Below are 140,240 nucleotides of genomic sequence, written 5' to 3' on the forward strand. Positions count from 1 at the left end.
TTGTTTCCAGTGACTTTTGTGAATTGTGTTTGGATAATTAAATGGGTGCGTGCAGATGTAGAATCGCAGCCAGGCACCTACATGATATGATGATCTGCCAGATTAGCATACAAATTAGGAGCGTTGCACCTCGCCTGCTAATCGACTAACTTTTGTTTTCACTTCAACCTTGACCTATTTGAAACATCCACCGAGTGTTTCGCCGCCGAGTGGGAATGTAAACATCGTTTCCTGGCTTTTAATTGATAAGGCTCATTTGATATTGTCCTTCATTCCACGCACTTCTCCTTTTGCACGTGTTGGACCCTTTCAATTATGACCGCTCCGCTATCTGTTCTTGTTCAGACTGCTCTGCCAGGCTGATATTCCGCAATGACTTATCCCTCCTAGCCCTGGCTGATTAGTGGCTACAGCAATCCTAGTTGTGTTTCTCTTTTAATTCTATCCGGAGTTGAGAAGTTCTACTGGATTTGCTGCTAGTCATTCAGAAGACATAAGCAGCTCTGGTACAGTTGATATGCAGCTCGTTAACATTTTAGCTCTGTCTTACTTCACTGATTGCCTTGTGAATCCCTGATGGGTTCCGCTCCGTACATAATCATTTCCCTAACATGGGATAATTTGATTATATTACTACAACGACAGCGCAAACAAATTGGCTACGTAATTTATTGTGCCAATAATAGCAAAAACAGATGTGGTAATGATACTGTTGCTTTCCAAGCTCTCATTTATGTGAACTTGAACCAATCTGTGCATAAGTACATCCGCGAACACCCACCACCACATCCAGCATCCTGAAACGTGCCAGGACATAAGTTGTAATCTTTGGCCTCGTTTTCTTAATTCTCACACCCACACATCTCGAAAGGTTTTGCCAAAACCCTTTAGGTCTTATTTCATAGCTTCTCTTTGCTTTTTCCACAGTTTTCTCTCTGTGTGTAGAGGTCAGCTTATGCAACAAGGGTAAATTCTCCTTATCTTATAATAACTACAGCATCGTGCTCTTATGCAGCACCTTTCCAAACTACTCACACTGGACCTTTTTCATATTTCGTCAAAAGAAATTCAATATAGTTTACCAAGGGTTAGTGCGACAGATCGCAAAGAAGTGTGTTGCAGAAAAATTAACATAGTTTTTGACATTTTCTTCAACTGAAATCTGAAGAAGTGTGTAATGCATTTTTATTTAGCCCCTTTAGCCATTACTGTTTATCTCCACCTTTTGCTGCATTTACAGCTACGAGCTGTCTGAATATGTCTACACCAGCTTTGCTCTCTTGGAGACTCATTTTATCAATTATTTTATGGAAGAATTGGCACAAAAGTGTCCCCCTTGTCTTCATGGAGCTGTTTGTTCTCTGATGTTCTCTAACAAACCTCTGAGGTCTTCAGAGAACAGCTGTCAGATTAGATTACACCCAGGTAGAGTCCTGTTTTTTACTAATTAGTTGAATTCTGAAGCAAATTGATTGCACTGGGACTTCCACTGCATCCCAGTTACCTGGAAAGTGGGAACTCAGAGCTGGGTCTGACCCGAGGTAACAGCGTTCTAGTTTAGGAGTCTGGACAGCAATGCGGCGACGCCCGTAAACATTGTTTGCAATCGCTCTCACAAACATAGTTTTACTCTCCATAAGCAAACACCCCTTTTGCAGTTGCAGGCGCAACTTGTCGCTTTAGTGTGACTTACACTCTTACATGTGTGTCCTGTACTGTATACATGTCCTGCTGCTGAGGCGAGGAGCGGCCATGTTGAAACGCGAAGCCCGCTGGAGTTGGATTTGCTCCCGGTTTCTGGTTTTACGGTTCCAAGTGGGAATGGAAACCAGCATTTTATTGGAGAGTCAGGGTGGACAGGGGACTGGTTTTGATGGTTCTTTTGAAATCAACAGGGAGAAGACAAATGGCAACCAAGTAAAGATCATTTGAAAGGAGTTAAACATGACTTGCAATGAATTGTGAAATAAGTAAACTTTTTTTAAAAAGTGGCTAAAATAGTAATAAAATCTGATTGAAGTAAATAAATAAATAACAACTATAAGAACATTTAAATTTTCAGGGAATTCATCCATGACAGTAGGAGTCTCCAATTCCAAAAGTCTCTTCCTATACCTCACTGTGTGGGATGTAACCACTGCTGCTGCTTCCTGCCTGTTCTGGCGTCTCATCCACCCTCCCCATCAGGAAGGAGGCACGTCTGCTCCACCTGTACCTCTTCCCCTTTAAGAACAACTAAAAAAAACATTCACTTGAAACACACACGCACACAAATGAATAAAAGCATGCAGATAAAAAAATGTCTACTGTGTGGCGTCGGAATAAAGGGAATTGAATCCAAATCACTTTTTGTAAATATGAATCGCACCAAGTCACAGTTGTGCTCTGCTTTGTCCTTGTCCACGGCGTTAAAAAAATCCCATCAAAACATAATTGAGCGCTGCGCTTGTACAAAACGTGGAAGAAAGTCTTCTGCAAGACACAGCAGAGTTGACGGCAACGTTTTTCCCTTCGCTATTCGCTGTTGTGCTGCATGCCCTCTAAAGCCCTCTGCTCTGTCCCATTTCTTCCATTTTGCCTCGGGTCCTTTTTGACACCCCTGGCATGTTAATGGGCCAAGCAGAGACGCTGTCCTTGAGATTCTCGCTTTGGCTCATTTTCATACCCCCCTAATGCACAGATTTATAACCTGTGCTGCTTCCAGCTCCAGATGTTTTGTTCTGGTTTTTTACTCTCTGTAATTGCTAATTCAATCTGGCTGTAAAGGAGCAGATGCTCCGGAGCGTACCTGTGCGGCTCTTTTGCAGCGCGCGCGCGCGGACGGTGCTCCGTGCATTAAAAAAACGACAGGATTTAACGCAACATCCCCCACCCAACACCCCCGCCCTCTCCCACCCACTCATAAATATGAGCCGTCACAATTATGCCACCCCGCCGCCCCCCTAACAACGCATCACGGAATGACGCACCAGCCACTTTTTGACTTTTAAAGAATCGCATTAACTTCCATCACACGCCGCATTACCGCAATACTGACAAATAAACTCTGGAGGTTCAAACTGTGGTGCACGCCTTCGCACAGTGTTTTATCGTCATCCGTGCCCCACCTCCACCACCCTCCGTTTTCTTTTCACCGGGGGAAAGTGTCGATCCACTCCGCTGCAGAAAGAAAAATAAACAGACTGGTTATCCGCAGGAATGCGAATGCTACTTTAGTCCCATTAAGAACATCTGTGTGTGTGGCTTGAGATCACAGCGGCTCGTCTGTGCGACTTTGAACTTGCGTGAAGCTTGCTCATTGTTTCAGCGTGTTCCGTCCAAACGCGCCGCGCCAGATACACTCTGTGCACTCGCAACAAAAAATAATTAAATAAATAAAATAAAATAAAATAAAAGGATCTGCCTTGTGCACACACTCGCACATTTACATGAAAAGAAAAAAAGCTCCACGTTACAAGGCGCGCAGCCCGGCCTATCAGTCCTCACATGCCCACACACACACTCTCCACGGTGGACCTGTCATGTGTCATGGAGACAGGGGTCAGATACTGTGTGATGTGTGTGGGGGTTATATCGCTTGGGAAAAGGACTAAAGATCTTACTGGGGTTGAGAGAGAGCCAACAATAACAGCTTGAAATATAACAGCGACCAAGGAGCCCTCACTCTGACAGGAGGAAAGCTGGGCCCCAGCGATCGGCTCCACACATCAGAAACTCCTGCATGCACAGGCACAGGGATGGGTGGGAGAGCTAATTCATAGCTAATGTGCAAAACAAAGAGCATTGTTTTGTAATGACCTTGTTAAATGGCAAAGAAAGAGAGAAAGACACAGAGAGAGGTTTGGAGAGATTGAAAGCACATGTTTGCAGAGAAAGATGAAATAGCAGAGCTGTATGGGGCTGCAGCTTTCCTGTGCGCATTCCCAAATCAAAAAGATGTTCAGACCACATCTGCCATGGGAACATCAGCCATGTAAACACACACCCTTGACTTCTCGCGGTGGTTCTGACTGACACATACACACAGTGGTTTGTGGAAGTTGGGAAAGCTGAACAAACTCAGCTGCCTTTGATCCCAGAGAAGCCAGAGTGCCACCTAGTGCTGATTAAGGCCCCAGAACAAGATCCCCCTGATTCTAGTTTACATTTTGTCCGACTACAAAAAAGTTTGATGCTTTTATGAGGTTTGTATGTAGTGCAGCAATGAAAAGTAGAAAAGTGGACTGAACTGGATAAATAGTTTGCAAATTTGTACCACCAAACAATGAATAAATAAAACATCTGGAAAACTTTGTACATCTGGAGATTTTATTGTCTTCATTACAAAACCGTTCGATCTCGAGCTGGATCTCCAGCTCCTGTCCCACACTTTGCTATCCTGTTATTTATTCATGATGAACTGAACAGTGGTCTATGATTTGGTCAAAGATGGCGATATAACTTTATAGCCTCATCCTTAAACTTTTCCATAACTTTATTCCTGATCTCTCCGGGATGTTCTTAGTGGTCATGATCCTCTTTGTTCTACAATGTTCTGTAAGGCATTCCCAGGACAGCTGCATTCATTTATGGTATTATAATATACACATTTCAACTATATTTCTTTATCTTTCTTTCATTTTTATTTCTTTTTTTTTACAACTTCTGCATTTGGAGGTATCAATGTAAAGGGGAATAAATATGCTCTGTATTTCATCCCAGATTATTATTTGTATAAATGATTGGAAATATGTTTTTGAACTTCACAATTATACACCACTCTGTGTTCGTCTCTGTCTTAATTTCCAAAAATATATGCATAAATTTGCATTTGTGAAGTGGAATATGTGGAAAGGCTCACACGGTATAAATGCTTTTGTGAGATCCTGTAAGCGCAGATGAAAATGAAGAAGAAAATGCATCACTCCAATCACAAAAACATCATATGGATCTCTAGGAGTTTCTACCCCAAAAGCCATGTCCTTCTTCCTCCTGGATATGAAATGTATCAAAACTTTGCGTTCACACGAGTTTAATTTCATTATGCTGTTGAGGATTTCACTTCACTTCTTCCCCTTTCACTGGATCTGAAACAAAACCTAAAAGAGCCCATCAAACTCACCTCTATACACACACATACCCCACCATAAATCAGCGTACACAATCCTGATCTTTAAGGACATGAATGTTTTTCAATCAAAGCTCTGATTGAATGCTTTGCCGTCCTCAGCACTCACGTACTCACAGACACACACTCGCTGTTGACAGAGAGTGTCTTGAGCAACATCATTTACCACTTAGGCCCCTCCCTTAGGACCGTGCCATCCCTAATGCGCGGCGGATACGTTGATAGCTCTGGTTTCTGTCGAGAAGTGCACGTCAATCAACAGCTCGCGTCAACGTCACGGAGGCAAAGTGTTCCTGAAAGATCTTTTAACTGAGTGCCTCTCCATCCATCCTCTTCCAGCCAACACCCACAAAAGAAAAAAAAGAAGAAGAAAAAAAACACTCACACATGCACAAACACAACCATTTCCATCCAGGCAATCACTTCTCCCAGAGTTCTTCTTTTTGGACGTGTAACAGTAATTGAGGTTTCTCCCCAGGGTGCGGTGCATTCTGGGCCGTTAAGTGCTGTTTCTTGTTGTTTTTTTCCACAGATGGCTTGTATTTTGGCTATTGTGTTGTTCCTTCCCGCTCTTCCGCCGAAGTGTAAGCAATGGGCCGTATTTACATGTATCATTAGAGAACAGAAACCCTGTCAAATGTAGGGCATCCGAGGGCTTATTTTACCCTCTGGAACACCAATCAATAAAACAAAGAGTCTTAATACTTTTTTTTTGCACAAATCCAGCCACAAGAGAATTAAAAAAAAAAGATAAATAAATAAAGCGACCACTGCTGGGGATTAAACTCTTCCACGTCTAAAAGTAACACAGACAAAGCTTGGATTGATCTTATCAACAACCCATTCAACCGAGCCAAAAGATTGTATATATATATATATATATATATATATATATATATATATATATATATATATAGTCATTCAAGGGTGCGAAGATGCGGTGCTGACCTCCCTGCTCATGACATCGGGGGCCTGGCTCGAGCACACTCTGTGACCTTTCTGGCCGTTGATGACGTTGTCCGTCCAGAAGAGGGAGTGATTGATCTGGATTGACACAAACAGCAAGTGCCCTGCCCGGCCTGTCACACAGCATCACTGGGTCACTGTAGCATGGCTGAATGCCGGATGAGGAGGGACGGCGTGCACACTCGGGGTGGTGACCTGCTGACTGTGATGCGGGATTACAGTCCTGGGGCAGCTGGGACATATTTGGGCAACAAAAAAAAATTAAATAAAAATATTTCAGAGGGTTTTGAGGGGGTGGGGGGGGGCAGGTGCACATCAGTATCGCAAGTGAAAACTGTAATCAACATACAGGCAGAGGACAATGCCATACTCATTTTTTTTACAGGTGGGCATGTTCAGTATTTTAGAAATAAACATGTTAGTGAGTACATGAACCATTTTAACATCCTGATAAAACAAAAGTATTTTCACGTTGCAAACATTCAAATAATGTGATGGAATTCTGATAATTATGATGTTTAAATTCTAATGACCATTTAACTCTGGAATTGGAAGACATTTTAAATATCCAAAAAAGAAAAAAAAAAGACAGAATCAGCAAATAAAATGAATTATAAAGTGTTTGTCAACAAAATTGTCCTTCAAAAAAATAAAATAAAATAAAAATAAAATAGCGATAGTTGAGACCAATGCACCAGAATAAAGACTTTTGTCATCCAGTTTTTGGTAGAAAGTGAAAAAAACGAGAAAAACAATAAATCAAGCGGATCGAAATTATTGAGCTCCTTTTTAATTTATTATGGAATTAATTGAGTTGTTGCTTATGGCAACAAATCTAGATGGAACAAAAAAATATCAATAAACTCAAAATGCATAAATTTTTCAAACAATTTGCAAGTCTCTTAATGTAACTACTTCACAAAAAAAATCAGCCCAATATTTTCCATTTACCATATTTGTTCAGTTGTTTTGTATATTTAAGTTCAATCATTTGTTTAAAGCAATTGAAAATAAATTCATTCTCTTTTAGTCAACAGATTATGCACATTTTTTTTTCCAATTATGCTTCTCTGGATTCCTTTTCTCTGTGTTTTTGAGGTCTCTGCCATCTGTGAACATCAAATTTCCTGCTGTGTTGAAGATTCTAAACTGGAATCTGGACTTTGACTAGACCATTCCAAAATGAAGCACTGTTTATCTATCAGTTTCTGAAAGCAATCTGTTGCATTAAATTCTTTCTTAGTGATATCAGAGTGAAGATGAGGGCTGAATACAAATTTATATCGTCCTTTTTTTTTTTTTTTAAAGGCTAAAAACAAAATGTTCAGCCTTAAAGTATAAAGTATTATTAAATATAATACTTTATGGTTTTCACTTTGTGAGGCACAGCAAAATGAATGAGATTCCCATGGAACCTCCATGCACCACAGAATTAAGAACATAAAAAAGCCAAAAACAACATACGAAGGTAACAAAGAGAAAACCGAAATAAAAAGAAGATACTTTACTTTCTACACAGCAGGTTTTAAAATGTACGCCAAGAAATGTAGGTCAGTAAGAACATTGAAGCTGAAGTTTGTGGTTGTTAAATGTTTGAAAACAGTGACGCTGCAGTTTTAACATTTATTATGCCAAGAAACAGACACACTACAATTTATCAAATGATCACCCCACACTTACAGCACAACAGCTCAAAGTCGAGACTTGCATACAAACTATCACATCAAACCCTAAAGAAAATCAAGCATGTACTCATAAATTTGCTCCTGTAATAAGTGCACAGGTCTTTGCTCTGTTTTTACTCTTTTCTCCTCCCAACTTGACGTTTTTTGTGTGAGGCTGTTCTGCCTGGTAAAACCTCAGGAAACCCGCAGCTACAGCCTCTTCAATGTCATCTATTTCCATATGTTGAAGTTATTGTCTGGCGCCCATTATAAACTACAACTCCAATGCTCCTCCTGACAGTTTCGATGACGTTTCAGGGGCATTTCGTTTCTCACGGTAACCTTTCCTGTCTGCCTGGCGCATTTGCGCCTCCTGTCTAGATAGAGGAGGTGAGGAATAGTTTACTTTTCAGAGTTCAAGGTTTGGTTTCGGTGCTCGTCCGGTGTGAAGGGTTTTTACCGAGGCATTGAGCCCGTTTTCACACAGTCAAGATGCTGAACATGTGGAAAGTGCGGGAGCTGGTCGACAAAGCGTGAGTATATGTGGATTATTTTCAGTTTATTTGGTGTCATTTGCGCCCGAAGTCTACCTGTTTGAAAGAGACACGTACCCAAAACTTTGACGTCACGTCGCTCTAACAAGTTAGCTAGCCTCAGCGCTACTTCCGATTTAAGTGACTTTTACGACTGCTTTTAGTGTCAATGTGGTCATTTGACTTTTTTGTTGAGCTCTTTGTTTGCTTCTAGTGGACTGTAGTATCGAGCTGCGAGTTACGGTCGTTCCTGTGCTTTCTTCGAAAGTGGAAGCTAACTTGCGTAGCTAACAAGCTAATTATGTAGCTCACTGGGTTAGCCAGCTAAGCTAGTTTGACAGCCCTTCGGCATTCAAATCAATAAGGACTTTTAAAGACTCAAACCGTGTCCTGTCTGCTACTTTTTAGCTTCTCTTGGTTTGAAATGTATTTAAATGGCTTTATTTTTGGCCACTTTGTGGTTTATTGTATTTGTAGCCGTGTTATCTGTAGCTAGTCTGTAAATTATAATGGTTTATCATTGAATCATTGCACAACCAACACGCTTGTTGACGCCTGTTCAGAGTTTAATCAAGTAATAAACAATTCAAAGCTCCCCGTCGCACAAACTGTATCTAAACGGATTATTGATCGAGTTGTGTACATATTGTTACCTATATTGTGTGTTCACTTTTACCTGCAGGTTTAAAACCAGTTCAATTCAGGTGTTTATGTAAAGTGACAACACATTTCATCTGAAGATGCATTGACCTAATTTATGTACAGATCTATACAATCAAATCAGTCCAATCATGTGAAAAGAAAGAGTACAATTAAGTTCCATATATTCAAATTCAATCCTGTTTATATAATGCATGGAAGTTTAGTTTATAGCCTGATCCTAATGTATAGTTCAGATATTTGTGTTGGGTTACTGACCTTGAAATTTTTTCTAATCCTGAACAAACATGTGGTGACGCTGGATGGTTACTTGTAAAAAAAACCAACTCTGGCATTTAAAAAGGTTGAATTCTCATGTAATTTAGGCCCCATATTTAAATCTGTGACCAGCAATGACAGCAATTAGCATATTTTCCTAATTTTATTGAGGTATTGTCATGAAATGTCCAACAAGGGACATTTCAAGAATGTCCTATTTGTCTCTGGTTCTGCATCTAGAATAAATTGGCTCGTAGAAGTTTTATTCAGCCAGAAAGTCACATTTGTTACCACAGAATATAACAGTTTAATGGCCCGAACATCTACAGAGAACAGCTGGTCTTGTATTTTATTGTTCCTCAGTTTCCCCAAAAGACAATGTTCTTATATTTTTTAAAAGTAAACATTTGTAACGAGTCTATGAAATGAAATTCTTACATCAAACTTTAAATGACTTCCAAATTTTGCAGTGGATCTTGTTTAGGCTGGAACTGCATGCATGTACACATGGAAATCAGGTGACCTGTGTTTTTTTTTCTTTTGAAGGGATTTTATTGATGATTGAAAACATAACCTAATGCAAGTAATAAAGATCTACTAGTCATAAGTAAATGAGACACTTCTGCTTTCAAACTGAAAATATTTTTTCCCCTTTTTCAGAAAAACAAATATTTATGAAAGATTTTTCTTGATATGTTTACTTTATTACCATACATATGCAAAGGTTGCATCATGACTGATCTAGGCACTGAACCCAAAATGGCTGCTGCAGACCAGTCCTAGCATATATAATTAAAGGATCTTCTTTTAACACTCGTTCGCCTTTAAAAGTGTCTCCAAATTTTGTTTTGGAATATTTGATTCATGCCAGAGCGTTTACAATTTGTGACCTTGCTGTGTTTGCAGCTCATTAGTGGACATCTAGTTGATTTCTTAAGAACAGGAATGTTTTTGAGTCAAATGTTTTTGGTTTGTTTTCCAACATAATTAATCCAGTACTTGCTACGTCACCTGGGCTAATTAAAGGCATCTAGAGAAAGCACCTTTGTGTTTTTATTTTGAGGAGTTAACAGAAGTGCCATGAAAGGCCAACAATTTGGTTCTTTTACTGTTCTGCCTGCCAGCACTAAAGTTGGGCAACATCTCGTTCTGGTTTGCGCCGTAATTTGTTTGGAGCTGCTGGCTGAACAAAGCATGGTGTTGATGTCCTGTGCTCTGAGCTGTATTAGGGTATTGCACAACATTTCCTCCCTTCAAAGGTTTAATTTTGGAAACCCAGACAATAGAATGCTATTGAGTCTACTGAAGACTTTTATTCTCGTGGATGCACTCGCCTTTCTGGAGTGTGACCTCGTGTAAAACATCTTGTTTGTTAGTGGATGTCAGGGGAAGAGAAACAGGGGTTGGAACTGACTAAGGTGTTTTCCTTCATGCTGATTTTTCCTCTCATTTAACAAAACGATTAAAGTCGTGTCACCAAACTCGAGTCGTTTACGTAAACCCAAGCAGCACCTTGTTTTTGTTGACAGATTAAAAACTCACTAAAGTCCTCTGCTGACAGCCAGGAAAGCGTTTTGCTCTGCGCTGCAGCAGCGGAAATCTGCATCTGATGTGTCACCCTGGAAGCATCAGAACTTCTGTTTGATCTCACAGATAGCAAGGAGAGCAGCCACCTCAGCAAAGGCAGAAAAATGTTGCATCATGCTATTGTGTGTTTCTGAATGTCAGCCGGGGACCAAATTTTATATATTTTCATATTTCTAAGTAATTCATGGTGTGTGCAGTTTGTAACTTGGATGGTAATGCAGCAGCTTCACAATGTCATTGCATGTGGAACATAATCTAACCCACAGATCTTTTGCTGACGGTAGAAAAATATATTGCAGTTTTAGCGAGAGCGCACAGCTATATTGACTTTATTCCAAAATAAACAGGTTTGTTTCTTATTGTGTGTATGTGTTGTTCTTTTTTATATATAAATAAGCTGGTATTAGCAGGTTTGGTGGTTCCTCTCAGTTCAAGTTGCTGTCTTGCACTCGGCCTCTTGTCTTCCAGCTGTGGTTTTAACACAGCCCGATCTCAGTAAGAGTAATTGGTGATCTTATGTTGTCAGTGTTTAACGACAGTCACTTCTTTTATTTTCATTTAAGAAAATGTAGTGACCTTTTACAAGACTAGCAGTGTGCACCAATAGATGCTTCATTACTTTGTGACTTGGATTACAGCTTGTCTGGGAATCTTTTCTGAATTAAAGTTTGGTCACTAAACTGTGAGATCTTTCAACATTTACTTAACATTAACCACTAAGACTGACTTTAAATACTTTGGGCAAAAGAGCGTGGTTGTAAAATAGTTTAGTAAATTTAATTAACGTGATCCGATCCTAACAAAGTCTAAATTTAAAACCATGCAGCACAAAGCTCTGTTAATTCTAGACAAAGTCTGTGTTTTTCTTGATAAGGCGCAAGTTTCAGATTGCTTGTTGGCTGTACCCATACTGAAGCTTTGACGGGCCTTGTTACTGGATGTCTTTATTATTATTATTATTATAATAAATGATAGTTTGTGGCTTACAGACAGCAGTGGATATAGAGGTCCGTGTTTTGCAAACGATGCTCAAATTAAGATGACATGCTTGTTTCTTTTTTTGTTAAAAAAATCTGCAAAGTCTCTTTGCCAGGTGCTGTCCTATATTGATCAGGTGTTAATGCACTGTATAGGCCCAGATGTTTCAGGCTTTTAAAGCATTCTGTCCCAGAAAGTCATTTTGCTTGATGTTCCTGCATGCTTTGTGAATGTTTGCAGCTTCAGAAATGATATTAATATATTCGATTTGTTTAGTACACATTTCATGGAAAGACAATTGTTTTTGCTATAATCCCATCTAAAATTTAAGCACTTCTATTGTTTTTGTTTTGCTGCACTGCAAAAATAGCTGTAGCCTTTATGTTTTCTGTTTGCACTTGTGTCCTGTCCACAGGTACATATTGAGTGATAGAATAAAGCTTATCCTTGGTCAGTCCAGCCATGTTTTACTCATGAACATGTTATGTTTACTTTCTATAGTACGTGGAGTTTGACTTTCCATTAGCTTGTCTTCCTCCTCCTTTCTGTTTTGTATAAGTTCTCCACGTTGCTGTTTTTGTTTTAAATAGGTACCAGAGCATGGGTGTGGTCATTACTGAAAAACCCGCTGTCTTTTATTGTCTGTGTTGTGGTTTCAGCTGTGGCCATATTCCAAGATAAGACTCCAAAATTCATGTGCCTTTTTTTCTTTGTTGTTTAATTGATTGAATATATACAGAACCAATGTGGTGATGAACTACTCAGAGGTGGAGTCTAAAGTCAGAGAAGCCACCAATGATGATCCCTGGGGACCATCAGGGCAGCTAATGACTGAAATTTCAAGGTAAGAAGAGCAGAAGACTTCATGATCTCCACACCCTTAAGAGCCTCTTAAAGGGACTTATTGTTTCCTTTTCTACTTCTTTTATTTTGAGGGTACCCCTCATTACATTTGTAATTCCAGAACCAGCACTGGTTTAGTTGTTTCTGAAATTACCCTGGAACTGTGTTCACAAGCGATTTACTCTCTCTATGCAATATGCATCTTGTAAATGAAGATTAGAATGATCTATTGTTTCCTGTGAATGGATATAATTGATCTTTAAGTACAGTTTCTGTGGTTTAAATGACATCAATAACTTACTCTCCCTCATTGGGTCATCTGAACAAATATACAGATTTGAAAAGAATCTGTATATATTGTATTGTTCAGTTTTTTTCTTGCCCAAAATGAGAAATGTGTTTTCTGATTTTGTTTCTTTTTAATGACATTGATCATTTCAAAAAATATATAGCAGGGAAACATAAGTTCCACAATTAAAGTCGTCGATTCACCTGGAAACTAAACGATTCTGCATTGATTTAGTCTGATTTGTATACTTGGGGTTAAAGTTGACTGAATTGTTTATTAATATTGTCTGGAAATTTTGATTTGTGTAGTTGTGCTTTTTAATTGTTTAGAGAGAAGATTTTGCAACACAGGAAAACTAGTATTACTTTCTTTGACTTGCTAATGTTCCAGGTAGACAAAATCGGAACGTTAGGAGTACATTACATTTAGCTAGTGCATAATTTAAATCCTGTCAGAATAAGACCAAAAAGCAAACATTCAGGTAGTTGAAGCCCTATTCAAAGCGAAACGTCTTTGCATTTCTTTATATTAAGTACAAATGCAAATAGATTTGCATTACCTGAAATAACGTCTTTCATTGCAATGTAGGCATTTGTTAGTTATAGACTGTTGACTTCCTCGTATCCTTTGTGTGGTTGTGTAAACAGAGCCACCTTCATGTATGAGCAGTTCCCAGAGGTAATGAACATGCTGTGGGCCCGCATGTTGAGGGACAACAAGAAGAACTGGAGGAGAGTCTATAAGGTTTGGAGCCTCACACAAACACAGAGCTTTCAATGAAACACAGAGCTGGTTTCATTTCAAGAATTATTTGGACAAAACAGTTGCTTTTGTCACATTTTGATTAATCAGTTATTTATGTTTTTTTTTTATAGTCCCTGCTATTGTTGGCACATTTAATCAGAAATGGGTCAGAAAGAGTTGTAACCAGTGCCAGAGAACATCAGTACGACCTGAGATCGCTGGAAAGCTATCACTTTGTGGGTAAGATATACTTTCATTGTTTCTCTCTTGTTATACTTCTGCTTTTCTTATCATTACTTTGATTTGTGTCGTTTATCAAATGGGAAAAGAGGATTTTGGAGTTTGAAATGTATTAAAGCAGTTTATTTGGATTCTGTTGTCCCTGTATCAAGACATGTTTAACTGTAAATTTCATGATTTTTTTTTCTTTTTTCCTTTTTCTTGTCTTCAATCTGTCACTAGACGAGAATGGGAAGGATCAAGGAGTAAATGTTCGTCAGAAGGTGAAGGAGCTCATAGAATTTGTTCAGGATGACGACAGACTGAGGGAAGAACGGAAAAAAGCAAAAAAGAACAAAGACAAGTACATCGGTGTTTCCTCTGACAGTATGGGATTTAGAGGTTACTGTAAGTAATACAGTTCTGTTTCTGGATGATTTTTATATATATATCTATTTGAAAAAAATAAAAAAAGTACCTGAAAATATTTTTCTTTTAGTTCACTTAATGCTCTTTTCTCACCAGCGGGGGACAGGTACGACTCTGGTGGTGAAAGCCGTGGAAAGTGGGACGATGACTGGGAGAAGAATAAAGGACCTTTCCCCTTCAGTGAAAAGTTGGGGGAAATAAGTGACAAAATCGGCAGCACCATTGACGATACGATAAGCAGGTTTAGGAAGAAGGACAGAGACGACTCCCCAGATCGATTCAGGTACTAGAAAGCTTGAAGTTCTTATTTTCAAAGAAAACAAAAAAAGGAAGAAAATTTCTTTGTGATTGCTGTTTAAAATCGATCTTAAACATTTTACCATCAAGTGACTGATTATGGAAATATTGTATGATCTTTGTACCTTTTCATATTCTTTGTTGGTCTATTCATCCAACTTTTATACATATTTCTGTTCTCTAACAAGAGTATAAATATTTGTTTTTCTGATTTTTAAGACATATGTAAAACGTCTCACCAGTGATCCAAAGTTTTTTGATAATCAGGGATGTGGGATAATCATGTCCCCAGGCTGGATTGGATTAGGAATTAGAGTTTGAAGAGATTCGCAAGACAAGCCTCCACACAGAAATACCCAAGATATTTTTTGTGGTAAACCAGACCTGGAGAGAAGTTTATGTCAGAACTGTTCTACCTGAATTTATAAGAAAAAAAAAAACACTGCACTATTGCTCAGTGGTTACATTCCTGTTTTCAGGTGAAGTGAAGTTGGCCCAAAACTCGATCAATAAAAGACGGAGGGCAGTATATGAATCTAAAGTAAGGATAATGCACTTTCAGGGGAAGAAAGGAAATGTTCTTCAAACTTTGGCTCAGAAGCATCTCCTGCCGCACTGATTGGTCTCCCTTTAGAAAATTGTTTTCAAGACCTCAGAGCAGCAGTACAGAAACTACAGGATGAAATCTCAACAACCCTATCCATTAATTATTTATATCATGAGTAAAATCAGATCAAACCGCAGTTGCTAGACTTGCTAAAGAAGGCATTATCGCTTTCTCACTTCAATAAATTAGAATACCAGTATTTGTGCGCAGTAATTGATCTGTCTGCAGATCAAGTCTGCAGTTTAATAAAGTTCAAACATTTATCCAAATTCTAAGAGCAGCATTGTTTTTCTTTTTTTCTTTTCAATTTCTTTCTCTTCCTGCAGTGACAACGAGGAGGACCGAGATCGTTCTTCGTACAACGGCCAGTCAAAAAGAGAGTTTAAAGACGAAGAGGAGACTGTTACAACCAAGAGCGTCCAAATCGTCCAAGCAACCGAGACGACAGCAACACGGAAGAGAGGAGTACCGTCCAGAAAAGTGGACCTGGGGGCCGCGGCCCACTACGTGGGAGACAAGAGCCCAGATACCACTGCCAAACAGGTAGCGACTGCACAGCTGACCTAAAAATGTTTTTGGTGCGGATCTGTGGTCACGTTTTCATCCTAAAAATGTAACTATTTTTTTCATCCAGACCCAGCCAGCTGCAGCGCCCCAACCTGCCAGTACAGGCCTGGCTGATCTCCTAATGGTGGACACCACCCCCAGCCAGCCTGCTGCCACAGGTATAAAACCACATCCAAGAGGCCTCCTTAGAAAGCCTCAACTTCCTGCATCTAAAATCAGGGTCTTAAAGTGCATTAAATTTTGTTGTGAAAGGGCAATAAATCTCATATGTACTTATGTATGTTTTATTTTATTTTTTTTCTTATGGGACATTTCTGTCAGACAAAAGTTTCAGTCAGATGCAAACATCAACGCTGCGTTCTGTGACTCAAAGCAGTTGAGGCTAACAGAAACTAGCCGCTGACATGGCCTTGCTAGCTAGCAGTTTTGCATTTATCGTGGGTTATGGACTCAGTACAACTCACTGTAAGTGAAACTCAACACACAGGATGTGACAAAAGTTCAACATTTTTTAGAATTTGCTTAAAACATGCACATGTTGCTCGCCCACATGTGCATGTCTGCGTGTACGAATGAATGTGTGTGTTAAGAGATTCATATGCAGTGTGAGAAGCACAGAGCTGCTGCCAAGAGACACAAACACCCTAGAAATTTCACAATTTTTACTATGCTTGACTGCAATGGACTGGAGATCTGTCCAGGGTGAACCCCACCTCTCACCCATTGACAGCTGGAGACAGGCAACAGCACCTCTCCCAACCCCAGTGGGATGAGGGTGTAAGAAAATGGATGGATGGATGGATTGATAGATACTACGGTTGATGGTAACACAGCTGGATCCCCCAACCATCCTTTTTATCCATAATTTTTTCAGTCTTAAATTTAATTCAGTTTGCTGAAACCTGCTGATACCGTGACATCATGCATATTGTGGAATGTCACGAGGGATGGTGAACTATTTTGTGAAACATTTTGTTATTCATGAGCTCCTTTCTCTCTGTTAAGTCAACAATGGCTTCCAAGCAGAGAAACCAGTCATGCTTGCACTTCCACTAGTAACCTCCAGTAAACCCTGGACTAACCTGATTAAGACGTCTCGCGGTAGCTGCAGAAACACAGGAGACCCTGCTGGAAGTGATGACGCCCAGCTGCTGATGCTAGGCTTCAGGTTTGGGGGAGGGAGATGATCTATAGGAACTAAGTACACCAGATGTTTTCTGGAGGAGTCCCTGGTGAATGAAGAGGTTGGGAGCACTGAACAGATGTTTGGGCTCCTCCACCTGTCCTCCTACCACCCCCTCTGATGCCTCAACACTGAAGGAATGCTAACTAAACAAGATTGACACCTGGAATTTATCTGTTTGAAACGTTTTTTATTTATTTTTTTTTCGCCGTAGATCTTTTTGGTGGATTTGCTGACTTCAGCTCACCTGCTGCCTCAGCTGGACAGGTCTCAGGATCTGGTATGTTTTAAGAGTTTTTTTGTTTTTTTTTTCTTTGGAGTATGCTGTCCTGTTGCAGCCTTGCTGCTAGAATATTCAGGAATATGTTGGGAGGCAGCCCTGGCCATATGGAGCCTGCTACCTGCTCTGCATAATAAGAACAGACACACATCAACTCCTGTTATGGATGACAAGGAGACGGGGACAGGAGAAGAAGTTGGTGGAGGTGGGGGGAGGAACTCTATGAAAGACAACAAGCTTGGCCAGCTTAATGAAAATTTAAAACGTAGCACCAGTGGTCACAGAAACTGTTCTGGATAAAGAGAAAGCATGGCTCAAATTTGACTTTCACCTCTTCTTGTGAAAACAGGTTCGGCTCCAATAATAAATGATCATCTAGATGGGGAAAAGTCAAACAGATTGTTTTTGTCTTGAGATTTCTGTTTTTCTACAGCAGGAGTCTCCAGCCCCAATGGAGACTTTGGCGAGTGGAATGCTTTTCCTGGAGGCCAGATTCCAGCATCTGCTCAGAGTCCTGAAAACAGTGGAGGTGACCTTTTTGGAGCCATGGCAACAGCTTCCCATTTAGCCCCGACCCCGGTTGCGGCGGCGGCGGCGGCCCCGGCTCACGCCTCGGCAGACCTGTTTGACTTGATGGGACCGACTCAGACCCTCACTTCCTCCCAGAGCCTCAACTTTAGCATGAGCAGCACACAGAGTCTGAGCACCAACATCATGCCTCAGCCGGTGTCACAGGTAGGTTTGCCTGAATTCAGCCCAACCTGGAAAACTCAGGAAATAGAGCAGGATTTTGCCGCACACTGGCGATATTCTACTTTTCTCTTGCCTACAAAAATATCAAACTTTTATGTTTGTCTAGTCATAAAAATAATAGACAATCATGGGTTGGAAAGTAAAAGAAGCGCCACCCATCACTGATGTAAACGAAAGCTAGCAAACGTCGAGTGACATGTCTGTCAGGCAGCTGTCTGCAGACCTGAGCAGGTAGCCCATCTAATTAAATAGCCAATATAGGCCGAAAGGCAAAAAGTTATAATACTGAGCACCTCAAAAATACTGCAAAATTTAACAGATGTTTATGCTATATGTTTACTTAATGCTACGCATAGCATTATTGTAATTTCAGTAATTTTCAGTAATGAATGACATTTGTTCATTTAGAATTTTTTTGTATTACTGCTTTTTTACTGATCTTACTTTAAGGATTTCTGTTTCTGAAACAATTAAATCATTATTTCCAAAATGTGTTGGTGTAAATGCAGTGAAATTGTGATCTTGTCATACCTGCAGCCACCTTAAGTTACTTTAAGCCAAAAGACATTACTGACCATTATAATAGTTCAAAATGCATGTGATTATCTGGTTTTCTGAAATACTTTAAATTATTTTTATCCAGTATGTTCTTGGCATTCAGATGAGTACTTTACAAAACATTTCAATAACATTCCCCAACTTCTTAAGAAACAAGTAAAATATTAACAAGTTGGTTATGTGCTGATTCTAAATTGGAAGATTGGCAAAGAAAATAAACTCATTGAAAGAAACTGATAAGACAGAATCAGTCCTGCACTAATGATGTTTACTTATTGATTCTGTAATTTGACGATACGTTCTTTGCTGAAGGCATCTTTAAGCTAGCCTAATTATTGGAGAATTATCTTGTGTTGACCTGCATGCTGGTTGGGCGTTAACATCACCAGATGTTCATTTCTCCATCTATCCACCCACTTCTCTTGCTATCGCTTATCAGAATGAGACAGGAGTTTGAAAGGCATTGCAAATTTAACAAAAGCTCTTACATGTCGACCATATTTTTGAGTTAAAAGGGTGACCTACTTAAAACTCTGTTCTGCTGCTCCGACACCCACGCCGCCCGTTTTCTCCAGTTACTTTAGGTGGTGCGTTTTCTGGAGTTCAGAAAATGCATGGGCAGATTGCGTGGGGGTTAAGTGGGTCACACTGAAAGTTTTAGACCTTTAAAGTATGAAAATGCAAATTCCCATCTTAGATTTTTCAGTGTTGGATCTTTCAACTTTTGATTGTGGATTAAGACAAGAATTGGTTTGTTTCAGCGTTTTGTGTGTTCTTGCATACATGTTTTTTACCAGCCCATCCCCAACATGGGCGGACCTATGCAGCCACAGCCTATGCAGCCAGGAATGGCCTCACAAGGCCCTGGAGCCAAAGCGTCCCTTCCTTCCACTTGGTCCGATCACTCGGTTAACATCAGCCTGGACTTTCTGGGGCCCGGCATGCAGCCTCCCAAGCCTAGCCAGCCCAGCCTCAACACCCTCCAGCAAGGTGAGCTGAATCACTTTGTTTCTTCTCAAGTCTCCTTGTCGTTCAAAAATATCTCAAATGTAGCTCTTGTACTTACTTCTGTCGTTTGGGTATCCACAGGCAATCAGCTGGCTCCAAACATGCTCACCCAGGGATTTTCCAGTATGAATCTTGGACCTACAGCAGTCAGACCTCCTGCTAATGCTATGATGCAGCCTGGAGCTGGCATGGCCATGGGGATGGGGATGGTTCCTAACCAGGGCATGATGGGGATGGGGGTGAACATGGGGATGCCACAGGGAGGTATGACCATGGGAATGCCCGGAGGAATGGGGATGGGAATGCACCCTGCAATGGTCCAACAGCCCAAACACGACGCCTTTGCTGACTTTGGCAACTTTGGAAAGTGATGGAACCAGAGAGCGGAGATTAGCGGTAATGGAGGCAAGTCTCTCGCCGTCCGTGGGTGAAGGATCATCATGAGCTCCAAACAAAGAGTACTTGAAAAAATGTCTATCATATTAACACCCTGTTTTTTTGTTCTTTTAACAATTCTGTAGTAATGTGGATCTAAATGAATGTGCGATGATTGAACCAATGATGTGTGTGGTCTGGCATAATGGTTAGACGTCAAGATGGTGTGCCTTGTTCGATTTATTATTCAGTGAGAAGACGGTGCCACTGAGAAAATGTCAGGGGGATTTGCTTTATAACCTCAATCACACAAAATCAGAGTAGCAAAAACAAACATATTATAGCTCCATTTATGAAATAACTATCTAATGATTCATTTGGATAACATGATCAGCCATTTTAACCTTAACCTGTCAAAGAATGTCAAATTACCTCTGTTTTTTTTCTTCTTCTTCGGTCTCTGTCTTCCTATGACGTGTAAATAGAAATCTGGAGCCCTTGCAATAAGTTATGAAGTTCACTGAGAGGCAGCGAAAATGTGACGAGTTGTATCATACAGACCAAATCTGATATGAATCGAGATCTATCGCAAAGCACATGAATGCATTCTCTTTGTACATATGTCTCCACACTCCAAATGTGGCTTGAAGTGTTACAGTTGGGGGCGGGGTAATTATTATTAATTGTTTGCAGTGAAAAGTTGTTGAGTAATTCAAAGAACTTCTCCTTTTGGTAACGTGTAATTTGTGGCCTTTCTTATTAGAAGATATCTATATATATTTTACTTATGAAGAATATTATAATCAGTTTGCGTCCAAGCGAGATAATCAATAAAAAACTGCCTCATGTAGGGTGATGAAGGGATATGGGATTTTTATTCGTTTTTTTTTCCTTCCCCTTAGTAGATACAATGAGCCTCTGTCACACGTAGAAGATAAAATGGTTTTACTCTTGTTTTGTCCCGTGCGCCTTTTTTTTTTTCTTTTAATTGTGTCAGAACTATTCAGGCCAGTGACAGCTTCAGTTCCAAACACACAAAACGTATTCTCTCAGCACCTCAGGTGTTAACGCAAGCTGTCAAGATGCATCTCTGTGAAATGTTGACCATTCGTTTGTTTTGGTGGTATTTAGTGCCTTTCGTCATCACCGTTCTTGCACGTTGTTACGACGGCCTCGGACGGGTTTTTTAACGTCGCAGCAGTCGCGGGTCCAAGTCGGTGTGTTTTGCAACTCGTCGGGTTCAGACGAAAGGAGGACGAGGAACTTTTTAAGCGAATTCAGCCGCACACCGCAGTTGCTTTGTGTTGACATGTGAACATGGTTGGTCCTAAGTGATTCCAAGTGCCTGCCGATCAGCTGCCTCTCGACCCTCGTCAATGAGTGATTGATAATCAAAATCGAACTGCGCGGGCTGGTCCTTTCCTTTTGTTTGTGTCTGAGCTAAATAATTCAACAACAGAAGAAGGCAGTGTCCTCTCAGGAGGATTCAACCTGCGCTTTCCGACTCTCCTGAAGGGCTCAAACAGCTGAGCACAGTAACACATAGTAGCCTTGCGTTGATGTCTGAAGCATTAAAATGACCAAAATCTGTTTTTTTTTTTCTAATGTATATCAGAAATTATTTTATGCATTTTGTTTTCTACTTTCAATCAATCTTGTTTTTGTTTTGTTTTTTTTGGTCCTCTTTTTTAAAAATGGGATTGTTACTGAAACACTAGTATATGCAAATGTACGAGAAACCCTCTGAGAAAACGAGATCTTGCATTTACTCCCATTCTGATTTGATTTGAATGTCAAGATTCCTTATGGACAACATTAAACAGTTGATTTAAATTTGTTAATGATGTGTGTTATTTGGTGTGCTGTGTCATTAGCCTCATTCAAAAGTGCTTCAAGCAGCAAAAGTGAAGCCAACGCATTTGGCTTCTAAATTGAGTTTAGTTAATGTGAGTTAAACTTTATTGTTGGAGCTAATAAATAGATGGGAGGGATTTACATGACTGCCAAACGCATTACATTGCAGGTGACCAAAAATTGGAAAAGGGATTTTTTATTTGGGGACAGCTGGAAAGGCAGAACTTGTGAGGCGTAAAGCTCAGATCAATATAAGGAGGAGAAAGTAAAATCAAGTTTTTTGTGCAATAATGCAGGGCTTCTGTAGGTTTCACCAACTCAAATTTAAGACTTTTTAAGAAAATTCATAGAAATTTACAAACTTTGTCCAACCAAACGGCACTTAGCCATTAGGTGTAAAAAAAAAACAACAAAAAACTAGGTAACTAACAACAATATGTTAGCAGTGAGTTGGCCTCAAGCGTCTCTCGTCCCAGAACGTTATGAAGATGTCATGTGACTTAAACTTTTCCCTGACAGAAAATTCCAGTGAGAAAAAAGACAAAACATACAAGATTAAGTTCAAAACTTTAACTTTACATTAATTTAAGACTTTTTGCAGATGAGTGGACACTACTGTGATGTATTGGATACTTTTGTAATCCTTGAAATCAGAATTAATATGGCGAACGTTGGAGCTTACCGAGCAGCCCACAGCTCCGTGCCATACTGACTGTAAAGACAACGTAGTTAAAGCTTCAGATATAAACTATTAGATCCTCAGCACACAGTGGGATTTGTGAACCTGTCTGTCTGTGTTTCAATGCAGAAAAATGAGATGAATGTTTTCTGTATATATTGCTAATGCAAGCCACAGAAACAAGTCTCAAACGTCGTTCTGTCTTGGAGAAGGGCGTGCACTGAGTGATGCGCGGCATTAAGAGTTGTGCCACATAAAGTTTGACAATTTGGGCCAAAAAGTTGAATTTTAGTTCAACCTGACCAGAGTAACATCTTCCATACAGTTGCTTTCTTGCCACTCTTCCATGAAGGACAGCTTTGTCGGATGCTGACTATCGGTTGTTCTCTCAACGGATTTTCACTCCTGAATTATGAGCCTGTCGGCTGCTTCTCTGACACATCCTGTCAGCCTCGCAGTTTCCCTTTTCAGATAACAGATATTGTTTTATAACCTGGAGCCCTTTTGAACTTCTCCACAACTTTCTCCCTGCTGTGTCCCTCGGTCTTCTTTCATTGGACAGTTGAGCACTGTTATGTAGAGCTGCAGAAGTATATCTGTGATAACATAAAGTGGAAAAAAGTTTGAGTGTAATTACCGTATGTGGAAGATTGATGCACTTAGAAGAGAAACAGCACTTAAAACTTCAATCTAAAAAAAATGTTTAAATACTCCAGTTTCTTGTAGCGAGAAGGACGACCTGATTTCTCTGGTGTAACGTAGAGGACACAGTGTGATCTAATTTTGGGTCATTTTACAATCAGCGCTGCGCCCTTCTTATATTGTGTCAAGATTTGTTTGAGCACACTTGTGTGACAAACACGGCTTGCATTAAACAATTGACCCCGTTTTCCCTCTCTGGAGAGGCTTGTTAAATGGGCTACACTAATAATATTCTGATACATTACGCCAAGTGTAACGGTATATATACAGTAGATGAACAAAAATCTAAACTAATGATAGAATGTGCCCCACTTGTGACTGAAAATAAAACGGAATAAGGGTCAATTAATCTCCGCAGACAAAATAAAGAGAAACCCAAATAGGAAAAGTCGCAGAACTGCAGACGCGGTCGCGACAAACATCCGCTCAGTGCCACTTATCATCCGAAATAAACCTCTGTCATTTAAAAGCAAGGGGTGGGGTGGAGGGGGGTAGGTGGGGAACTGCAACATCTTTACAACTTCCACGAGATGCAGTAAATTGTGCTTTTATGGGTAATGCGCCCATTAAAGAGTAAAAAGCAATCTGAGACGTCAAGACAAATGACAGCTTTTGAGTGCCATCTGCAATCTCGAGCTTCGCAAACTCAATTATTCATAATGCATTTATGAAGTCCGCTGAGACTGCGCTGTCATTCCTGTTCAAACTAACGGGAAAAGCAACATAAAGGGACAAGCTCCTACCGGATGACAATAGCTTCACCGACGGCTCTGGTGTGTTTATGCTGCCACCTGCTGGGTGAAAACCATAGCACAGACCACACGCAAAAAAACGACTTCAGCCAGAATTCAGGAGCTTTTTATTTCTCAATAAAATGGTCATTTCTCTGGCTCATCATATCAATATGATATAACAGCTTGAGCTCGATTCGTCTGAATCTTATTGCAGTGTCCCGCAATGTCGCACGTGTTCGGTACAACCCGATACTCGTAGCTGTCCCCTCATTATGTCAAGTCACGGAAATCCAACAGAAATCAGAGAGGCTGTGGGTTTACCAGGATCACGTTTTCACCGCGGATGAAAAGCTGGTTGATGTGGCGCGTGTGCACCTTCCCGTACTTGTTCTTCTTCTTCTGATGGGCCGCTGGATCCCGGCCCTTCACCGAGACGACGCCTGTATCACGTTTGCTTCCGACGTCCTCCGACGGCTCGGGTTCCGCCGCCCCGCCATCATCATCTTCCCTCGGCTCGCCGCCCCCCGGGGTTTCCTGGAGATTTAGCTTCTCAAAGAGCTGGACGAAGAGTTGGGTGGCATTAATGCTCGACAACAAAAGCAAGACAATAACAAAAACAAAAAACACTTGAAAGGCTTTATGTAATCAAACTCGCATGCTGAGTACATTCTTTGTCAGGTCATTTGCTGTTGAACATATTTACAGTTTCTAAGTAAAGACCTTGTTTACAGTCACTGGTGGGTGTATGAATGATAATTTGAAGGGTTCAAATCGTCGCTGTACGGGGAACACCTACACGATGTGACTGCATGCAAATATTCACCGGATCTGAAAGGTTAGTGCTTACTTATCAATATTTGATTTTTGTTTTTTTTCTCTGACTAGACAGAAGCAAAGCCTGCCTTCTCAGATGATATTTTTTAGACGCAACTCAAAGGACATGTGCAGGTACTTTGTGTTATTATCCAACATTTTTCTTTTAAAGATTCATTTTGATTTGTCAGATTTTTTTTCTTAGGAAGTATGCACCTGCATCCAGCTCCTGCCCTATTGGTGCAAAGTTGTTTCTATTTTTTAACTGTGTTCTAGGGCCGCACATAATCGTCGCAAGGGCCAATAAGGACACACGGACCACCCTTTGGACAGCCCTGCCTTGAAAAGTTACAGATGTTTAAGACTTAGGGCAATATGGCTTAAAAATTTAAACCAAATCTGATTTATGGTTTGGTTATACCAATTATACTTGCATTTTTTTTTTCCTTAAAAAAAGTTATGACAGAAAATATGTTAAAGAACTGGCTTTTATTTCAGTCAATCACTCTGTGTGCTGACTTGAATTAAAAGTCAGTAAAAATATAAATAAAAAGAAGCTGTAAATCAAGAAGGTGGTTCTTCGGTAAGATCTGAACTATTGAAACCCCGGACTTTTTGTTTCCTTCAAACTAAAACGTCCAGCAGCTCAACACCCTCAACTCGCTTTGACTGAATCTCGTTATTTCAGTTAGGGTGAAAGAAAAAAAATAAATAAAGTGTATACCCGTGAAATGGTGAGAGCCTTCTCGTGGTACAACGCCTCCCCAAGTAGAGGCTCTCTGTACGTCTCATCGACATCCACCATGGCCTGAAAAACACAACCCGGCATTGAACGAACATATAGCACAAAGACATGCATCGTGCAGTGAAAATACTTTTTGGGCGTCTGCTCACCATGTTCCAGAACTTGTCGAAGACGACGACGAAGCCGGAGCACACGCCCCTCAGGCCTTTAAAGGTCCTGATGTGAACTCGGACTCTGATCCTTTCCTCTACGCAGCGGTGCAGCTCCCCCAAAGGACTGCCCTGACACACTGCAGACACGCAAGCAGCAGGTCACGCAGCCGACTCATAAAACATGTAGAGAATTCAGGTAAAGCGCAGAAACATTTCTCCTCGAGTAAGCCCATTTTTATTTACTGCCAATAGTGACGCACAATATATTCGCATTGACATTGGTTGATGTTAGTCATTTTCTCACATGCTGGTTCCGGTACAATCACAAAACTAGGGCGGCGTTAACAACCGATTTTGATTTTCATCTTGCTGCCGTTTCAGTTTATGGAGGAGATGTTTATTTGGTCATGTGACAGTGATAGTGATGCAGCACAAGGTGATGGTCATTTTGTTTAACTGAAGCAGAAAAGCAGTGTCAGCAAGATGGTCATTTTACACCACCTTAAAAATAGGAAAACAAATGTAGTGGTAAATATTGGTTATCGGCAATATTAATATCAGGATCTGCCTAAGTTTTCATTTCGGTGCATCCCTAACAATATCCAGAATACAGTAGGGGTAGTGACAAATCCGTCACATACATTTTAGTCATGCACTTCACAAAACCGACCACGTTTGAGATATTTTACAGAGAGGGGCCAAACAGTATCTACACATCTTCAGAGCTGTAATTGCTATGAGCATATGCGACCATTGACCTGAAGAAAAGTGCACTCCACACTTTTCAGAATTTTTGATCTAACAAAACTGCGAATGAATTTCTAACAACGTGTTTAAAACCGAAAAAGTAAACAAAACAACAACAAAAATCACTCCACCAAACATGGTGGTTGTGATAAGCAGAATTTTTGATCTAACGAAAAGTTGCCTTGCAACTTGTTTGCAAGGCACTTGAACGCATCCTGCTTTTTGATATCACGCAGCAGCCGCGTGACAGAGGAACCTACAAGGCATCCTCGTCAGGACGTTTTTCAGCGGCTTCTGCCTCCTTCTCGCCCGCGGTGCCGCTCCGCTGCCGTCCCCTTCCTCCGACACCGAGCTGTTGACCATCAGCTTCTTCAGCCTCTCGATGCGCTCCGGGTCCGCCACCCCTTTCGCCGCCTTCCGCCGCCTTTTCTCCACGTTCTCGGGCTTCGCTCGGCCCCGGCCGCCCTTCAAGAAGCTCTCGTACTCCGCCACATTGTTTAAGCACTTGATGTTGGGGAAGGGAAGCGGCGGCGTTTCCGGGGAGTACAGGGCCAGCAGCGGGTCAAACTTCTCAGAGCAGACATTTAATTTATTTGCCCGATCGTCTCCCGCGTCTGCCTCCGGCCCCGCGGCTGCTGACGCGGAGTGTTTGCTGTCCGGCCTCGCGCTTTTTCTTTCCCTCTCCTCCATGTTCGAAACAAGCGGAACGCCATGAAGCGAGGGATCCTGGGAAAGTTGTGGCTGTCATGAGTTTGTCCTTTCTGTACACTTCATTATTTCAGTGCTTCCCTAAAGACGCCATAATGCGTATTTTCCCCTAAATATTGTTATTTATTTAGCCCAGTTTTGTCTCCTAAAAGTCGAGTACAAAAAAAAAGGAAATATTTTTAATTGGACTACAAATCCCATACCTCTTCATTACATCTTGTTTATCAGTGACTGCGTTTCTTGTGTGGGAGGAGTTATTTTTGCCTGGGTAACATTCTTATAATTAAATATTTTTTATTCTTAAAATGATATAAAAAATATTGCGACTCTCGTAATTTTCTAACAAAATAACTGGTGATTTCAGCGCGAAGTGAGTGGCATAAATCGTGTGAAAAGTCACTCTTCTCGGCGCAGCTCTGCTTGCTGGAGCGGCTGACAAATGGTGCGCACCCACTTGCGTACGTTTGTGTAACTTCGTTCCCATTTGCATTATATTAATCCGCTCAGGTCGTCGCCAGATATAGGCTACATTAGATGTTATAAAAAATGAAATATATCGCTATATCGCTCCAATGAACAGCAAGTAACGTATTGGGCTTGATTGAAAACCAAATATTGATCAAGCCGGAACCTTTGTGAGGGAAGTTCAGGAGGTGGCACTGCAAGTACGGCATATTTGGTCGACGGACTGTACACAAAGCAACGTGAGTTATCGTAGGATAGGTATTTTAGAATATCTGTCATTAAATAGGTATAAAATAAACTTGACTGGGTGTCAGGAAGCTGATATTAACAAGACAGTTGTGTCTTTAGCTTATCTGTATGTTTAATTGTCGCATAAAGGATTAGCTAAGGCGCTACTAGCTAATCGTTTCATAACTAATATCAGTCTGTTTTGCAGTTATGTTATAGTAAATTTAACCAAATTAATTTATTTATAACAAACAGAATTGTTGTCATGTCGAAACCCTTAAATAATGGCAACATGTCGTCTGTGTTTTCCCTTCCTGCAGACTCTGGATGCTGATAGAAAGACTTGGTGCAGCAGGAAGGTCCTGTTTCTCCGCAGCATCTCTGCGTCCGTTCTCCAGCTCCAACGCTATGGCGAAAAGCAAGTTCGAGTACGTCCGCAGCTTCGAGACGGACGACACCTGCCTCCGGAACTGCTACGTTGTCGTGCGACTGGATGGTCGCAACTTCCACAAGTTCGTGTTCTTCGTCATCTCACGCTGAAGTCTGAAATGATTGACGTGTTTTTTACTTTTACGGCCTGTTTCAGGTTTGCAGAGCAGCACCGGTTCGCCAAGCCCAACGACGACAGGGCTCTGGGGCTGATGAGCAAGAGCGCCCGCTCTGTCATGGAGGAGCTGGAGGATATCACCATCGCCTACGGTCAAAGTGATGAGTTCAGCTTCGTTTTCAAGAGAACCACCACCTGGTTCAAGAGACGAGCCAGGTACACCTCACTTTCACTGACATTCCTATAAAAACCTCCACGTCGCGACGGTTCTGATCCGCTTCACTTTCTTCCCTCCGTGCTTGCTTTGCAGTAAACTCATGACTCATGTGGCCTCCCAGTTTTCCTCTTCGTATGTGTTTTACTGGAAGGAGTTCTTCGGAGAGCAGCCCCTCCTGTACCCGCCTGGCTTTGACGGGCGGGTGGTTTTGTATCCCACCAACCGTAACCTCAGGGACTACCTCAGCTGGAGGCAAGCAGACTGTAAGTGCGTCCTTGTGTGGATAAATCTGCAGGATAGATTTATCCACCAAATATTTGTCACTTGACAGCTACAAATACATATTTCTTATATTCTAGGTCATATAAATAACTTGTATAACACCGTATTTTGGACACTGGTTCAAAGAGGAGGACTCACTACAACGCAGGCCGAAGATCGACTAAAGGTAAGAGCAAAACAAAGAAGATGGGGTTACTTTCTCTGTATAGAGGAAATGGTATGAATTTTCAGACAGAAATAATATTTAGGCATACATAATATAGGTTGTAATCAGTTATAAGTGTATTAATTCAATTGTCATGTTGTGTCTAGTTGCCAGATATTCGAAGTTATGCTTCTTTTGGAACATGTCTAAGCCTATAAGAAGGGAGGCATTTATGTTCAAAATGGATCATAATATATTAAAATACTTTGGGTTTATCATCCCATCATTAATATAAAATGAAAAAAAATTATTGAGGTTTTTACATTATATATTTTTTTGTATTAAAAGACATCTTTTTTTTTGTTTGTTTTCTCTTTTTATCAACCACCCTGTGGAATTTTTGATCCCCCTTTATTTATTTGTGTTTTGTCACTTTACAGCTACAAACATCAGTGCAACATGAAGCAATGCATAAATGTAAAATGGAAATAAAATGATGTGCCATTTCCAAAACTTTCACAGTTGGACATCTTACTAGTATTTGTAGTTATCCTTTTAAAGAATGCTGCGATTATAGCTGCAAGTCTTTTAAAGTATGAATTTTGCATCTTTAATTATATAAATATTGAATCTGTTTTGACCAGTTATGTGTAAAATGTCTCATGCTCCACTTTCAAGTCTTCCAACTTAAATTGAATTTTGGGTCTGAGCTTTAACTAGGCCAGCCTAATAGTTCTATCTTCTTTTTTTGTTTATGTTTTGTAATCAGCCAGATTGATATAATCTTGTTTAAATTATTTTGTAGTTCTTTTAAGCGATGGAAAAAAAAAATGTCTGTAGTTTTGGAATGGGTCATCCAAGGCAGAAATATGTCCAATTTTTTTTTTATTATTTGGTTTGCTTTTACAGAGAATGTTTCTATTTTAAGCAACTTTACCGCCTGACTGTTTGACATTTTGTAGTAGTTTGGCTAAGTAGTGAAAAGCACAGCATGTTTTAGATGGCAACAGACTCTTCATAGCTTATTAATTGACACAAATAGACTTTAATACCTGCAGCTGCCATCAGCCATTAAAGCTGATGCAGCTGTTCTTTATAACTCATTTCATTTTCCAGTGCACATTAGGAGTCAACCAGAAACAACATCTAGACACCTCATTGTTTATAAAAAAAAAAAAAACAACATAAAACTCTCTTCTTGCCCAGTGTCTGTAAATTAAATCACTTTTAATATGTTGAAATATCTTAGTGGTTCGGTTGTAGTAATAAGTGCAACTTTAATGTTGGTGGTTGCTCTCCTAGAATAATTGAAGCATCCTGACACAATGCATCCAGCAGGTGGTGCTAGCCAGTAACGTGAACACCCATTCTTGCTTCCTGTGTATGAGTATATTTATTAATAAGTAGCTGAACTCAATTTAATATGTCTGTATTTATTTATTTATTTTTTGACAGGGAACATTAGCTTCAGATAAAAACGAGATTTTGTTCTCAGAATTCGACATCAACTATAACAACGAATCTGCCCTCCACCGGAAAGGCACCACCCTCATTTGGGAAAAGGTAGGATCCTCCGGAGTGATTACGTTTTCACGGTTTCCACAAACCTCTGTTTAGGATATCCCAAACGTGTACCCAACCAGCTCAGTTTGATATGAACCACAAGCTACTTTATGACTCGAATCTTAATAGTTTCTCTATTTTCCTAGTTAAATCGTGTCAGAAACGTTAAAATTTTCTTTATCTGTCTCTTTCTACCAAATGCTACAAGCATTTAGTAAAAGATTTGCTTGTGTGTCCAACTGTTTGTTCCTCATCCTTCCTTCTCTGACCTTGAACCTTAGTACTTTCACTTTAAAGTTGACTAAATAAAAACTGAGAAGTCGGGAATGTTGACATTTTTAGAGAGCAAAACTGATTTAACGGGTACATTTTGTCATAACGAAGACACATGAACTCAAACTTGCTGCAGACGGAAAACAGGCTTGGAATCAGCATAAGAAAGCTTCCCAGTAAAGGCCCGATTGTCTCTAACCTCTGTCTCTTTTCTCTGTCATGTAGCGGGACGAGACGGTTAGCAAGCGCATAAAGCGACCAAATGAGGAGGAGAAGCTGGTTCCTGTCACACGGAGCAGGAGGAAGGTGGAGATCTACCACTGTGACATAATCGGGGACCAGTTCTGGGAGGAACACCCAGACGTTCTAGAGGACGACACCTGACAACAGCAACTCTCCTTGGAAAAATGACTCTGAGCTGCATATTTAAAGCTGGCGCTCACAGACAGAGACTAAAGAAGCACAACAGCAGCTTCTTGAAACCAAACTGTGCTTTTTATCGTTCACAGTACATTCATTCTCCCAACAGCTGATTTGTGTTTCTACTTTTAATCTATTAAATCACGTGCATAACGATCTGTCAGAAAGTCAAATTACGCTCACGTTAATTTCTTCCCATCACTGCCACCTGATACTGAGGCCATTCAGGGGCATGCATGTCTTGCCTTCCTCCCCCCATAGGGTTACTTCTCTAAAAATATACCCTCATGCGATATCATGAATGGCATTCAAAATACTACCGATGCCTGATCGTTCTGCATGTCTAACATCACCGTGACACTCTGACGGAACAGCTCCTTTGCAGTGCATGCTGCCAGTCGGAGTTAATCTTGCAGAAAGCGACGGGTTTCGTAAAGAAAATAAATAAATACCAGTATGTAGAGGGAAAGAAAGGGAGGGGGGAGTAGAAATAATCCACTCTACAACAGAAAAAAATAGCCGTTTATTGGAGCCAAGGCACCCATGAAGAGACGTGAGTGGATTCAGTGGTGTGCTGTCATCAGGGCTAAGAATACCTCCCACACCCTGCATTCACCCTATCCCTCTGACATGCGCTGCGTGGCATATCACACTTCCAGCGGCTGCTGCACTCCTGGGGAGTTTGAAGCCTTACTGTATTCTGTTACTGTAGCTCACGCAACGGGAAGTGAAGTTTTCTGATGATCGGCAGAAGTTAATTCAGTCAAAAAGGATCATTTGATTTAACGAGATAAAGCAAATGATCTGTGTGTCCATATGCTGTGGCTGGTGGCTCTCTGTGTGTGCAGACAATGACTGGATAAATGGTCACATAGACCAGAGGAAACCCTAGAAACGAGAGCATGTTGAGACAAGTCAGCCTGTTATTTAAAGGCAGCATGGATATGCTGTGCTAATCCCCTTGTGCTACTGTCGTGGAAAAAAAAAAAAAAGGATCGGTTCTATTTAAGTTCAGCTTTTCACTTTTTCATTTTCTTTTTTTAGTTCTGAGCGTGGACGGCGACAGATGTGCTGACAGCATTCACTTTCTTCTACACCAAGTTTGAAGGGTCAAAAATTTTAAGAAGTTGAATACGTTTTAAGGCTCAGACTTGTCAAAAACCTGTGGTTAGTGTAATAAAATTGATTCCATCTCGTTTTAAAAACTTTGTTCTCCAGAGCCAATTTTTCCGTTTTTACTAGTTGATGCAATCAGATAATGTACAACTTGGAATTGTATATTAAACATTGTCTTACAACTTAAGATTCTTTTGAACTTTTTCAATTCATATGATGAGGTCTCTCTAAAAACTATTAATGTAGTGATTCAGAATTCCCACAATATTTTTGTTCACCTCAGGCTCAAATTTAAAGGCTTTTCTTTAACTTGTTAGTTGACGTAGTTTACGCATTCAGTTTTGAAGCATGTTGCACTTGTCAGGAAACAGAATCCTCTATTCAGTCTGTATTTAGTAGATTAAAGCAGCTTTACGTCGTGCGTTTTCGTTTAGTTTTCTCCGTGCTGCACAGATTTCAGGCTCAACGGAAGCAGAAGCCCAGTTCCACATCGCCGAAATAATTTCGGGTTGGGCTTGGGGTTACAAAACTAAACTCTGATTAGTTATATGATTGACCACGCTGCAACAAACAAACAAACGAAAGGGATTCCTGAAAAACCAAAAAGTCAGAAGAGAACATCTGGACCTGCTGTGTGAACGCAGCTATAGTTCGCTTATACCTGCGGCCGACTTGGCCTTTCACAGAAATATATATATATCTCAGCACGCTTCTCGTCTACAGTGGACGTGCTTTACGCGCCTAACATCCTTTCATCACATCCTGGGTTTGCCTTTCGACAGATCAATGTCGGTGAGAGGGGAGGGGTTGGAAATGACAGAGATGTTCTCTCTGCGCTCCGCTGCTCTCCAAGCATCCCGTTCACACTGCGCGCAGCGGCGGCGGCGGCTTATCGCGATGTGTCGCTGGCGACGTTTTCTCCATCTGCTGTGAAACGCCAGGCTGGCCCTCTGCTCGGTTCTGTGTCGGTGGGCTCGGTGGTTCGATCAGTAGAATGCGTCCCCCTCCTGTCGGTTCCGTGCGGCTCTCTCTGCGTCTCTGCCTCCTCACGGCGTTTCTGCACAGACTCTCCGCCGCTGCATCTGAAGACGCTGTTTCTGAGGGTGAGGCGGTTTTGTTTTTTGTTTGTTTGTTTGTGCACGTTGGGGGTTGTTTTCCAGTGCATTTTCGTCTTCAGGATGCGGTGTCAAACCATGCATTTGGTGGGAGATCTTTTTTTTTTATTAAATGGGAGAATGCAGCTTCCTCCTGTTCATTCCCAATTCTTTGTTATTCCCCTGCAGGAGAAAACAGTCAGAGCAGATTGAAAGGCGCCCTGGAACATATCCAGAGCTATGAGGTTACCTCTCCTGTGTGGCTGCATCCTAGTAGACACATCAGATCCGCCAACAAAGAGGTGTGTGTGTGTGTATGCGTGTGTGAGTGAGTGTGTGAGAAATGTTGGATGTCCATCCGAGTGACAAAAGAGCTGAGATTTGTTCTCATGTGAAGTCAGAGTGCGCTGCTATGACTGAGTCTCATCTGTTTTGTGTTTTCCAGCATCCGGCAGAGGTCCAGGTTCTGATCTCAGCCGAGGGCCAGCAGCTCAGAATACACCTGGAAAAAAACGAGTGAGTGTACCTTCAGGAAGCCACGGGATCGTCCACTAGAGGCATAAGATTTAGTGTGTTTTATTGATATTTTTTGGTGGCAGGCCAAAGTGTTAGATGATGTGCAAATCTATTTTTACAAATGAGGTTTTACCCCAAGAAAACTTGCTAAGTGGATGGGCGCTAGGGCAGTAGTCATTCATCCAGCGGCCCCGGTGTGTTTTTGAGTTAGAAAAATGTTTCAAGTTGACGGGAAATTTGAAAATATCACCTGATAATTATGCGTTGTTGAAGGTTTTGGAAGATTAACACCTGAATAACAGCTATAAAGTCTTAAAAAATGAAAATATTTGTAAAAGACTTTTAAAAAAGAAGCAATGCTTAGCCTGGTGGGGGCACAAATAAAGCCTGGTGGCCCGCCAGGCTTACAATGCACTGGAGGAAACCCTGACGAACAATAGTCTTAGAAGTGTGCCAGCCCCGTTTACTCGAATGCCCATAAATAGAATCCAGTCTGCAGCAAATTACTTCCATCAAATTAGTTTAATACAATTCAAACATGAATAACGTAATACCTTAATCTCAATAAAAAGTGTTCAGTGAAAGGCCTCTGGCTAGTGAACAAACAGCTTCATAAACACCAATTCAGTCATTCATTCATCTTAAAATGGAAAGAGTAGGCACAATTGGCTGCTTGGAGGAGCTGCAGAAACGCACAGCTCAGGAGGGAGAATCTAGCGCACTCCCCAAAGAGTGGCAAGAAGAAACTCACCGGTGAATGAAAGCCATAAAAAGTCCATGCCATGTAGTCGGCCGGTCAGATTGTTTAAATTAAACGTTTGGGACGACATTCCATGTGCTAATGTGTGGTAGAGAACTGAGCATCACTGTGAATCCACAGGGTGAAACATGGTGGCAACATCATGCGGTGGGGAGGCTTTTCTTAACCAGGGACAAATAAGTTGGGTTCGACGATGTTAATTGATCCAAGGTAAAAGGAATGAAGTCATTTTTTTCTACTGCGTCTTCATCTCAGCTGTAGCCTGTTTCAGCCGGATCCGTCTTCTGTTGCATCTTTGATTTATTACCCCTACGGCTAATTTGCTCCACATTTATTTTGCAAAAAATGTTGAGAGTGAAATTTTTCTCCATGGTGCTTGAGGCTTGAGAGCCATGGGATTACGGCGTCTCAGTCATCAGCGAGCCTTGCCCTTGTTTGTTTGACCAGATGTTAGCTGTGACATGGACGCGTTCACAAGGTCAGCGCCCCCGGTGGGTGATGACGAGCGGTGGGGGTCGTGGTGGGCGGCAGACACCCGATCCGTCCGCCTTGAGCTAACAGGAAGTGAGATTGTGCCTCTCCAGCGAACATCCTGCAATCTGATGTGGCGGTTCCTGTCCGCTAACAATGAGACGGTGGCAGAGCGAGAGCCGAGTGTCTTAACCCTTCCTTAATAGAAAGTTTGCAGGGTAGGTCTGCGTTTTACGATAAACGAGCTGAGGTTTTATCACTTGGATTTGAGCCAGCGGACAAGTGGACAGCAGAGCCTTTATGAGCGTCGGCCACGGAGTCTGCTTTTGCCCTCCAGTGTATTCCTCATTTGGATTCTCACACAGAGCCGCGTCTCCAGTGAGTCTGGATGAGCGTTCCTCCCTGACCCGCCCACCCCGAGGGATTTTCCCCTCCGCTCCATCGGCCCCGGCAGGTGGTCATACTGTTAGGGCCCCCCACCTCCCTCTGGGAGAAGGGATTTTCATCAATCACAACCTGTCCGACCATGTGTGGTCAGAAAATAGAGCGGGAACGATGACTGATGAAGTGACGACGCGTGTGAGGTTTTGACATAGATTAGATAAAAACTTGTACAGTCTGTTTCTCAGAACAGAATGGAGAAGGTGTTAAAGGACTCAAGAAGTGATTACAAGCTGTTCCAAGAAAGAGGAAATCCGACCTTTTAATCGCAACGAGGCAACAGCATTTTGAAATCAATTTTGTGCAATTTTTCTCTGTTCTGAACATTTCACTGCAGTGAGATAATCGCTGTCGTTTCACTTGCAAAAGGAAAGATATCCAGTTAGGACTTGTCCTGTTATATTTTTGTGTGTTTGTACTAGCGCGGATGCTGCACTTCACTTACAGACTGCATTTGCTCCATTACGCGAACATATTTAACAAAATTTACGCTCATCATAACTTCGAACACTTAATTGGATCCTTGAGAGTTTTATTGTGTCTCGCAGCCCATCTGCCTGGCATGCAGATTTACATTTAGTGCACTCACACAGCGTAAGCTTGCCAGCTCATGCTGTTAAGCACCACCAGTCATCATTTTTACAACTTTTCCTTTTTAATTCTGTCTGGGTTTGGAGCTTATTGTCCCCGTCTCTGTAACAGCAAAATCTGTAGCTCAAATTTGATTTTACAAACTTTTCCTTTTCTAAGTATTTATTCAGAGAAGAGGAGGAAGTCGAGAGGAATGTTGCCTGAGAAGTGTTGCTTGAAGACCCATTAAACCGGCACCTTTCCCAGGGATTTAAAAGCGCTTTTTGCTGATTCCAGGCTACTAAATTTCGCCATACCGGGACCTTGAAATTTTTGTTAAGTTAATGCTACACATGTGGTGATGTAGAAAGAAAGCTGAAATACTCCAGCAGCATTTATAGTTGAGTGTTATCATGAACAATTCCTCAGTGCTGGGACAAAACTTGCTTCAAGCAAATAGACCTTTTTTTTTTTTTTTTTTTGGCACCTTCATCAGTTTCCTTCGACATGGCTCACCCATGTTAGATATCCTAGCTCTAATACGTTATGATATTTGGTCTTTCAATAAATATTTATCATTCATATCTGACTAATCTTTGCTGTTGGACAAAAGGCCCTTGAAGTGAAGAAAACCAACACTGATACTGCTGTTTACTAAAGTATTGTGCTCCAATAATTCCAGCCTTAATTGACTATATGTGCTTACTTTAAAACCAAAGATTGTTTCCTGTGTGCCATTTCAAACCAGTTTTAACTTTCTTCTTTGACCTTTGACACGGTATTTCTGAAATACTCAGATCATCCCGTCTCCCACCAACAACAGAAATCTCTTGACTCCTCTTCTGTCCCGGTTCTGGTGCTTTGCTAGAACTCCAGCATATCATCCTCACCACATATATATGCCTAAATGCATTGAGTGGAACAACACGTTTTGTTCAAGTTCCTACAGAACAATTCTGACACTTTCTGGAAAGAGCTTGGCTTTTTTTTGTTTTTGTTTTTCACCCTTTAATTTTAGCACTAGTTTTATGTTCCCCAATTCGCAAGTCATTGCTTCGCCCCTTTGTTTCCCAACAAAGACTCCCAAAGTACTTTTGATTCGTTTCCAATGCTGAGACACAAATGGCTGTGAGACTAAAAGCTTGCGTAGGGAAGACTGCAGTTTGTGTTGGGGGGAAGAGATTAACGATTTTTCAGGAGCAGCCAGATGAAACGCTGCCAGTAAATACATGCCGTGGTAGTATCCTGGCTACATCTCTGTGTCCTTTCTGCAGCCAAAACTGTGTTACAAGGTCAGCAGATAAATGGGAAACCTAAAGCAGCTGTGAAATGATCTTGATGTCATCTCTTTTATTTGTCTCTTGTGATGCTCCAGGGCTATCTTTCTCCAGCTGTCCCTTCTTTTCCTCCGGCTGTACCTCATCCGTTCTTCAGCCAGTCGCAGCAACAAGACGTGAAAGAAAACATAGACTTTAGCGATTGTCGGCATTGGTTTTCTTTGTGGCCGGAGTCCAAACCTAATCCATTTCTGTCTTTCCCAGTCATTCTCATCACTGTGTGTGTGTGTGTTTCTGCCTGAGCTTTTATCTAAATGAAAGGCCACAGCGCACTTGCGTTGGGCTGATTCGGTTAAGAGCAAGGCGTGGACCAGTGAGAGCAGGCTGACTCAGAGTGCTCGAAAGGTAATGCAACTGCACAGCGAGATGGAGAGGAAGCAGTGTGAAAGGGCGTGTCATGGACTGGAGGAGAAGGGTTGAGCAAGGACGAGCTGAGAGGAAAAGTTGTGACAGTTGGGGTCGGTTTGGGCGTGAGTTATATCTCTGTGGTTCAGACAGGACCCGTGTGGATACTACCTCTTCCTCCTCTGCCTGACTTTCTCTATTCTTCAGCTTTCTGCCCTTTCTGCACATCATTAAGTGCATGAACCTGAATGTAGCACTCCCTTAGGAAACGTGGCCATTGTCTCTCCTCTTCGCTCTTTTCCTTCTCCTTTAGTTCGCCCTTATCTTGTCATGTCCTCCACTGACTGGCTCGGAAACTGGACTTTTCTCACCTCGCCTGACGCTCCCCGGGCCTCCAGTGTAAATAAACGAGCCCGCCAGCGAGGCTTAGGGAGTCGGCGGCCACACAAAGACAGACGACGTCCGCAAGCTAACTTTTACAGACTCAGCAACAGGAGTGAACGCAAAGATGGTAGATCTGATGGAGTGGTGAAAGCTGAATCTTTTTTTTTTTTTTTTTTTTTTGCTGTGTTGACCCAATACATCATTCGCCCTGTTCAGAATCCTTTGCAGAAATGTATTTTTTCTTTTGCTCTGCATCAGCCATCTTTCTTCTGACCCCCTACCTCCCCTATCAGTGATGTCATCTGATACTATGAGAGAATGCAACCCTCTGACCCTGTTGCATTACCCCTCCTCAACCCACCCAGTCCCCCCTTTGCTCCCCAATCCTGTCCCCACCCGTCACTATCTCCAAAGTACATTAGCATTACTCCCCCACTCCGTCTTTCTCCTGCCAGCGTTGAACCAGCTCTTTGTTTCAGCTTCATTTGCTGGACAGCCCCGATTCCAGCAACACTGCTCTGCTAAATCACAGCATCTGTCCAAGAGCTGGAAGGCATCCAGACGTCGTTGGCCAGCACATAAAACTATTACAGTCTCACTTCGAAAGCCCTCATGGTATTTACTGGAATGCAAATAAGCTAAAGGCTTTAAGTTTTTCTAAAGTCAACGGGATGTGTTTTAAGCTGATTGGCTGAAACTTGGAAGTGGAAAGAGGTTCGCGGCGCCTGGCCATGCTTAGCTGTGCTGTTCCTCGCTAAAGTGTTTCATCCCTCACCAATGTGTTTTTTTTTGTTTGTTTTTGTTTTTGTTTTTTTACATTTGATCATGTTGCAAACTTCTGTTTGTTATAGTGTGATTTTGTGTGCTAAATCAGAACAGGGAAGTGCATAGATACTAAGTGAAAGAACAATGAACTGTTTTTATTTTTTGTTGTATTACACATAAATCTAATCCACAAGCCAGGATTTCTACTTACTCGTATTAATAAGGTACATAAGATCAAAGGTGGATTTCATGTGTTCACACCAATTTGAAACCACATAAATATACTTTGATCTACTATGTAAAATTGACATTGTGCTTTTGGAGCATTGAAAAAGAAGATAGTTTCTGTCACACAGGTGTGTCACCGCTGTTTATTCCAGTTTCTGATCACCAGTAGACACCTCTCTTGTGTCCGGAAGTACTGAGACACAAGTACTGAAACTGTTTTGCTCACTTCCTCTGTGGTTTAGTGTGGCACTTTTACCTACCGGATTTTATATGCAGGTTAAATGAATTCATCTATGGAACTTCTCCTATTGATGATAAGAATGAGCATGCCAATGTTTGCATTTTGGTATGTAAATAACCATAAAGATAATGGATTATGATATGTGCTGCTTTGATTGGATAACACATATACATTTTTTAATAAATTCTGCCAAACGCCCTTGAGAACCGACAGGAGCTGCACCAGGGTGCAACACATGTGCTGCTAGCGGTAGAGGCTAGTTGTATAATTTCTTAGCTGGTGTGTTTTGACTACATGTCACGCTGGGGCAGGTTATATAGCCATCAGTCTGCTAGTGTACACAAACGGTCATCCCCAAGGATTGGTATGTCAGAGTGGTTTTGCTCAGGCGCAGAGCTGCTGATTGGCGTGTGAACAGAAGCAAGAACGGAGACGGAGTCATTCGTTTCTTTTTCAGTCGACTTAATTGCCCTTCATGTAAAAGAGCTGTGAAGTAGCAGCAGGGCGAAGTTGAGTTTGTTGTTCATTCGGTCTCTGAAAACCGCAGAGTCTTAAATATAACCCAAGATCAGGACTCCTTCGCATTCAGCTCAAGAGGTTGCAAAGTTAAAGGAAGGCCAGATGAGGTCAGGAGGACAAATCCAGACGCTGTGGGGGTTGCCATGTTTGCGATGACGCATACCCACTGACTGATCAGTTTTAAGGCCTCTATGTGGGGCATGTGTGTAATTATAGAGCCTCCTCTTTCTTAGTGGATGATGAAGTAGTTGTTTCTGTCTGTGACTTGCTTTGTTGCAGATTGCATCAACAGTCTGTCATTGTTTCAAGTGGCTTGCCTCCTTCGGGGCGTCTGTCGAGCGACGGAAATGACTTCCCTTCATTTGTCCTGATCACGCTGTAGAGAAACACATATTTTGGGAGATCTGCTTATGAGCTGCGTTTCGTATGACATGCATTGTATGTAAAGCAACCAGAGTGCTAACTTGGCAAATATGTATCCCTGGAAACTGGTGGACACAGATTAAAGATGTGTGAATTAGCTATTAAAGTGGTCTGCCAATTTTTTGGGGATTTCCCCAGAAATTTCCATGGTAAACCATCAGACACTGCGGCCTGAGTTGACTAATACTGTGCTAATGTTCCAAGCTCATTGTATTGATTATCAGACTTGTTGATAATTCCTTAGCACAGTTACTCCTCTATTAGCAGCACCAGCTGATAGAAAGGTTCTTCTTAGCATATTATACATAGTTTACCCTGTGAAATACAAATGCTTTCCAATGCATCATCATCATCGTCACTACATCTGATCTTATGTAGATGCCATATTGGAGATTGAAGTTAGCTTGGAGGTAGGACTCAATCAGGAAATGTTTTAGCAGTTATTCCCTCATTCAGAGGTGAACTATTGATGTAGTGTCTGAATTTCAAACGGAATTAAACAATCCTCAAATTGTTTAATGGTGCAGTAAATGTAGAGCATTATAGTTGCTTAGCTTTTAGCAACGCTAAAGCTCAGAATGCTAGCTAACATTTGGTTTGTGTTCGAGGAAGGAAGGACAATTCATTTCCAAATTCACTTGTTTTATTAATTAAGCTAACTTCACCCAGTGTTTAAAACAGCATCAATATTATCTTCCAGCTTCTGTGCTGCAGCATGAAACAGATACAGAATGTACAAAAATAAAACTACAATACCTAATGCATTTCAGACAAATTGGTCACAGCTGTCGCTTGATTTGGTAAATGCACCTTTCATTCCGATTTTAATTTGCTGCACTAGTGATTAAAGGATTCTAAGTTCAATCTTAGGGAAGAAAAATACACTTGGAGAGGCCGAGCAAAAGAGAACCATCTGTAGGGCAGACACAGTTTATGAATGAAAACAGGAAGGATGGATTGAGACACAGTTGGAAGGAGCGCTACAGGAAAAGAAGCATCAACACTGGTCTGAGTCCAAAGACCCTTGCTGAAACACACACACACACACACACACACACACACACACACACACACACACACACACACACACACACACACACACACACACACACACACACACACACACACACACACACACACACACACACACACACACAGACACAGAGATGGAGGATAAGACAAATGTAAGGCTTTACCCAAAGCAATGTTTTTTCAATGTCCAGACATGCATGCAACCTCCACTGATTTATCAGCCTCTGCGGTGGAGTCAGACTTGTTTAGTAAATGAGAAATGTGTTTTTATTGTAGAAAAAATAAATCTGGAGCACGGAGAGCTAGCTCCGTCCACAAAATGCATTTTTACCATTGACTTATACAATCATGGGAGCAGGTGAAAGATTTCAGGAAAACACATAGATTTATTCAAACACTTATGACCTCTTTTTTGTGCTTTACTATCTCGGATTTACTTAAGAAAATCTTTAAAGCACTTTGGTTCAGTGAGGTTATCAACCAAAGTGAATAGTTTACGACCTGCTGACTACTTGCGATACAGTGTTCTCTTTTGTTATCTTTGTCCCTTCAGCTGTTGCTTATTAATTATCGCCCCCGGTTCTCGTTCACCTTTAAGGTCTCTATATGTTTTGCTGCCGTGTGTCTCGAATGTTTACGTCCTGCTTGTGTTGACTGCCTCCAGACTGCTACTGGCCCCTGGGTATCAGGAAGTCTGGTACAGCCCTGATGGAGCTCGCCGGTCCGCTTCTCCTGCCAGCACCGTGAGTCTAAAGAAACAGTTTTATGCTCCTGAATCACACAGGAAAAATGTCACAGAGCATTTCTGAGAAAGAAGGAAGAGACAATATGAACTTGAGCAAATTAAGTGAAAATCAGCATCGGTGTTAAATGCAAGAATGTGTTTTTTTTTCTCAAAATACAAGAACATTCCATTAAAAACGGCAAACAAAAAGCTGAGGGTTGAAACGAGATTTTGTTTTTCAGGAAAATTGTTTCTACCATGGTGAGGTTCTGGGCATTGAAGGTTCCAGTGTTGCTGTCAGCACTTGTTCAGGGATCAGGTAAAGAAAACTAACTTTATTCACAGAACGTTTGCAGATGTCCTGCTATGTGCTTTGCTTGTGCTTGGAATTCACAAAGCAGACTGCAATAAATATATAGATTCACCTTCAAAGGTGGAGCGTTCCAGCTGTGATGAAGGAGCAGACATATCCATTAAATCTAGCAGATGGGAGCATTTTCATTTATTTTGTTGCAGCAGGTCGCTGTTGTTTTCAGTTATATCACTTAGTCATGAAACAGAGATTATTTTCCCTAAGCATCTGCACAGTGTACTTTAAATGAAGGAATTGAAAGCACATGCAGACTCGGGTTTGTCTGAATTTACCAGGTATACTTTTGAATGTTCGCTTTTTTGTTTTACAAGTATTACAATAAGAGTTAACAGAATCAAAAGTTTAAAAAAAACAGCTCCTCAGCCCTTAGAGAGTCGAGCATGTCGTCAGATTTGAGGCTGGCGTAAATAACAGGTTTCCCTTAACTAACAGAAAGTTGTGAGTGTAATCTATGACTAGTATCTATAAACCTGTTACTTGGAATAGATTTTTTTAAGCTGTGATAATGTTTCTGAGTATTCTAATTATAGATGTGCCATCATATTATCTCCTGATGACTAAAACTTTTACAGACAATCACCTTTTTAGATATTTATGTCAGTCAGTCAAAATAGAATTGCAAGAAAAGAAACATAAGAAGTGAAACTTGGTTTTTTATACAGATTAATTTTCATTCAGAGTGACATTTTTCAAGCATCTATTAAGAGTGTGGCTTACAGTTAATATTTCTAGTCATTATATTTTATATTGTTTTTTATTTACATTTTATGTTTTTATTTTTTTTATCATTGATTTGAGGTGTCCCACCTTGATTTTAGGATTTTACCAATCAGCGTAATGGATTCCCACAGTGCTGTGATAATCCACCTGTTTTTTGTTGTTGTTGTTTTTTTTCATGATCAGACTGACTAATCGTTCAAAAATATGAAAAGCATTTTACTGCTTTTTGAAATCAGTAAACTTGAAATGAACCTGAAGTCTTTAAATGGAGTCTGGCTAAAACACTGATCACAGAACAGAAACTCCAGTCCTTGTTTGTCAAGTGCAAGAGTTTCAGGTTTTGAAACAGAGCTGGTCTACTCCAGATACCAAACGAAAGCTGTGAAGTGGCGCTATGCCACTCTCTGAAAATTGAGAGCCTACTTCACTATTTCAGTAATTTGCATCTTGGGGAACTTAAAATATAACTACTAATAAAGTAGTTAAAAATTATTTCTTTCTCTGTATTTAAATTTCCACAAACTATAAAAACCACTGGGGGACAAAAAAAAAAAGAGTCTTGACAAGCATTCTGAATGAAAAACATGGACATCAGCTTTATAGATAATAAAGCTGAGAACCAAACTGAGAGTAATCAATTTATAAATCAATATAAACATATTTGGTATGCAAGAAGGGACATTTCTGAGAAGCTTGTCTGGGAATTGAATAATTCTTTTGTAAAAAAAAAAAAAAAAAAAGACTGCACAAACTCACTATGAAAATGCTGGGGCCAAATGCTTAACAGTACACAGTGTGTCTAATCTCTCATGTGGTCCATTGAGTCAGTAGGTTATGGCTCTAAAATCGGTTCATCGAGTACAGCTTAGCGTGGAGACCCGCTTTTTTTATTGTGCTTTTTTTTTTTTTCTCCTCCTGCGGCTTCAGAGCTGCTGATGTTTTCCGCTGGAGGCCCCTACAGCAGAGGAGGAGCCCTGCTTGAAATCAAGTGTTTATGCGAGGCTGCGCATCTGGAGGGAGAGTGAAGGAGTACATCTTCATGTCGATTCGTTTCAGGAATGCAAACAAATCAAAAGCGGGACGCCGATGTGTGGGCGCCCGACTCCAGCAGATGTTCTCTGCAGCTGCGCGACCCTGCTGTTGTGCACGCAGGATTGTGCTTTGGCTCTGTCTGTCCCAGCTGATCTTTGTTTGTCAATAGCATCGGTGCACTTGACATGCCTCCTGCATGTCAAAGTGAAAGAAACCAAAATGAAATCTACTGGATTTTTTTTTCCTGTTTCAGCTGAAAACATATTACTTGTGAAAATGTAAAACAGTAGAAAGAAATGGGTTTGTTTTTGCCGCTGTTTCCTTACTGGTAATAATGGAAATCAATGATGCGAACTGGTTTCCGTGATGATGTATGACTTTGTGTGTCGTCTCCTCAGGGGACTGATTTCTCTGAACGAAAGCGTGAGCTACCTAATAGAGCCTCTTCCTGATCCCACCGACGCCCATCAGCACGCTGTGTTCAGAGCGGAGCGTCTCCGTCTGCCCGTGGGCAGCTGCACACATCACTACGGCGAGCAGGAGCATCGGGCCGGGCTTAACGACTTCATCCGAGGGACGTCGTCGCCACGGATCGGTCGGGTGGGTCGCCGTCTTGATGAGAACCCAAATTGTAAAGTGGCTTTCATAAATATTCCTAACCCTTAAACTTGTTCAGATTTTATGTCACAAAAACAAACTTTGATGTATTTTATTACTGAGAATATTATGTGACATGCCAACAAAAAGTCGCTGACTCACAGGAATGCAGACAAAGCAAAGAGGGACGCTTTGCTTTTACTGCCAACTCCAGAGATAAAATTTTTTCCTCATTATCCTTTTAGCTCAAGCTTCACTGTAGCTTTAACTGCACGTTTATATCCGTGTGCAGGGTGAGGCCAGAAAGTCACTGATGTGACTTTTGAAGACATTTTACTCGGTGTGTTCAGAGTAAGGGGGGATTGAATAATTCATGTCCTCTTTCTTTTTTTTCTCCACAATATTGTGCTACTTTCTGTTGCGCTGTCATGTAAAATTCTAATTAAGCAAATGGAAGTTTGTGGCTCCAATGTGACAAAATGCAAATAAAATGTTCAAGGGGTGTGTATGGTACTGGAGGTATCAAATGTATGACACTTTTAACTCATTAAACCGTCTTTATTTGCAGGAGAAAAGGGAGGTTATGCAGAACATGAAATATGTGGAGCTTCTGTTGGTTGCAGACAGAGCTGAAGTAAGGAAATGGGTTGGGAAATGACTATATATGGTCACATTCATCAGACGCTAATGGCGGTTTTGCATCTTTTAAACATAGGAGTTGGAGAGGTGCATGTGCAATTCACATGTTTGTTCATTTTTCAATACAGCATCAAACTTAGATTACATATATTTTTCCATCTTACATGGTAACTCGTAAATTTTTAGTTGATAAATACGACACATTGCACCGACTTTTTTTTTTTTTTAAAGACACATCTCTGAGAAATTTCCTTTTAATAACTAAGATGATTTCATCAGAAAAGCATAAACAACATGTTTATTGTGGTTCATGTCGTGTTGCAGTTCGAGAGACACGACAGGAGTTTGGAAAAGACAAAGGAGAAGCTGCTGGGAGCAGCCAACTTGGTTGACAAGGTAGCATCTCGACTGAAACGTTATTAAACACACAAGGTGTCAGATTTAGATTCAGTCCGCCTGTTTGTTCTCTTCCCCGCACCCTCCATCGACTCCCCGCAGTACTACAAGGCTTTGAATATCCGCGTGGCTTTAATCGGACTGGAGGTGTGGACCGACCAGGACAAGATCAGCGTGTCCGATAACCCGCACAGCACCTTGGCGGCGTTCCTGTCTTGGAGACGGAAGGAGCTGAAAAACTTCCCCAACGACAACGCTCAGCTCATCACGTCAGTGTCTCTCGCATATGAGACTTAGTCGTTTTACACTTCCCAAAAGGCTTCTGCTCTGCGCTTACCTGTTGGACATTTAGCGTGTATTTTATTTCAAATAATTCAAATTGAAAATGATCCGGAAGTAGCCAAAAAGCTGACGGTAGAGTAAAAATGGCACAAGAAATCATCTTAAGTAACATTCTAAATGGCTCCATAAAAAAGTGATTCAACTTAATTCAAGAGATGAAAGGTATCAGCGATGTTGTGGAAATATCCGCAGAGACAATCTTGTCTTTTTGACCAAAAACCTTTTAAAACCCACAGAACAACTGAAGTGCATGGTTTGTATATCACTTGGAGAAATATCTCATGTCTCGTCAAGTGTTTTTCCTTCTTTGGGATCCCCCAGAAAGCTGAGATGGAAGATTGAATAATTTTGACATGAAAATCCTCAGCAGTTCACAGGATGGCTCTACATTGCTGCTTAGAACAGACAGTCCAGAGTTGGAGAACTACAGTAAACGTAGTTCCAAACCATAATATCAGGTTATTTCTCTGCTTAATAATCGGTGCGCCATGTGGATCACGACTCCCCTACCTGGCCTGGATTCCCCTTTTTACTCTGATAGACCTTCATTTTCAGATCTTGTTCAATTGTTTGTTTTTGCGATGGGAAATATATTAGACGACTCCTTGTAAGTTCTCAGTCCGGTCGGTAAATATCTCGTGCACAACCAGTCGCTGATGGTGTTTTCTGGGGTGCAGGGGGGTGTCATTCCAGGGCAGCACTATCGGCTTGGCACCACTTAAAACCATGTGCTCTGAATACCAGTCGGGTGGCGTGAACACGGTAAGAGAAAAAACAAAACGAAACAAACAAACGCTACAATAATTCTAATTTTCAACATACGACTTCCACTTGCAGTTGCAACCACATGTCCTTGTCGTTAAATTTTTGACCTTACGTCATATTTAAGGATCACTCGCCACAGTTTGTCGGCGTCGCCGCCACCATTGCACATGAGATGGGCCACAACTTTGGCATGAATCACGACAGAGATGGCTGCTGCCAGGCCAAGGCAGAAGACGGTGGCTGCATAATGGCTGCTGCCACCGGGTATAACGCAACAAACATGAAGCATGATGTGAAATCAAGGCTTTATCATTTAGAAAGAAAATAAGAAAGATGATTCATTTTGCAACCGGCATGTGGTTTGTGCCACTTCCGTTCCGCAGGTCTCCGTTTCCCCGCGTGTTTAATCCCTGCAACCTGAAGGAACTCGAGAGTTACCTGAACTCTGGAGGAGGCAAATGTCTCTTTAACCTGCCGAACATCGACTCCTTGTACGGAGGGCGGCGCTGCGGCAACGGCTACCTGGAGAGCGGGGAGGAATGTGACTGTGGGGAGGAAGAGGTCAGACGGACTCTGTGTGCGGACACTTTTTTTTTTCTTTTCCTTTCAGCATTTTTGATATTTCACGCCGCTGAACTTTGTGAACAGGAATGCACCAGTCCCTGCTGCAACGCCAACAACTGCACCCTTAAAGCCGGAGCCGAGTGCGCCCACGGAGTCTGCTGCCATAACTGTAAGGTATGCAGGTTATGTTAGGTGGCTGTCTGTGGCAAGGTGTGAAACATGCGTAATTTGTGTTAGCATTTTTTCAATAAATGTTTGATTGACCTCGACTGGTTTTAAGAAAGTTTGGCTTTCTTTGATTGACCTTATCGTCCCTCTGTGTCTCACTGTGAAGATAAAGAGCCCGGGAGAGCTTTGCCGAGGCACCTCTGGGCTGTGCGATCTTCCAGAGTACTGCGACGGAAAGTCGGAGTCGTGTCCAGCCAATTTCTACTTGGCGGACGGTACATCTTGCGCACACGGGCGGGCCTACTGCTACACGGGCATGTGTCTAACCCTGGAGCAACAGTGCCAGCTTCTCTGGGGGCGAGGTGAGTAAACTAGACACGCTTGATATGTGCAAATTTAAATGTTTCACAGTTTGAGAAAGTTTATTTACCTAATGCCTGTAAGAAACTTTGAGAAAGGGATCTTTGATCATTCCTTTAGATCATACAGATTCATTTCTTATTATCTCCTATGATCATCATTTATGGCGCTCTTTTATCGCCACAAATAACAGGATTGTGCATCCAGCTGTGGCTATTTCCTTGTTGCAGGAAGCTATATCCATTCTGAAGCCACAAACTGGTCTGATTGATGATGCGTAGGCATGGTAACTAAGCAACCAGCGCTGGCAAATGAGGAGGAGAATACATTGTTGTTAACAACTAGCATGGCGAGGCTGCTCATGAACTAGATGGGCCATTTCCTCTGCAGACTACGATCACAGATACTGTGGATAGGCGAGTGTTAACATTGGAGAGGCTATCCTGTTCAATCCATGTTCAGTTTTATGACAGAAACCGCTAAGATTTTAATCAAAGACGTCCTTCTTTGTCTGAGTCCATGAGGCCGGTCACTAATAAGACTCTCGGTGGATTTTGGAGGAGAAAAAGGCCCACAGGCAGGAGTTTTCCACAAGCACGTCCCTTCTTTATGACCAGACCCACCTGGAGTGTCTGACTCGTGTTGGAAGGTTAAAGAAGCGCCGAGCAAACCTCATTACAGAAAACGTTGTCAAGTCAAGTAGACAGAATCCAGTAGTTCTTTTGGAAAACTGGTGACCCAAAATAGTTTGATAGCAGTAAGTATTGGATATGTTTCTTTATATTCCCTGCCATCCTGCTGGTTTCTTTTCCAGCCTGATCATTTCCTAACTTACAAATATCAGAAGACATCACATATCTTCTCCATTTTGAAGAGAATAAGTTAAAGTTGTTGGTGTCACATCTCATCTGTACGTCAGGGAAACAAGAAGTCATGACTAATTTAAAGTTTCTTGAAAACATTTTTTTCTCTTCTCAGAAAGTCTCTCTCTCCGTGGATGGAGACCGTGCTAGAGGACGTCTGCTCAATGCGGCGCACTTAAATTTTATGTTACTTTTAAGTTCTTGAGGGATATTTTTGTATTTACTACATTCACTAAAAATCCACTTTTCATATTGTACAGTAGTTTTTCTGAGTCTTGGATGAAAGTGATGAAGTTACCTCTAAATTCTGATAATCTTACTCCTTCACATTTATTTCAAATTCAAACTGAGTGAAATATTTTTAGACCAATCTGTATTTTTCTTTAGATGCAGTCAGGTTACTATGACTTGTGTTTAGGAAACAATCATTTTAATATCTAAATTGTCCTATTTTAAAACCATTTTAAAGCATCAGCTCTTAACTTTACATTGGAGGTTTGTCTTTCTGCTGGACATGATTACATGATCAATCAATTATTTCATTCTTTTTTAATATCCTGTAAAACCTCCATTATTGAGGCTGTTTTGGTGAAGTGAGCTGCTTCAATAACGTCCCCTAATCAGTCTGATGTTGTGGCAGATTCTTCCTAGAGAGTCTTTGATGCATCAAAGGAGTCGTATCAGAAGCAGAAGGAAGCCCATCTGGTGTTCATCAGGTGGTCGCTGATCACAGAGGGATATGTGTGTGTTGTCTGTATTACTGTTGTGATTTTTTTTGGTTTTCTTTCCAAACCACAGATGCGCGCCCGTCCCCTGACGTGTGTTTTAAAGAAGTAAACAAAGCGGGGGACATGTACGGCAACTGCGGCAAAGACCAAGAAGGAAAGTACAGGAGCTGCAGAGACAGGTGAAGATCCGGGAAAAATTCAGGGAGTGTTCCCTCTGCTCTCCTTTGTCTCACGCACGTCTTCATCGCTGCGCTCCAGGGACGCGAAGTGCGGTAAAATCCAGTGCTCTGCTTCGGCCGCCAAGCCCATCGAGAACAACGCAGTCCGCATAGAAACAACGGTCAAAGTGGACAGCAAGAGGACCGAGTACAAGTGCCTGGGGACGCACGTGCACAAGCTCGGCCAAGGGGACGAGGAGCCGCAGGGTGACACTCTGGACCCGGGCCTGGTCATGACAGGAACCAAGTGTGCTGATAACTCTGTGAGACGTGTGAAAATATGCTAAATGGGATTTCGAGAACTAGCAAAGTGTGAAATCCTCTGGCTTTGAAGTGTTCTCTCTCTCTTTTTCTTTTATCATCTTCTTTTTTTTTTTTGAACTGCATGATGATTGCGTTTTATTTTGCCACTTCTCTAATGTTCTTCCTCACAGAATGTTCTCTAATGTTTATTCCCCCTAACAGATCTGCTTTAACGGAGAGTGCCGCGATGCATCGTTCCTGAGAGCGGATGAATGCAATGCCAAGTGCCATGGACACGGAGTAGGTCCCAGTGTGTCGCAGCAGAAATGATGAATTTATTTGGCTGCTGGTCTGTAATTATGGAAAGTGGCCGTCCTTGGCAGCGAGGCCAGCAGGACTGTTGAGATTATTTCCCTTTTAAAATACACGCGATACTGTAGGAATCCTACTATTACGCTAAAATCCTACTTAGAAAGATGCAGAAAATGAACGGTCATGCTGAGAAGTATATGGCTGCATTTTTGACGTGCACAATAGTAGAGTCGCATTGAAATGATAAAATGAAATTTGGAAAATTTGGGGCAATCTTTCTCGTTATTGGAAAATTCAGGAATAAAATGGCAGTTTCTTGTTTTTGCTTTCATTATGAGCAAAATCAAGCAGGAGTGTCAAAGGTGAACATGTTTATGGACTTGGATGGACTCTGTGGGAGCTTGTTTCTTTTCTCCAAAATGCTCCCAGTGTTACATGCTGTTACCATAATGTCGTCGTTTAACAATCACCGAAAATTTTTCAATTAAAATCTCTAAGAGGAGAATTTAGAGAGGAGGCAACAGACACACCCTAAAAATATTTTCTAAATTTGTATTTTTATTGTCAACTTTGATTAGGCTTATATCTCTAAAATGCTTCAAAGGGAATAAATCATTTGTCCAACTTCTCAGTCATTTTCAGACATGTAACTTTTATATTTCCAATATTCTAAGTCAAACACTGTTTGAAAAACAGTGTTTGACTGTGGCTGGAATAAAGGCTGATGTTTTCAGGGCAGTAGCGACCCTTGTTTCACGTTTTTCCTCTTTCCAGCTGTGCAACAACAACCATAACTGCCACTGCTACCCGGGCTGGGCTCCACCTTGGTGCAACCAGAGTGGGTCTGGGGGGAGTTTGGACAGCGGACCTGCCAGGAATCCAGGTACAGAACCCAACTGAGGTTTCACCTGTTGCCATATTGTATAACTTTATTCCCAGAAAATGAAGTCTTCGTCCTGTACTGAATGTTTTTGCTTGCTCTCTATCGTTGCACTCCAATAACAGGCATCCTACTGCCGCTGGTGCTTTTCCTGCTTCTCCTCGTGGTATTGGCTACTTTCGGACTTTGGTTCTGCTACAAACGTAGACTCGGCCCACTGAAGGCCTTTCCTCCACTGCCAGTGCCAAAGTATGTAACTTCACAACGATAAATACCAAAGATTTACAGCAACAGCTGTTGATATGTGACGTTCCCTTCCGAGTTTTATGTTGTATTTGTAGCCGCTGTGGTTGATTGATCTTTTTAGATGTTCAGATGCAGCTGAAGGTAAATCCATGGAGACTGATTCTCACGTCATCAGTCATGCCAACCCAACGTTCCTAGTGAAGCCGGATTCGGTAATTAAGAACATTCGTGTGCATAATGACGGCGATGTGAGTGTGTGACGCGTCGCGTCTCGGTAGAAGTCCTTGAACTTTGTTGTTTTCTTTAACGCGGACAGTCTACACCTCAACCGAGCCCGTCGTGCCCAGGGAGACCCAGACAGGCGATCGTGCGGCCGGCGGTGAAGCCCCCGCCCATCCCTGCCTACGCTGGCCAGCACAAAGACATCAGAAAGAAGCCGCCGGCTCCCTTCCCACCTGCAGCTCGTCCTCCTCAGAAGCAAACATCTCCTCAGGGACACACCCCGCCTCTCTTTACGGCAGCTCAGGACGCTGGACCCAGACCCAGCCAGACGTCCCCAACATGTCCAGGGCCTCCATCTTTACCTTCTCAAAACCCGACAAGGCAGGTGCGACCGGACCCCCCGAAGAGACCTCCGCCACCCTGTCCAGTCAACAGGCAGAGTGCGGTAAGTCCGTTTGAGCACGCGTTTGTGTAAACATCAGAACTTATTTTGTTACACGCAGTAGAAAAATAAATAAATAAATACGCATATATATATTTTCTTTTTCTTAATTTAGGATCACCATATTGTTCATGTGAAAAATCCCCAGCCTGCAAATAAGGTGCTGCGACGAAATGACGCTTTGGCTCCATCTGCTGGTCAGAAAATGCCAAAGAGGTGAAGGTTTTTGAAAACAGTCTTGCAACAAGAAGTCATAATTATTAAGCTCTAAGATTAAACTGTTAGACCTCTATACTTCAACAAACTTCAGTTTGTTTTTGATTTTTGTGACTGGCCCAACATAAAGTAGTGTATATACGTGAAGTGGGTCAAATGCGCAGATGTGTCACAATTGTGCACTGCGTCTTTTAAGCTGAGACAAAATCCCAATAATAAGACATTTGATGTTCCAGTAAACCATACAAAAGCTTAATGAGTTGGAATAGTTATGGAAAGCACAGTAGTTGATATGTTTGTTCATGTCAGTTTCTTATTTTTGCACCTTGTCTTTGCAGAGTTTAAACTGGAAGCTCAGGAAGGAACTGGGACCACCTCTTGATCCAGAACTGGACTGCCGAGTGCTGCTTTTATTCCAGTCTGCAGTACTGTGGATTATGCGAAATACTTGATTGTGTATCTACTTAACGTGCACTGAGGTACTGCAGAATAGATGTTTCGAGTCGAAGATCTAAAGCCTCACTAGCAGTTTGCAAATGAACGTGTCTGCTTCACGTGAAACCACCAGAGCTGTGAATTTTATTTTATTTTATTTTTTTTAATTAATATTATTTTCACTTGGGTGTGCTTGTTGTGAATGGAAAGTGTTTCAAGTATTTATTCAAGAATAGAAAAATAATGTTTACAGTTCAGCCTACGTACCAAACGCGGTACTCCTAATCTTATCAACCCAGAATGTCTTATACTTAGAAAACATGAGACTTTCATACATGTGAATGATGATGGGTAATAAATGGCTTCTGGGTAGCGTCAGGATAGCCGCAAAAATCTCACAAGCATGCTGTAACTAGGATAAATGATCAATGTTAAGAAATGTAAAGGTCTTTGTTTTTATTTTAATTTTGTTGTTGTTGTTGTCATGTTGCAGGTGTACATCAAAGAGTCGTCGGCCATTCCACAATAATCAAAATAATCACATCATCAATGAAACATTTTCCAAGTTGAATAACAAAGTGTCATTTTAAGGTACCCGTTTCATCCCAAATAACTTCTAGTTTCTGATTTCGACTCTGACAATCTGATGATTTTTTCTTTTTTTTCTGTTCACTTCTGGTAATAGTTAAACTGAGCCATTCAAGTAGTCTACCAAAACAACAACGATTGTAATGATCACAAACGATAAGTGTGTAAGAACTTCTAGAAAAACGAACAAATTTAGGGAAACTGCAGGCTTCGAAATGTAAAGTCGTTCATCCAACTATTTTCTCAAAAATGTGGTAATATTCCTATTCCGTTGAAATAACTCTGTCAAATGGCATGACTTACCTTGTCACCTGACCTATGCAAATGGATGCCGCCAATGCATTCTGAAACTGGACATCAAATAAAAAAACACACAAATGTACAAACGTCTTCCTGTGTCAGTCTGTGAAATACTTCCAAACACATTTTTTGTAGTTTGTACGCACAAACTTGTCGCTCCTGAAACTATTCTATGTCAGTACCCTCAGTTGTCCTGCAGGTGTCCACACACGCTGCCAGGTTTAAATGATTTAACCTCTCTGCTATTTAGGTGGAAACTTTGGAATGCTCCTGCCCTTTAGATGTCTGCAGCCTTTACTGAGATGAAAGAGCCTATGATTTATTCTAATCAAAAGATTGTTAAATACCAGAGGCCAGAACCTGCAGCGCCACAAGACTCCGCCCGCTTTTTATTATTGCTATTTCCTCTTGGGGGCAAAAGGGAGGTGACAGCAACTGTGACTGAGGGTGAAGGTTTGACAAGCCAAAAAAAGGTTTTCATCGTGTGGCTTAATTGCAGCCAGCTTCTCCTGGTGAGCATAATTAGCGTGTCACTTCCAGTAGAGTTTCATTTATTAGAGATGATGACTGGCTGGGGGATAAAACACAGGGATGAGACCCCCGCGTCTCCTCTCAGCAGGTTGCAGACGCAGCAAAGGGAGAATCTCACCTGCTGAAAGCTCCCCTGCCTCGTGTAATGACCCAATTAGGCTGGGCTTGTATTTTTTTCCCGCTCGCAAAGTGTTTTAGCACCAGCTTTCTGCGAGGCTTTCAGTCCTTAATGGTCATTCTGTGCTCCAGCTGGGATATAAACATCTGCAGATCATCCTAAGCACATGTATGCTCCTTGAATCTCTACACTCTCTATGTTATAACCCCCCAAAAAAATCTTCAATGTGTTTTGTTGCGTTTTTTGCGGTGGACAGACAAAAATAGATGGAAGAAAACCTGCCACAGGCATCCACAGCAACTTTGGAGGAGCTGCAGAGATCCACAGCTCGGTTAGGAGGACAACTACTGTCCTTGTTGAAAGACGTCCTGTCGAAAGTTTGTCCCGAAGGAGAGCAGCAAATGAGAGGAGGGACAAGCTGGTCAGGGGAGATCTTCGGTCTAACTTTTTTTGGGCCCGCTTCCAAAACACTTTGTGTATCCAAAAGTAAACACCGCTTTTGAAAATGTGAAAAAGTTACAGGAATGCTCACCTGTCGTCATAAAAACACAAAACAAAACAGTATTTTTGGTTTGGTTTCTAGTGAAAATGTCTCAGTAGACTTGAAAGAGTACGAAACTGACTTATAAGCAAGATATAGGACCCTGTTTTGAGCCAACAGTTTCTTAATATTGGTGAAAAAGTACTAGTTCCACTGACAGATTATATCACTTGCAACATGCGAAAAAATGTCCTGTTAAAAGTGCAATTATCTGACAATAGAACTAATACTTTTTCACCTGCATTAAGGAATTGTTTACTTAAAACAAGCCCCCATTGGGGATAAGTTACCTGTAAGTCAGTTTTGTTTTATTTCAAGAATACTTCGATATTTGCAATAGAAACTGGATTAAAATTACTTGGTAAAATTTTGTGTTTTTCAGTGATTGAACTCCAAATGCTACTGCTCCCGTAGAAGCAGGTATGCAGAGTAGTAGTATCCTTATTGCTCTTCATTATACTGAATGAAGAAAATATTTCAAACTGTGTCTGAGTAACATTTCTGGACTGGTGCTTTAACTTCTTTTGTAAGACATTATCAAAAACGTATTATTTAAAAATACGTTGATAGCTGAAATAAAGTACACCCTTTTTGATTTTATGTACAGAAACAAGTAAAACTGTGCTTTAACTAGCAAGTTAATATTATTTAAAACTGAAGTCAAGTGTAAAAAAAAAAAAAAACACACACACACAAATCCACACCGTTTTATTTAATCGACAGATACAGGCACCAAACAAATAAAGGAAGCAGGAGTCAAGGCATTTTGCTGCTCCGCATCATAAATTTCAAGATGGTAAAACATCAGCACTGACGTGAGAAAAATACCTCAACTTTGGAAAGTTTGCGATGCAAGTTTAGCATCTTCCCAATGGCCGTGAATCAATGAATATGCATGTTTGCAAGGGCTTCCTCAGGAAAACGTCTCCTCCCTGACAAAATTCAAACAGAGCTCACGTGCAAAGGTCCATCTGCATGAATAGCAAGAAAGGAGGCCAAACTAGAGATGCTCGACCAGAATACCCGGCGCCTCATTTGGACAAACCTCACACCGATTATCAATGACGGTGTTGGAGCTTCAGCTTTTGTTGCTCAGGTCAAAGCCTGAAACACGGATCTAATTTGTACTTTTTGGGGCTCGGTGCCTCCTAGCTCCGAGGCTCTCTGCTGAAATTGGATAAAATCCCACAACTACAGATTTACTGGCTCATTTAGCAGGGCGAATGCCGGGGCCAGAGGTGTAAACAAGATAGCTTGGGGACAACCACCATATTGTGTTTTGTCTTTAAACATACAGCAACAACACTTTTATTTCTCATCTGCAGCTGATGGGGGTGAGGGGGAGTTTTTTTTTTTTCTGGCTAGGGCTAAATGTGTGAACCATTTTCTTCTACCTTCAGTGTTTATGGGCAGGCGGGAACCCCAGGGACTGATGATGGGTTATACAGTTAAGCGTTGCTCTGATTGACTGAGTTGCCTCTGGCAATAAAAGGTCAGCATAAATAATCAATGAGGGGGGAAATGTCAGGTAGGAAGGGAGTGAGAAAATAGGAGTTGTTGGGTAACTGACAACGGTTTTTAGAACTAAATGATTCAAAGTATGAATTAAAAGACAATATCTTTGATTATGCCTATAGGTGAACCACAGATAGGTTGCTTTCTACCGCATGCCACAATTACAAGAGACACCACCGACATCTCATCTGAGCGCTTTAATTAGAACCCCTGTGAAAAAATAGTCACTGATTAAATGTCATCAGGAATCAATCCCACAAAGACTTCACTGTACCTGTGTGAGGACCAGCAACAAATCGAAACAAAAGCCGAAAGCCAGACCACATTTTCACAGCGTATTTATTGAAAACAGCTTCCATTTAGGGACACGTTGCGAATAAATCTGAGACCAATTACTGTCACATCAACGGCTGCATGCAAACCACTTTCTAAAAACAACAAATGCACGTTTAAATATTTAGTTCATTAAAGGAAGAATTTTACACACTGAGCTTTAAGTAGAGGTTGAAATTATTGTCGAAATTATTTGCAAACACTTTGAGCCAGCTGCTTTTTGCTTTTTTTTTTTTGTTGTTTGTTTTTTTGTTTTGGAACGGACTCTACGTGGAAAGAAAGTTTGTATAAATGATTTTATCCTATCATAAAGTTTTAATTTACAGGCACTAATAATTACCTCACAAACTGCAAAAGCTTATCACATATGCAGATGATGCTGCTCTATTTGTGGGTCTCACTTGTTCCGATTGCACATCTTACCTTTGAACAATATTGCACACACAGAAGACAGAACATCATTCATTTACGTCGCAGCATTTGGTGGAGGCGTGTGGGCGATTGGCTGGTTATTATTTATTCTCTTCTTGGGTCTGGTTCTCCCACGGCACCGGATCGTTTTCACCCATGTGCGAGCCTGTCTCCCTGTCCTGCCAGAACTGTTCCACATCAGGCAAGACGACCCCGTCTTTAAGGCTCACCCCGTCCACCTCTTTTTCCCCGCCAGGATTGCCTCGGTCTGGTGGAGGTTGAGCCTTGCCGCTAGTTTCCTGGCTGGAGCTGAAATGGATCCCTCTCTCTCCAATCAGCTGTCCGGAAGTCTCCGGTCTGGGGCAAGGGGACTGGAGAGAGGTAGGATTGTGGGGTCCGGGCTTTGGCTTAGGTGGTGGCTGCTTGCGCAGGGTGAGGCGCCTCCACAGCCCCTGGTAACTCTCTCTGAACTCCTCCGAGAGGAAGAGGACAATCAGAGGGTTCACCAACGACAGAGAGAAGGTGAGCAGCTGAGCAGAGAGGGCGAGGAAAAGGGGAGGAGAGGAAGTCAGTGGCTGAGCTCCTTCAGTTTCCTTCTCTGCAAGATGCCTCTCCCAAAGCCATACCACCCACTGAGGAAGCCACAGGACAGCCATGGCCAGGGTCAGGCTGAAAAGCATCAGGGTGAGCCTCCTGGATCGGATTTGCGTGCGCAGGTTCTGAGACTTACTGGAGCGATGTTGGCAGTGTCCGTAAGCCTTCCAGAAGTACATCAGGGCAAAGCTGAGTGGTGCACAGTAGACCCCTAAGGGGTACGCTTTGACGTACACAGACATGAACTCTTTCGCTTCAGGAGGAAACATCAGCACACACACAAGCCCACGGACCTCTCTCTGCAGCTTTGCGAACAGCCACAGTGGAACGGTGACGGAGCAGGCAGACAACCAGATGAAGAAGAGCACCACCAGGATGGAGCCCAGGTGGATGCTCACCTGCCTGGTGGGGTTTGACACGTATCGGCTGCAGGCTTTCGCCATGAAAGCCACGGTGAGGCTCTTCGCCACCATGCAGGACTGGAGGAACCAGTCGGCCGTCTTGCACACCACCCACCCCAGGCTCCAGCTCGCCCTGGAGTAAGAGACAGCCCTGAAAGGGACGGTGAACACCAGCACCAGCCCGTCGGCGAACATCAGGTTGAAGATGAGCGAGTTGATGAGGGACAGTTTGCCCCGGTGGGCGTTTGAGAACAGGATGACCATTGCGGTGAGATTACACGCCACACCTAAAACACAGATGACTCCCAGGATGGCTGGCACCAAGACCCGGAGTTCGCTGGAGTCCCGATGGTGGAACAAGCCTGGTTCATTGAGCGTCCACTTGTTCAAGGAGCTGTTCTCCGTCGTCGTGTTGTTTCCAACGAGCTTATCCATAGATCTCGAAGAGTCGATGATCTGATGACAAAAAGAAAATCTGAGAATTTAGAGAGGAAAAAGAAATTAGGCAATCTAAAGACGGAAATGGATTGAGATCAAAGGTTGAAAAGATCACATCAGACAAGTTAATAGCTGGCAGTCAGGAGTTCAGAGTGGAGCTCTTGCAAGCGCCTGGCTTTATCCTTAGACCCAGAGATGCAGCCCCTGCAGCGAGTTATAAAGACGCTGCTTGATTGACAGCTGCCGTCCCCAGCTGGCTAAAAGCATGCAGACTACACCCACATGGGGCCAATTAGGGAGGAAAAAAAAGGACAAAGTGGTAATGATGCTTAAATTTTATATGTTTTGCACAAAACCACTATGCTAAAGAACACTAAACCACTAAATAAAACATAAGCCAGCATTAGACATACATCAAATATATTTATTACCTATGGACTTCTTTACACTTTGTTACATTACAACTATAACCTGAAATGTTTTCAGGTTGTAGTTGTGGTACATCGACACACAGGAGTGCATAGTTATCAAATGGGAGCTGAAATGCATTTGTATCCAGTTACCTTATTCTCCTGGTGTCGGATGCGATTCCAATATAAATCCAGGAGTTCTGTAAAAACTGAACAAACAGCAAAACAAGCAACAAAGCAGACACATGTATGAAAGTCCAAAACAGTCATAAACAGTTCATAAAGCAATACCCCACGCTTTAGTTCACCCTTATGATTTACTGCAATCATGCAGCCAGAGCTACAGTGAAATGATTTAAATTAAAAAGCAAACATTTTTAAAAAATTAGATTGTAGTCTTGCAGCTACAAATTCATCAGTTGGTTCTCTGAGGTATTGTTTCTGGGAAGCAGGAGTTTTAAATTAAATCAGCAGATAATTTTCCTCCCTTCTCATAAAAGTCACACAAGTCTGTGCTGGCAATTTACAGAAATGAGTAGCCAAAAACCCTTTTCCACTCTTTCTCCACCAGAGGGAGACATTACATCAGAGGCTGATCTTAGTCAACCCATTGCAGGTACAGCTGTGATCTTTGATTGAACAGAGTTTACAGATAAGAGTCCACACTAACAGGCATTCAGCTTGCAAATCTTTATTCTTTTTCTCCTTTTTATTATTCAAAGTAAGTCCAGTAAGCATAAAGACTGCATGGTAATTCAATGCATTTCGATACATTCTGAGCTATAAAAGTTGGTTTGTTTCAATTAGAAGTGTCACAAAGGAGGAGCGGTTTAGAAGATATCACCGTTAAACAGACTCACACAAATATTCCCTGATTTCACAGAGTCCACATACGCTTCTGACCGTTTTGCACCGAAACCGGAGGAGGATCCAAGCCGATTTCTGCGAGGCGACCTGCCGCTGCTCGTCTTCGTTGTCCCATCTTCACCCAGAGGACAGACATGCACAAGTGTCGGAACAATCTCATACAAAACTGATTTCAGCTGACATCTTTTGGGGAGAAACAACAACAAAAAATAACATTCATGGCGCAGTGCCTCAAATGATCTGCCAGTTTCAACAGATTCACATCCAGCACATGCAAAAGAAGCTAATGTGGCACCGTGACGCCCACGTGGTCTACTTTAAGGTCCTATCAAATCATAAAGCTGAAGATTTTTGTGATCCTTTTGCCTATAAATTATTTTCAATGCTATCCAAACAGGGCGACGTGTAGCAAAGAGTTCAGTTTCATTTTTTTAAAAGTAAAAATCTCCAAAAGAAGAAGTTGTGGCTTTATCGTTTCTCTGAGCAATCGTGAACATCCAACACGCAGCGGCTCCTCTGCACAAAACACAGCGTCGTCCCCTCCTTGTTACTACTTGCAAAACTTTGTCCATTTGCAATCTTAATGAAGCCTTTTTGTTCTTACGTTCACTTTCATTGGTAAAGAAAGAAAGGAAAAAAGAAACAACAACAACAAAAAAAAAACACTCTAAGTTAACATTTAATTTAAAACATTCACACAGTCCCTTCCCCTCCCTCCCACACCCAAGTACATCGAAGCCCCACATACCAAAAGAAGGCACCACAGCTTCTACACAAACTCACCGACCGAGAGAAGGACGAAACGAACGGCTTTAAACGAAACCATCGACTCGCGCCGCCTGGAAGGGCTTCATTCGCGTCGCAGACTGCAAACGTCTCGGCAAGGAGACGGGAAACCGGTGAGACTGACCGAGCTGCGTGCAGTTTCTGGGAGTGGTAGGGGGGGTCAGGCATTATTAACAGTCTCTTCTTCTTTTTGCGTTTTCCCGTGTTCGACCTCAGACGGAGGCCGCAGGGGTCATCGCATGCGCTGCAGCTGGAGCGGGCTGGACCGCCGGGGGTTCGAGGGGACCGGGCGCCGACGCTACATGAAGAAGAGCCGCCGTCACGTGAGCTGGCTTTCTGTCTCTGTGCTCTGTTTGAAAATTCAGCGCTCCCCTATCCGCCTGTGTCTTCAGGGTCCAGAGGGCTGCTACATAACATCACTCATGCAGCGGTCCTTCGTGTTGCATAAACGCGCGGGATTCGATCCTTCTGCTGAATTACTTAAATTAGGAGTCATTTTCTTGGAATGAAGCCTTTTCCTCAAATTGTGTCCGTTTCACTGTCCACTTTCTCACATCAGTGTTTGGACACACGACTCTCGTAAAGTAGAGTCTGGGGGGATTTTTTGGGGGGGGTTGGGGAGGGACAGGGATTTAAGACAGCAGCCCCTCACATTATGTTTGGGTCCTGGGAGGCTTCATAACTTGGGGCAGGCTGTCTTTTTTTTTTTTTTTTTTTTTTTTTAGTTCACTTTGTCCTGGAAGATGTAGAGGTTGTTGGTGGCCGCCACGGCGATGATGTTCTCATGCGGATGCCACGTCGTGTGGAGGATCTTCTTGCTGAAGTCCAGACTGTCTACGCTGATCTCATCCTTGCGACGTTTCCCACCTACACACACCTGGAGGGCGGAGGGGCAGTCAGACGTTTTCACACACACAGCATCTTACATTTGAGGCAATTTTTGGGTTAAAATTTTTATTTATTTATTTTATTTTTTAGGTTTTTTTTAATTAATTGAATGCTAGATAAATTCACTATTTATTGTAACAATGGTGTCCAAACTTTTTGTAACATGGTCCAGAATACCTAAATCTAAAGTACTCATTTATTCAGTATTATTTTTCTAACTTAAAATGCAAAATAATTCCTTTGTGTTAATAAAAGGCAGACAGCTTCCTAACTTTTTTAGTATCTTTTTTTTTCAGTTTATTTGGTCTCGAAAGTCTTTTTATTTCCTTCCAACCAATAAAAGTGATTACTTGTAAACAAAAACAAAAAAAACTCTTCTATTAGCCATTTTTCACATCCTCTATCTGACCCTGGTTATTAATAAAAAAATCCCACCATTAAATTAAATAACTTTCAGCTTCCTGGCACACGTCTAACATTTTTTGATGTTAGATGTGTGAACTGGTCTTATCAAAGTCCCAGTTGTCACATGTCGCCCACGACCAGTAGATGGCAGAACTTCCTGCAGCTCCTTCAGTGCTGCTGTCAGACTCTGCAGACTTCCTGAACAGTTTCCATCTGGTCTTTAATCAGTTTTTTGTTTCCTTTGCCTTTGTAATCTCTCTGCACAGTTGAAGCTTTTTCAGTAATCACATTTACTGTATTAGGTGTGTATCAAATATGACCAATTGCTGCAACTGGATCTAAATATGTATAATTATTTGTCCTGTGTTTTTCAGTGTTGTTTTGTGAACGACCAGGTAAGTACAGGTTGTATTTTAAATGATTTTCCCCCTAACAGACTTGTTTTGTTTTTCGTAAGGATTGCATAGGACATTCTGCATGTCACATTAAAGGCCAACATACAGAAAAAAATTAATTGTCATGGTCTATAAGCTTAGCATATTTCAATACACTTGAGATCTGCTGTCTGCAGTGAAACAGATTTATTCCTGCTCTAACTCTAAACTTAGAGTCACTTTAATAGGCTTGGCCTTCCTTACTCGCCTCATTCCCTTGAGATTAGCCCTGATCGTTCCAAATCTAACCAATAAAGCTGAAAGAATAAGCACAACGTAGGTCTGGACAAAATGGCCGAAAAACGCCTGACCATTTATACAGTTCATATCAGTGGATATTAATAATTATTCAATTGTTTTCAAGTATATGAAATGCTGGCGAACTGGTGACATGCTCTTTCACAATTTTTACTGCACGCCGTTGTTTTTTTTTTCCTCTATTTTTAAGCAGTAAGAGGTGAAACCTGGAACTGCTGCTGCGTGAGTTACTCGACAAGTTGTTGCTAGACAACCAAAGAGTGCGTAAGTTGGTTGATGCCACAAACCTAGCTTAGTGAGAGGTTGAGCGACTGAAGTCTTTCCTCTGCCTACATCTCAGTTCTGAATATTCAGTGAATATTAGATATTGAACATTCCATCAGGCGTAATATCTACGGATAATGATCACGGGCCAATTGCGATACATGTTATTATTGACTTATTGTGCAGCCCTACTACAGCGTAGCTGTAAGGCAGTAAGAAAAGCTTTAAAGCAGAGACTTTGGTTCTGATTTTTAATACACACTCTACCACAGTTGGTTATACGTTGAGAAAACAAATACGTTCATGTCGTACCTTGCGAGGCTTCAGGATCGCTCGGGGTTTGCTGTTCTCTCTCGAAGCCTCCAGCGTGACGTCCCGCTTGGTGTTCCGGTCGAACATTCGGAAGAAGTTGTTGTAGGAGCCCGTCATGATGACGCTGAAGGGGAAGGGGGGTAAAAGCGAGGCGAGCGTTACAACGATGCATGCAAGGATCTGTACCGACCCGTCTCTCTGACGATCGATTGAGATGTCTCACCTGTCCGATCCATTCCAGACGCACTCGAACTTGTCGAAGATGCAGTCGTTCTCGTACAGAGAACAAAGTTTGCCCCGCAAGTAGTCGTGAACCTATAAAACAAACTGGTTACTGTGTTGATTTTCAGTTAAAAAAAAACAACCCTAAGCTCCAGTGCCTTATGCTCTACTTTTAGTAATCCTCCAGGCCTGGTGACCCCTGCTAAGACGTTAGGCAGCAGGTGAAGCCAGAGGAAGAATCCCCTGATGGCCTTATCAATCATGACCTGCTGGAGGATTACTTTCCTACATCAGAGAAGGTGGATCTGACCCTCATGACCACACAGTGGGAGGTTTTACCCTTCGGCTCGCATCGGCACTAGCGCTACCCTCTAATGGATACTTGGTTCAATAAGCCCTCCTAGGGTAATCGCTGAAGATGACAAGGTTACGGCGCGGCAGTCTGACAGTGAAACAGTATTATGTTGACTGATTGGCTTGAGATCAATACGATTTGATTTGATCTGGGCCAAGACGGAACTTCCTAACTTCCCCAGCTGAGATTAGGTTTCTTTTTTCTTATCTTTTTTAGACCGACGATGGAGAAAACGGATACATTACCTGGTAGGTTTCGAGTGGTTTGTTCTCCATCTGGAGGTCCCACACCTTGACAGTGAGGTAGTCCCTTGTCATCAGGTAACGCCCGTTGTGGCTGAACTTTACGTCGGAGATGGATGAGATGATTTCTGAGAAAAAGGAACGCGTCGACGGATCCTCCGGCTCTTCGAAGTCTACGTAGGACGGAGAGAAAAAAAACAATCACTTCTTTTACTGCAGAGAAACGCAGGGCTTTGAATCGCAGAAGGGTTGCAGCTGCATCTCTTTGCAGAATTACTTGGGGAGATAATGGCAGGTCAGCGCGGTGGGCAAATATTGGTTATGATTCATATTGACTCTGGCAGCTGCTGATCCATGTGCTGGCCAGCACACCGGGGATGAGAGCCAGGCATTCCATCGTTAGCTGTCAAGTCAATGCATCTCCCCGCCCTTCCTCCCTCCCCACCCCATCTCATCTTTATTTCTCTACAAAAAACAAAAAGCCCCCTCCACCGTCGAGCCCGCTCCTCAGCTGAGGCCTGGAGGATCAGCCTGTGATGTGTCAGTGGGGAGTCTAACTAGCGCCGCAGAGTCAGGGATGAAAAAAAAAAAAGAAGAGGGAACGAGGAAGGGGTAAGAAAAACAAATCAATGTCAAAGTACCGGCCACATATGAGCCCCGTTGGATTTCTGTGCCGGTGGAAGGAGTGTTCGGGAGTAAGTGGAAGCGTGTATGTATATATGCGTCTGTCTGTGTGAGACCCTGCCCTCCCGCTCCAGGGGTGTATAATGGGGTCTCCTGGGAGTCAACAGGGGGAGGGCAGAGGGTTTGTTTGGTCCCTCTTGCTCTGTCTTTGGGGCATTTGACAATCCCTTTCTAAATCCTCTAACCATCCCTCACCCATCCATCCATCCCGGCTGCGGCGCTGATTGATACCAGAAGTCTCACGGATTTACGGGTTTGGAGGGAGATGCAGAATAATTCTGGTTCGCAGTCAAGCATGTCGGCTCGCTTTATAAAATCGCACGTTGATACCCCCTGATTTTATTTATTTATTTATTTGAAACATTTCACCACTTTTCCAGTATTATTGTTATTGTGAGTTTATTTGATAGAGAAACACAGCAGTATTATTTCTGATGTAGAAGATAAAGAATAAAGTTTAATAGAATTGTAGTCTTCAACTCAAGATTATACGTTCAAACATGGCTTATACTGTGACATTTTTATTATATTTGTCTTTATTTTGCTGTCTCTTGTGTTTTATCCAGTTTTGTTTCTTTTGTTTAACAGCTTGTGTTTCTTGCTTCACCCACTGTAGAGCACTTTGGTTAACCTTATGGCTGTCGTAAAGGGCTATACAAACAAATGTATTATTACTATTAATTGTTATTTATTATTCAATCATGTTTCACAGATAAAAAACATGCTTTATTATAACGTCTCTATCATCCCAACACCTCAACAGGAATGCGAGTTCAGCCCACCTGCATGAAAACTTGCAGTTCAGTTCAGAGAAATGCATACTAGTCGTGGCGATTTTGGAGGAGCAGCAGAAAATATTCAGCTCAGGTGGGAGAACCAGTGAGTAGCATAACCATTAGTGGTGTGTTGTACATTTAGGGAACGCAGAAAACACCTGGTCAGATAACCAAACTGACAGTTTCTGACGTGTAAACAAAGCTCATGTTTTTCATGCATCACCCAGGAAGACTAAAGCTGATGATGGGAGAGAAGTAGAGACAGCGTTGTGGTATTTAGCTTCCATACTCCTCAGCTCTGGAACAATCCACCTGAGAACCTGGAAGATGTGTGGAAAGTCTTTGGATTCAGGACTCTTTGCCTGATCAGTGGCTAGTTATTGAAGCATGAAACGGAGGATTTTAACTTGGATGCATGTTTAAAAATGAACTTCGATTAAAACTTTGAATGTTTGCCTTTTCATTTTCACACAATACCTCTATGTGTTCGACCTATTCGGCTGTGTCTTCAAACAAAAATGGAAAGGTTTTTTTGTCGTCTTTCTTTGTCTCTCCTATGCCTTCATGCAGTAAATATCTCCATCCTTACAACAGAACTCTTCTTCTTCTTCTTCTTCTTCTCCTCTATTTTGTCTCCCATCAAGCCTCCAAAAACCCTCCAGAATCTTTTTTTTTCTTCTCATAGCGGGGGCTCCGACGCTCATGTGACATTCACACAGTCCAGTGGATTCATCAATATGTAAAAGGAAATGAGTGACATTATCGAGCAACAAGGTGTGTCCAACGAGGGACTAATGCAATTGCTCTTATGACATTGATTTCCCAGCGTAAATGTCAATGCATTCATTATTCACCTGAGCCAAGTGTTTGCACGTGATGTTAAGGCTTAGAGGAGGACGCCCATTGTTCGAGTCACGCTTGAAGATTTATTGATGGTCTATCAATTGTGCCTTATTGATCATCTGTGTGTCACTTCTACATTAAAACAGACCAGTTCAGGGGGAAATGAATGAATCACTCTGTGGCGTATTTATTTTATTTCAGCGTGATGTGAGCCATTTTAAATCAAAATTTATTTTCCAGTTCTGTCTGGCATTAACCTAACCATTCATACACACTCTTTAGTTGTTTTTTTTAGCAGAATTCAAAGGCAAAAAATGAAACCTCATGGTTTAGTACTGTGGTTTCTAAATGAATGTAAACATGTTTCCTTTACATTGTCTGAGGTCTGAAAGCACTGCATCCTTTTTTTTGTTATTTTGACCATTTCTCGTCTCCCGTAAATAAATGCTACATTTTTGCTTGGAATTTCGAAGAAACATTGTCTGCATTTCGTAGAATAAAAGAACGTTGCATTCGGTGTACATTTTACTCAAACATACATCCGTAAAATGCAAAATTAGAGAAACTGATCATTTTAAGCGGTCTCTTGATTTATTTTTCCAGAGCTGTATCTATTTTTTTCAGATTACCAGCAGGCGGGAATCACAACAAAAATGGTTTTAGGAGTGCAGGCTGTCTGCTTCATGTCAAAGAAAATCTATATGAGATCTTAGATGCATTTGCCACACCTTGTCCCAATCTGTGACACCAAATGATTTTTTTTCCTTCTCATATACTCACATTTGCAGTGCTTGTCGCAGAGCGCCGCCTGCCTCATGTCACAGAGGCGTATGGAGCCCTTGCTGCTGCTGTAGGCGAAGGTGTGACACTGCTGGGGATGAAACTCGGCCGAGGTGATGACCTCCGTCAGCTCCTCCATGTTGGCTGGCTTGATGTCTACGATGTCTGAGAGAAGCCGGCTTAAGGAAAGACTTGTGGAAAATGACCGCAGATCTCGCACAATTTGTAGTATTTTACTGTTTGAGTTTTAAAGTACAGGACTGAGAGCAGTTTGTCATTTTCTCTGTCAAATTTCAAATAAGCTGTTTTATGTTCATGTATTAAAGGGCTGCAGTACGTGGCTGACGCAGGCTTGAATTAAAAAACCCCAAAACTGTGTGGATCGCTGGGCGGACACAGGTGTTAAAAGGGAAACATACATTTTTCAATTATATATACTGTATATATATATATATATATATATATTTTTTTTTTTTTTTTACAAAAGAAATATGTAAAACGTGCGGCATTCATTTGTCTTTTTTCGCTGATGAAATAAAACTTTGTAATCTTCGTGGATCACCTCATTTATGCAGATCTGGTGTAGATCTGCAAAAGTAAACCAGAATAAACATAACTCAAGTTTTCATATTTGCGTGAAGTCCCAACTGTGTTTATTGGGGGTCAAGCTTAACGAAGGCCAGAGAGGATTTTCAAAGGATACTGAAGCTGCGGTCGGTGATCTCCAGGTTCCACAGGTTCACCCGGAGGTCATCGGTGGAGATGAAGGTCTGCAGGTCGGAGTTGACGGAGATGGAGTTGATATGGTACGTGTGGGCGTTGCTGAAGACACGTCTGGCTGTCGCCTCCACCATCAAATCCATGGGCTGCAGCACGGGCACCTGGGGGTGGAGGCAAAAAATAAATAAATAAAACAAAACATCAAGAGAAGCAGAAGAAAAAAAAACGCAAGAAAAAAAAAATCATCTTTGACGTGTATGGTTAAATTCATGAATTATTCTGTTTGATTTCAAGATTGTCCCCAAGAGATATCCTCAGATATGTATCTTTGTGGATGGATTGGCCTGTGCGGTGGAGACGACGATGTTACATTTATCCCACTAATGGTAAAGAGACAGAGGTGAGCAGCTCTCTGGAGCGCTGGCTCGGGCAGATTGTGACTCAGTGATCACGCCTCAGTTTCTCAGCACCTGCTAACTGCTGAAGAAGTCGATCTCGCTCTCTGTTTGTGTCAGAGAAATTGGGGGAAAAGCGATGAAGGTGGCAAAAGAGAGAGAGCCTGAGGGCATCGCAAGGTCCTGCTGAGGAATGATAACCAAACTCTACAGAATTAAGACTGCCAAACATGCAAGTACAGCAACACGCACACACAGTGTGTACAGAGCTGCAAGGGCTTCAAAGATGCCCAGCAACCGGCCTGCATGCAGCCCCCCGTAGGCCAGATAAAACCCAGACAAAGACAGGGAAGAGGGGAGGGAGCCAGGAGAACAAATCGGCCGCTTCTTCCCCAATTGTTTTTTTTTCTCTTCTTTTTGTCCACTGCTGGAGCTGATTGAAAGACACGGCAGCTCAGCAGGCCGCTGTATCTCCACGGGTGTCACTTCCCCTCCATGTCTTTCACTGGCTGTCCAGAGAGACGTGCGCCTCATTAACCCGGAACACGGGCCGTCAGCGGTCCTCAACCTGCCGCGTCGTCTCGGCGGATATTCTCCAAGCACAAAATCCTAATTTAAAAAAGGGATATATATATATATATATATATATATATATATATATATATATATATATATATACACTCCTGATCAAAATCTTAAGACCAGTCAAAAAATTGCAAGAATTTGCATTTAGCATTATTGGATCTTAAGAAGGTTCTAAGTAGAGCTTCACAATGTTAAAAGAAGAAATCAGCATAAGAGACAAAAACATTTGAGGGGAATTAATTGAAAAAACTGCATTTATACTCAAACATGATTTTTTCAGCTGATCAAAAGTTTAAGACCATAGCTCAAAAAACCTCCAAAACCCCCCAAACAGAAATCAAAGTGCCAAAAAAAGGACTCAGTAATGAGTAGCTCCACCATTCTTGTTGATGACGTCAAACAATCGTTTAGGCATGCTTGATGCCAGTGTTTCCAGGAGGCTAGTGGGAACATTGCTCCAAGTGTTGAAAATGGCTTCACGAAGGGCATCCACTGTCTGGAACTGATGTCCATTTTCGTAAACTTCCCTTGCCATCCATCCCCAAATGTTCTCAATTGGGTTTAGATCCAGGGAACATGCAGGATGGTCCAAAAGAGTGATGTTATTCTCTTGGAAGAACTGCTTTGTCAGGCGGGGCATTGTGAACTGCAGCATTGTCTTGTTGAAAAACCCAATCATTACCACACAGACGAGGGCCCTCAGTCATGAGGGATGCCTGCTGCAACATCTCCACATAGCCAGCTGCTGTTTGACGCCCCTGCACAACCTGAAGCTCCATTGTTCCATTGAAGGAAAACGCACCCCAAATCATGATGGCGCCCCCACCACTGTGCCGTCTAGAAAACATCTCAGGTGGGATCTCTCTGTCATGCCAGTAACGTTGGAAGCCATCAGGATCATCAAGCCAAAACTTTTTCTCATCAGAGAAGACAACTTTCTTCCACCTTTCAATGTCCCATGTTTGGTGCTCCCTTGCAAAGTCCAAACGGGCAATTCTGTGGAGTTGAAGAAGACGTGGCCTTTGAAGACGTTTTTTGTTTCTGAAGCCCTTCCCTTGCAGATGCCGTCTGATGGTTATCGGGCTGCAGTCGGCACCAGTAATGGCTTTAATTTGGGTAGAGGATCGTCCCTTGTCTTGACGGACAGCCAATCGGATCCTGCGGTTCAGAGCTGGTGAAATTTTTTTTGGGTCTACCGCTTGACTTTTTTGTTCCATAACCCTCAGGATCATTTAAAAAATGCAAATGACTGTCTTACTGCGTCCAACCTCAGCAGCAATGGCACGTTGTGAGAGGCCTTGCTTATGCAGCTCAACAATCCTGCCACGTTCAAAGTCAGTGAACTTTTTTGCTTTTGCCATCTGGAGGTCTTGACAGTGTAAAGACTTCATAGAACATGACATGGAATCCAGATTTTTGCACAGCTTTTGGCTTTTAAAGACTATGGTCTTAAACTTTTGATCAGCTGAAAAAATCATGTTTGAGTGTAAATGCAGTTTTCAGAAAATTCCCGCTCAAATGTTTTTGTCTCTTGCACTAATATTTTCTTTTAACATTTTGAAGCTCTACTTAGAATCTTCTTAAGATTCAATAGTGCAAAATGCAAATTCTTGCAATTTTTTGACTGGTCTTAAGATTTTGATCAGGAGTGTGTATATATATATATATATATATATATATATATATATATATATATATATAACAGGATTGCCACAGTCAAGCGGCCCGTCCTCCAGGCAGCTATGATGATCCCCCAGCCAGCCAGACAAAGGAGGGACAGACATGCTAAACTCAGCACTAATCTGCGATGGCAGACACGCCACCGTACCGCGTACGCGCAGTCAGCTTGTGTGAAAAGTAAAGCTGGTTGGAAATAATCGAGAGGGCGATAGGTCGTTCTCACGTTCCACTGCCGACCGTAGCTCAAAGCGACTCAAATCCAACTGTAGGCCTTTCACTTGTTGGAAGTGAAAGTGATAATCTGATATAATACAGATTAAAACATGACGCAGAAGCTACGGTATACCCACCTGACTCATAGCGTGAGTAACACTATCCCAGCAGAATAGGACAATATGCAAGTGTCTGAATGATATCAGATGTTTTGCTACAGTGTGACTCACTGTGTGGCAAGTCAGTGTCCTGTCGCTGCATTTAAATACAAAATATGATGCTTTCCTAACCGTAACCAAGTTGTGGTGAAGCTGAACTGAAATGTTCTTGTAATGTCCAGGAATAGTGAAACGGGCCTCATGGATTATTTAACTGGAGATATATTTAGCGAGGTAAAGAAAACCTTGGGGACATGAACTCAAAGGTCTGCAAGTGTTGCACTTTTGAGAATTCGATGTTTATAACTAAAAGCTGAACCGACGGCGAAGCTCACTCTTGTACTTGCTACAAAGTTGACGAGTTTTTTGTTTGACAAGAGGACATCTGTGAGGTCGGACTCTGTCACTGTCTGATTTGCTGTCTCCTCTCCAGATGCTCAGTGGAGGTCAAAACTTTTCCAGCCTCGGCGCATTGATTATCACCGTTACCAGCTTTATCCCAATTATCTTAATTAGCTGTTTTGAATTCAGGTACATTTTTCCTTACGTTACAGCTACACTACATCCACCGTCGCCTCCAAACTATATCAGAATGCTGTTGCATAACCTCAACATGTCGATCCATCGTTTGCCCTCCAACATATCATTTCCTGTTCTTCTTTTAGTGAAGTGTCGGTGTTCGTTTTGTATTTCTTATCTATCTTTTTTTTTTTTGAGGACCAAACTCCAAATCCAGTGTACTTTCCTGTGTGTAGTGCATCATTGTGGCACATCGTGTTAAAATCTCCGATCTATGATCGGAGATAAAGCTGGTGTATGAGATAAAGTGGTTTCGGTAACACTTTATTGAAGGGCTGTGCATAAGACTGACATGATGCTGCCATAAACAGAACATTGCACTTTTAATAGACGTTTGATGCAAGACTTAGTGCAACAAAGTGTTATTATTTACCGATTGTTAACAGTAATGACCATGAGTTCATTATGCACACCTTTTGTTACCAGGGTTTTTTTTTAAGTAGCAGTAAAATTATATCTCATAATTTCTTGTATCATCATTAAAACTTTCATTAGAAGTAGAACTTGGGTGATTGCTGCTTTCAAGCATTGAACTTGTGCTTTCCTTTGTTCCAGTAAGGATTACACCAATCATTTTCCTTTAGTACAGATGTCGATCAAATCTTCTGTAGCACGGAAACATGTTTTCTATGATAATTACACCAGAGGGATTTTTGACTAACTCCTTCAATCTTTGTTAAAAGTTTCTTCTTTTTTTTTCTGAACTGATGCCATTGTGTGTGAAATTTTACGCCGACCGGACAGACGTCTGACGCGGCTGGGGCCCCGACAGCTTCCTGCGACCTCTCACCCGCAGCGTGGTGATGGTGGACGGGTCCCGGAACCGTCCGTCCTCATCCTTCAGGTTGTATCCTTCCGGACGCTTGTCCCGTTCGCTTATCTTCCACAGCTTCACGGTCTTGTCTGGGGGTGGAAACAATACAAAAAACAAAACAAAAAAAACAAATGAACAAATAAAGACACAGAATACGTTCAGGCTCACAACAGAAAATCTCCCGTCCAACTTGTTTGCGGGGAGGAGAAGAGGGGGGTAGGGCAGCCAATCTGGCACGTAGCTGGGCAGCAGCCAGCGAAGATGATGAATGGCGACTCTTGTGAGTGAGTGCGTGTGTACATTCTATCACCCATATTCATCTACGAGTTGACTTCATTTCACTGCCACACCGTGATACACCCCCTCTGAGAAAGCCATCTGGGTGCTTTTCAATCTTACTTCACATAAACACCAGTTACATCTCATCTTCTCGGTCTACTGAAGTGGATGGCAGCAGCAGTCAGGCTGTTTGTTTTTTTGTTTTTTTTTTGTCTTCCCGTTTTTAATTTCCACTGCGTACGTTGGTGTCAGAGCATCGAGGCCATCGCCACAGGACCCTCCGCCATCTGCTCCAGCCACCGCTAGAACTCCTGTAGCAGCCATGCATGAACCCAGCAATCTGCAAGACGTCTCTGTGTTTCATGTCTGTATGAGCTAGTGAGCGCGTGTGCTTTCATTGGCATGCATGCGTGTGTGTGTGGGGGGGTGGGGTGTGTGTGTGTGTGTGTGTGTGTGTGTGTGTGTTTCCGCAGCAGCAGCCATGCATGAAGTCCTTAATTTGAAACTCTTCTGCTGGTGGCACCTGCTCAGCCAAGCGCAGCAGCCTTGCAGATAACCAAAACAGGCATTTCTGCTTGATACTAACATCTCAGTTTACACCAACTTTAAATGAATCCTGTAGAGTTAGCATTTAAACAAACATAATTTGTCTCTCATAGGCCACGCAGAGAGACTCGAACTGACCGTTGGTGGAGAGCAGGAAGTATGCTGCGTTCTGCTGAGGCAGCCATTTGATCTTGTTGATCTTCTCCTCGATTTCCAAGCTCTTCAGGTAGTCGAACTCGGGCTCGTGACTCTGGAATGTGCTGTAAACATTGTACTCCCCTCGCCGATGGGGTTGCGTCTTACTCTGTGGAGGAAGGCGAAGAAGAATCGATGTGATCCTTTGGGTCAAACTTTTTTAACGAAGCAAAAGGTTGCGGAATCGGACTGGATGTGGAAAACAGGGCAAGCCCGAAAAAGCCTTTCCTGTCCTACCATCACAGACATAAATATTGCATGTTGACTTGAAATGGAGCTCATGACATTACGATTAAGAATTTAAACAGCTAACTCTACATAAATAATTGGTCCAGTCATTAATTCAGAGTTTCTGAACCACCTTTCTCAACTTCCCACACCAGAACCATCACTACTGCGGGACCCGAAAGTCTTGCTGTGTGGTCCAAAATCAGGTATTCATTCACTCACACAACTAATTCGACTTTTGGAAGTGTCTGGTTCCCTATCTCCCATTTTATAGCTCAACTTATGTAGAATGTAGCCCTACGGCGGAAGGTGTTAAAGGGAACCCTCCTTTTGGTTAGTAGGGGCTGAAATCTGTTCGTTTGAGGAAAAACTAAATACTAAAGTGACATCAGAAAGTTTTTGCACTGAAAACATTTTAAAACATTTTAATAAATCTGGGATGCAGCTGTAATCAGCTGCATCCCAGAGGGCGAGCAGTGAAAAATGTTTTTATCTGGTTCGGTAAAACTTGTCGCTGGTTCTGTTTTTTCCTTTGTGAGTCCAGAAACTCAGCAGCTTTGAAGGGAAAAGAGTTCAGCTCAGTCAATCAGAATGAAAAATGGATTTTAATTTCTTTGCTGGGATAACTCAGTGATAATACCTGCTACATCCTTTCACAGCTCTGAAAGGATGTATTTTGGTGTAAAGTGCCTGTTTTGTGTTTACAAGATTTTGTGAACCAGGTTTTAATGTAAAGCGGTGGCTGTGATATATATAGTTTTTGGTCATTTAACCACTCTAAAAAACGTTATTATTAAAAAACACACTCTAGTTTTCTGAGTTTCTAGAATTAGCAAAACATTAGTTGTATGTGAGAAGAAGGTGATGCAAACAAACAATGAAAAATATTCATTGTGCAACTGTTCATGATCAAGAGTCCATTTATGTTGCATAAATTGATGTTTCAGCTAAATCGAAAGGGTCCATCTTGTTTTTTTTTTTTTTTTTTTTTAAGGAATTTGAAAATACTTAAAGTGAAGTAGTTCCTGTTTGTGAAAGGTTGGATTTGGTGTGTTCCTGGTTACTACACACTCCACAAACTGAAAATCCTCTGTCCTGGGAAACGGAGTGGTCAAATAGACAATTAAAGCTCAACGTAACCAATGCAGAGACGGCTGCATCCCCTGACACACAGCAAAGCGTTTCTTCTCATGTTTGAACACCAAACCAAAAACAAACAATCCAGCTAAATCATTATGAGTCTGTCAAACACTTTCAGCAGAAAAGGGCAGCACAATTAGCATTGAATTGTTGGCATTTCCTACCTCCTGCTCCCTCTGGAAGACAACCACTCTTCCTCCTTTATCCCCGGTGGCCAACAGCTCCCCCGTTGAGTTAAACTCCACCGTTGAGATAATGTCAGCTGGAACACAGGAAGCAGAGCAGAGCGAGGGAGGAAATGTCAGCGTGGACAGGAGCAACCAGACATGCAGAGACACAGAGAGAGAGAAAAAAAAGGCCTACAGGGGAGATCTAGAAGAGGGATTTCTAGAATACATTTCAGGAGAAAATTGGGAGAAAGGGATTCTTGTGACCAACTCACAAAAGACTATTTGGCACAGAAACCCAGTTTGGTGGAAAATAGGTTAGGAGAAACCAGTGCGTGAGTCACCGCTTGACAATTCAGGCTCTTGTCTGGCTGAAGTGAAATAATCTGTGTCATTTTTATTTATTTTTTTCAACTGTAGTCCTGCTTTTTGCTCTTTTCTTGTCCGCTACAACTGACTGGGTCTCCACGCGGTCCGGCAGCTGATCCGAGCCTGTTTCAGACGCCCTGTGTGCTTTTGCATACCTGCAGTTTTCCCCAAAAAGTAAATAACAGACACCTTACCCTTGAGGTAACATCCCCTCTCCTCCTCTCTGACACACAGCTGCCTAGATTTAGGCAGAGGCTAATGGTGACTGTAATTATTAAACAGCCCCAGGCTAAAAAGGCAGAGCATTGTGTCTGTGTCTTTCTCTCTGAAATACACACACACACACACACCCCAGTCGAGGTAGCCCTTCGGTTTAGCAGTAACAATAATATTAGATGGAAAATGAGAGCGTTTGTTGTTTCGCACCCCCTCCCTGCGCCCTCTGTGGACCTGCTGCTGGTGGAGGGGGGATGTTACCATGGCGACCGTTTCCATCACTCGCGGCGGAGTGTACGCGAGTGTGTCTGTGCCAATAGCTCTCAGACTTAGTTGCTGATGCTAGCTGTAATTCAGCAGACACACAGAGAAAGAGGAAAGTGCTGCAACGGAGTGAAAAAGCTGCCTGCGTGTCTGGGGGAGCGAGGGAGACTCGCTGCAGCACACGGCTCCAGACAATGGAGTCCCTGTGGCCAGGCGCATCGCTGCGTGCTAAAAGCGACTGGAAAGCGTCGCGGCTGCCGCGCCGATTGCGTGAGCGTACGAGCCCTCCTCGTTTCCGTTAATTGGGAGAGAGAGACATTGGCAGACGAGGCCAGAGGGATCCTTACGATCCAGTGCTGATAATGCCATGAGGAGGAGGCTGCTGCTGCTGCTGCTGCTGCTGCTGCTGCTGCTGCTGCTGCTGCTGCTGCTGCTGCTGCTGCTGCTGCTGCTGCGGCGGCGGCGGCTGCTGCTGCTGCATATTCGATTCGAGATGCTACTGAGCCTTTTACACGGCAGACAAATTCTGACCTAATTACAGACGGGGCTAAAATTAAAGAAGTAAAATTAATCATGCAGTCTTGATCGTTTCAGACAACAATTCTCACTGTCACCAAACTAATTTACGTTATTGATTATTGTAGTTTTAAAATTACAATCATTTTTCTTGCTTTAGTAGCCATTTTTACTTAAAATATTCAACATTTTTTGCTATATTGATCTTGATAGAGTAACACATATATATACAAATCTGAAAAGAGTTAGTAAGTAAGGCTATCTGCTCAGGTAGCACCTGTAGTCAGCAGCTTCACAGACATAGAGCTTGTCGTAGCTTAACAATCACACTCAGACCTGAAACGGTTACCTTACAAATTGAAACGGTTGTGAATTAAAACCTGCCAAAATGTTAAAATACTGAAAGAGACCACAAAAATGATTGAAGCATACACGCTTTCAGGAAACAGTTTGCGGTGAAGTGATGTAATGGCGATGAACATGGAGCACAAAATAGAGATATCAGAGGGAGACATTTATTTATTTAGTATCCAGTGTCTTGAATTTATGAAAAAACTGGATTCACCCTGAAGAGCTCAAGTAAAGCACAATAATGGATTTCTCTGACTGCATAACTAAACTACCCATAGAGCATTTTAATATCAAGTTATTCAATGTTTTATGAGATTTTCTGTCATGCTGCAGTTTTGAAACCATAACTTCTCAAAGCACTTTTCCTGCCAAGAAAAAAAAGAGGCATTTTCTAAGATTAATGTGTATTTCAGTGTAGTTCTACACACTTCTATCTTTTTTTTTTTTTCTTGATTCGTCTCTCCTCTAGCTCATCATCATCACATTAACCCACTGCGAGGAAACAGTAACTGATGGATGCCATTTAGCCAGTTTACACACGGATACGTCCTTCAATCATTTCTCTGGCAGCGAGGCGGAAACTCGCAGCAGCGTTACAGATAGATGAGTTTTTCTGCATGCAAATGACTCCACATGAGGGAAATTAATCTATCCAGCCTGAGACACTGATGGAATTTGGTTTAAATTGGCAAAAATTGAATTTTCTTCCTTGGAAAAGACAAGGATTGCGGTCGGGATCGTCGAGAAAGACTTCCCCTTCAAGGAGGGTCAGCGGGATCGAGATGGACAAGAGGAATCAGCATCCAGGAGGTTCAATTGATCAAATGCGTACTTACACACGGTCTCCATCTCTCTTACACACACACACACACACACACACACACACACACACACACACACACACACACACATGCATGTGCAAGGCTGTATCAGCAGACCATAACCAGATGAAGCCCATAAATCCTGTGGCTAGCCAGGTCTAACAAAGACAGGTCAGCGCTTCTTGATGTTGCAGAGGGGATGCCTGGCATAGCACACATCCATCAACCGTAATAATACAGACAAGGCTGTCGGCTTTCTGCTGTAATGCATGTATGCACAACCAGATAATAATAATAAAAAAAACATAAACAAAAAAGAAAAAAAACTCCATCATGGAGCAGATTTCTTTTTGTTTCTGCTCGCCAATCCAATCTGCGCCCCTTCAGCATGTGATATTGACCAGAACGATCCGACCAGATGGGCGGAAACATAGATATGCATTGATTCTGGAATGAAAACAATGCAGGAGGATCCAGACGCATATTGAATGTATTTTATAGACGCACAGCGGATCAGGCGTAACAGGAAGGATCCGGCGAAATAAACAACGGAGCTGTTCCCTTTAGATAGCTTGATGACCCCGAGGACTAAAACTGGAGTGACCCGGCTAACCTCAGGACGGGTAATCCTGACTTGGTGGAAAAGCAAACACAAAAAAAAAAGAAGAAGAAAAAAAGCAAATGTTGGCATTGGAAGGTTGTGTAAGACATACAAGCCCGAAAAAACAAAACCCCACAACTGCAAGGAAATCTAGTTGCGTAAGCCGCGTACTGTAATTCCAGATAGAAGGGAAGGGACGTGAGCAACGTGGTGGCGTGCTAAAGCTTTGTTAGCATTAGGAAACATGGAGAGGAGAGGATTATATCACTTGTGCTGAGCTGCCTGCGTCAAAGGATAAGACCGGGTGAATAATTCTGGCCTGTTCTCGCGCTCTCTTTCCACCTGCCGCCATTGTTCCGCCGCTGATCATCCATGAAATGTACCACACTCGCTCTTTTCTTCCAGGAACACACAAGCCTTCATGTCAGGCCATAAAGACCTTTCTTCTGCAGGTCTAAGGCAGCTGATAATGGCTGTATTTTTTACACCAACGACAATGGAGATCAATCAGAATTTTGAATAAAGCCCGATGCCTTACCGACTTGCTGCCCAGACATATGATTAGGGCTTTATTGGGCTTTATTAACCGCACACAAAGCAGCAGAGCACAATGCAGCTCCCTTCATCTGAAGAGCATGACTCTCTTTGTAGAGATCTGGGGAGAACAAGCTAATTAACCTGGTTTCTCCAGGATCAGCCCTTTGAGACCGATGCTTGGTGTGTGAATGCCGTGCCCCCCCCCCCTGCATGTTTATGTGCGAGGAAGCTTTTGTGCTTGTATCTCTGAGCAAAACCAAGTGATTTTTATTTTTATTTCCCAATCCCGTAACACTCTAGGGAGTAAAAAAAAAATAAAATAAATAGTCAAAATGGCCAAGATGTGTTTCAGCTCCTCTTCTCACACTTCATTAACACGTCGCCGTGGCACACATCTGACGGCAGACAAAACAACGGACAAGACCGAGCAGAGAAAGTGGTGCCAAGAGTGAAATCGGTTCAGCTTGACTGCTGAATACCGTGAGGCATCATTTGAAATGCTTTTTTATTTGGTATTCTGTCAGAAATTGAAAACAGAGGCGAGATTGAGGGTGGGGGGGGGGGATGGTAGAGATCCAAGGGTGTGTGGAAATGGGATCAACCACCAAAACAAGAGCAGCTACTCTCTTTTTTTCCCCTCTGCTTGCCTTGTTGCAATCTCTTTCATCTTGCTGTTGTGAATCAATGGTTCAGACGTCTGCAGCACAGATTGAAACCCTGTTTTTGTTATTTATATATATATTTTTTAGTAGTACTTTTTTTTTTTTTTCGGTGACCTTTTCACCAAAACACAATAGGGATTGGGGAGAGATGCCGGTTCCTCGGCAGGAGGCGGGAATGAGCTATCAAAACTTACAAATGCATCCCGTCACAAACTCCTGAAAGGTCAAACAACACCGAGCCTCCGGGCGGACTGCGCGGGGAAACGAGTCGAGCACACTGCATCAACCGCTAGCTGTGCAGGAAGCCACATTACAGTGGAGAAAATGGGGCATTTTTCCCATCATGCTACAGTTGCAACACGACGGGTACTCTTTAATAAATTCTCATTAAAATTTCATAGCGCCCCCGACTTAATAAGAAGCTAATCAGGGGATGAAAGCAGCTGCTGAAGAAAGAGTCCGACTCGCCCCCCTTGCTATTCCCCCCTCTGTCCCCAACTTCACAGCTTGCCATTAAGCCCCCACCACCTCGCAACGTTAACCCCCCACACACACGTATGCGCGGTGTCTTCCTCGCACTGCGAAGCCGAGAAGGCAGGGCTCTGCGGCTTGAGTGTTTCTTAGTGAATAATGGATGGGACCTAAGAGTATGGTGGGCTAAGTCTTTTCATGCCGCGGTCCTAAAGCGTGGCCCCGGGGCGTTTGCGTTGGCACGGGCAACCCGGACCCGCTCGGCTCTCATCAGAGGCGGCAGTAAAGGTTGTGGGAATTCTGCATCAGTATTCTCGGGGCTGAAGAGGTCACGCGCCGGCTTGTACAAGCATCGCGTCAAAGGGATGCAAAACAGCAAAATCTGAGAGAAAGAGATGGAAGGTGGAGGAAAGAGGGGGTGGAAGGGAAGGGATCACATGTCCCCACCGACGGATCTTTAGGTCATTGTTCCGGTGACTAAATTGCAACGGATCAGAAATCAATATCAGAGCAGACATTACGTTAGGTCTTGCCTCACAGCGGGGTAACAATTTACATTTTTGAACACACCGTGTTGATATTGATAACTATCCATTATATGAAGAGGAGGGTATATTAGCAAGAGTGAGTATCTCTCTGAAAGTCTTCAGTTTGCATAGACACAGACCAGCTTTCAATCAAGGTTGTAGTTAATGTCGAGCCACAACAATTCCAAAACTAAGACAGATATTTCAAACTCCCAATGTATAAGGATTTAGAAAATACTGAGCCGTGTTGACAAATTTCCAGTCTCTGGTTTTTGTGCTGCTTTGACCTGCTCTGGAGATTCTCAGTTTATTCAATTAATAACTTTTCTCTGTAATAAAAGCGTCAAAGTCATATCAGGAGCAGAGCTGGTGTCACACATTGTGTAATAGAGAACGGGTCTCTGTAAAACAGGGCTTCACAAACAAAATGATGAAAAAAATGTTTTAAATTACCATTTTCAATTCCAATGAGCTACAGACAATGCAGATTCCTGCCTTAACTTTCAGTTTTCTAAAATCCTGCCAGTATTTCCAAATCTAGTGTCTCCTGTCTGTGTCTGTGAAATCTTGGTAAATTTTAATTCTATGACAAACAGAGGTTGAAAACTCAAGAGGATAAAAAAATGCTTTCATGGACTGAAATCGGGTCCAAGTTGTTTGTTGCCAATTTCACCATTTGCCCAAGAACAAGGGCTTAATTACCATTCTGTGGTACGTAAGTATAAAATAGGCAGATTTGCAAAAGCATGAAATGGCAAAGGAGCAAACTGACCAGCAGCAGTTTAAGAAGCCAACATGCCTCTTTAGAAAACAAATAGCTTTGTACTTCCTCTGGTTTTTTACCAATCACCTTACCAATATTGGAAGTAGCTAACTTTGAGTCTTCTCACTCGTTCAAAACTTTCTCGGTGAAGAGTGTTGAGGAGTGCGATCTGGAGGCACATCTGTATGATGCGGTTAATGACTGGAAGAGAGATATTGATTATCAGTTTGCAGGGGCTGGACACGCTAAAGATCATCCCTCACTGGTCATCGCCTGATTTCATTCAATTCAAAGACTTAGATCCAAGCTAGTCTGGATACCATCTCCCTCTGCCTGGACTTTCTCCCACTGAGCTCGAGCTCTGCGGTTGAGTTTCAACCAGAGATATGAGTGAACAAAAGGAGAAGTTGTGAACAACGACCTGTAATCTGCCTGTAGTTTAGCGATAGCTGGGGAGGAAGTGAACCAAGCCGCTCAATCCACGTGGAAATATTGACTCAACGTTGAGCATCTCGTTTGGCTTCACAGTGGGGGGGATGGTTGCTTACACCACAGGCAACTTCCGGTAAGCTTCACAGCGTCGAATTGGGCGTTATATGTCACAAACAAACATTAGCGATTGGGTAAAAAATTAAAACCCCAACTGAGGCCGCATGTCCAGCAAGCAATCACTTCTCAATAACCATGAGTCCAGACCCTTTGAATGAAGCAAAGCATAGAGCAAGGAGCTGGTTTTTACCAGGCCATGTTCAAGTCGTAGCTGTTTTTTTCTTCACCTTGCAAGGAAAGTTATTCTGTTTATCCAAGCTGAAGACATTCAGAGACTGACCTACAGAAAGCAAACTATTGACCAGAAGCCCTTCCTAAAATAAATCATTAGCTATCCTTCTTGACTTGATTCTGTACCCAGCTCAGGGTGGCCGACCCGTATTAGTAACCACCAATGGATCCGCTGAGGCGTGGGATTGGTGCTAGACAAGGGTCGGCATGAGTGACATCATTAAAACGTGACATCATTAAAGTGTCCTGCTGTCATGGTCTAAGATAGCCGGAGGGGAAACCTGAGCGGCTCTCACACACACAGTGAGTGTGTGTGAGAGTGTGTGTGTGAGTGTGTGTGGTCTGAAGAGATCGGACCTGAACGGAACATGTGCACTTTGGTGAATTTATGAGCCCAGGCGGTGGATCCGACACTGGCCTGTGCAGTGATCTTTGGCTCTCAGGCTGACTTCATAGCACTTAAAAGACTCATGCACACAGACCCAGGCGTACACACACTTGTCCATGATGCATGGCGTCTGACGATCGGTCGTAAATAGCAGCCGCAAAAGATAAAAATGACAAGAGTAGATGTGCGAAAGGCACAGCTGGGCCTCAGACTAGGCAGACCTTTTCTTCAAGAAGACTCATTTTACAATCCATGCAACCCTCATCTCTGTTCCCTCTATCTAATGCATGCACGACACACGCTGAAAAAGAGCAAGACAGAGCGAAGAAGAAGATTCCCCTCCCGTTTTTCATCCCAGCTCAGACATCAAACAAAGATATCCATCACTCCCACCCCCACTTCGCCTTCTCTCGCTGTGAAGCAGCGACTGTGTTTAGCAGTGACAGGGAATCATCTAATAAGTGCCAGATCTGAGCAAATGATGGGGCTCCCCCCATGCATTTGGAAGAAGCGGAGGGAGGGGGGGACATCTGAGATTGGGAGATGTTTTGCCTTTTTTTACGCTCTGACTTTGTCCGCCTTCTGGCCTGCAGTGGCACCTGTAACCTGAGCTCAGGGGCCGAGGCAAGCGCAAGAAGAAGAAGCTGCGTTGGCTCTGACCCACCTTGCAGCAAAGCACATCCTTAGAAATTCATGGTTCCTGTAAGATTTAGGTCTTCAGGTCATTTGCATAAAATCCTGGTGCAAGGCTTCTTTAGGGCTGGTAACAGTTTGCATCAATACAGGTTTCCAGCATGTCGCTTTTCTGGACTTCACGGAAAATTGGCTTTAAAATGGGCCTGATAGAAAATAATGATCCAAAACAGACCGCATATATATATTCACAGCGCGTGTTCTGACTCGTTCATGTTTGAGGTATTTCAGGATCACTTAAACACGATATCATGGCATATTGCCAGCTAAAATCATGTCTCCCCGAACCCTCGTGTTTTATAACTATTTTGAAAACTAATTTGTGAAAACATGGAGCAGCATTGAAAGCAGCTTTCTGCAAATGTATTAATGTACATGAACCCACGCACACTAATACCAGATGTGTACATTTCTAGATGAGAGAGCAAGGAATTGGTCCATGTCTCACTGTGCTACGTCCCCATAATTAGGACTCTTTCCATGTAACCAATCTCAACAAGTGAATGAGGAAAGCCCACATCCCCCCCTATTATTTAAACAGCATCACATCCAGATTAGAGGAGCAGCAGCACAGGATAATTTAATCCCCTGTTGCCCAAGATGTCCTAATTCCTCTGGTCATTCCAAAATAGCAGGTGTGTCTGGAAGCTCAGCACAGGCGAGATGGATCTTCATGCAACCAGAATTTCACATTCATTTCTCCACCTCGGTTTAAACCGCCGTGGAGCAAAGTGTCTAAATAAGTTCCCCATAACGCCCTATGGGTGGATTTTTATTTTTAGATATATATAAATAAATACCTTCGGTTGCATAGTTGTGGTCGCGAAGGAAGCTGTTGTTGATTTTCCGGGTGTCACTCTCCTCCTCCATTGATGTATCGGCTGGTTTGAGATCCTAATAGCGGCAGACCTGCTCCCATCCTGCCCGGTACCGTCAGCAGCGGGCGGGCCGAGGGGCCAGCGGGGGGCCTGTCATCGTGGCTCCGGATCCCCCGGTGGACAATCAACGCGGACCGAGATCAAACACTGACCGGGATGCGTGAGGCGGGTCCTGTCCGTGCCGTGTCAATCCAGAGAAGAGAGATCGTGTCGGTGCCAGTAGAAGGTTTTTTATTTTATTTTTTATTTTACAGCTTAATTCGTATCACTGCGCATTTGGTCTTCTGGTTCAAGTATCCAAAAACGAAAGGAAAAGGTGCTAAAATAGAGGTGGTAGAGAGACGAAGAAGAAGAAAAAAATTGAGAGAAATGTTGCGTCTTCTGAAAGGTTGAACCCGCAGCGGCAGCTCCGTAAATCTCTTCTGAAGGATTGGAGTTCAGGCGAGATTTTTCCCCCCCTCCTTGTGCCAGCGGGGCGGGCGGGATTATGCGTCAACAAGCTCGCTCCGGCACCTCGGCTTTTCCGCGCCAGACTCTCCAGAGTTGCATCCCAGATCACGCAGGGTTCCCACCCCCACCAACCCGACAGACGCCCGCTTCCTCCCTCTCCACACCTCCCGGCTGCCTCTCCGTCTTCTCGCTGTCATTCATTCATCGGAGCGGACCTGCGCGCAGCTACAGCTGACTCACTGTGGGTTTTAGCGCAGAGATGGGCTGGAGCTGCTGCTGCTGCTGCTGCGCTTCAGTGGAGCAGGGGCCCCTCCCTGCTGCTTGCCTGGCTCTTTAAATAAAAAAATTATAATAAAATAAAAAAAAAAAACCACCAGCAGCCGCCACCATCCGAGGAAGACTTTAAAAACTCTTCCACTGGTTGCCCGATGATAATCGACATTCACGCTGCTGCTTCAGTTCTGAACTGATGGCGGGGGAACCATCAGCATCTCCCTGACTCCCACATCCCGCTGCTGCTGCAGAGGAATGCTTTCTCTGTTCCTGATTGAGCAGGGAAGCCTCCTTTGCATCTGGAGACACCCCTCACAGCCACGTTATTCATGCACTTTAAGAAGACTTTAAGTGATGGAAGAGATTTTGGCCAGAGAGCTTGGAGTCCAGGTTCAGAGAAACCAGGGCAGAGCAGGTCACACAGCAGGGTGCCGCCTGCCCTCCCAGCTGGAAGGAAAACGCTGTAGACTCCACTGCGGTTACATCTGTAAATGTTTTACTTATTTATTCATTTATTTATATTTTTTGGGGGGGTGGAGGGATACAAGTTTTGCAAACATAAAAACTGATTTTTCTCTTCTTCGGTACAACTCAACCTGGGTCAGGTTGAATAAATAACATCTGCTGACAGTCTGGAGCATTGCAGCGCTCTCTATTGAACTGAGGTTTGGACTTTATGTCATTCTGAATGTTAAAGGGTTGGGGTTATGCATTTTCCAGGCATATGGTGCAATTTTATAACACAATCAGATAATTTTGTTACCTTCAGTTACAAAAAAGAAAAGAAAATATGGTGTGTTATCACACATAAGTTAAAAGAAATGTGACAATATAATTTAACATTTTGTCTCCAGCTCCTGCTCTTCCTGACACGTCGCCTTCAGGACGTCATCACAACAGTTTCTCCACGTTTTTGTTTGTTTGTTTGTTTGTTTTGTTTTTCCAGTGTTGCACTGAGAAGTCGTTCCTATGACAATGCAGTTTCACCAAGTGAAACTTTAGCTAACTGCTGCTGACGCTAGTCTGAAGGAGTCGAGTGAGGGAACAACATTCAGACAGCTCAAACAGTTGATTTTACATAACACAATCCCTTCAGGATATGTTTGAGGTCCTGTTGGATAATAAACTTCTGCCAAAATCTCTTTTGAAGCCTCCAACAGGTTTTCTTCCAGTGCAGCCCTGCAAACCGATCTTGGCTTAACTTTCCACAACACACAGCCTTTTATTTTTTTATTTTGTGCTCTTAGGAGGTGAAGGAAAAGAACCAAAAGTAAGAATCTGAAAACAAGCCAGACGCTTATTAATAAGATTAGCGAGGTCGACCGTCTGCTCCTCTTTCTTTGAAAAGATCTCATTTCCATGCCGACTTTAATAACGGGGCACACATCGAGCCTCCTTGGTCAACCCTTAATCTTCTGATGAGCGCGCATGTGTGCGTGCGTGTGTGCATATCATCAGTGTGTCGCGCATCCTCGCCCTTATCTACTCACTTTACTCTAAATCTCTGTTTCCACAAAGGGACTGGGTATCTTCCCTGCATGGTGCAGCAGCAGCAATCAAGAGATTGCGGAGTCCTCTCTCCTAAATGCATTAACTGTCTAATCCGCAGGAACCATTTGCACATGCGGCCCTCAGTTCCTCTACTAATGGGAATCCGGCTGTGAAGGTGGTGGGCTGTTCATAGGTGAAAGAAAAGAAAGGGGGTACTTTCCTATATATGGCATTTTACACCCCATCACCCCCCAACCTCCATCTCTGTCCTTGAATACATTACGGGGTATTATCCATGGTGGGGCGGGGTGGTGGAGGTGCGGGGGCAAAGAGGGTGGGAGGCCTCCGATTCCTGTGTTTCTGTATTTGCACTCCTGTGCTTCTCTAATGAAATCTGCGGAGAAATGCTGCCATCCTTGACCCTCTTAGCTCTAACCGAGTGGCCAGCTCCGACTCCCCATCTCTATCAATATTTAAACAGGATTTACGAGGACAAAAGAAATACACGAAGACTAAGTTACAGCCGAGCAGAGCGAATGGAAATTGTAAGTGAAACAATGCGTTCGTCAGAATGAAGCCGCACGGATGAGAGGTTTCAGTTTTTTTGCAAGATTTGGTGGAGTGGTGGGGGGGAGGTGACGAAGAAGAGATGCACGACAGGAGGAGCAGCAAGAGGGAGCAGAGAGCGCTGCATGAATTATAAAGGAGTAAGTGGGGGAAAAAAAAAACAACTACTACTTCATCACAATCATCATTTTACCCGTGTATTTCTCTGGACACACATGCACACCCAAATATTCAAAATACCAGATTGAATTACTTCCCAACCGTTTACAGATTGATTTAGCTGCAAAACCTGATTTAACAGCAAAACCTGAAGAATCTGCAGACAAAACTACTATTGTTGTGTTTCAAACACTAATACTTCAAGAAGTCTTGCTTTGCAGTTGGCAAAACATTATAAGTGTCAGAAAATCTACTTTGACGTCACTTCAAACTAGAGGTGTGCGATACTGCGTATATTGGTATAGTTCCGATACCAATAAGATTCCCAGATGCCAACACTGGTACTGATACATTTTATTTAAATTTGACATTTCATCAAACTTCAGGCCTTCAGTTGTGTTTGTGGTTTTTCCTTTGCGTCATTTTGTTCAAATGTTGGATAGCATTCAGACAAGGTTCATGTTCGTCTAAAAGAATGCTTTCAAAACATATTAACAGGATTTAAATAAAAGTGAAAAACTTTAGCAGTTTAAAACAAACCGAAAGAGAAATGCTTTTAGAGGTGGAGTTGAGGGACTACAATACAAAACTGAACTAAAAATTTCCAAAGAAAATCTGAAACTGAAGTATTGCTCTTATCATGCCAGTATTGATCCAATACTGATACCGACTTGGTTTTGGTACTTTGGATCGATTCGCCCACCTCTAATTCAAACACATCACCGTCACATAAGACAACACTGCTAAATACAGATACAGACACAATTGAATAGTTTAATATCAAAGCATGGCCACAAATAGGCAATTTAATGTCAAATCACAGGGAAATTAAACGTTCCAATCTGCTTTTTAGAGACTGAACAAAACACTTGTCTGATTTGTATTGACACAATTTTGTGTCACTGATTGGTTGCAGTCTAAAATATAAAAAGAATTACTACGGAGGACGTGACAAAATACCAGAGTTCAAGTGATATGTAAAAACATTCTGAGCACTGCATTTACTCTGTAAATGGTTCAATCACAAGGTCTCATTTTTAGATTCATTTTTTTAGAAACCCATCACCTCAGAACCTCCAGCAAGCCGTTCTACTTTGTTACCCCACTTTTCTCGCTCATTACACCCCATCAGCCACTCTGCTGGCTACGAAACCAGCGCCGGTGCATCCGCGGCCCTTCTTGCTGTGCACCAGACTTTGCAGGAAATGCTCGGGGGGCCACCAGAATTGGAGAGCGTGTCCTCGATTCTCCTCGACCGTTTGGACAAAGTGGGTTAAATTAGGCTCGAGCGACACCAAACATAGGGACAAAGTCACACTGCAATGATATTTTAGTCATGCCCAATTGGTTTCTCTGATGTGTGGTAATTGTTTGACCTGTGGGGGGATGCAGGTGTGAGTCAGGAGGTGTGGGGGAGTACAAGCTGTAAAGATGCTGCCTGCATACCAAGCAACGCATGTACGTTCACATGGACTGTGCATGTTCCAGCAACTGTGCAACAAAATACATCCGTGCCTCCGCTGCAGTTACCTCATATCTCATGGCTACAGTCAATAATGTATTGAGCAGATAATGACGTTAAGGCTTAAATAGGTAACAATATTGACTTTTTCATCCTTTAAGTCCCACAAATACGACAGTACGGTAAATCATCTGAAATGGATTTAATGTTAACGTTAGTGGTGGTTTAAATTCAATAAGTGTAAATAATGAATCTACAAATGAAAACAGAAAAACATTAATTCATGTACTTTTTAGACTTGATAATTATTTAGAAGTACGAGGAGATAATAACTCACCAAAATATATCTTGACAAAGTCTTTCTAAAGTTTTCCTCTGCCATGTCGCCCACAAAAACACCCAGTATCAGTCTTTTTTCAGACTAGCCTCATTTTGAAGTACCGATAAGAAAGGAGGAAGTACATGAGTTGCTCTGTACTATTGTGACAAATTAACTAAAAAAGCAATACTAGTGAAGCCAGCTCGCAGATGTTAACCAAAGCATTTTTGGTGCTGAGTAGAAAACCACAGCAGTGTTAAAGTTATAGACAGTCTATAAATGGTTTTTAAGCACTGCGTTAAAATAATTCAACCAGCTAGCTGCTATCAACACCTTTGTCTAATCTGTGCTGTGACTTCCTAAACAAGGAACCTAACAAAAGGGCTACTGCAATTTTTTTGTTTGTTGAGTTTGGACTTCATTTGATTACCTCTAGTAATCAAATCTTTAGCCTCAACAAACCAGTGACATTAGCGTGGGCTGTTTTGTGTGTTTCTTACCAGCCACATTGTCAGCGTCTACCCTCGAGAGGAATGACGCTTTAGCCATGCTGACAGCCAATAATTTAAAGCAATCTTCTACAACTAATCACAGTCTGCTGTAAGGAAATGTGTTTTTATGACTCCGATAAATAATATTTGCAGACAGGGGAATCACTTAGAGCTGTTTTGGTTTGACAAATTTGGTCATAATCTCTTATATTTCATAAAGCAACTGGCCCTTGAACCACAACTGGATTAAATGGCAAAATAAATGCAAGCTGGGCATAGTGTAAAGGGATAAGAAAACAATACATGATTTATTGTACCGTGAAATTGTTATGAGGTGTGTCATGATTCTGGAGCTGCTGAAACTGTATTTAAGGAGCTCAGTGTTGATCTTGCGGCTCAGAAAAATTCTCTGGTGTTTAGCTTCCATACTTTACCTTGTTCTGTCTCTGTGTTGCAGGTCACAGGTCAGCCTGTGAGAGACTCTTGGCGATCTGCCCTGAGAAAGCTCACTGAGATAAACAAAAACAGCTGCCGCAAAATACTTACCCTGGATATTTTATCGTTCCCTTCAACAGTCGTTTGGCAGCTCCTTCCTCCTTCAAGCTCAGAATAATCCACCTACATGTCCGCCCTGAAATGCCCAGTGGAACTCTGCATGCACCGCTCCTGGAAACATACTTACCATAGCATACACCTCTTCTACACCGCACAAATGTCCTCCAAGAGGAAAACATTCTGCAAAGTGCGAGAAGCAGAAATCTTTCTATTGTCCATACGTGTCTCCAAGCCAACATATTCTGCTTGGAACAATACTAGTGAGGATTCCTGAACACAAATCTCTGAAGCCATAGCCTCGTTTCCAGTTTATTTAAACAAAGACACATTTAACTTGATCATTTGGAGAGGTTTAACTATAAAGCTTGTGTTTAATTTGCGTACTTTTAATCTTGAGCAATCATGGTGTTGTGCCCAGTGCATGCTTCCCAATAAGCTTGACCGTCTGTTCAACCATGAAGCCTGTGGGAGGTAAATTTAATCATTTGTTCCAGTCTGTCTTGTCAGTAGGACAAATTTATGGGACTTGGATGGCTTGAAAGCTTTCATACTGCGTACCAATATACAAGTTGTGAGGTTAAACCTTGCCACTTCCTGTCCCAACGTCCCGTACTAACCACTACCAACAAACCTGCCCATCGTCTTTATGCGCAATTTTAATCCCATTGAGTGGGATTTCTCCACGAGAATTTCTAGCGGACCAATCAGCGAACAGAAGGAGGAGTTTTGAACGATGATGTTGATTTTCTATAATGTCCTACAATTGTAGTCTGGCATTGCCAAACTACAGGGAGACTACAGGAAGAGAACTAAGACGTTCAATTCCAAATATTGATTAACAGCCATCTTCAGCTTGCCCCTTCTCTCATCGCAGTTTATGGTTGTTTACTGCACAGGTAATCTCTCGTGACATCCATAGCATCGAACTGGCACATTAAATATGTAATGGGAAAACGTTGACAATTTGTTAAAACTCAAAACTTCAAAAGTGACTCCAGGAAGCAATCGGTTCCTGGAGTCAAGAGCCAACGGTGTAGAGTTTCGACCCTACAAAGAAAATAGGGTAGAACAAGAAGCTGGTTTTCACCAGGCTATTTATCAACCAGCGCAATTTTCCTTTTCAAAATTTTATCAATGACTTCAGAGAACAGCAGTAAATAAGCACAGTCACAATCTAGAAAATGTAATGACTGTGAAATCTGTTCTGAGAACATCTACAGTCAAACAGATTCCACAAAAGTTGCACACAAAGAAATATAAAGGTAACGTTCCGTATTTCGAAAGAGATTTTTTGAAGTGAAACGTGATGAAACTGTAACATTGTAAGATTGTGAGGAAAGGAAATACACATTTAAGACCCTCTGCTGTAGAAAGGTAAATTTGCTGTTAGGAATCTCTGCTGTAAAGTCTATTTAGGTTCTGAGTCAATCTGACGCAGACGACCTGTATCGCAGGGCAGCGGCTGACGTTGTGGGTGCTCCACTCTCCTCCCCGTCACTAGTTTCAGGGTGTCTCTGTGTTTTCAAACAAATCACAATGATAATAATTAAGTAGCTTAAGATACTCCCTCCAAAACCTTCATTGCCTTTCATTAGCCAGGCATCCCACCCTGGCATTAGGAGCAGCTAAACACATGGGGGTAATAGGATTGCCCCGGCAGTCCATCTGTCACGGGACTAAGGGGGCTGCGAACCTCAGAGAAACATCGCCCATTCCCTGCGTGCACCTTCTAAAGCCTGCCCTTTTCTTCACGCTTTTCCCCCCCTGGAGATATTTATTCATCCTTAAGTCTTAACCTCTGCTGAAGCAAAACACGCAGCAGCTCCAGTGTGTAAATGCCACAAGGACTGAGCAGAATGGAATGGAACACTCCACTTAAACTTTATAACCTCCTGGCTCTTTAATACCATAAAACGTCGCTTCTGTGTTCCATTAATAGAGTACAGATGGAGATGCATGGCAGTAGGTGTGTGAATGGAGAGCGAGGCAGTTTGTGAGGGGGGGGTAGGGATTCGGAGAGTGAGAGCGGCGGGCCCGGGATGAGAAAGATAAAAAAGATGGATTCATAGTTTTGGTAAAGGGTATTAAATCAAGCCTGGAGGCTGTCTTTAAATCAGCAGGCTTTACTCTTGGTGTCAGTCCAATTACATCAGGATGAGACTGATGCTCTGCTGCTCTGAGACTTCGGACCAGCAGGATTGGATTCTCCTCTACCCCCCCAACCCCCCAAGCCCCCAACCCCACCCCAACTCTCCCTGCTTCCCTTGATAATAGATTAATTGAAAAGAATTTGTGTACAATGATTAGCACAGGACAGAGCTTTTTGGGTGAAAATTAATCAGCTGTAACAATTTCATTTGCGGCGGCTCGCCTCTTTCATTTGTCCTGCTGCAGGACGAACAGATGCACATGTCAAACATATGGAAGCCAATCAGGAAACATGCATGTTGCATCGCAGTGATGCGAGCAACAAAGCAGAGCTACCTGAGAGGTGGAGAAGCTTGCAGACACACGCGCGCGCGCGCAGCGCTGGCTACGATTTGTTTAGTGAACACACAGTGTGCTCTTGCTGAGAGGAAACGATGCCACTTAACAGAAAATCGTTGCATTGTGCCTGCCCTGGTTGCTAGGAAACAGCAATTGAACTGCCATTGCAATACAGCACAAACAGCTGCCCCTGTAATTGGACAATTAAGATCTTACAACGCCATTATTTTTGCACATATTCATCTCAATAAAAAAAAAAAACACGTTCAAGCGCATCCCGACACATTTTCTACCAGTTGGGTTAATGGGACAAACATGTTCGGAGGAAAGCTGCATTTCATTACGGACGTGATTAGTGGCGCGTTGAAAGGAGGGACGAGAAAGGCGAGGCAGCAGACGCAGGAAAGAGCCTTCGCGCTGCCTGGAAGGCTCTCACTGACGCTGCTCATGGTGTTTAGCGTGCTATATTTATCCTCCAGCACTTTCCTCTACGTGGCCACATGAAAGACCGGCCCGTCGAAAGTAGGTTAAGCAGGTTAGTGAGTGACTGCAACGCCGCCCTCCAGACGCACGACCAGGAATCCGTGTGCAGCTTATGTTCAGCACCGCGGACAGCTCTCCGCAAAGCACAGGCTCTGCGAAATAGACGTACAGGATGAGGACAAGGCATATAAAAAGAAAGAAAAACATCTCTACACGTTATAAAAGTATTCCCACCCTGTGAACTTTTCCACATTGTACTTCCTGGTGGGGTTTTTATGGAATAAACCAACCGGAAGCAGATTTTTGTCTTTTGGGATTTTAAATAAACACAGACTGGTGGAAAAAGCAAGGGGATGCTTCAGACAGATGAAGGATAAACTGGTGGAGAAGTTAATAGCAAGGTTAATAACATGAATCTATACTTTATGATGTGTCAACATCATAAAGCAGTGTTCAAATTTAACTTCTGAAAATGGAAAGAAAATGTCACAACTGCAAACATCAGTGGGAAAACAGCGTCATGTGAGCCACACGTCAGGTGGGATCTCTAATGATGGATTGGACATCCACTCCACAAATCTGGACTTTTCCGAATGCAGGTGTCCTGGCTAGACGAGAACAGAACAAAATCTTTTGGCCCACAAGCAATATGATTACGTGTGGAAGAAAAACGGACTTTTGCATCGTCCTGAATGCACCATCCTTGTTTTAAAATGTGGATCGGCGTGTTGGTTCTTCAATAGTCGCAGAAAATCACATGAAATCCCAATAAACTTCAATATGTGGTTGCAATTCAAATTCAGGGACAAAAAAAAATCTGACACGATGACAATTTTTTTCTTTTTAACGTCAGAGAATTTTATTCCATAGCAGCAACGTTCTCCACTACACTGCATGCCTTTCTCACCACAAACTGAAGACGTTGCCAGTTAAACCACCGTCTTTTATGCCAGGCACATGTGAGCAGAACATTTGAAATCGACAGCGTCCAATCAACAAGAGCTAATATCACTGATTAGAACAGCAGCAGTGTAGAAACGCCCTGACCCATCATCCGATCGCACTCCCTCCCCCTATTTTTGTTCACCATAGCTTGCCAGGAAGGTTTCCCTGCAGCCATTGAGTCATGTTCCAACCAACCCCATGTGACAAAGGAGCATGTTCTCAGTGCACCTCGGCTCAGGAGTTACCCCCTCCTCCCCAAACACACACACACACACATGCACGCGCACACACACACACAGAGAGAGAGACACACATAGAGCACAGAATCATTCCAATAGCGCAGCCTATCAACAACAAAGACAAAAAACACATGCACCAGTGTCACACATAGGCTGTAATCTCCAGGAAAATCCCATTTGGCAGAGCAGCTGCCAGCGTGGATCACAGATAGGCTGTAGTTGTGGTGCTCATGGGGTGGCAAGCTGTCCGTCCACACTCTTCTTGCTGCTACAGGCAAACAAACGCACGCATGAAAAGGACGTGCTTTAAAACGGGAACAGACCCTCCAACAGAGATGATAAATTCTTGCCACTTTAATAGAAGCATGTCGATAATCGCCACAGGCCGGTTTCTCATTTAGGAAGGGCTTAATTGTTATTGCTCCAATATATTGATCTGGTTGGAGGAAGCAGTACTGCAGCCTCGGGGATTGGGACATTTGTGATGCAGTAAGAGGGGAGATTCTCTCACAAAATGCCAACCGGTGTGTCCATCTGTGTGTTTATCATTCTGGCTTTCTGTCAAAAACACGTTCTGTGTCATCGAACCTGAGAATTAGATATAAGATAACTTTTTTCCCCATTCTGTTTTTTTTTCTTTCTCTCTTTCCTTCTGTACACAGAGATCAGACAATCCTACAAAAAGTCAATATGCAAAAAGCTTTAGCAATGAGGAGGCAATGTTAGAGCACCATCAGCTGGCTAGAAAGAAACATTACACTGTTAAGCTTTCATGGTGAATAAAATAATATAATAAAAAAACAGAATTTCCTCCAAAAAGCTTCAGAATCCTACACTACACTGGTTATATTCCTAGTCACCAACTAGATGTGTTTGACTAAGTATTAGTAGGAACAATCAGAACAGTCAGTGAAAAACACAATGTTCCAATTATGTCATTTTATTCATCGAAAGAGAACAAAAAAGTTTGATGTGCTCTTTCAGAAACCTTATTGTTGTATGAAAGAGGACAAAAAGAGTCTGAATTAATTTGGAGCCTCTGCCATTAACCAGTTGGGAAAGAAATCAGATCCTCTCGATTCCAACAGTGTATTCAGGTGCTTTAAAGACTCCCCCAGTCAAATACCTCATTTATTGTTTTTATTTCCAAACAAATTTATGGTAGTCAAAGAGTGTATAAATCAATCTGATTCCTGATATGGAAAAATGGCTGAAATGATCTGGCTTTAATAAATTCTAAAAACTGAAAAGACAGCGATCAAGTTTATATGTTTTTTTTTTTATCGTGACAAATTTTGCAATAAATTTTTGGCTTTATGATCACAGATGTCTTTATTCCGCGTTAGTGAAAGACTGGCTTAAATGGTGAAATTAAAAATACAAGCGATGAGTGGATGTCCGATGGGAATTGTAAGATATTAAAGCGTAAATTAAAGCTTAGTTCTGAAACATTCAATCTAATTAAGATCACCAGGTCCATCAGGTAATCCACTTGAATGGAGCATCTGTTCTTGAATAAAGGAGAGTGCTCACATTGCTAAGGGTTAATTCAATAAGTATTCAAATTTGTCCATGTGTCCATATGTGTAGAAAGCTGTGATTGTTTCTTCTTCTCCAAGCTGGGAAAAATTTTGCTTTCCTGTCCCTTATTCTACACAGTCACTGTAAAATATCTGTTAAATATCTGAAGGCGGAGGAAAATGTAGGCCTTTAAAAATGACAGAAACCATCACTTTTCAAATTCTGAGTGCTTTGAGGCTCTGACTAAAATTTTCAGACACGTGTGATTTTATTCCAGATATTTGTTTGGTTCTAAATTAAATTTCACACAAGTCAGTCATGTACATTTCATAATTTATCATTTAGCTTACTTTCTCGTAGTGGTATGAGACTTGGGACACTGGTAACACTTCCTAAGACCTACACAAAACATCCCTATGTTCCACAACAGACAGGAAGTCGGCCATCTTGAATTGAATGATTTTGACCCCGTTTTGATCATTTCCAGCCTCACTTACTCAAACTCCTCCTTGGTTTTGATCGATGGGCTTGAAATCAGGTGAGTCAACTCAAAAGAGATCTAAATATATCAAAATCCTGACCTTTTCCAACATGCTGAAAGAGTTATACCAGGCCTCAATCTTTATAAACATGCCGTATTTTTGTTGTTGTTGTTGTTGTTGTAATCCATGCAAAGAAAGTGAAGGCACAAAACTTTCATTGATTGGTACTGATACAATACCTAAGAAAATTAAATGTTTTATTTCAAAAGTAAAACATTCATAAAGGTCCATATCTGACTCTTCTGGCCTACGACTGGAAAATATAGTTAAATATTAGATGAATTAATCACAAACTAGGTCAGGCTGCCATCCAGTGGAGCCGCTCAGCAGACAAAAACATCTACAACTCTGAGCAGGAAATCATTGTATTTTCAGATTTTTGCAGCAAACAGCACTTGGACAATCTGCAATCTTGTATTATAATCATGCAATACAATAAAAAAAAATTCTAACAGGAAACTACAAAGAGAAATTTAGATGTGATCAAAATGGGTCTACATTCCTGGGTAGAAGATAGCATGTGACAGCATCAATAATGGATCCACATTTTGTCCGTTGATGGTTTCAGAAACTGAGCAGAACTAATTACTCTGGCGGCGCAGGCGTTGGAACCTGTTAGCTTCGAGCAAAGCCAGCTGCCAGAGGAGAAGACGGACAGGGAGCAGCTTTGTAATTTGAGAAGTCAGCGCAAAATGCTCAGGAAACATGTGTTTACATTAACAACCTGGCATGCATTTCCGAGGCGAGTTGAGCAAAGGGGGGGATAGGGGAGAAACATCCTTTTCTTTCAGGCAGGAAAGCTGTTGAAAAAGCCGGGAGGACAGGAAGTGACGGTCTACGGTCACATCTTTTCCTGGTGCAAACAAAGTAACCGAGTCATTCGGCACTATGTCAAGGACGAGTTAAAAGAGCATCAGTGGGAGTACTGACTCAAGTCATTTACATACAACACCTTACAAAAGGATCCACATGTCACATTGAACATTGTCACATTGCGACGACAAACTGCAATGCGATTAATGGAGATTTTTATAGACCAGGTCAGCACAGAGCAGGGAGTACTTATGAAGTAAAATGAAAGGGACAGATGGGATTAAAACATGTGCTTTAACAAATAAAACTTTGAGATGATGTGGCATCACCTTGGTTCTCTGGTCCTCTTAAACAAGACTGTGCTTTTTGAGCTGGAAGCTTTTTTTCTGAGCTTTGCACAGCAAGAGAGAGGATTTTTTGTTTTGTCAATTATCATTTAGGATATAGCTCGAGTGCAGTCAATTTTCAAGTCTTGCCATAAATTTTCAAAGGGCCTGGACATTCACTACCATTTAATTTGATGCAAATTATGCATTGCAGCTCTAGCTGAATGCCACTGTTTTGCTGGAAAATGAATTTCTGTCTAATTTTCAAGACTTGCAGCTTCTCACTGGTTTTCTTCCTGAATTGAAGAAAGCCATGATGCCATCACTACCATGTTTCACTGTGGGCATGGGTTGGTAGTTTTCCACCACACGGTGTTTCACAATTTGTTGTGGAAAAGCAAAATTGAAAATGACGCTTTTACACAATTTCCTACTGCTTTGATCGTCCACATAAAATCCCGGTACAGCACGGTGAATTCTGTGGTGGTAGTACAACGAAATGTGAAAAGTTTCAAGAGGTAGGAATATTTTTTTTTTTAAAATATACATAACAAAGTTGTATTATTAAACTCGGTGAGCTGGCAGAGGAAAACGAAAGCTATGTAAAAGGCGAAGCGTTACGGTTCTATCGAGAGAAGCTTATGCATGTGGCGTCGCACTCATCAAAAAGTGACTTGCTCAAGTTTGAGGTAAACAAGATCAGTCCCTGTGCATGGACAGCTTGGCCTAGTTACACACCGTCAATACTAATGACATCAGCACACAAAGTATCACTATGGAAACCTGGAGGCCTACCCCACACCCGTCCGTACTACCGGCAGACAGAAGAAAATGCTTTATTGGGGATGTATGAAAAACAGGGGGGTGGAGGGGCAAAGGTGAAGGGATTTGAAACAGAGCTAAAGGAAGGAGGCGATGAATGAGAGTCAAGATGAGGATCAAGAAGGGGAGGAATGAGCCAAAACGTTAGACGGAGAGGAAAAGAATAACGTGTTGGGGTGGTGGGTTGGTAAGTAGAGGTTGGTTAATCGCCAGCGCGGTAAAAAAAAAACAAACAACCAAAAAAAAAAAAAAAAAAAACAGGCAGAGCAGTGTGTCAGAGCCAAAGCCTGAGTCTGCCGGAAAAGAGCTCCTTCCTCCAAACAAAAATCTGCACTCTCATCTTCCCTGCTCCCCGCGTAAGCACCGCCACCCCATCCATCACACGCTCGGCTCCACTTTGTTCCTAGAATGAGCAGCACTTTCTTTCAAATGCTCCGCTGAAAGATGGCCCCTCGTCGTATGTAATAGCCACATCATAGTTTTATCTCCGGCGAGTGGAAGTCCTGAGGCAAGGCAGGACGTGGGTCACTTCAGCCTGAACGAAGAAATAAATAAATAAAACTCTCCTTCAAAGGACCCGTTGATTGGAGCATGTTGGGTTTCGGCCCCTAAAAATATTTACTGTAAGCTATTTCCAAGCGTAAAATTGGCTGCTGGTGGGAAACCTAATTTGAGCTCAGTACCCCACTTTGTCTCACAGCAGGCCTACAAACACACTTTATGCTAGGTGGGTCACAGAGCCATTTGAGCAAATCAATGTGAGCAAATCAGAGAGTCGGGGTTACAGAAAGTGAACAAAACTGAGATTAATTGAATGAGTGCAAACCTCCTCTCGCTGCTACATTTGTACAGGTAACTGCTGTGTCAGACAATAGTGCAATTTATTAAAGGTTCACAGTTCCAGATCCCATTCAAGCAACATGTGACCCATGATTCTTGTCCTCTTTAAAATGCCAGAAAGGATTTTTTTTTTGTCATCTGTGTGTCAAAAGACCTGTGTGTCAAAAGACCTGGCAGGAAAATATGGGTGTCAACTTTTGGCAGATGTTCAGTCATTTGTTGTACTGGAAATATTTTTGGGTTTTTGTTTGTAAAAGCGTTCAAAAAACATTTCAAATCTACTTCAAAATGAAATATGAGGTGCATTTGGTCGGTCACATAAAATCCCAATAAAATATGTCGTAAAGGTTTTAAAAAAAAAAGAACAGTTTACAGTGTGAATACTTTTGCTCTTGCTGATTTTAGAGGTAAACGGTTTTTGACTGCACAGAAATGCAAAGTTTAGAGCTGCAGAGTCCATCACATATATCTTCATACGCCTTATCCATTTGACATAAAGAATATCTTTAGTAACTTCAATATACTTGACATGCAAAGTTCAATAAAATACAACTCTTGTCAAAAAATAAATAAATCACCACTCTTGGAAAGTGCCCAGTCAGCTGTTCAACAGAGAAAAACTCATCTGATACTGGATACGTATCAGTTTGTATCCACAGTTTTCTGCATCAACCACTGACATGTCTAAAGCATTTTTGGTAAAATCATTTCACAATATATTATGGGAAAATGTGGCAATGGGTCTCCACTGAATAATGTTTACTAGCAGGAAGTTATATTCAGTTATTTTGATTTGATCAGGGATCATAATTTAATCACGTCATAAAAGTCAATTTGGACAAAGTGAATAAAAAAACTAATAAAAAAAAAACCTAATAAATGTTTCCGAGCTCTAAAATACAATTGAATTAGATTATAATCTCTATCTTAATAGGGAAAATTATGAAGAAATTTGTAGAATCCATCTTACACAGCTGATAAATGAATATTTTTAGGGGCTTTTTAGTATTTTTGTTTCTTCCCAGTTATATCTTTCAAGTCTTTGCTTCAAAGAGTCCAAGATCACCTAAAACCAGAGGACGTTCTGTAGTAGTTCTGATTTTTTTTTTATTTGCTCTTAATGCCGCGAAATATTTCCAAATATCAAAATGACTCTCTACCTTTTGATCTGAAAAAAAAAAAAAGAAATAGTGCTATTGATTTCAACAATTTTGCTGATTTTTTTGATTGGTCAGCCCTCCAATGTAGCAATTCTATTGGTTTTGACAGGGGTTGCAGTCTGAATTTGCATTTGACAGGAAAGTATAGAATGGACCCATTTTCTTTGGTTTCAGCTTGTCTTCCTAATGGAGATTGTGTCCACTGAATTAATTTTGCTGTCATTCGATGCTGTTGAGATAACTTTTGATCTGCCCGACCGTTGGTCACGTTTGCATAATCCCACCGTGCGGTGTAGATTTTATAACCTTATGAAAGTCCAATGAGAAAAAAAGCCTGGAAAAAAGCCGGAGTTGGGCAAAACAAACAGCAGAAATGGATGGTTGAAAGAAAAAAAGTCAACATGAAAGCGAATATCAGCTGTAAACCAACTTTTTAAAAGTTTTTTTAGTAATGTATCTGCTGCTTCAAGATATATTAATAATTCTTAATGCTTAACCATAATCAATCTGAGCCACATCTTAGTGAATTATGTTATTCACTGTCATACCTTCTAATATTCACACATTAAAACAGACTGGGTCTCTGGCTGGACCTTTTTATATTTAGGCAAATTATAGATGATGTTGGTGATTTTGAGTCATTTTTTGAGTCATTTTTAAAGCCTTATAAAAACAATTCATGTTTAAAAAGTTTTTTTTGTTACTTGATCTCATAATTCAATGCTTTAACTAGAAAAAAAAAATCTCAGAGCAATTTATTGGAAAGGTGACAAGCCTTCGCGTGACTCTAAGATGCAGAGAAAACAAAGTTCTTGATCAGACATGAGATATAATAAAATTATTTATTGCTTAGAAACCCATATATTGGTCCTTTCAGAGCCACTATAATACAGCAGCATATCAGTTTCAGCAAGGCTAGACATGTAGACAAATGAAAGGGCATGGGATTCTCACGGTTAAACGAGAATTGGCAGAAAAAACAAATAAACAGTTATTTTCACATAAAGAAGATGCCTGTCATTGGAGAATGTGTTCAAACTGTTTTTTCTCCCGTCTTCTCCGCAGCACATTTGTTCTCATGCATTTCTATGTGACTCCTGTTACGCTGACAGTTAGGCGTTTTCAATCATCTTTGTTTCGTACCATCACCAACATGGCCGACACAAACCATGTTTGGATAGGCTTACAGGACATTTCTACAAATTTTGGAACAAACAGTAAAAAAAAAATTAAAAAAGTAGTTACCTGAATTAAAAAAAGAACTTTAATAGTCATAGCTTTAGTTTGTGATTTCGCATGAGTCTGTTTTATATCATGTAAAGCAGCGTTAGGCTTTAGAAGCACACTGGTACGGGTGCAGTTTGCGGCCTCAGACTGTATTAGGCTACATTATTAATCTCCTGTGTAGAACAGTGTCCAGACATAACAGCAAAACCTTTCAGCACAGTGTGGAGTAAGGTGAAAAGAAGCTCCTTCCCTCTCTCGTTCTCTCTGTTTCTCACAGACAGACACACCACATTACATCGTGAAAACAATAAAGGCTTCCATCAACACCCCACAGCTTCTCTAAACTGTGTTTTGGTTGTGATCCCTGTTTCATATCAAATGTTAGTGCTCGGGTTATTTTACACAGGCAATATCTTGATGCCTCAGCAGTAAGGAATGACTATTTTTAGGGTTGTATTAAAAACTAATGCTTGGAAACTGTAAAAAAAAAACAAAAACAAAAGGGCACCTAAAGTGAGATCTAATAGGATCTCGGCCATTGTTCCAGTTTAAAGATAAACACCCTGTTCTGCTGTGTTTCAGACTGTAAAACGGTTTGTTTTCTGTCCAGAGAGGAAATGACAGCTGATTCATCTCCTGCCTTGTTTTCCTGGAGCATCTTGTTCGGTTTCCATTGTTATTCTTGAGGCGACACGCCGTAGTGAGCGTTGTCACCTCTTAACTGGACGGCCTCCGCTGTAAATCTGAGTTTTCTCAGCTTCATCCCAGTCAGTTAAGTTGCTAATTATAAACCAGCTTAATATGGTTCGGTACGCATTGGAGGAAATAGGCAGGGAGCTTCCTGTCCTTCATGACCCTGAATCGTGGTTATAATAGTTTCGGATTTTTCATCAGGGCTGGACCTTTAGTGATATTTTGCTGTGACTTTTTGTTTGTCTAATTCAGTAAGTTTGAATTAGCTTTTAGAGTGGGTTTGCCAGTTTATATTAGTCATTATTAATTAAATTTTGGTCAGTTTTGGTATAGTTTCAGTCACTTTAGCTTGTGTTAACTTTTAGGTGCAGAATTCAAAAAGGTCAAAATATTGTATTGCGATTGTATAATGAATATTCAACCGAAGGTGCAATTTTCAAAAAATATATTCAATTTCAACTCAGTTTGAAACATTAATATTGGTCCAGGAACATGAAAAGGAAAGATATTATATGCATAATTTTAGTTAACAAAAGTCTTTCCTCAGTTTTCTCTCAGTTTTAGTCAGCAGTAATAACCTTGTCCTGGACGGGAAAGATTCTGAATTCAAATGGATAAATTATCATTTGGTGTGCACAAAAAGCCTTGGCAAGAGAGACTGAAGAAATTAGAAACAATAAAAGAGGTCCAGACCTCTGGTTCTGGTGTCACTTGGGAACTAAATGTTCCCAAATGTGAATTGTTGTGTTTTTCTCTCACTGCTTAAAGTATGCGCGACGCCGTGTTTTATCATCTGCACTATGATTTGTCCTTCTAATCAGTCGAATATCCTCTTCCCTGCTTCTGCACAGACTCATTAATGTTTCATCTGAGCTGCACTGTTTGCATCTACCTTCATAAGTTTGAAAGGCTGCGATGCGTACAAGCAGGCCCCGCTGTTGAGTGGCACCTGCCATGTTCTCAACACTTCCAAACGCAGCTTTGAATCATTTTGTCTTCACGTCTTCATTGAAGAAAACAACCTTACAGATCCTGAGGGTATATTGAAGATTTATTATTTATTTGCTTACTTTAAAAAAAATGGAAGAAAAATGTCGACATTCTCCACTAAAATAATGATTTAAAAGTTGGTTTTTACAAAAGGTCATGCGAACGAGACCTCTTCTAAATCAGCAGAAGCAGATGGGTGCAGAGGGAGGCCAGAGAGAAAGAGGAAGCCCATCCTGTTGTTCTATATTTACTCCAATCCCAGTAGTAGCTGTGTCTCTGCGCAGCCTTGTGAGGCAGAGCAAAGGCCCAAGCAGTTCAGCCTGATAAGGAGCCTCTGTGTCTGGCTTTGCTGCTCCCAACAGAGACAAAGTCTACTTTACTTAACAGACCAGGTTTAAAACCCCACGGTTAGACGGCAAACCTCATGGGCCAGGATTTCAAAGACATGTTCAGGTCCTGCATGTTGTGAAACTGACAGCGCTGCTTTGGCTGGAATAACACTATAAGCGTTGTCGCTTTCTCTCTCTCTCTGTTCCTCTCTCTCCTTGTTTTCATGTGGAAACCTAGCAGGAAGTGTTTGTGGTAAAGTGAGATTGGGAGCAAGAGCTGTGTGAGAAGAAAACATTGATATGCTGCGGTGTTTTCTTCTCACTGTGAGAGAGAACATCATGTTGAGATAGGCCTTGGTGGGGATTTTTTTTTTTTTTATCTCACCGCAGATTGCTTTATTACATCCCCCTCATTTTTCTGAATCATATTTTACATTGAAAGCGTTTTCTTCCAAGTGGATTTGTTCCCCTTCATTTGACTCACCTTGACCGAAGTCATCGCTAAATGGAGGTGAGGACAAGCCGTGGGACACGGCTTGTGTTTGACCGTAAACATTACAAATCCTGGACCTCAGTTTGTATTTGCTAAACATGACATTGTGTTTGCATTCCTCCTTTATTAGAGATCAGTGCCAGCTGTTTCTATTGGAACGATTCCCACTGCTTGTAACTGCATACAATCTGCACATTTAGGCACCCGGTGAAACACTTCGCCGTGAGAATAATCAGCCTGAACAGACACAGCAAGGGTTCTCAACGTTATTCTTTCAAAGTGTTATATTGTGAGGAGTAATATTTAATCTCTGTTTCCTGGATCAAATTGTTTTATCATCCATATATCCATAAACAGCGGTGATGGCTTTGGTGCAAAATGTGACTATAATCTGTACTCTTCTCACAACCTTACTTTTTGTTCTGCAGATAAAGATAGAAGTAAACCAATGTTTCAACAAAGTGAAGTACCTCATATCAACATGGAACTAATGACTGAACGTCAAGTTATGCAGCTGAGCACAAAATGATTTATACTTCCAGCAGATTTCGATTGGAAATTAGCTAGTCATTGTGTCAAGCTGTTTCATTAACATTTTTGGAAAGACTCAACCAGTCCTGACTTAAATTTGACCCACGGACCTAATCATGAGGGAGACGGCAAGAAACCCAACCTCCGGAAATTGGAGCTCATAAGTTGTCACCATAACAGTAAAGTGGTTATGACAATAATTATTTTTTTCTCTGATTACTCATAATGGTGAGCCCAAAGGAGGTTGGTTGTTTAGTTATGTCGGGGATAGTTTTATTGGTTCTCCTTCAGCTTCGGGTTCACACTGAATGATCACTGGCCTTTGTGGCAAAAGCAAAATCTTGTTGCTGTAGAAAATATTGAAAGTCATAATAAAAAATCTCTAAGCTTTAATCCAAGGTCTGTTGCTCAGTGCAACACATTCACTGACTGCCGATTAAAAGCTCCCACAACCAAAGACGACCAAACTCGCGGTGCTTAAAAGTTGCGCTGGTGCAGTGGTTTCTGTGTCCTGATCCCCCTCTTCTTTTCACCATCTTACTTTGACACACATTTACATCTATAACTGTGTACTTATCTATGGGCTGACATGTCTTTTGGATATGTCTGACAGGATTGTGCTTTCTGCAATCTATCAACTTCCATTTTTAAAACCAATACACAATGTGCAAGGCTTTAATGTTGTTATTAAATGTCCATCATTTTATGTCCACAATCCACACAAAAACTCAAAAGCTGTTAAAATGGTTTCCTGAACATGAAGCTGAGTTGACTGTGGCTCTGTTATTGTCTGATTTCAATCCAACGGGGTGGATGTCGTGAAACAGAAGATTGGCAACATGGACGTTCAGCCAACAAATCTACAGCTGTTGTGTGATGCTTTCAGGTCAATACAGATCAGAATCTCTGGGGAGGTTATTCAAAACCTAAAGGAGAAAGAATCAAAGCAGTTCTGAGGGAAATGACAGAGACCAAGGTGTTTGTGTGACCTTATATTATCAATCTCTGTACTACTGTTGAACAGCATCCACTTTTTTTTTTTAAGTGGGATTTTACTGGAGCTTTCAGAACTTTTCTCGATTATCTGTCTATCCTCCACAGATCAATTACGTAAAAGGAAATGCATATTTATGGCTAAACAACTTTCCCAGACACAATTCTATTGCGCAATTAAATCCTAGTAACAGCAGTCCATTTCACAAATCAGTTCTTGTTTGTTCTTCGTGCAGAGCGCTGCTGCTCGGCTAGTCAAAAAGACTATTATGTGAAGTAGATTGTGGTTTTTATCATCAGATAAGACTCCAAGGCCAGTTCAAATAACCACATTATGTTACCCAGATGCTATCATCAATTTTATCTGGTTGAATTTTGCTGGAATTTTGCTTTAACAAGCATATTCAGCTTGTTAAAGATGAAACAGAGCAGACATGTGCACAAGTGTGTCAAGTACGTGACGAGTGTTTGTCCCAGGCGGTGTGTTCAAGGTCGGGACTATCCTGAGGAGTGCCTTCAGAGCACTGAGTTGTCGGTCTGTCTGACTGTCTGTCAGGCAAGCAACAACACAGCGGGACTTATGATAACAGAACGCATGCACACCGGCATGGAAACCATGCCTAAGTCGCGCACCCACAGCCCGCTTTGTCAGAGCAATGACAGAAGTTCCCCGCCTCCAGGCACCGGCGCCACAAACTGCTCCTTTTATAAATTAATCACCCAGTGCATTAAAGAAACAACGCACGAGGACACTTGTTCGAGTCCCTGTCATTAGCTGCAATGATAAAATTCGAACAAATTTCTCTAAAACAAATGATGGGCCGAGGGGTTTCTGTCACCAAGAGCAACAAACGGAAGTAGGAAGATGAGGAAGCTGACGCAGGAGTGGGAGCAGCCTGAAAAATGGCGAGGTGTCACTAAGGGAACCACGTTTTTTCATGACTCAAACACAAACCGCTGTCAGAAAAGTTTAAGACTTAATCCATCACAGCAGAACTGACAGGATTGATGTGAAACAGGAGAAAGAAAGAAAGAAAAAAACAGAAAGAGAGTACACCAAGGACAAAACTTAGATGAAACCTTTTTAGAACTTCATTTACACTTACTGGGTCAAAGGAAAGGCTGACAAAAAGTTGATACTGCGCCCCTCAGAGACTGGACCCAGGTGAATCAAAGTGATGCTGGCACAATATTCCTCATAATGGCCCCGATAAACAAAAGGAAAACACACACACACACACACGTCTAGTACACCGCTTATGCAATGCATTTTCCACCAACATGGTGAATGCACACTCATCTTCCCTGGGGTAAACTCTGCTCAGCTGGAAACAGCAGACAAGAAAAAAAAAAGATTATCATAATGCACTGACCGGCCTCCGAAGACTTTTAAAAGTCAGTTTAAAATAACCTCAAGTCACGCAAGTAATTGCATGACTTAGCGTGGAAAAAAAAATAAAAAATAGTGCACAGAGGAGATGGTGAGCGCCTCCTTTACTCATCACATTTCCAGGGTCATCTGCTGTGTCATCATCACACCCTGGCAGCCTCCAGCACACTGGACCCAACAAACCTCTCTCGCTTTTTGCTTTCTGACTCCGACTGTTTCGTAACGGCCGTGCACAAAGAGAGCAGCGCCGGATCATGTTACTGTGGCTGAGCACTAAGATCCACGGTCCGTGATCTATCCCTTTCTCCTATTATACCCATCCCTGATGACACACAGAGGGATTGAGAGTCAGACAGTGAGTTAAGGGGACGGCAGAGGCTGAGGCAAGAAAGAAGGGTTTCTTGTCAGCTTCACTTCGTAACATCTAGCTTTAACATGACGTTTCTGATATTACTGCACATCATCAGAACAATTTGGCATTGACTTTAAGAGATAAAATTCCACTTTAAAAAAAAAGAATTATTCTTACGCTGTTATTATTTATTTATTTTTTTGCAAATTTGGGCATTACATAACGGCCAATCTAGTCGTGATAGCTAAGGTGTGGGATTTATTAAACAGGTGGCTGGTGAACATCTTGTCTAAAGTTGATGTGTGAAGCAGGGGAAATGGGTAATGGCAATCCAATGTGGCCCCATTTACCAGAAAAAAACAACTGTAGACCAAATAGCTGAAGAAGTTCACACTGACTTTGATAAAAAAGATAGAATAAGCAAGGCATCACAACTTGGTGATTCCTGTCCACCACCCAAAACTCTCCAACAATAGAGAGTTGAATTTGGCTACGGAAATATGAAAAATGCTGGCCTGGTCTCATAAATCACATTTTCTTTTACATCACCTGGATTAGCAAGTGCATGAGCCTCACTTACCTGAAAAACACACAACACCATTATTAGAAAAGCAATAATATCCTGCGATATATCCTACGATATATGATATAGATGGTAGAATGGCAGCAACCAATGACATTGGCTGTTGGTGCATTTTAGCATAACATTCATGTAGACATTATATGAATGTTATATTGACCATGCTGACCTTGTACATGTATTAAAACCAATCAAGCTACGCTGTGCTGCAGACAAGAGTGATGTACAGAAAACACAAACCTTTTGGTCTAATTATTATTATTATTATTATTATTATTATTATTATTATTATTATTACTATTATTATTATTATTATTATTATTATTATTATTATGTCAAAAAAAACCTGTCTGATTCTATTTAAAAACATTCAAAGTGCACCACATAGGTTGAAGTTGAGCCTTTGTACCTTACTGATTTTTATTATGTTATTAGTTTAAGTTGTTTTGTTTTTTTATTCTGAATTTTAAAAAAAAAACTTTTTTATATCATCCTTCTAAGGTGGAAGACTTCCTTGTAGTCATTTGAACTTATCCCGAACGACGATTCTTCAGGGTTTTTAAAAATCTTTCAGTTTTTCCTTTAAACTTTTGCTGCTTTTTCTTTCAGTCTAAATTTTCAAAACTTCTAGAGAAATATTAATCAAGGTTCATGTAAAGATGTTTCAGGAGACCCTGACTTTTTAAGAGCCTGGCATACAGATATTAGTTTAAAAAAAACATTGGTGCACAACTTTATGTAATCTATTTTACATATATGTAGAAATTAAGCACTATCCATTTCATAATAGCAACTATAGGAAAAGGAAATCAGTTTGGAGAAGAGAAAACAAAATAGTGCTATAAACATAACCTTGGATTTTCTTTGTATGTTGCATCAAATCATACAAATAGTTAATTAACATGCTTGTATTTACTTTGCAATACCAAAATGTAGTCTGAGTACCACGAAGAGCAGCTCAGGTACCTCCAGTGGTGCTTCTATCACGGTTTGAGAACCACCCACTGAAGACTTGATTTGTTGTATGAAAATATAACGCATAGTTCAGAAATAGGTCAGGATACCAGGGGCTTTGAGTATGACCACAACGTACTGGTATTCAGTATCTTACTTCCTGTGCCAAAGAGCTGAAGCAGAAGGCCAGAGCTTACACAGGAAGGAAGAAGGGCAACCATCCAAAGCTAAATAATGCAATGCTTTCGTCTCCATGTTATGACCTAGTAAATGGCTGGTTATACAAAGACTCAGACCCCTCCTGGGCCACATCTGACAGCACAATCAGCAGGATGAATTGACCAGCAAGGATGTAAAGTCATTTAAGTTTCTGCTATCAGGGTGGGGAATTTCAATAATACAAGTCTGTGTAAGTCTGGGAAAATACCCCGTCATGTTTCAGGGTAATACACATTCTGAACGGCATGAATAAGGAAAGGAGCAATCGCTAAACAAAGCAGGTACTGCTTAAAACAAGGTTTAGAAAAATAAAATGTGGGGTGTAGAGGCAGAGCGAGCTACTGTCCTCCACGCAGCCATTCGGTGTTCATTCCTGACCCAGAGACCTTCTCTGTGCGTCTTCCTCCCTTCTCTCTCTGTACATTTCCTGTCTGATGACTGTCCATAAAAACCTCTAGTGCAAAATAATTTTTAAAAAATTAAATATGTCAGAAACTGTACTGAAATGATCAGGACTATTTCTGGGTGTATGGGGCAAACAATAATTTCTCACTGGTCTTCCCTTTCCCTGCAGGTCAGTTTTTTGCCACTTTTACCTGAATAAAAAGGTTGAATTACCTATTTGGTGCATCAGCGAGTTTTCCAAAAACCTGTTCATTAACCATTTCTTTGATTCAGGATTGTTGGTGCTCTGATGCATCCAAAAGTTGCAGAACAGAGGCATTCGAGGACTGGAGTTGCTGACCTTTGCTGTGAACATTTGGACTCCAAGAAAATTGTACTTACAAGATTAACATTACAGAAAAAACAATATACTGGCTGTTTGACGCTGTTCGTACTCTCATACTCTCGTTTAAACGAGATACTAGTTGTTTAATAAACTGTGGCAGTCACACGTCTCCACTTTCCACTGATTATTTGAGAGTCAGAAGCAGAAAAGTTTAGGTACCACTGCTACAGGCTGCACATTTCCACTTGTAACATCACAATATTTCAGAATTTTTCTGTTTTTAACGAAAGTAATTATTTTATGTTGTACATTTTTGTTTTAATCTTTTGCCTAAATGCCTATGACACCTTAAGAATCTCACGCAGACCCATGTCTATAGGGCTGAGGGATAAAGGGGTAGGAGGCCAAAGGGGGTAGGTGTCATGCAACTCCGCAAACTGAGTTTCTGTATTCTTGACTAAATTTATCCTACGTCACGTAAGTTCACAATCAGAAGAAAACCCTCCATAAAATTTTTGTTATTTGCATCAGAAATGTTAACATCCTCCCCTTTGGTGTTATAGCCTATATATATATATATTTATTTTTTTTTTTTAAACACAACACAACTTAATGCACTATGACACATCTGCAAAAAGCAACGCCAGCACAACTTCTGCACACGCATGTCTCGGGGACACCCAATTATGTCACTCGCAGCCCCGCACGAATTAAGCAACTCACGGAGCCGTGGAAGCCCCCCCGCCAGGGGGGTCCCACCCTACCTTCGGTGTGGCAAGTGGAGGACAGGATGGTGCTCGGAGGGCGGAAGAGGTACGGGAGGTAACGGGAAAAACATTTCATCTTCTCCGGTGCTTGCCGTCGGGTGAAGAGCGCTGCGTTGCGGGCTCCACATCCGCACTGCTGCCGCCACGGCCAGCCAGAGACGAACCGGGGGAAAGGCGCGGGCGGGGAAGGAGGCTGCTGTGTCCGCGGCGGTGCAGGGGGGGCTATGACAGCATCTCTCTCCGGAAGAACTGCGCTCCGACCGGTGGGGAGCAACGCCGAGTTGTTGAAGCAGGACACCAGGGGTTCGCTGCTGTCCTGACAGCTGAGGAGGTCAGCGCTTGTGTGGTCTGTGGGGTGAGCGCAGCCTCTGCTGTTTGTTTGTCAGCTGCTCCGAGCGGGGAGAGCAACTGCAGCCGATAACAGAGATCGAACCGTGAGATATGACACGCTGTGACGAACCGCGGCGCGGACCGGGATGAATCATAAACAAAACTTGTTTGCTGAGCAGATTATCGATTGATTAGGTCTGGCGCCACCTTGTGACCATTTTATTTATATTGAACAAACTTGTAACGTGGCATGAGTAAGAGCACATTGGAGAACATTCTTTATTTCGCACAAAGTCTAAAAATTACTTTAATTCGCAATAATACAAAAAAAATGTAAGTAAAAATTAAACAACTCAAAAAGTTTTAAAATGACCTTTCGAGCCACAATGTAATAACTATAAATATTCACGGAAGCAGCGCAGATGTCAATACTAGAAGTAGGTGGTCTTTAATTTTGTTTACGTGCATTAGTTTTTAAGTGAGCCTGCACATCTCGCGAGACTTCGCTTTGAACTAATGTAGGCGGAAGTACATTGCAGGTCTCTTTTCCGCCGGCCATAGAGGAGCACAGGCAGGGTAAGGATTCCTGTCAGCGAAATTTACCACAGTTATCAACATCCATCCTCCATGTAACGTCGCTGTGTCGCAATGAACACACAATAACACAATGTAAACATGAATACTAATAAATTACCGATATTATTGATGTAATTTTAGTGGTAGATTATGATATACGGACAAACTGTATATGGGCTCCCGGTTAGCTACGGCTCTATCCGCATGCCTCTCAACTGTAGTTGAACGACTTCGTTTCGGGTGAAAACGACTGTAATTCTTGACTTTTATAGGTCCACGAGTTCCGTCGACTACTTCTAATGAGTTTCCGTCTTTGTGAAATAACCGAGTTCCCTCTTTAACTTGTAGTTAAACCTTCGGAGCGCCGTTAGCCACTTTAGCATGTAGCTTTACCCTGTGAGGACTATGCTAGCTTGTGTGCAAACAGTTGCTCTACTTCTATGTGCAATAAACTTCATATTGGCCACCGTAATTATTTGCAGGCTGTATAATGAAGATGTTTCAGAGGCGATGAGTTATAAGTGCCGTTTTCTTATGGATATGTGACCTTTTCAGTTTCACAATGTAGCCTGTTTGTTTCACTCCACAGCATCATGAAGCTTAACCCATTTGTAACCTCCTCCCGTCGCAAGAACCGCAAGAGGCACTTCAATGCCCCTTCACACATCAGGAGGAAGATCATGTCTTCCCCGCTGTCCAAGGAGCTCCGCCAGAAGTACAACGTGAGGTCAATGCCTATCCGCAAAGACGACGAAGTGCAGGTAATGTGGTTCCGAGGGCTGAAGAGTTCTTGCCAAGACGATGAAGTTTGATCACAGTGTAGCTCAGCCAGTGATGCTTTTGCTCCCAGGTTGTCCGTGGACACTACAAAGGGCAGCAGATCGGTAAGGTGGTGCAGGTCTACAGGAAGAAGTATGTCATCTACATCGAGCGTGTGCAGAGAGAGAAGGCCAACGGAACCACAGTCCATGTCGGCATCCATCCCAGCAAGGTGAGACACATTTCCGAAGGTCCTCGGCTTGGAAGGATGTGTTGAAGTGTTAAAACTGAGCTGTGTAGGGTCATGTGGTGACGTCTCTTCAGATTGTTTGAATGTGTGGGCTTGTCAGGCGATTGCTCTGAGAACTATTGTCTAGTATTTCATTGGTTTAATTATTTCAGCGTTTCAGAAATGTGGTGTAAAGGATTTGCAAGTGGAAAGAGTGGACTTTGTTGTCTTGGGCTCAAATAACAAAATTGTCTCATGATGAAAATCTGCTTGGATGAATCTCTCAAACTGTTGTAGAGTTTATTGTAACTACTACAGGGTTCCTATGCAATTTTAAAGAGTGGGACTTGTTTTCATCACTTTCCAAGTTTGGAAAACTTGTTCAATCACATCTATGCCACATGATCATTTCAGTTGAACATTTTAGACTTTGGTATTTTAGTTTTCAATAGTATAACAAAATTTGCAGGGGAAAGTTGAAATGACAAAATGTGTAGCAACTCTGCTGTTAACGCTTTTTAATAGGGCTGCAAAAAGCGTTTGCTCCATTTACATTGTTGACGTTAGTTTCCTTCAGGCATGAAATTCAATTAGCCTGAGATACTGAAGGGATAATTAAAAGCTCAACAGCTTTCTCTTTTATAAAACTGTGTATGTGGAAGTTACCATATAAACTTTGTCAAGTTTATGCAGTAAACTTGAACTTGTCATGTGTTGCACATGTTGACAACAGCTGTACGCTTTTAAGTGTATAATGTAAATCTGAGGCTTTTAGTGTTTGACTCTTCATGTTGGCTGTGGGGGAAAAGATCAAGGAAAAAATCAGGTGGGCTTGACATTTGAGTGAAGGATAGAGTGCGATTTTTAATGCTTCCATTTAAAACCTTTAATGTTTTTATTATTTAATTTATCTAATGCATATTTAACTTTGATCTTTTCATGTGATACAATCCACTTAATAAAGATTATTTCTTATTTGGATTTATTTATTCTATTACATTATATATTTATGTAGATTATTATTGTTGTTGCACAGTCCCAAAACCATAAATCAGTGACCGATTCTCATTACACCTAGCAAAATCCAACTGTGTTAGCTTGACAGCTTGTCCTGCTGTGTGTAGTTGCACAGCTTTGTGCATGTTTGTATTGACTCTGAACTGACACAGAGCTATATTCATTACATGTGGATTAACAGTGGAGATCAGAATTGTTTCCTTTGTCATTAAGACACAAAGATGAGTGAAATGTGCATAAATATTTTGCATAAAACCTTTCTCTGTCAAACATTAAATCAGAAGTGGAAATGCCAAATTTCCTGATGATCTTAACTGCCCTTTTAAAATTATGGTAATTAACCTGTTTTTCAAATTCTGCATGCTGAACCACAATTTTAAAAACTCAAGACTAACTTGCACTACAAGTATCCTTGAACAGCAGGTTCACAAACGTTTACACATTTTTGACCTTTTCCTGGTGTTGTGGAGAAGTGCTCACAGTATAGATATAGATTATGATTATTTTATATGTTTATTTATAAAGCTTAAAAATGTATTTGAAAGCATAACAAATCACAGGTTGCACCTTAAGCGTTTCGTAATGCTCCATGTAATCCGGCATCTAAAGCTCTGTCTTCAAACAATACCTATTTATTTTCCATTTAGTTGCATCCAGTTAAAAGTACATAGTTAAACACATATTTGTGCATCCATCCATTTTCTGTACACCCTTACCCCTAGTGGGTTTGGGAGGGGTGCCAGTGCCCATCTCCAGCAAGACATTTTTGTGCTTAAACAAATTAAAACAGTGCAGAAGTGAATACTAAAAACTAAGAGGTAGGTTGATGTCACTGAAACATTACTTTAAAAATATTGCTTTGTTTCTGAGCACTTTATTCAAATCTTTATGTATTTATGCCTCTTTCTGGTTATTAAAGTTTTAATAACCTATTTTTGATACTACTGTCAAAATTACACATTTGCTGATGATACGCAGCCAATGGATATTTTGTTGTTCTGAGGGCTCTTAATGATTGCAGTGAGACATGATGCTTACCAAGTCATGTTTTTATTTTTCCAGGTGGTCATCACTAGGCTAAAGCTCGATAAGGATCGCAAGAAGATCCTTGAGCGCAAGGCCAAGTCTCGCGCTGTTGGGAAGGACAAGGGCAAATACAAGGAGGAGACCATCGAGAAGATGCAGGAGTGAAAATGATCTTTTGCTGTTAATAAACTGTATAATTGGATCTCATTTTGTTTGGAGTTTTATGTGTACATGCATAGATGCATATTAATATTCCAAAATTAAGACGTCACAAGATGTTAGAGTCCACATGTGTGACTGTTTAAAATATGTTGTGAAAAATTCATTTTAAATTACACCTGACAAAAGTCTGTGAGAAAGAACAGCTGAACTTGACCTATTGTGTCACATTTGTATATTTTCTGAGTTAAAATATTTCAGGGCTTCTCCAATGTCCATCATGTCCTCTAAAGATCAGTCTTTTAGTTTAGTAAAATTAAGTCTTTCAGGTTCGGAGGTGGGCAATTACAGAGGGAACCAAAAGTCATTTTGAGACATAACTTGATTTTCATATCCTTTAGGCTGAATGAAATTAAAGTTGTTTCCTTTGCTGTCTGAACTATTTAAATTTTCCCAATTTAAATCATTTACTGCTAACCAGCACAGTAACAAACTAAACCAATTTAGTGTGGTATTTTTTTCATAATTACGTTTTCATGTAAAAATGTTTTTTTTTTTTTTTTTTTTTTTGCTAGACTACGATTTAATCACTTTTTATCCAACAAGTATTTTTAAATGTAGGAACGTTGCAAATAATAAATCAGAATAGCAACATTTTAAGTCTATTAAAACTTAATAGACTTAATAGAACATTGATAACATTGATGTAACGGCTTTAGAAGTTAAGGTACGAAATGGAAAATAAACAACCAAGACTTACATGCTAGTTAATTATTGAAGCATAGAGTGAAGTTATGTAAAGCACTGAAGGTCATGTAACACTATCCACTTAAACTAATAAAATCCAGTTTTTGTGTGAATGTGTCGTTTCACAAAGTGACCAGCAGGTGTCACTAAATGCTCGTCAGAATTTCCAAAAACTGAATATTGTCCAAAACAATCTCGTTTCAGATTACATTCATTTACAATTAGTCAATACCAATCACTCTTAATAAAAGTATAATCTGTGCAATTACATAAATTTTACTTCTGTCCTACTTTTTCTGCACTGCAGCATACAATTTTAAGACTAATCACAAACCCCCCGAGTTTAATTATCACTTTAAGTTTTTCAAAATAAGCAGCAGATATTTCTAGTTTTTTGAAGGACTAATCCCTGCTGAAAATAAGCATGCACAATATTAAAAGGGGCTATTTTCCAGGACATAGACGGCTCCTCCGCCAGCCTCTTCACTTCCTCTCTCTGTCACAGTCATGTGATACGCGCTGCCTGCTCCCCCGTCACAGGATATATCACTTGGACAGACGACCGAAGTTGAATTAAGTTGAACTGTTTCAACTTTTCGACACCCCTGGTTTTTAAAACAATGGCGGATCATCAGTTTGCCATCGTAATGTCTGTAATTACTTTGTTTTGGGGTCTCGTTGGAGGAGTTGTGCCCTGGTTTATCCCCAAAGGACCCAACAGAGGGTGAGTTTGTTAGCTCATGTTAGCTTTCGTCTGGTTAAATCCACCCCAACATTAACAAAGTTACATTTTTATGAACGTTTCTTCTTGACTTTGTTTTTCTTTTGGCCTGACTTTTAAGCTTACATAAGTTTTTGCGAAATTCTTGTAAAACTTTAGGTTAGCTTCGTGAGGCTAATTTCACAGTGTGTGTGTAGCCAGCTTCATTTCAGTCTCTATGTATCATGAAGCGCACTTTCGGCACAACCCGTTTAGACATAAATACTGCACATTTAATACATTTAAAAAGGTGGAAGCTGTTCTTAAAAGTGTTTTGCTGCTTCCCTTTTTTCCTCATCGGCTCACGGGATTTTCTGTTTTTGTCTTGCAGAGTTATTATCACAATGTTGGTGCTTACTGCAGTCTGCTGTTACCTCTTGTAAGTATTTCCATCCAGGATTTCTGCTTCCTCCTGTATAATTTTCAATACATTTAACCGAACACTGTAAAACAGAAGGACACATTTGTCTGGATGTGTTGTTGCTATTTTTTTATGACCATGTATTATTCTTCAACTTTTACTAGAGTAAAGCTCATCGAGATCAAAGATCTGACAACAATTCAGTTCAAGCAGCTGAAAATATTAAAGTTATTGCACCTCATAAAAAACATTTAGAAAGCTCTTACATTTTGTCGCACAAAAGCAGCCACACACTTGGATATATTTTATGAGGATTTGATGCGATGGGATGATGTAGAAGGGAAATGATGCATAGCTTAAAGAGGTTGATGGTGTGTTTAGGGAACTTTTGCCCAAGTCTTTCTCAGCCCTCAATAGGTTTTCTGCAGTGGATATCTACACCTGTTGCAGTTATTATGGCTCAGTTGGCTGCTTCTCAGATTAAATAAAAACATTTTTCAGATGACTGATTGAAAGGACACTGAAATGTTCAAAGAGTGTGTTCCTTGATCTTCAAGAGTTAAACTGGGAAGAACTCGCTTAGGATCTATAGACTATTTAGAGTAACTTCAGATAGTTGGTTGAACTCAATTTTATTTACGAGTATGAGAATTAACAAGACCTAACCTCTGTAGTCTATCTGGTTTGTATTCCATTTACTTATTTATTATGAGTGCAACAAACAATGACGGGGATATTTAAAAGATTAATTATTCATCTGGCATGTTGCACACAAATGACCAGAAGAGGGCAGTAGAAGCAAAGCTGTCTTCCTATCTTCTCATCCGAGAACAGCTCTGTGTAGAGTAAATCTTGAATGACCTTTTAAAATATATTGGCTGTTTGAGGTTTTGAGAATATGTCTTCCAATACAGTCAGAAGCTGAAAAGTTACCTTTCTGTATGTGCTCTCCATCAGCTGGTTGATAGCAATTCTGGCTCAGCTGAACCCACTCTTTGGGCCATCCCTGTCCACTGACATCATCTGGTACCTGAACTTGGCCTGGGATTAACTTGCCTTTCAAGAACTCCTTACTTTGCAGGTAAACGTCTCCCCATCAGCTCCCCTCTTGGAAATTGTGTTTGCTCAACAGTTTCTTTTCTTTGCTTTCTGAAACTGTATCGTATTGTTTTTCTACAGCATCGATGGCCTGGACGCTGATGCTGTCGCCTTCCGGACACCATTACTCAGCTCACCGAAAACCAAGAACTCTTGTGCCTTTAGTTTCGGAGTGACGTCGGCATGGGTGCCTTGCTTAAAATGATCTTCAAAGATTTAAGAGATATTACGTGATTTTTCTGAACCTTAAATTGAAACGGCCTTCACTTGCTGCTGTGTTTATATGTTGTGTACATTGTGTGTAATATGAGTGACGTTTAATTAAATTGTTCTGAGGCTGACACAAGCTTGACCTGTTTCTGTTTTCTTGCTACTAAAGAACGCAGCAAACTTTAAGTCCCAATTAATAAATTCCTAAGTTCCCAGTTTGTTTTTTTTTTTTCCTGTAATTTATTTCCATGAAGAAGTTTAGCCTGACAATTGAAATCTCTGAGAATGACATGTATTTTTATTGATTTGAATATACATGCAATAGCATTCCAATAAACGCAAGTAAAATGATTATAATGGCAAAAAGAAGAACGTTTGAAACATGTACGAGGTACTTTTAGATGTCTAGAAAAATAAATCTTGTGTTTTGTGTACACACTACCCGTATGAAACCGGCAGCTTCCTGCTTGCCGTAGTTGTAGCACCGGCTACGTTGGCAACATGGCGACTTCGGATGTCCACGTCCGAGTGTGTGAGCAAGAAATACTCAAATATGACTTGGAAATCAAGGCTCTTATCCAGGTGCGAATTTTCCTCTGGTAAGACCCTCCAGCGACATGTTAGGGGACGCTGCTCTGTGCGGCTGCCATGGACAACAGCTAGCCTTCATGCTAAATCTGAAACGTAACGGCTCGAGTTTCTTCGAGCTGCAGCTTGTGACCGATTATTACGAGAGCTTAACCATTCAACCGTATTTGAAGACATTGAGGGTTGTTACTTTTCATTATGGGAACTGAAAGGCGCAATAAATAAATAAATAAATAAAACGATACCGAGACAGCCCACTACGTCATGAATTGCCCTAGAAAGGTCACGTCAGTCCTGTTCGGTGACGTGTTCGCAATGAAAACAAATGTTCACACTGGTGTAAGAAGCATGCAATCTGGAGAAAAATAGACATTTTATATGTGTGTAAATTTAGCATAATTGTATATGTCTCATTATCAAAGAGTTGTGCATATTCAAACTAATGCAGTATTATGATTATTAATAGTATTATTTCAAGTAAATATATGGGATGAATATATATATATATATATATATATATATATATATATATATATATATATATATATATATATATATATATTGCTATTCTTTTTAGATAAACTATTGGCCAGATTATTTTTTACACATACAATTTAATAGAGTTTAAAACAGGCATTTTATAAGGATTAAATTGTATTCCTGTAATATAATTTTTTATAATGCTGGAGTATGATCTCCATCTAGAAAGAGTGCAGCTTTGGGTTCTGTTTGAAAAAGTATAGTTTTATTTTTTTTGTTTGCTCACACCACATGTTTTTTTGTTATTTTTATTTTATTTATTTTTTAGAAAAAAAATGTTATTGAATATTTTAACAAGATTTGTAATAACAAGTCATTGGCACCCTAACAATTTATTTTAAACAAATGCACAAATGGATGTATGAAGAATATTTTGTTCATATTTCTTTCTGTAAATGTCCATCTAAAATGCAGTGTGTTTAGATCTGGGTCAAATTGAAAAATACCTTATTATTTTCGCAACTTTCTTTTCTCGCACTCATAAAAGTAAAAATAAGTTTCGATTTCATCACAGCTAGAGCCTTATTTTTCAGTTGCTCACTTTTGTAATTTCTTTTCTCTCAGTTTGATTGTTAAAACTCGGACACCGTTTGGCAGACATGAACGTTTAGCGCTTTAGAAACGTGTTTGTCTTTGTTTCTTTTTAAATTGATTAAATTAACCTCTCATAAGGAAACCAGTCAAATTCTTCAGTCCTCTGGGTTCTTGTTAGACTTTATTTATATTTTTACAATAATAGTTTGTCCCGCACTCAGGCTTTCATTCTTCTTTGAAGATTTACGAGACATAACGTGATGTATTACTGGACGCGCGCAGCCTCATCCGTCTTGTCTTGACAGGATATTACGGAGTTCGACGGCCCTCAGAGCAAGCTGACAGAAATAAACACAGACGTGAAAAAGCACTTTCACAACCTCAGATTAAGGATCCAGGTGAGAGTTTTTATTTATTTTTGGTACAAAAGGGGGGGGGGAAGCAAAAAAAACCCATTGCTTCTGATGAGAAAACATTTTGCAAAATGTCTGTGTTGCTTTGGGGTTCAAACAGGACTTTGAGCGGATGGCTATGGAACAAGACAGAGAGTCGGACAAGCAGTCTTTGCTCAGTGAAGTAGAGGGACACAGAAAGCAGATGCTGAGGTGATCGCTATCAGATAACCAGCCATGTCATATTTCTGAGTGCATTTCTGCTCAATGAACACATTCCTTTGTTTGCAGCAACCAGACGGCCTGGAGGAAAGCCAACCTCGCCAGCAAACTGTCCATGGACAAAATGGAAAAGCAGGCGCTGCTGAATGGAGCCGATGGCGCTGTGAGGAAGAGGTGAGCGGGAAGCCTGCTGCTCTGTCTTAAAATGTCCTTAAATGTCACAAAACCGCAGCTTTCTCTTCAGAACAAGGTAGCTTTTCAGCTCATTTAAAAAGCTGCTTTCGGTTTTCAGGAAGATGACCAAAGAGGGCCTCGCCCAAAGTGCCAGCGACATCACAGAGAATCTCATGAGCATCAGCCGGATGATGGCCCAGCAGGTTCAGCAGAGCGAAGACTCCATAACAACACTAGGTCAGCCATGGAAAGACCACTTGTTAACGCTAACTTTGCCAACTTCAGATTTATGCTAATTAATACACACACTTGACACATTGCAGCAACCTTAGTTCTGTTAAAAGTCAAAAGTACTCCTGCTCTGCTTTACAGAAAAAATATTGTAATAAACACCCTTTTTTATTTACTCTTTAAATTTCTGGTTCCAGCAACCTCGTCGAGAACGGTTCAAGAGACGAACGAGGAGTTTAAAGCCATGACCGGGACCATTCAGCTGGGCAGGAAGCTCATCACCAAGTACAACCGCAGGGAGCTCACCGACAAGCTGCTCATCTTCTTGGCGCTGGCTCTGTTCTTTGCTACGGTTCTCTACATCCTCAAAAAGAGGCTGTTCCCTTTCTTATAGACCAGGAGCTTCGCATTATCCCGCGTGAATCCAGATGATTTTCCCTCCACATTCGCAACGAATTCCAAGCTGCTCTGAAAAAATTCTGTCCACAAATAGGAGGATAATCCTGCATGTCTGCAGTTCTTCTTAGTGTTTAATTTATTGAGCTTTGCATTTGTCACACTAAAGAAAACAGCACTTTGACTGTAAAGCTGTGGTTTAATGACCAGTTGGATCGCAAGGTCTTTATGCTTCATTATTTCAAGTGTCTGTTTTTGTTCTTAAATTACCTTAAAGGTGGAAAGACCGTGCAAGCAAGATGCATGTATTTTTTTTTCCTCTCCATCAGATAATTAGTTTTTAGTCTGATAAAAGTTCTGAAACTACAGTAGTTTGTAATATAGTTGATTAATTTTAGATGGTAACCTGAAATTACATGCATGTGCATTTTGGAAGCAAATCCAGAGCAGCTGTTTGCCAGTTTTTATTATTCAGTATGAGATAAGCAACTTGCAAAAACACTTACACCTTTTTGTATCAACGCTGTTCGTCACCAAGTTCTGTATGATTACTATTATGTATAATTTATAACTGCTATAAAATGTCCTGATTTTCTCAATTGCCGTGTTGAATATTGTCACCTTCATAAAATGAAGGCTTAAGTCATTTTTTTTCCCAAAAATGATTTTTGAAAGAAACAAAACAAAACACCTCTTTATTGCCAGAAGATGATTAAGGCAAATAAAAAAATAAATAACTTTTGGCGAAAAAAGACACACCGTTATTTTATGAAGATCACAAAATGTCTTACTTCACATCCTGTTCCCTGTTTTTTTTCTTTTTATTATTATTATTATTTTGAAGGACTGCACTTATTTCAGGTTTCATTCCAGCTTCAAGCCTAGCAGTGTTTTATGCGCAGGACTGAAGCGCCGTAAAGCAGCAGCAGCAGCAGCGCCGTTCACACCGGTAGAGATAGAGCCACATTCATCCGCTGCCTTTCTTCAGATAAGACCCGGAAAAGCAGATTATTCCGACAGACCCCCCCCCCCACCGCCCTCTTATTCCAGTGTGGGTGGTGGATGAGTGAGGGTTGATATTTTTAGGTTTGCGCGCCTGCCGTTATCTGACGTTGCCTTTTCAACACCACAGAGGAGAGGATGGTCAGAGAAGCTACATGACCTTGCTAGCCTCTGTGCAAACTGCTTTCCATTGCCTTTTGGTTTATCATGCAAATTATTTTTATAAAATGTTTTTTTGTTTGTTTTGTTTTTTGCTGGCTTTGAATAAACATTAACTCTTACATATTTATCTTTGTATTGCGTTGCAGAGTTGCGTGTATTGTTTTAAAGAGGATGACAGACAGAGTACGTGTGAAGAGACCTGAGAGATGCGTAAGCGTCTCCTTCTCATCTGAAGTGGAGGCAGTTGGGCCGAGCCTGCTCCTCTCCTCTCCTGGACACTTAGATGAGGCCTGGAGCTCTCTGTTGAGCAAATTAGACTATTCTTCCATTTAGCACAGAGATATTGTTAATGGAGTGGTTTCGTTTGTATCTCGACAAGTGGGTCAGGGTCTCTGAAGAGCACAAAGGGGAGCACATTTCCCCGCGCGCTAAACATAGAGGCGGACCGAACCGAAACTTCAGCAACTCCTCGCTTGTTTGACACGCAGAGTTTTCCTGAGGTGAAATCCATTTGCACTGCTTTGGGAATCGTTTCCCCTGAAAAATAAGTGTTATTCATTTTGTGATGATGCTCTTCAAGCCCCTGAAGCTAATATGAAATCGTGAACAGGACTGATGGAGGAGGCTCCTGCTCTGCCTCTGATCCACATGGTGCCAGTGGACTGCCGTGTTTATAAGGGTTGTGTTATGGATGAACTCATCCATTCACCGAAAGGAGCTGTCCTACAATTTGTGGTTAGAAATGTTTCTGTGCTAGAGCAAAAAATGTAAGTTTGTTTCCAACTAGTTTAGCTGCTAGTTTAAAGTCAAACTATTCTACAAACTAAGCTTCCTAACCCTGAAAACTGCACACCGTCGCCGGTTGTCAGGGAAAACAATAATATGATGTTACATTATATACTTCAATCAAAAGCCTCCTTTTTATTTGTTTCTTTTCAGCAAGCAGGATAAACCGGAATTACCTTCATGATTATTTCAAATCCAACTAATTTAGTTGAATAATTATGTTTTGAACACACTTGAAAGGTTTTTAACTTGCTTTAGACATGCAGAATGTCGGTAAGTAACCATCCCATTTCAGTGTTATTCAGATAGATGTTTGCAAACTGTTACAATAAATCTTAGTTGTAAAGATTTATTTCATCTGTCAAAGAAATTGGATTAACTTTGCTTTTTGACTGATTTTTCTACTGTCGTTTCGTTGTTTGCTTTTTAAAACATGATTGCATAAAAGCCGTGTTTAGCCTACTTCTTAGGAGCACAAATCACTAAACACATTGTGATTCATTGGTTAAGTTTGAATTTTGAAGGAATGCTTTTGTCAAGCTTTGGCTGTATGCAGACACATTAATAGCCAGAAACACTTGTGCTAAAGTCCATAAATCACACATTCCTGCTGCCGAGTCCAGCTAAAATAAATTATTTTAAATTAAGCTGTACTCAAACCTAATTCTCAGTGTGTGCAAGAAACTCTTTAAGATTTGCAAGTCCACCTGAAATGCCAACAATAGATTTTGTTGTCTTTTTTTAAAAATCTTTTCGGTGTGAGAATTTGTACATTTCAAGTTGTCGTCAAAGGTTTATTACGGGTCAAGGTCACGACCGGCAGCCGGCTCTGCCCCCAGCGGCCTCTAAGCGTTTGTGTACAGAGCGAAGTTGGCTGACAGCCGGCTGTAAAAACGACTAAACCTTTAACAACCTTTTCACCTTGTTTAAGTAAAAATGACTGAAGCTTTCCAACAGCCACTTGAACATTTTAACCTGACATGAACCATGCCAGGGTTTTTAACAGCCACTAATCTCCATTATGAGGGTTTATAGTTCATTCTGTCAGGATGTCGTTAATTAGTTCCTTCTCAGTCACCGATTTTATTTCAAATCCAAGGAACATTGGGAATGCAAATTGTTGGATGAATACATTGCATACATTTTCTTCAAGCGTTTTAATACTTTCTGACCTGGAAGTATGGAAGCTGTGAAGACAAAAGACCCCCGTCCATCCATTTTCTAACACCCTGGTGCCTCGTGGGGTCGATCTACAGCGAACACAGAAGAACACACACACACAAACCTAAGAAGAATTTAGAGAGACCAGTTAACCTGACAGTCGTGTTTTGGGACTGTGGGAGGAAGCCAGAGTACCCAGAGAGAACATGCAAACTCCATGCATGAAGACCCCAGGCCAGGAATCGAACCCAGGACCTTCTTGCTGAAGGCAACAGTGCTACCAACTGCGCCACTGTGCAGCCCCTGATAGACCCTCAGTTGAGTCAAATAGATTTTAACTGATTGCAAAATGATTTTGCTCATCTGTGTTGTCTTCCTGTGCTAAAAAACACCAACACACACACAAATAATCGGAGAGCTCTGCTTAAGGTTGAAAATGAGACTGAAACTGTGACGTATTTTTTTAGATGCGTGTTCCATAAAAGCGGAAGGTGAGCCTTCGTATCCCGTTCCTTTGCAGGGGCTGCCTCATACGGAGCTCCTTTTGCTGGCAGGTTTGACTACAACATTCGCTAAGCAAGTCTGTCTATAAAACTTGAGTTCCTGCTCAGTCGCGGCAAGTTTCACATCCACAGTCATGACGGTTCTTAACTTTTACTTATTTTCCACAATACAAGCCACATGTCCAAAACAATGTATGTCTACACTGTAAAATTAGTTCCTAATTTCCTATATTAGGAACTATAGAAAATTCAAAGTCTTAACCAAAAATCTCATTTGTAAACGTAACATTGGATTAACTTTTAAATTCTCTGAATTTAAAAGTTAAATTCTAATCAAAGCTAATTTGTTTTGATTAGAATTAGACTGAAAATCTTGTCTTGCTCAGCCATTGTTCTTGAAGGCCGACATGTTTTCAAGGGCTGTATTGTGAATGAGCATAAAGACTCAGTGAAGGTGAAAAATTACTGCAAGACTGTGATGAAAAAAGTGTCTGTGTGAGAGCAGGAATTTAAACTCGTAGTTGATCTGTTCAGCTACAACCTGCTGGCAAGCAGAACTTCTCAGTGGACAGGACTAAGAGTTACAATAATAATAATAATAATAATAATAATAATAATAATAATAATAATAATAATGTTATGACAAATTTGAAATTCAAAATAAAAGTAGAATATGTGAGTTTATGTTTCCACCTTTTTTTTATTACTACTACTATCATTTAAGGAGAAATTACACAGTGCGCCATAAATTGACGTCTTAGTTACTTAGGGGAGGAAAACAACAACAACAACAATAAAACAACAACCTGGTGCTAAAATCAAGAACAACCCAAAAGGTTCAGCTAGAGCTACATAAATCCTCCTCTCTGTGTTGGACGCCTTCAGGAATCCGCATGCAGTCTCAGAATCCGCTCCACCAAACTTTGCTCCGGGATGGTTTTGTCACCACGTCCTGATGCCGTGCAGCGAGGACACTCCGCCGCTGGGAGGAAACGAGTTCTGGACGTTGTTCAGGTCTCCCACCCCGAAGTTCACGTAACTCCCGGTGCCGGACGGGCCCTGCACAGTCTGCACGGCGCCGACGGGATAACTGCACGCGTAGTTCGTGTTGCATCCGGGCCCCGTGTAGTTGCCGAAGGCCGGGTAGTTGTTGTAGGCGAAGTGATTGATGGGGCCCACGCCGTAGGAAGGGTTGTAGGCGGCCGCCTCCCCGGCGAGGCAGGGCTTCCCGTCCCGCACCAGCACCGGGACCGACACCCGCCTGGGCGGCGGCAGGGACACCATCTCCAGGCTCTGGTCCTGCCTCTGCCGCTTGCACTTGTACCTCCGGTTCTGGAACCAGATCTTCACCTGGGTCGGGGTGAGTTTGAGCACCCCGGCCAGGTGGTCTCGCTCCGGGGCCGACAGATACCTCTGCTGCTTGAAGCGGCGCTCCAGCTCGTACACCTGCGCCTGGGAGAAGAGGACCCGCGGCTTCCTGCGCCTCCGAGGCCTGGGCCGCTCCAGCTCCTCGGTCTTCGCGTCCTCCAGAGGCCCGGCTCCTGCAGGGGCCCGGAAATCATCTGGAAGCCCAGACGAGAAAGAGCAAAAATAAATACGGGAATGCAAGTTTCCGCAAAACTGTATTGCGTTTGGATATGCTGATGGTGTGGAATCAGCATGATCAAATGTTGATTTGATCACTAATAATAAAACTTAATCATGATTTAATCCGTTTGCATACATTGTTTCATTTTAGTGAACAGAATCATAAAAGGTTTGCAGCTAAAAAGACACTTAAATTCATTTTAAACATTTGAACAAATTGCTAAGATTCAAATTACGAAAACTGATTAATTCAATAGAATTCTTAAATGAATTAAATGTTTTTTTTTTTTTCTTTACCCATTTAATCTTTAGAGAAGGCGATATTTAAATATCAAATATCAGGCGACTAAATATCAAAAATAAGAATAAAGAACCAAACATATACAATGAAAACAGGTCGGAAGCATATGTTTATAAATCCTCGATCAGAATAATCTGCCTTAATGTGCGACGAAAACCCGCGAGATCAGCTGGATCGACGCCACATTATCAGACATAAGAGAAGCTCGTGTTTTACTTTGGACATTCGTGTTGTTGCTAAATAAGTTGAAAGTTGGAAATCATTTTAAAAATAAGAATAATAAACATTCTGACTCTAAAACGGATTTCCCCACATCTACAAGTCCTATGAAAGTTCTCAGCCTTCACAGAATCGATGTCTTCGTTCATAACTCAACCTGAATGTGTCCATACCAGCTGAAAGTCTTAATGACAGGGAGGACATATTTCATTCAGTTGGACGTCAGCCACGCTTTTCTTCAACTTCATATTTGCCAAGAGACGCAGTTGATGAAAAGTTCACGTTATGAATAATTCCTAATAGTTTATTTTTACAGCGCAATGGCGCATTTGCGGGTGAGGAATACGATTTTTTTTACGCCAATTCCGCTCATCTATTTGTTAGAAGTCGTGTTGCTTGTTTGTATTCACCTGCTCAGTTCCTTCTTGGTGCTCGTTCCACTGCGACTTCTTCAAAGTAAGGTGCCCTCATTTTTTTTTAATTTTATTATTTATTATTATTTTTTTTTGCGCGCTATTATCTGCTCACCTTTTCTTCCTTTCTCCTCAAACGCGTCTGATTTCGCACCCCTCTCCGTTTCCATCCCCGCGCACGATTTGCCGTAAAATGTAGGCGCAAAGCTGCCTCCGCCGGTCTTGTCTCGGATGTCCTGCAGGGAGGAGGAGGAGAAGTAGGAGGCGGCGGACATGTCCCGGAGGGGCTCCTGCTTCAGGCGGGCCAGCATGCAGGATGAGGTGGCAGAGCAGTCCATGCGCGGCGAAATGTCAAGAGAAGATACCATCACGTCGGGATTCTGCTCCAAGTTTAATATATCCTTGACAGAGAAGGGTGTGGACGTGCTGGGGCTGGGAAACATTGCCAAAAAGACGCACGAGAAAGGAGGGAGGGGAAAAAAAAAACAACTATGAATCTGTCATGTGGAAGCAACAACAACAACAAAAAAGACTTTCCTGCCTGGGAATATTTACTGGTTTTAAGTGTTAGTTTGGTCAACCAGACTGAACTTGAGTGAAGTGTGCATTTTGGATGTCAGCTTTGTCTCCAGAGTTTTTTTTCTTTCTTGTTTCTGGGCCTCTCTCTCTTTCTCTCTCCTGGCTGTGACGCAGTGAGGAGGAGGCGCAGGGAGGAAGGGGAGATGAATCTAATGCATTTGTTCTATGACGTGAAGGGATGCCACACGGCATGTTCAGTGCGTCAAAAGATTTTTTTTAAATTTTTTCACGTTTTTTTTATGTAAAAAAAAAAAAAGTTAAACTGAGAACTTATGTGACAGAGCAGAAAAAAAAAACACATCTCGATTGCTTTGCACAAACGCCAAAAGTTTTCCATTGGAAGATTCGCCCAATCTGGATGAAGAGCGTCCGCCATCTTTAAAACTTAATTACATGTCGATCTCGACTTGAACTGGTTCGTTCAAACACCTGGATGTGCGTTGATGAAAAACACTGTAGCTCTGCGCTGTAAAAAAAAAAAAAATGATAAAAAAAAAAAAAAAAAAAAAAAAACACGTCTCTTAATTTACGGTAAAAATACCAGCAGCTGTATTTGCCAGTATTTTACGGTAAAATTTTGTGTTTGCCAGAAATTAGTAAAACGTGTTGTTGTTGTTGTTGTTGGTGGTGGTGGTGGTTCACTGCTATTCGTGCTTGAACGTGAACTTTGACTGATTTACATGCGCCTGTCTTTCTTTCATTTGGCTTCCTGTTCCTCAACCAGAGCAGTATCTCCACAGCATGATGCTGCCATCGCCATGTTTCATTACGGGGCTGATTTGTTCAGATTGAGCTCTTCTTGCGACATTTTGGGCTCGACTACAGAACGAAATTTTCTTTCAGTAATGACATTTTTTCCCCCTCGCCTTGCCTCTAAAGGCCACATTTGTGAAGTGTGCCGTAAGATGCCCAAACCTTGACGCGCAGCTTATAGAACCTAACCCATCTCTGCGACGCCGGCAAATCCTTAACTGAATTGTTTTCTTTTGGAACAAACATTATGCACTAATAAATACAATTAACCTGCGTCAGACGTGACTAAGCTAATAAATGACCGCAGGTTTTGATAAGGACCATGTGTCTTGTGGGTGCCGTGTGTTTCTAGGCGCCGGTTTTTGTCGTTCATTCGAAGAGAAACGGGTCAGACAAGAGCTTTGGAGGGCGCAAAAAAAAAAAAAAAAAAAAAAAAAAAAAAGAAAAAAAAGATTAGACAACAGTTTGGGGTCCCCGAACACGGAACCTGAAACCGGGAGCGACACACTCTGCTGTCTGCCTCCAAGAGATTCTGGAGCCGCTGTGCGTCTTATCGGGATGTGATAACAGATGACAACAAATCCACACACAAACACACACTCAGAGACACACTCCCACCCACGCTGCCGGCCAGGTAATCCTAAAAAAGTGGGATTGACACTTTCTTGTCTGGCGTAATGTTTAGTCACGTGCAATCTTTTTTTTTTTCTTTTGTCAAATTGAAAATTATGTGTCTGAAAAAAACAAAACAAACAAACAAAAAAACTCCAATAAGAAACAAAAATATGCTCCTCATCAATGAAAATATATATAATCACAAACCATCAAAATCCCTTCAGCGACCGAATGGCCAATTTCTGTGTGCGTAAGGACGCGCGGCCTCCGTGCGGTTTTCCTTCCTCTGGCATTAAAGCCTGTGGAGACGCTCCCAGGAGACAGACAGTATTATCGTTTGTTTTATCTTCAGCGTTTAGCGCAGCCACGGGGTAAATGGGTCCCCCTGTCTCCACGCCGGCTGTGGTGTTTATAGTTTTTAAGTCTATTTGTGCGCCTCGCCAGCTGATGAATGGCCCTAAAGTCTTTCCCCGGCCGGCGCGAGAGTCAACACTGGCCCCGCTGCTGCTACAATAACCGCGAAAAGAGAGTAAAACAAGACGTTGGGAGATGTTCCCATCATGATTGATTTCCACTGAGTCAGAGTGCAGTCCCCGCATTTAAATTTTTTTTTTCTTTTTTGAGGCGTGTTTTTTTTTCTTTTTTTTTCTGCAGTTTGTTGCAGAAATGTACTCAAAGAAGGCGAGACAACAACAACAACAAAAAAAAACCGCATTCACAACACGGACTCCACTGGACACTAATTTATTCTGTCAACTGTAAATTGAACATGACAAGGCCTGGCATGTGTTTCACGTCCCTAATGCTCCTTCCTGCTGCAGCCCAGCGGTCCCCTTTGACCTGTCTTTCTGCAGCACATCTCCAGCTCAGATAAAGCTGCAGATAAGGTCGCTTAAAAACTTCCGCTTCACGAATGAGTGGGTATTTTTAAGGGATGCGTGTTGGACTGAGGGTGTATCACCCACTCCCCATTCCGCCCCCCCCCCCCCCCCAAAAAAAAAAAGCCCCTCCACACATACACACACCATGTTACTTTCCTAAATTAAATGTTTTTTATTCCAGTTAATGAACCTTTTACGACATGCTTTTATTGTGCCACAAAAATCTTTATATGTTCAAAATGTCTGACGGATCAGATTTATGTGTTAATATAGATTTATAATAAGGGGGGCAATCACCAACAACAACAACAAAAAAAAAATAATAATGTATATATATATATATATATATATATATATATATATATATATATATATATATATATAATATATATATATATATATATATATATAAGCATGGATCTCTATAGCCTGCAGGTATTAAAAACCTACATTTTTTTTAGAAAGTTTAGAGACAATTAAAAAGGATTTTAATGAAGAAATGACATGGATTATGAAATCAAACTATTTGACAGTTGCCTTTTAGACAGACGTTGACACCCTCTAAGATGAAGAGTCATTGCTCAAATTGTCCCCAAAGGACTGTGTCCAAAGCACCCTCATGGAAAGTAAAACAATTTTTGGGAAAAATGAGAATAGACGTGCAGGCTGGCTGTGGCATTTTGACTTTCCTTATTCAAGGTGCATCTCGTTGTTAACATCAAAAGCTAATATGTTTGTGCAAAGATGAAATTCAAATGTGATGTATTTCAGTTATTTACTTCTGTCCGTGGCTTTCATGCTAATGAAAACGTAATATGACTGTGTGTGATGGCACTTGAAGATCTGCGGTCCGTGAAACTCTTGAATGGGTTGTCTTTCTCTCAAATATCTTGTGCAACTCCTACTATATGTTTTTTTTCTTCCTCTCAACTTTCCATGAATTTCCTTCCATGCATCCAGCTTCTTCAGGGTCTTTTATGGCTTTTTGAGGAGGTCAGTAATTGTCTGCCTAGTAACAATCAGGTCTGCAGTCTTCCCAACGATTGCATAAGCCACAATATGACCATAGCTTAACATTTCCGTGTTAATAATTTAATATTCAAATTCCAAAGTGCATTCATCAGGGTAAAGAATAAATATTGAAGTTCAATTGAGGATGCAAAACAAACCGCTAATTATTTATTGAAGGTAAAAGCAGTTATGGTGGACATGAATTAGACCTCAGCACTTGCACAACCAGGAGGAATTATTAAATTGCCTACATGCATACAAATCATGACCCTTAATAATAACATACCCAAGATGTTTTAACCTGTGTGAGTCAAACTACTGTCAGATTATCAGTTCTTTTAAAAAGTGAATAAATAAATAAAACAGAATGTTTTGGAGGCTTCTTTGTGAATCCAATCACAAATTTGAAGCTTTGAAGCGAGAAAGAAGTTGGTCTCGCTCTTGGGGGCCCCCTAGCGGACGAATTTAAATCCTGCTTGCCATATTTCAGATTTTTCTAAAAAACAAACAAACAAAAACAAACAAACAAAAAAACAACAACCAAGCGAACTCATCACAGACTAAATCAATTAATTACAATTTAGTTGCAAATCTACACCAGTACACACAAGTGACAAAAATAGCAACGTAAAAAACTGTAACATATATGCCGATGTAGATATATTGATTGAATTATAAATGTAAAAACTCACAAGATTTTTTCTTTTGTTTATCATTTATTTGTGTGGACATCAAAGTAGGAATATTACTAATGTGAAAATTGTATTTTGTTGTCACTTTTCTTGTGTAAGCAGACAACTAATAACAGCATGTGAACTATGTCTGTTTTTATATTTATAGAGAAAAAAAATATTTATCGGATTAGAGTGGCTACAAAAAGACAAAGGCATCAAATGAAATCAACTTATAAGCAATATATTGTTTTGCGAACGGAGAGAAGCCAAAAAGCTTTTATTTTTCTCAATTAAAATAAAGATGTGCAAAAGTCTTAGAGCTGCAAAAGCAGTTGGATCAGTAAGAGATTTGATTTTTCTTCATTTCCATCAAGAAGATCAATGAGAGACTAATATCTCTGCAATAATCACATATGCATCATCCAGACACATGAAGAACTTTTACTCCATTGGGATGAAAACGCCTTTAATGTTCTTGGACTCATTTAGCTGAACAGTCTTCTCTTTTTTTTTCTTTTTTTTTGTAGCACTGAGAAGTAAAGAAAAGAAAACATTCAATAAAATCCCAATGAAAAATAGCAGGAACACATTTTCTTGCTATAAAAAGAAAATTGTAAATGTCTACTTGCAAAGCAATGCACACTTTCTGTTTGTGAAAAATAAATTAAATTCATAAAAATAAATAATAAACACTATTTATGTCAAAACTCAAGTGTAAAGAAGCAAATGTCATTTTCCACAATTTAATATTTATTAAGCAAAAATTACACCAAAATAGAAAGAAAAAAACGACAAACAATCTGAAAAACAAATTCTTCCTCATATGCAAATTATGCTGAAACTTAGAGTTTAAATAGGACATATTTTCTTTTCACCTTTATTGTTCTTGCGGCTGTTGAGAAGCGGACTCTGGTGTCACCCAGTGACCAGAAAGTCTTGTTTCGAAGTCAGTGTGAGATCACATCAATTACAAACTACTGCAGGAATCCATATAACTTTGCTTACAGACATAAACTAATCATCCACTTATTGCAGCTGAATGTTTAGCACAAAAATCAGACAGATGGTATTGCGCAAAATCCATTTGAAAAAAGCCACAAAGACCAAAAGGTCACACTTGAGATAGCATGGGATTATAGCTTTTTAACAAATCAAATCGCATTTAGGAAAAGAGAATCTATAGTGAGGAGACAGTGAAATCTTATGAGACACTTAATTCTCAAAATTTTACGTCTGTGTCCCGATAGCCTGACGGGTCTTATCCCAGCGGACCATGGTACTTTGAATGGAGTAGGACGGGTTGAAGTTCAAAATGTTATTCTCCTCGGAAATCAGCAATATTTTCTGTATTTTTACTCAAAGTCTCCACCTGACACTTACCTTTCCTCAGTTGGCTTTAAATCAGTGTGAAGTATTGGTTTTTACAGTTGTTATCTTTCTACAGCACAGATAATTGTGGATATGGCTAATTTACGTGCCATTGGCATGAGGATTTATTTTATATATATGGAATTACACATAAGATAATATCTAAGATTTTCTTTGATATTTAGCTGCTATATTAGTTAGAGTCCCTCTGTGTTGCTGCTGAGGAAATTGTGGTTTTGCTTTCTTGAATCAGTAGGCTTTATCTTGGAGAATTGCCCTTTTTGGACAAAGATCAGGCAGGGGTCAGGGCTGTCAGCGTGACTGTAACCTTAAGCAGCCGAGCTCGAGCTGCTGTAACCGGAAACTAACAGGACCTGGCCACCATGTTAAGTGCCATCTGTCTATGCATCATTTGTCTTGTCTATGATGGATTCGCCAACATCTCCTTCATCTCCCTTCCATCCTCTGCCCCATCCAGCCCACCTCCCCAGGCCCGGTCTCGCAGTCACACTCAGACCAGAGTTCATGTTCTTAGACTTGGCAACGCTTCACACAGCCTTCTGCTGAGTTCAAGGTGATGTGAGGGCCCTCGGGGGACGAACAGAGGACAGATCTGATGCTGCCCTGAATTTAGTTTAGTCTACGTCTCTTTGCAGCTGATGTTTTGAAGTCAGAGAAGAGATTCTGTTGTCGCTTTTTGAGATGATAAAGTGAGTTTAAGCAAACAGTGTGCAGCAACTTATTATCTCTTTCTGAATTAAGACAAAAATCTCTATAACAAAGTCCCAGTGCTTACATTTGAGGCTGAATAGCTTATTTTAATAATGGTTGTTATTCTCCATCTAGTCTGATTGAACTTGAGCTATTTTGCAAAAAAAAAAAAAACATTACTCAAGTTCATATTTGATTGGCTAAGCTGGGTCAGACATTATACTATTTAACCTTTTTCTTTGTCACAATTATGTTTCTATGTTGGTTTGTCAGATAAAATTCCAGTAAAATACACAGAGATTTGGGGTTGTAACGTGACAAAATTGGAAGTGCAAAGTCAAATTTAGCAAGTCAGTATCAAGGCATTATTTGAACCTGAAATTCTCCTTTCTTGTATGAACTAAAACCTCATGATTTTCCATGGGACTAAATATCCACCACTGGAGGGCAGCAGCACACCTCTTTGCCTCAACCCAGAGATGGACATGGACCAATCCATTTCCTTCTGCTTGTGTTAAAACTGAAGACACACCATGATTATATGATCCTGAATAGCCAGATCCGTTGCGCACGCTGGACCGAGAGCACAACACGTTTCTATCGACATTTCTCTGTGGCGTTTTGGTGGAAACAGCAGGAACGTTTGCAGATTTGGAAGGGTTTTGTTTGCAAGTTTGTTTCTCATTTGTGTGTGAGACCATTGAGACAGATTCTGTTCATCCATGCTGCCCAAGCTCCTCAACACTTCACAGCGGAGCCTCCTGGCGGCAACAGCACCTAATGCCGTTGCCGTCTGGCTCTGTTTAACATGCTGACTGCCCCATTTTCCATGCAACTGGAGTTGACCAAGAAATGAGGTAAGGGGATTGCAGACAAGCTAAATGACCAGGACTGTAGCGTCGCTTGCCAGGGCAGCTTCGGTTCCACACTTGGCTCAATAGATAATTGATGTGGAGACAAAGGCGACATGGAAACAGCTCTGGTCTCTGCACATGTCTGTGGTCAAGGATAAGAGACGCAAACACATGTCCACACAGAAACTGTTAGCTGTGACATACATTCGCTTCCAGAGACCAGCGTGTCCTTGGCATCGAATCGGCTGCTTCCTGTTAGAAAACACGTAAACACATAATTTACTTACTCTGGATCCATTTTTAACACCTCCACTTGTGTGGCGGGAAGTGCAGCATCCAAAACTTCAATCATTGTGTCATCATCTTGGCACACAGCTGGGGTTCATCCCACTCTGTCCTATTGTTTTTGTTTTTTTTTCATTACTGCGATGATGCGATTTGTCTTTTTTTTTTTTGTCACAGCAGATGAGCTAAAGTGACATCTGAATGGCACGAATGAAAACCCTTTTTGTGCAAGTTGGGAGGCGGTGTTACCTTAAGAGTTTCAGAGCTCGGTAAATTACCGCTACGTGTTATTCTGAGAGCTTGTTGTTACGTGTTCTCTTCTTGTCTATCCTCACTGCTTGTCTGTCCCTCACTAATGGGGACAGAATGAGAAGAGAGCTTGTGCTCCGTCTGGACCTTTCTAATTGCCCCTGCTACAGAGGCCTGATACAGCAAGAGCCTGTGTTCCAAGAGAGCAACAGAGAAAGAGAGAGAGAGAGAGAGATTCATCACTCAGGTGGTGCTCCCTTAGGTCCAGCGCACATATTCAGGCCCCACATAGAGAACACCATTCATTATAAGAATCAGAGCAACAGGATCAGGTCAGACTATGGTTGGAAGGGACATTTGGTGGGGAAGTGGGGGAGGAGAAGGTGAAGAAGGACAGCGTCGGGCAGCAGGATGAGCTCAGGACCAGAGGAGAGGGATGCTACTTTTTAGAAGATGTTAATGTTTCAGCTGTTCCCCAAACCCACACTCATCTACCCAGCGAAAGCAAAACATTTGGGCTGGTAGGTTTCTTGTGAGCAATCGCTGCACGAGCGCAATAAAATAGAAACAGTAGAGACATTCACTTCATAACAACTGAATCTGCCAGAGAGCAAAAGAAAGTATGTTTATTGCAGCAAAATTTTTCTCACTTCTAAGCTCCAAGAGGCTTTTAGTTGCATTTTGACCCAGAACTAAAAACAAACAAAAAAAAGAAACAAAAAAAAACAAACAAACAAAAAAATAATAAATAAGGGTGTGAAAAGAACACAATATGCTTTAAGAATTCCACAAAGTTACTAAGTCATTTGCCAAATTATTTAAAGCTACAGTAAGTTGCCTATGTTATTTAGACGTGTTGCAAAAGTCATCAAAGTAACGAATAGCATTCAGCTGAGACATGTCACATGACAACAGGGATGATGAATATTGGAACTACTATGGTTGCAGATGACATGGAAGTAAGTGCCCTAACACAGCTTGTCTGTCCCTGCTGAGGAAAGACTTCCCCACAGCATGATGCTGTCACCACCATGTTTCACACAGTGTGCTCAGGGGAATGTGAATGTCTTGTGCGAAACTGCAACAGGACTTCTGCATTGAAGAACATTGTTCTTCTTGTGACTCTTTCGCAACGGGCAGATTTATAGAGTGCAGATGGTCTGCTGCTGGTTAACATCCACCTGTTTTTAATCTGGTGCGCTTCATTTTATGTTGAGGTCTCAGGATGTAGGAGGTTGGATGACACCACACTTTTCAAAATTTTAATTTGTAAAGAATTGATTTTCCACTTAACAATTATCAGATTCTCTGCGACATAAAATCTGAGGAAAATCTAATTTGAACTTTCTACTTGCATTATATGACAAAGTTTGAAAAGGTGTAATAAGTATGAATGCTTATGCAAATGCACTCTTTTGGTGTAATAAACTGTAATGCAATATAATCAAATATATGACTGCAATGATTGATAATAGCTTAGGTGACAAGACACCTCATCAATTGCTTCAGATCACTGGAATCAAATTTCCAGTACTGTTATGACTCAACTTTCATAGTCAGATCTTTGTCCATGATTTCTTCTTCTTTTTTTTGCTTTTACCTTTCACTTCTAAGGGTGTTTATTCAGTTGAGGAGGAAAACGGTTCCTGTGCGATGACACGGTTCTCAATCTTTTCCCGTCGCAGTGTTTCTGAACTCACTTCTGTTGTCGACATACGAATGCATGCAGCTCCTGAACATAATCTTCTCACAGTCCTCAGGCCCTCTGGCCAGGTTATGAAATCCACCCAGGGCCAGGTTACAAAATTCCTCTGTGGTATCTGCCAGGGAAGGCAGTTTCTTGTTGACAGATGGGCACAGCATTCCTGGGCCTTTGGCCTTGCCAGCACACTGCCAGGAGCTGAACTGAGGGAGCCTGACTGGCATTTCTTAACACCTATGTGCTTCATTTCTGTGGCAACTCTAAAGCACGTACAGCATTAGTTACATTCCCTGAATGCTGCTCTTTCAATACGAAATGCACTGCAAGGGATGAGAGCTTCTGGCAAAGCGCACGGGAAGTAAAAAGGTGCAGATTCGGACATGTGTCTTCGATTTCTTATTAGAAGGCTGCGAGACGGCTCGTATGTCTCGGGCCACTTCTCTCCACGCTGATGCATTTTGCCATAAACCATCAGTTAAGTCACTGTATCTCCTGTCAGGCCCGCATGGGGGATTAAACTCACCTGCTGAGCTTTAGAGGTATTTTTTTCTTCTAGAGGTTCACTTTCATCAGCTCAAGGCAGGCTAAGACTCACGCTAGCCCAGTTATGCGATCTATGTCATGCCAAGGAGGAGAAGCCTGACCCTTTCCCCCCACGCTGCCTGCTGCTTCCACAGGGATAGTGTTTTATATGCTCAAGGTGAATGAAATACCACCGCAGTCCATTCGCCCGGTAATTTGCCTCTCTGCTGTTTGAACCATCTGCCACCTGCTTCAACATCCTTCTCAAAGCAGGTCACATGAATAAAACCAGAATGTAGCTGCTCATCAGTCACCTTACTGCCCATAGCAACCCGGCATTACTCACATGCTTTTGCCCCTTTGCACTGCCAGACTGCTTGTACGCTACACCAAAACTCTCCTTCGACATCTAGAACAGCACTGACATGTCGGTCCGTGATGCGTTTATATGATCGCTCTTAAGCCCCCGCTTCTCTGATTGGACTGGGGGTATGTATATGTTGGGGTTCGGGGAGCGAGTTCGGATGGTGTGGTTTTGGGGGCAGGTGGGGTGGGTGTGGGGGTGGGGCGGGCATCAGGACTTGGCAAGTTTCACTGCAGAGAACAAAAACGACCGTCAAACGTGAGCGAGTCGCTGACCGCAAAATCGATGTTAAAACACAATGTCCCCGTTTGATAATTGTCGTCCTCCAGAGATGAGGTCAGGCTGAAAATGAGCTAAAAACAAAGTGGCGATAATGACAGTGGTGCACGACGGAAGCCAGAATGAAAAGGAGATGGGAAGAGGACGTGGCAGGATGAAAACGAGAGACAGAGAGAGGGAAGAGAGAGAGAGAATGAAAAGGAGAGTGGTGAGACAGAGAGGTGGAACTCACTGCTTGGTGTGAGTTAGCATGGGAAATGCGTGGGACTTATGGCACTTCACCAATCTGTTGGGTTTACTATCTACATTAATAGGAATTTATCTGACGAAGGACGGTGCTCTTCTCAAGTCTCCATCAGGGTCGTTTTTCTCAATCGTACAGCGAGAATCTGCCTATTATCCGAATGCTGAAACCGACGTCAAATCACTCTTTCGTGCAGACAATTTCCTCCAATAAAGCTGATTCTGTCATTCTTGTCTTTTGTGTCCCATCTTCTTAACTTTGACCTGTTGGAGAACAAGTTTTGTAGAAACAGAGTTGGCTTTGATGCGTCTGACTGAAAGTACCAAAGTCTAAAGATCCATAGTTTGGCTCTTTGCCGTAGTCCCTTCATCTGTTGTTATTTTAGCACCCAAGCCATAACAGTCAGAAATTTATAGATGATAACTGAGACTGGACTATTTGGCATTTTAATTACTTTTACTTTATTTATTTAACCTAGAATCAAGAACAAATTTTTATGTGCAAAAAAGTCTTAGTGGGGAGGGAAGGCCACACAGGCAGATCAGGCAGCACATTTTACAATAAACAAACAACATCAGCATCACATCTGATAATCAAGTGGGGACCCTGCTTGGTAATGTTCATCTATTGTTTTGTTAACAATATATACCTTTAGCAATTAGTCATTTTTAACCAAACCAAACATATTGTTCTGCAACAGTTTTGTTTCCAAAATGTCATTTTTGGTCTACTTTGACTAGAATACCTTCTTCCACGTGTTTGATTTGTCACTGGCACGACGTGGGGCAAACTGCAAACCCGACTTCTGATGGCTTTCTTGCAACAATGGCTTCATTCTGGTGCAACTGTGGCTCAGGGAGTGGAGTTGCTGTTTTACAATTGGAAGGTTGTAGGGCCAATTCCATCTCCCTCCTGTCACATGTCAATGTGCCCCAGAGCAAGGCACTCAACCACATTTGGCCTACTGATCGATCGGTGTATAAATGGGAGTGTTTGGTAGGGCAAGTGGGTGAATGTGGCTCTAGTGTAAAGTTCTTTGGAAAAAGCGCCATATACGTTCAGTCCATTTGCCATTCTTCCCGCTCTTTCATAAAGAACTCAGTCTCGGTGTGCCTGACTAATGACTGTCAACAGATTCTCCCATCTGCAATTAATCCTTTTCCTTCCTGTTCGCAATTTGGCTCCGCTGCGTGTCGGGCTTTCTGGTTGTAACAAGCCCAAGAGGGAACATTAGGAAAGTTCTTATGTCTGACTAATTAATGGGTCTGAGTTAAACTGCTGTAGATGCAACCCCTTTCCCCCCCAAAAAATAAATAAATGTACGGTTCTAAACTATGACAAAAAAGAAAGTGCTGCTTAAATTGCACCAGCAGAGGGCAAAAGCTGGTCAGAAACCATTGTGGACATGGAGTGTATGGAGCACACATGCAAACGCACATAGAGACACTGAGAAGCAAAGGCGATGATGTGCATTGAGCGCAGATCCACACGACAACTTACTCACTCATTCTGTCAAGTTATGGAGCAAGCACAAAACTGCCGTGAAATGGCAGTAAAGAAAAGCTCAGCTGGGAGGACTGAACAAATCCATAACTAAAACCTCCATATAGGTAACATTAGTCTCTTGATGTACAATGTCTCAGCGTTGACGTCTTCATTCTGGGTTCCCCCTCTGCCTATTGGCTGTACAATTCTTCTTTACGGGTTTTGACGTGACGTGGTTTTTATATCTGACATTTCATGTCTGAGGACATGGAGCCACCAGGAAAATCAAAAAGTAATTCAAAATGAGAAACACAAGGAAAAGTGATTCCGGTCGACATACTCTGCAGCGGTAGATGATACATGGCAACTGCGCCGTGAAGACAGCTTTGCTGAAGCGGGACGGTGAAGGACGGCTGTTAGACGCAGCAGCATGTTATTACGCTGTATTTATCGTATGCGGTTTCATCGAGGTAAGCCCTGCTGCTCTGTGCCTGCGCAGCTAAGCCCGTGCCAAATGTTTTATGTCTTCCTATATATCTGCGCGGCGATGCAAGCCGTAGATCGTTTAGGTCAGCTGTTGTCAAACCCATGCCGAGAGACACGGAGCCGCTGAGGGCCATGATGAGTGCTGTTATTGCATATGTGTGTGTGTACTTTTATACGGCTTTAATAGCAGCCTGTGAACACAGACAGACTTGTTTATTCTGCTGCACAGTATGCGCTGAGGCCTGGTTAGCACCGCAAGCACACGTGTCCCACACACCCGGACAGTCCTACGCGGATTAGTAGTAGTAAAAGCCTCTTTCCTGGATGGCACAAGTCGTACCAGCCAGTAAAATATGTCTGGTCTGAAGTGCCTTGGAGAAGCAGTCGTGCTCCTGGGTCTTTTCAAAATTTTCTGTCACACTGCAAACACAGAAAACGTTTTCATTAGGATTTTATGTGACCGAGCAGCACAGAGTAATGTGTAATTGTAAAGTGGAAGAAAATGCACGCAAAGTTATCAAAAGTCTTTACAAACAGGACTTAAAGGGGAAGGGGATCATGCGTATTTTCCATAAATACACTTTGTCAATACACTGTCTGCTCATTCTATGTTGCTACATATTCTTTTGGAATTCATCCAGACCAGTTTTTACTTGTTCTTGCTTTTTTTTTTTTTTCTCGGAAAACTGATCACGTTCAGTAACGATGATGGATAACGTCAAGTCCCGCCTTGGTCTTGGACGGTGACGTTCTAAACTGTTTTT

The 140,240-nt window shown here is 41.5% G+C and overlaps 10 protein-coding genes across 15 annotated transcripts; 6 read left to right on the forward strand and 4 right to left on the reverse strand.

Annotated features, from left to right (window-relative positions):
* The first annotated feature begins 8,013 nt into the window (after positions 1 to 8,013).
* On the forward strand, positions 8,014 to 21,746 carry clint1a (clathrin interactor 1a). 3 transcript variants are annotated; one of them, XM_055034252.1, is made up of 12 exons: positions 8,014 to 8,270; positions 12,493 to 12,597; positions 13,533 to 13,629; positions 13,761 to 13,869; positions 14,092 to 14,256; positions 14,374 to 14,560; positions 15,508 to 15,724; positions 15,816 to 15,906; positions 17,146 to 17,211; positions 17,648 to 17,946; positions 19,320 to 19,512; positions 19,612 to 21,746. In XM_055034252.1, exons 1-12 carry the CDS (start codon positions 8,230 to 8,232, stop codon positions 19,899 to 19,901), a joined length of 1,860 nt encoding a protein of 619 aa, XP_054890227.1. In that variant the 5' UTR covers positions 8,014 to 8,229; the 3' UTR covers positions 19,902 to 21,746. The 3 variants fall into 3 exon arrangements, with proteins under 3 accessions (XP_054890227.1, XP_054890226.1, XP_054890228.1); XM_055034251.1 differs by having other exon boundaries at positions 8,015 to 8,270; positions 17,645 to 17,946; XM_055034253.1 differs by lacking the exon at positions 17,146 to 17,211 and having other exon boundaries at positions 8,015 to 8,270; positions 17,645 to 17,946.
* A 2,236-nt stretch (positions 21,747 to 23,982) lies between these two features.
* On the reverse strand, positions 23,983 to 27,056 carry lsm11 (LSM11, U7 small nuclear RNA associated). Its single transcript, XM_055034267.1, has 4 exons — positions 26,592 to 27,056; positions 25,582 to 25,721; positions 25,412 to 25,495; positions 23,983 to 24,432 (listed from the first exon to the last, which is right to left on the reverse strand). Exons 1-4 carry the CDS (start codon positions 27,019 to 27,021, stop codon positions 24,175 to 24,177), a joined length of 912 nt encoding a protein of 303 aa, XP_054890242.1. The 5' UTR covers positions 27,022 to 27,056; the 3' UTR covers positions 23,983 to 24,174.
* Positions 27,033 to 32,429, forward strand: thg1l (tRNA-histidine guanylyltransferase 1-like). 2 transcript variants are annotated; one of them, XM_055034265.1, is made up of 7 exons: positions 27,033 to 27,743; positions 28,053 to 28,244; positions 28,319 to 28,495; positions 28,590 to 28,759; positions 28,856 to 28,944; positions 30,379 to 30,486; positions 30,985 to 32,429. In XM_055034265.1, exons 2-7 carry the CDS (start codon positions 28,060 to 28,062, stop codon positions 31,141 to 31,143), a joined length of 888 nt encoding a protein of 295 aa, XP_054890240.1. In that variant the 5' UTR covers positions 27,033 to 27,743; positions 28,053 to 28,059; the 3' UTR covers positions 31,144 to 32,429. The 2 variants fall into 2 exon arrangements, with proteins under 2 accessions (XP_054890240.1, XP_054890241.1); XM_055034266.1 differs by having other exon boundaries at positions 28,053 to 28,160.
* Positions 32,430 to 32,873: 444 nt separating this feature from the next.
* On the forward strand, positions 32,874 to 53,884 carry adam19b (ADAM metallopeptidase domain 19b). Its single transcript, XM_055034250.1, has 23 exons — positions 32,874 to 33,398; positions 33,579 to 33,691; positions 33,835 to 33,905; positions 42,086 to 42,164; positions 42,388 to 42,464; positions 44,669 to 44,870; positions 45,436 to 45,501; positions 45,831 to 45,902; positions 46,005 to 46,171; positions 46,922 to 47,006; positions 47,134 to 47,273; positions 47,393 to 47,570; positions 47,658 to 47,747; positions 47,908 to 48,103; positions 49,763 to 49,871; positions 49,951 to 50,173; positions 50,376 to 50,453; positions 51,240 to 51,348; positions 51,471 to 51,594; positions 51,713 to 51,803; positions 51,908 to 52,258; positions 52,371 to 52,471; positions 52,810 to 53,884. The coding sequence occupies exons 1-23, from the start codon at positions 33,290 to 33,292 to the stop codon at positions 52,814 to 52,816; spliced, it is 2,838 nt and encodes a 945-aa protein (XP_054890225.1). The 5' UTR covers positions 32,874 to 33,289; the 3' UTR covers positions 52,817 to 53,884.
* A 1,794-nt stretch (positions 53,885 to 55,678) lies between these two features.
* gpr151 (G protein-coupled receptor 151) lies at positions 55,679 to 59,681 on the reverse strand. 2 transcript variants are annotated; one of them, XM_055034260.1, is made up of 2 exons: positions 59,240 to 59,681; positions 55,679 to 58,694 (listed from the first exon to the last, which is right to left on the reverse strand). In XM_055034260.1, the coding sequence occupies exons 1-2, from the start codon at positions 59,414 to 59,416 to the stop codon at positions 57,345 to 57,347; spliced, it is 1,527 nt and encodes a 508-aa protein (XP_054890235.1). In that variant the 5' UTR covers positions 59,417 to 59,681; the 3' UTR covers positions 55,679 to 57,344. The 2 variants fall into 2 exon arrangements, with proteins under 2 accessions (XP_054890235.1, XP_054890236.1); XM_055034261.1 differs by having other exon boundaries at positions 55,679 to 58,713.
* An 80-nt stretch (positions 59,682 to 59,761) lies between these two features.
* Positions 59,762 to 110,333, reverse strand: LOC129362618 (serine/threonine-protein phosphatase 2A 55 kDa regulatory subunit B beta isoform). 2 transcript variants are annotated; one of them, XM_055034262.1, is made up of 10 exons: positions 109,929 to 110,333; positions 74,899 to 74,996; positions 73,310 to 73,475; positions 72,323 to 72,435; positions 67,906 to 68,083; positions 67,203 to 67,367; positions 64,123 to 64,292; positions 63,524 to 63,615; positions 63,301 to 63,424; positions 59,762 to 61,616 (listed from the first exon to the last, which is right to left on the reverse strand). In XM_055034262.1, the coding sequence occupies exons 1-10, from the start codon at positions 110,005 to 110,007 to the stop codon at positions 61,461 to 61,463; spliced, it is 1,341 nt and encodes a 446-aa protein (XP_054890237.1). In that variant the 5' UTR covers positions 110,008 to 110,333; the 3' UTR covers positions 59,762 to 61,460. The 2 variants fall into 2 exon arrangements, with proteins under 2 accessions (XP_054890237.1, XP_054890238.1); XM_055034263.1 differs by lacking the exon at positions 109,929 to 110,333 and adding an exon at positions 83,661 to 84,427.
* A 434-nt stretch (positions 110,334 to 110,767) lies between these two features.
* Positions 110,768 to 114,070, forward strand: rpl26 (ribosomal protein L26). Its single transcript, XM_055034756.1, has 4 exons — positions 110,768 to 110,837; positions 111,427 to 111,598; positions 111,688 to 111,828; positions 113,905 to 114,070. Exons 2-4 carry the CDS (start codon positions 111,431 to 111,433, stop codon positions 114,031 to 114,033), a joined length of 438 nt encoding a protein of 145 aa, XP_054890731.1. The 5' UTR covers positions 110,768 to 110,837; positions 111,427 to 111,430; the 3' UTR covers positions 114,034 to 114,070.
* A 1,203-nt stretch (positions 114,071 to 115,273) lies between these two features.
* Positions 115,274 to 117,339, forward strand: atp6v0e1 (ATPase H+ transporting V0 subunit e1). Its single transcript, XM_055034742.1, has 4 exons — positions 115,274 to 115,498; positions 115,866 to 115,913; positions 116,853 to 116,976; positions 117,075 to 117,339. The coding sequence occupies exons 1-3, from the start codon at positions 115,395 to 115,397 to the stop codon at positions 116,944 to 116,946; spliced, it is 246 nt and encodes an 81-aa protein (XP_054890717.1). The 5' UTR covers positions 115,274 to 115,394; the 3' UTR covers positions 116,947 to 116,976; positions 117,075 to 117,339.
* A 316-nt stretch (positions 117,340 to 117,655) lies between these two features.
* On the forward strand, positions 117,656 to 121,567 carry bnip1a (BCL2 interacting protein 1a). Its single transcript, XM_055034743.1, has 6 exons — positions 117,656 to 117,785; positions 119,171 to 119,263; positions 119,379 to 119,470; positions 119,549 to 119,653; positions 119,772 to 119,890; positions 120,082 to 121,567. Exons 1-6 carry the CDS (start codon positions 117,705 to 117,707, stop codon positions 120,276 to 120,278), a joined length of 687 nt encoding a protein of 228 aa, XP_054890718.1. The 5' UTR covers positions 117,656 to 117,704; the 3' UTR covers positions 120,279 to 121,567.
* Positions 121,568 to 124,697: 3,130 nt separating this feature from the next.
* nkx2.5 (NK2 homeobox 5) lies at positions 124,698 to 126,857 on the reverse strand. Its single transcript, XM_055034554.1, has 2 exons — positions 126,530 to 126,857; positions 124,698 to 125,456 (listed from the first exon to the last, which is right to left on the reverse strand). The coding sequence occupies exons 1-2, from the start codon at positions 126,855 to 126,857 to the stop codon at positions 124,837 to 124,839; spliced, it is 948 nt and encodes a 315-aa protein (XP_054890529.1). The 3' UTR covers positions 124,698 to 124,836.
* Positions 126,858 to 140,240: the final 13,383 nt, after the last annotated feature.

Source organism: Poeciliopsis prolifica, unplaced genomic scaffold (genome assembly GCF_027474105.1).
Source record: "Poeciliopsis prolifica strain line A6 unplaced genomic scaffold, Auburn_PproV2 SCAFFOLD009, whole genome shotgun sequence".
NCBI classification, from domain to species: Eukaryota; Metazoa; Chordata; class Actinopteri; order Cyprinodontiformes; family Poeciliidae; genus Poeciliopsis; species Poeciliopsis prolifica.

Bases quoted from the DNA above. Each gene is read 5' to 3' on its own strand.
- atp6v0e1 (XM_055034742.1), top strand. From the start codon at position 115,395: ATGGCGGATCATCAGTTTGCCATCGTAATGTCTGTAATTACTTTGTTT. The intron at 115,499-115,865 runs GTGAGTTTGTTA...TTTGTCTTGCAG, and splicing joins CCCAAAGGACCCAACAGAGG to AGTTATTATCACAATGTTGG. The intron at 115,914-116,852 runs GTAAGTATTTCC...GCTCTCCATCAG, and splicing joins GCAGTCTGCTGTTACCTCTT to CTGGTTGATAGCAATTCTGG.
- LOC129362618 (XM_055034262.1), bottom strand. From the start codon at position 110,007: ATGAAATGTTTTTCCCGTTACCTCCCGTACCTCTTCCGCCCTCCGAGC. The intron at 74,997-109,928 runs GTAGGGTGGGAC...CCTGTGTTCCAG, and splicing joins CTCCACTTGCCACACCGAAG to CTGACATTATCTCAACGGTG. The intron at 67,368-67,905 runs GTATCCTTTGAA...GGCTTCTCTCAG, and splicing joins GATCACCGACCGCAGCTTCA to ACATCGTAGACATCAAGCCA.
- gpr151 (XM_055034260.1), bottom strand. From the start codon at position 59,416: ATGATTGCAGTAAATCATAAGGGTGAACTAAAGCGTGGGGTATTGCTT. The intron at 58,695-59,239 runs GTAACTGGATAC...TTTTGTCATCAG, and splicing joins TCCGACACCAGGAGAATAAG to ATCATCGACTCTTCGAGATC.
- nkx2.5 (XM_055034554.1), bottom strand. From the start codon at position 126,857: ATGTTTCCCAGCCCCAGCACGTCCACACCCTTCTCTGTCAAGGATATA. The intron at 125,457-126,529 runs GTGAGCAGATAA...CTGGGCTTCCAG, and splicing joins TGAGGAGAAAGGAAGAAAAG to ATGATTTCCGGGCCCCTGCA.
- rpl26 (XM_055034756.1), top strand. From the start codon at position 111,431: ATGAAGCTTAACCCATTTGTAACCTCCTCCCGTCGCAAGAACCGCAAG. The intron at 111,599-111,687 runs GTAATGTGGTTC...TTTTGCTCCCAG, and splicing joins GCAAAGACGACGAAGTGCAG to GTTGTCCGTGGACACTACAA. The intron at 111,829-113,904 runs GTGAGACACATT...TTATTTTTCCAG, and splicing joins TCGGCATCCATCCCAGCAAG to GTGGTCATCACTAGGCTAAA.
- thg1l (XM_055034265.1), top strand. From the start codon at position 28,060: ATGCTGATAGAAAGACTTGGTGCAGCAGGAAGGTCCTGTTTCTCCGCA. The intron at 28,496-28,589 runs GTACACCTCACT...CTTGCTTTGCAG, and splicing joins TGGTTCAAGAGACGAGCCAG to TAAACTCATGACTCATGTGG. The intron at 28,760-28,855 runs GTAAGTGCGTCC...CTTATATTCTAG, and splicing joins CAGCTGGAGGCAAGCAGACT to GTCATATAAATAACTTGTAT.
- lsm11 (XM_055034267.1), bottom strand. From the start codon at position 27,021: ATGGAGGAGAGGGAAAGAAAAAGCGCGAGGCCGGACAGCAAACACTCC. The intron at 25,722-26,591 runs GTAGGTTCCTCT...GCGTGTCTGCAG, and splicing joins CGTCCTGACGAGGATGCCTT to TGTGTCAGGGCAGTCCTTTG. The intron at 25,496-25,581 runs GTGAGCAGACGC...TGTGTTTTTCAG, and splicing joins TCGACAAGTTCTGGAACATG to GCCATGGTGGATGTCGATGA.
- bnip1a (XM_055034743.1), top strand. From the start codon at position 117,705: ATGGCGACTTCGGATGTCCACGTCCGAGTGTGTGAGCAAGAAATACTC. The intron at 117,786-119,170 runs GTGCGAATTTTC...TTGTCTTGACAG, and splicing joins AAATCAAGGCTCTTATCCAG to GATATTACGGAGTTCGACGG. The intron at 119,654-119,771 runs GTGAGCGGGAAG...TTCGGTTTTCAG, and splicing joins GATGGCGCTGTGAGGAAGAG to GAAGATGACCAAAGAGGGCC.
- clint1a (XM_055034251.1), top strand. From the start codon at position 8,230: ATGCTGAACATGTGGAAAGTGCGGGAGCTGGTCGACAAAGC. The intron at 12,598-13,532 runs GTAAGAAGAGCA...TTGTGTAAACAG, and splicing joins CTAATGACTGAAATTTCAAG to AGCCACCTTCATGTATGAGC. The intron at 17,212-17,644 runs GTATGTTTTAAG...GTTTTTCTACAG, and splicing joins TGGACAGGTCTCAGGATCTG to CAGGAGTCTCCAGCCCCAAT.
- adam19b (XM_055034250.1), top strand. From the start codon at position 33,290: ATGCGTCCCCCTCCTGTCGGTTCCGTGCGGCTCTCTCTGCGTCTCTGC. The intron at 47,748-47,907 runs GTATGCAGGTTA...CTCACTGTGAAG, and splicing joins TCTGCTGCCATAACTGTAAG to ATAAAGAGCCCGGGAGAGCT. The intron at 48,104-49,762 runs GTGAGTAAACTA...TCCAAACCACAG, and splicing joins CCAGCTTCTCTGGGGGCGAG to ATGCGCGCCCGTCCCCTGAC.